Here is a 143,868-nt window from a genome sequence, read left to right as displayed (position 1 = left end):
GGTTCCATATTTCATAGTTCTGAGAGTACTCTAGGGAACTGAACACTTGCCAACATCCTGACAGTCCAAAAATTAAAGTCTCCTTCAAAGCAAAGAGAAACAGCAGCAAAAACTAGAGATTGATTTACCACAGTGATGGCATTGCCTTCACTAGGCTTGTTTAACATCAAATATGACCTAACGGGCAGCGCCCCGAGGAGCATGCACCTCAGGGAGGAGGCGGATCTGATGCTGAAGGAAGAGCACTGGATCTGGACCCAGAAGATGCAAGTTCTAGTCACCTGTGATGCGAAGCTGCTCAGATTACTTCTCTATGCCTTAGTTTCCCTATTTGTAAGTCTGGGATCACGTTGCTTGACTCATCGGAGTGTTGTAAGAATATCTGTACTAGTCTGCCAGGGCGGCCATGACCAAGGGCCACAGACTGGGAATTAATTTTCTCACGGTCCCGAAAACTGAACGTTGGTGATCAGGGTGTTGGCAAGTTTGGTTTCTTCAGAAGCCTCTCCTCGGCTTGCAGATGGCTGCCTTCTTGTCAGGGCCTCACGTGGCCTTCCCTCTGAGCAGGCATATTCCTAGGCTCTGCCTGTCCACAATGCCCCTTCTAATGAGGACACCAGTCACGTTGGACTGGGTCTCCACCTAAAGGCTTCATTTTTTTTTTTAGCTTTATTGAGATCTAATTGACGTATAATATTGTGCAAATTTAAGGTGGGCCATGTGGCAATTTGACAAACTTATATGTTGTGAAATAACCACAGTGGGGTAGCTAACACCTCTGTCACCTCACATAATTACCTTCTTGTGTGCGTGGTGAGAACATTTAAGAACATTTAATTTTCAAGTATCACACACAGTATCATTACCTAGAGTCAGGAAAGGCCTCATTTCAACTGGTCACCTCTCTAAAGGCCCTGTCTCCAAACACAGCCACATTCTGAGGTACTAAGTGTCAGGGCTTAGACATAAAAATTTGAGGGGGACATAATTCAATTCATAGCACTCTCCATGAATGCATTTTGTGAACTCGTTACGGATGAGAAGGGTGGTGTCTCCATCCCCCAGAGCAGAGTGAGGCGCTGACGAATGAGGCCAGCCGGCTGTGCCATGGCTGACACAAGACGACCAGAGTGGTCTGACCTCCAAAACAGGTGACACTTCGAGGTGGTCATTTGGCATCCAACAGCTGGGTTTACAGCTGTGTCCCTTCAGCACTTATTGCCTGGGTATCCGCCTTGTGTGCCAGCGCTGTGCTGGGTAAACTTAAGGTGGGAGCAGTGTTGTCTGGTGCGTCTGCTCCACCAGAACGAAGTGGGTCAAACATGGAACAAAGAGGGGCACCTGGATGGCTCAGTGTGTTAAGTATCCAGCTCTCGGTGTCGGCTCAGGTCATGATCTCGCTGTTGTGGGATCAAGCCCCACGTCAGACCCTGAACTCCGAGTGGAGTCTGCTTCAGATTCTCTCTCCCTCTCCCTCTCTGCCCCTCCCCCAACTTGCCCTCTCTCTCTGTTTCTAAAATAAATAAATAAAATCTTAAAAATAAAAAGAAGACATGAGACAAAGACCTCCTGCTGCTTTCTCCTGTCTGGAGAGCCTCCTGCATCCCATGACCAGGGCACAGGGTGCTCCCGGTTACATAGGGGTCTGGCCTTGGGCAGTTTATTGCTGGTTCCCAAGCTTCAATATCCAGCTCTGCAAAGGAATATTGAGAAGAGTAAGAGGCATATGTCACAGGTCTTCTGTGTCAAAATCTAACACTTTTCTCTTCGGAGGCATGGTATTATCAGAGAGAGGGAGTCCCAGGGATAGAACCAAGGGTACCCATGCTTGGTTTCTCTTGTGAGTTTGGAATTAGGGCATTTGGCCAACCCCACTGAGAGTGAGGGGGCAAAAGGTTGAACCAGCCTACCCAGAGAATCTGTTTCTTTCTTCCTTCCTTGGCCTCTGTCCTTTGCTGACCTCCTCTTCCTTACTCAATGGACTCTGGTTCTCTGGGAACTCACGCTGGGGTGGGGCCGGGAGGAGTGGCCTATCCACTGCTCTGCTTGGTCCTTGGCAGCTTTGCCTACATGGGCAGATCATAGGATGGACTGGTTAGAAGTCTGCACTGCTCTGATTTCTCTCCCCTTGGTTACTAACACAAGTGCAATGTCAAATATACCACGATAAAGCCGAGAACAAGAAAAGAACTGAGGGCCATGTTTTCTCTCCGAAACTGTTCATGGGTTAGTGGCAATTTGCGTGTTTTGTTTTTGTTTTTTTTTACATAGACTTTCACAATTAACACAGTATAAGGTCAACATAAGTCTGGGCAGTCTCAATAAATAGGGAAAATAAACGTGAACAAACAAAAAAATTAGAAACTAAAAGGGAGCACAGAATTGCTAAATTTTGTCTTATTCTCCAAGTCCCAGGGGATTCGGAATAAGAGATTCATGAAGAATAATGTGGATCTCTCCCTAAGGAAGGCATGGTACCTCTCTTTCCTACTGTTAACTATAACCCCTCACCTCAGATTGAAATTGTCTTTTTGATTTTTCTATATAAGAGAAAGATAGCACCCCAATTTTGGACTACTTGTAGGAATGCTGAAATCAATTTATTTCCTCATACTTAGATATCTTTGCATCCAAGAAATTTTCACAGCATTAGTTAAAATTGGAGATTTTCAGGAACACAACTAAGTGGAGAATTTATTTGATTTGCGATGTAATCTTGTCATGACAATGCAAACATACCTTAGACACAATAGGGAACAAAGAAAGCTGGGACAGATGTTAATATTCTGTCTAGACAAAATTTGATTGTGTTTAATGCAGGAACCAGGCACAACATGGAGGATATGGAAATTTACTAACAAGCTTTTAATACCCGATTCTGACTCATTGTCCAAACAAAGACAAGTCACTACTGAAACTTCAGAAGGCCTTAGTAAGTAATAAGAGTGTAATCCAAATCTATAGAAACTGTACCAAGAAGTAACTATATTTTCTCCTGGGCTAAATCATCTTATGGGACAATTTAGTAAAGAAATATATTTCTTTAATTCAAAATCACTTAAGTCAATACCCCTCTGTAAACAGTCTGATGGATATCCTACATATTTTGGGCAATTCATTGGATGGAATTCCTAACACAAAATGTGTCAAGTTGAAACAGATGTTGCCTTATGGAATTGTTTTCTTTCATTCTGTATTACAAGGAGGTTGGTTAATTGGTTGGTTGGTTGGTTATTTCTCAGCAAACCTTCAGAAGTCAATAAAAACCCTGTGAAGCATCATGCCTTCCTGCAACAGACATTTAATTATAATGATGAATTAATACAGTATCTTTCCTTAAGTAGGTTTCAGTTAATTGTGTAAGTGAAGCAGAAAAATGTATGCACACAAAGATGAAGGTGGTGAGTACTCAGCGGGAGAGAGAGAGAAGAAATAATACTGCTTGGATGCATGATGATAGCAAGAGATTAATATTAATATTTTGTTAATGATAATAATGTAGTGATTTCTAAAGATCTTTACCTTTTAAAGATATATTCTGAAATGTTTATAAATGAAATGATACCATATCTGAAATTTGCTTTAAAGTGTTTCAGGATGGATAGAGTGGGTGGGATAAAAGTGAAAAAAAAGATCAGCCGTGAGATGATAATTGCTGAAGGTTATGAGGAGCCTTTTGCATATGTTTGAAATATCAACAATAAATAGCATTTTTTTTTAAGTAGGTTCCATACCCAGAGTGGAGCCCAACTTGGGGCTTGAATTCACAACCCTGAGATCAAGACCTGAGCTGAGATCAAAAGTCAGGTGCTTAACTGACTGAGCCACCCAGGTGCCCCAACAGTAAAAAGTATTTTTTTTTAAATGTTAAGGAGGGGTGCCTGGGTGGCTCAGTCGGTTAAGCGTGTGCCTTCAGCTCAGGTCATGATCCCAGGGTCCTGGGATTGAGGTCCGGCATTAGGTTCCCTGCTCAGCAGGGAGTATGCTTCTCCCTCTCCCTCTGCGTCTGCCCCTCCCCATGCTCTCTCTCTCTCAAATAAATAAAATCTTTTAAAAATTTATTTAAAAAATGCTTAGGAAAATCCAAAAATAAAATTAAGAAAACAATTCCATTTATAATAACATTAAAAAGAATTACATCCTTGGTAATAAATTTTTTAAAAGAAGTGCAGAACTTATAGTACTATGAAAACTAAAACCAATTAAAGAAGATCCGAACAATTGGGAAACCATCCCCCATTCCGGATCGAAAGACTTATTGTTAAGATGACAATATTCCCCAAACTGATATGCAGATTATCATGTAATTCCCATAAGAATCCCAGCTGACTTCTTTGCAGAAATCAATAAGCGGATTCTAAAACTCACATGGCAGTGCAAGGGATGCAGAATAGTCAAAATAATCCTCAAAAACAAGAACGAAGGGGGAGGACTCACACTCCTCAACTTCAAAACTTACTACAAAGCAACAGTAATTGAAATAGTATGGTTCTGGTACAAGAATAGACACATAGATTGATGGAATAGAATTGAGAGTCCAGGAATCTGTGGTCCATTCATTTTTGACGAGGTACCAAGACCACCATCCAATGAGGGAAAGTACAGTATTTCAACAAAAGGTGCTGGCCCAACTGGATGAAGTGGAACTCTTCCCTCAAACAATATACCAACATTACGCCAAAATGGATCAAAGACCTAAACGTAAGTGCTAACACTGTAAAACTCTTGGAAAAAAACATGGGCATAAACATCCATTATCGTGGACTTAGCAAAAGATTCTTAGATAACACCAAGAACACAAGAACAAAAGAAAAAAAAAGAGATCAATTAGACTTCATCGAAATTTAAACTTTTGTGCCTCAAAGGACACCATTAAAAAAGCAAAAAGACAACTCATGGAATGGGAGAAAATATTTGAAAATCGCGTATCTGATAAGGAACTTGTATCCATAATATATATATTTAAAAACCCTTATAACTCATGAATAAAAAACCACAAATAACTCAATAAATGGGCAACGGATCTGAAATGACATTTTTTTCAAGGAAGGTGTAGAAATGGCCAATAAGTACATGAAAAAATGCTCACCATCATTAGTCATCAGAGAAACGCGCATCTAAATGACAATGAGATACCACTTCGCACCCACTCAGTTGGCTAGAATCAAAAAGTGAGAGACAAATGTTGGCAAGGATGTGAAAAGCAGTTGTCATACACTGCTGGTGGACATAAAATGGTACAGCCACTTTGGAAAAGTTTGGCATCTCCTCAAAGGATTAAACATCAAGTTTTACCATTTGACTCAGCAATTCTATTTGTAGGTATATATATTCCTAGGTCTGTTCCCTTAAGAAATGAAAAGCCTGTACACAAATGTTTGCAGCAGTGTTACTCACAGTAGCCAAAAGGTGGAAACCACCAAACAGCCATCAACTGACAAATGGATAAACAAAATGTGCTATGGCCATATAGTGGAATATTCTCCGACATACAACATGGATGAACCTTGAGAAACATTATGCTGGTCTCAAAAGACTGCATAGTATATTATTTCATTTATATAAAATGTCCAGAACAGGGAAATCTACAGAGACAGAAAGTAGATTAGTGGTTGCCTAGGGCTGGGGGGAGGGGAATAGGGGAATTAGTTACAGTTACAGTTACAAATAGGGGGATGGTAGTTAAAGGGTATGAGGTTTCTTTGGGGGGGGTAACGAAAATGTTCTAAAATTGACTGTGGTGATGGTTGCATGTGTCTGTGAATATACTAAAATCATTGAATCATATATGTTAAGTAGGTCAATTTTATGGTATGTAAATTGCAGCTCAATAAAGTTGTTTTTTAAAAGATCATCGGAACACACACACACACACATTTGGGACAGACCTGGGAACATGGCAGGGGCATAGCAGCATAGTTTTTAGATCTTCCCAAATTGAAAAATCAAAACAAGAAATCCATAGAAAACAACTGCAACAAAACTATGGGACAAGGTTTTTTTACGAGCCCCCAAAATACAAAGCGCTAAGGACAAACCATCGACAGCCAGAAAACATGCTTGGGAGTGTCAGCCTGTGTGCAGAAGAAAGCAGAGAGAAGCCCACTGAGCATGCTCTCCAAATTCCCCCAGGGGAGATGATGACTTCCTGACTCCAATTGTTTCAAAGTTTTTGATTAAAAGTCTAAAATTATTTGGCTGTGTCCTTACCCTTTAGAATACAGGGTATTTTTTAAACAAAGATCCTAGGAAAAATAAAACCAATATACACCCCACCTCTGCACAACTTTGTGTCACATTCAAATGGTGGCTCCACCTTTTTCCCCTTATTCTTTCAGCCAGATCATGTCCTGTCATTTTTAGAATTCCAATTCAAACCTCTTCTGAAGAAAGACTTTTAGGATTGATCCTTCCAGATTAACCGTTTCTCCAGGATGACTCAGGATGACCCCCTCCAGTTCTCAAATGCCTAGTTTCTACTGAATTAATTTCCTCTTGTTGAAGTTTTGTGCCTTTTCCAATTGAGCCTGTCCAATAAGATGAGACATTCCTGGAGAGGAGGCTGTTTTGTCTACATCTCCCACTGTGTCTAGGATATTAAGTAGCAAACAACTGGAAGGCAGTTCTAATGCCAGTTCCTGAATGATTGTGGGCAACCAGGGACTTTTCATGCAGCACTTTGAACAGCTCACCAACAAATGCATGATTTCTGCTTGCTCATCAAAGTGCTGTACGTTGTTTTAAAATGATGAGCTATCCTTAAAGAAAACCGCAGTGTTCTTCCTAAATAATCCTGAGGAGTGTTGAAAATATTGCACTAGGCACAGTAAAGCTCCCAACAGCTTTTCTGTTTTCTAAAACAGAGCTTTAACTGTTTTTAATTTAAAAAGCAAAATCATGTCTAGGTGAACCTCAGCTAAGTTCTGAAACACATTTTCGGTAGCCCAGTCTGAAGATAATTTGCATTTGGCTAAAGGAGAGAGGGGGATATTATGCAAAGGCACTTGACGGAGCATATTTTATAAGGCTGTCCTCCCACATGAAGGGTAATAGATAATACTGATTTGCAATTAACACGCTAATTAATGGACCATCTTTTCCAAACAGTTACAAAGCCTTTCTTTCCATCTCAAGCAGGTTTTGCCTCTCCTCCTGGGAAAGGAAGAACCAAAGATGGGCTATTAACACTTTTTTTTTTTTTTTGCAAACTTTTGCATTTTCACTCTTAAAATGGTCTGGTATCATTATGTAACTATGTGATTAGAGTGCTTAAAATTAACTGGACTTTTAATAATGGACAGATTTATAGTTGATGAAGGTGACCATTTAAAAGGCAAGGAGTCTGCTGTTAAACTTGGCAACAACCATTTTCAAAAGCAGACTTTGTGAAATCGTGGTGTTGTGTATCTGACGGCCGCTTTTTTCTCCACCGGTGGGAAGTTAATTACTCAACACACTCCAGAGAAATCACGTTCTTTAATGGCTAATGCAAATTTCACAAAATAACAAACTGAAAACGTAATTCGCCTGTCTAATGCACTTCCCTGGAGTCAGTTCGTCGATAAGTATTCACTGAGCATTCGCAGCTACAGTTGGTGCACCCATTAACCACCAGAATTTATTGCCCACTCATCAGAAACCTCACCCTAGCAGAGAGACAATGTTACCAGTCAGATATACAAATGACAGTTCACCCTTTCCTCATGGTAAAATGACAAAGAAGGGAAAGCCTTAAGGAATTCGTGAAGGAAGCTTCTTTTTTTCTACTCCATTCCTCACAAATAGTTCAGCACCCGGGTCTTTTCTTTTCTTTTCTTTTCTTTTTTTTTTTTAAGATTTTATTTATTTATTTGACAGAGAGAGGCATAGCGAGAGAGGGAACACAAGCAGGGGGAGTGGGAGAGGGAGAAGCAGGCTTCCCGCCGAGCAGGGAGCCTGATGTGGGGCTCGATCCCAGGACCCTGAGATCATGACCTGAGCCAAAGGCAGACGCTTAATGACTGAGCCACCCAGGCACCCCTGGGTCTTTGTATTTTCTTCCTGTAGATCTTCCAAGTTCTACAGAAGCTTGGAATTAAGCACTTCAAAAACTACCAGGCACACCAGAGTGATCTACTCCTGAACTTGGACTTAGCCCATTGCCAGTGAAATTCTGCTCTGATGCTCCGGGGCATGCCAGCGAGGGGGGACCAAGGATGAAAAGCTCTCATGTGAGATCTGCAACAGCCTTGAAGTTCCTTGGCTCCTTCATGTGCTTCACTCTGCCCACACCCTCCAATGACTCCTCTTGCCCCATAGAAGCAAACCTCAAACACTAGCCGGGAATAGAGGCAAGCCCCCCAGAACTGGCCCCTGTACCCCGTAACACACACACTTAAGGGGCTGGCCCTCTCTGCTCTGTTACCAGCTTCCCACTTATTCCCTGTGGTTGTGACCATCCCTGGATTCCTTGTGTGGCTTAAGGGTGTCCCAACTATGCCGGCTCTCAGCCCTGCTCAGTCCCTCGGATATTTTGTATGTCCTCGTTGCCTTGAGTGAGACAGACTGCTTCACAGACGACACTGACTCCCGGGAGCTCCGTCCCAGCGCCCAGCGTGCCCCTTCAGTGAGGGACTTATAGGCATCAGAGGGGAGGTGGAGTGTGGCTGTACCCCCTGAATATATTCCCCAAATTGTCACATCTTCAGCAATTCTCCAAAGATAACGTATTGATTATTCACTCCTCCGGATGCAAGATCACGGTGAGATAATGCTAGGGCAGGACCCATGAACACCAGGTCCGCATGTGGTCAGATGGGAGTGGCACAGAGGGTCAAGGAGTGTTCCCCCGGCCCCCAGCTTCACTCCTTGGACATTCAACCCCGGCCAGGCCTCTGCTCAGTGAGAAGAGGGCCTGGGGAAGAGAGGTAAAATCTCCTCTTCTTTGCTTTTTGGTTTGTTTTTGTTTTTGTTTTTTCCTCTAGTTCTTCCTGCAGACATCTGTTGGGAAGCTATCTGATGGAGGTGATCACACAGGCATTTAGCTTACTTGCTGATTGTTACAAACCTGACCACCTCCCTATCCTCTCTGCAAACTGTAACTCACAGGCATGGGACCATTGCCCTCAAGAGCGAGACCATTGTTCAGAGGGCAGCCGCAGGCAACGCTAACTTGGAAGGCAAGAAACAGGTGTCCATTCTTCTGTTTTTTAAGGACCAGGGTGTATGTGGGCCTGGTGAAGCAAGATTTCTATTCAAAACTGAGAAAACACTTACTGCCCCTGCTAAGAACCAGGTCCCATGTTCAATGTTTTCAATATTTACCCAGAATCTTTTGTTTTGTAGACAACTTGAGTATGGAAGCTTTGATCAGTGTGAATGTAGATTTGATCAAATGTTCTCTTGTAATCCTTAACTTATTAATTTAGCTGTAATGCATATTACAAAATATATTCAATAATACATGAATGTAGAAATATTACTTTTTCCATTCTCTTATTTCTTCAGTTTTATTCAAACTCTTTATGTGGTGCTGACATAAGTATCTCTCATTACCAGAGCCAATTTTGAGGCTCTAAAGCAATTTTCTAAAGCACACAACTCTTAGTTCTTGACCAAGTTGAGATATCAAAATATCTATATTTCTATATATGGATATAGATATAAATAATGATGATAATGATAATATAGATATATAGATAATATAGATATATTATATCTCTATAATATAGATATATATAGACATAAAATAAAATATATTTATTTTAGAGGGGTAGAGAGGGAGAGAGAGTCATAAGCAGACTCCCTGCTGAGCATGAGCCCGACGCGGGGCTCCCTCCCACCACCTTGAGATTAGGACCTGAGCCAAAACCAAGAGTCGGCTGCTTAACTGACTGTGCCCCCCAGGCGCCCCAGAGATACAGAACTTTTTGAACAGTGTGGAAAATCCCACTCACATCACAAATATCCATTCTCATAATTAACTAAGTGCATGGTACATGCTGAAGAATGCTTTGTGCAAGCACACCCTGAATGCCCCTGGTAATCACTATCTTGAGAATGTACAGATCCCATCCTCCCTCTCTATTTCCACCAAGCAGAATATGTAGAAGAATGTGTTATTCAGCATTCAAGATCAGGGGCTCAGGGTGTGACCAACCCAGAGTGTCTCCTCTGTAACAAAGAATGTCTGGGTGGCAGGCCTTGATCTCCTTGGAACACCCGCTGTGCAAGGAGGGAAAGGCTACATACAGATAGTTGCTAGGTTATTTGCTACACTATAAAAGCCTGCTGCATGTAGATTCCAGGCTTAGGGTCCACTGGGGTCCACCTACATGCTAAGATAGTTGACTTTTTCATGCTTGAATAATCACTCTATTTCTTTCTTAATCAATCTTTATAAAGCCTGTGTGCTATGACATTCAATAGTTGAAAGTTAAGGTCATACGCTCAGGCTTATTATTAAACCTGTGCCAATGTCTTCCTTTTCTTTTTTCAATAAATAATTCCTTAGGTGACCTCTACAGATATCCCAAACTAGCATTTTTTAAGTCCCCCCCTCCCTTTTTAAAAGATTTTATTTATTTTAGAGAGAGAGAGAGAGAGCACACAAGGGAGCACAAGCAAGGGGGGAAGAGGTAGAGGGATAGGGAGAAGCAAGCAGACTCCCCTCTGAGCAGGGACCCCGATGTGGGGCTCGATCCCAGGACTCTAGGATCATGACCTGAGCTGAAGGCAGACATTTAACCCACTGAGCCACCCAGGCACCTCCAAGTGCTTTTCAAGTTTAAATGTTGTTCAAAATAAAGTAATTGAGATTGAATCTTTGTAATGACGAGTATTAGGTGACTTTTTTTCTGAGGAGTAAACTTTAAAAGAAGGAAAAACCCTTTCCCTTATGTTAGGGAATATATGATATATTAACTTCTTTGATTATCACAGTGACACATTGAAAGGGTATAAAAGTGAAAGATAATTTTATAACAGAAGAGAATAAACCCTATTCACTGGTAGGAATTTGATGGCTATCAGACCAAAGATTTGGAATAATATCAAATATTATTGAGCATTTATAATATGCTAGGCTCTTTCCTAAGCGTTTTACATGAATTAACACATTTTTTAAAAAAGATTTTATTTATTTATTTTAGAGAGAGAGAGAGAGCGAGAAAGAGCATGAGAGGGGAGAGAGTCAGAGGGTGAAGCAGTTTCTCCGCTGAGCGGGGAGCCTGATGCGGGACTCGATCCTGGGACTCCGGGATCATGACCTGAGCTGAAGGCAGTCGCTTAACTAACTGAGCCACCCAAGCACCCTGAATTAACTCATTTAATCAACAAAACAACACTATGTGGCTATACTTTTATTGATCCCATTTAAAATAAAAGGGAACCAAGGTACTAGGTATTTTGTCTAAAGTCCTTGATCTCATATCTCTTACTCATGCTAGACAACTGCATGAGAACATATATTTTGTTCCTTCTAAAAAAGTCTAGAATGTCAATGGTTGATTGCACATTAGAACCACCAAGTGATGATTGGGCCCTAACACAGACCAGCTCAAGCCACATCTCTGGTGGGTGAGGGGTGCTATTTTTTGTAAATGCCCCAGGAGATTCTAATGTGCCACCAAGTTGAAAACCCTCTGGCTAGATGGATGGTTCTCAGGAATCTAAATGAGATCTTAATAAACTATTATAATATCACCATCACAATCAGTCTCTCAACTGAAACAAGTTGCAAAGTACAGATCAAGCAATGGAGAAGAAATGACAATAGAAATAAAGACACTAGAAGGCAATCCAGAGAGCTGGTGCCATTGTCCTTAGGAACAACAAAGGTTATGGTCTCTTGTCTGCCATGATAGAATTGAGGTGTGTCTCCATGTATACGGCCCCCTCCTGACAAGCATGTTGGCACTTCACTTTCAAATTGTGGGGTCATTTTAATCCATACAAATGATTGCTTCTTACCTGTATTTATTCTACCATCGCACAAACTTGCTTTGAATACCTACAATGCACAAAACACCACGGGGAAATAGGAAAATAGGCAAGATGTGTTCCCCACCCTCAAGAAGCTCAGTCTATTAGAAAAGATAGTAAAATGTTGAGAAAAGTCAATGTAGAAAGGGATGACTTCTAGCCAGGGATCAAGAAAACTTTCCTGATGGAAGTGCTATTTCAGGTGGACATTGTGGGAAATGAGGGTTCTTATTTTATTTTAATTTTAATTTTTTTTATTTTTTTAAAGATTTATTTATTTCACAGAGAGAGAGAGAGTGCCTGCGAGTGGGGGGAGGGGTAGAGGGAGAGGGAGACAAGCAGACTCCCCACTGAGCAGGGAGTCCCACCTGGGGCTCCATCCTGGAATCCTGATATCATGACCTGAACCAAAACCAAGAGTCGGGGGGTGCCTGGGTGGCTCAGTCGTTAAGCGTCTGCCTTCAGCTCAGGTCATGATCCCAGGGCCCTGGGATCGAGCCCCACATCGGGCTCCCTGCTCCGCAGGAAGCCTTCTTCTCCCTCTCCCACTCCCCCGGCTTGTGTTCCCTCTCTCTCTGTCAAATAAATAAATAAAATCTTTGAAAAAAAAAAACGAAAACAAAACCAAGAGTCAGACGCTTAACTGATTGAGACACCCAGGCACCCCATAGTGAGGGGTTTTAAAGAGCAAAGAAAAGAACATAGAAGTAAACTCAGAGAATCACGTGAGTCAGTGCGAGGCAGCCCCCTGGGAACAGTGGTTAGGTTCCACTAGCGTTAGGTTAATGAGAGGAGGAGAAGGGAGAGAAGCAGCTGAAGTGCCCAGAGATTTAAGACCTGGCCTCTTTGCTCTCAGATCTATTTCTTACCATTCCTCTGCTCTGTTCAGTATCTCATGGGGGCTTAGGCTGCATTTGCCAGCTCCCCAGCCAGCAGGCCTCCTGCTGTGTTTGCCAGGAGGAAGGGGCAGAAGGCTAGAGGCAGCAAGAAGAGAAGCGCCGTGGGTATGTATAGCCCTTTTCCTGCTCAGACCCAGCTCCAGCACTACCTGTTTCCTCCGTGGCTTTGGCTCCCACTGGACAGGCTCACAGGTGCTTACAGCACCTGCTGGTCACCCTGGCTTCAGTGCTCTGGCACTGACCTATCTCTGACCCTCTAGACAATCAGACGATGGGGGTGCCTTACTCAGTCTGGGCTGCTATACTAAAGTACCATAGACTGGGTGGCTTATCAACAACAGGAATTTCCGTCTCACAGTTCTGGAGGCTGGAAGTCCAAGGTCAGGGTGCCACCATGATCGAGCTCTGATAAGAGCCCTCTTCTGGGCTGCAGACTGCCATGTTCTTACTGCATTCTCTCAAGGGGGTTGGCGGGAGGGCTCTTCAGTCCCTCAGAAGGACGCTAGTCCCATCTGCAAGGGCTCCACCTTCGTGACTTCACTGCCTCCCAAAGGCCCCATCTCCTAATACCACCACACTGGGGGGTGGCTGAAACATACACATTTTGGGGGGAACAGTAATTTTTTGCCCTTGCCAAAACACTGGAGTGCTTCACCATCCCAGCGTCATCGCGATAAATTCCCTATATTATATTCTTTGGTGTTCTCTGGGTTTAAACTATCTTGAGTAATTGCTGTTTTTCTAGTTGGATCCTGACTGAATCAAGTGATCGTTTCGGAGGAAAAAAAAATCTCACAGGGTCTTTAAGAACAGGAGGATTGCATGAGAGTCTGGTTTCAAGAATAACTCTATCAGTACAGACTTCATGCTTTGAATCCCAAACATCTTCTGATGCTTCTTGTCTGACTTAGGTAGCATCCCACGTTGCAGACCACAGTTTCTGCCTTACTATTCACTTTTCTCTGGGTTTCTGCAATTCCATTCTCTGCTCTCTCTACTCCTTCTTGTTATTAGCCTTCCTTTTATCCTCCTGCAGTGTGTCTCCCTGAACAAATTACTGTGGGTCCATGGCTTTGACATCACTCAGTTAAGTTCTTCTGAGCCCCAGGTACCAATGTTGATTTTTCTACTGAACATCTTCAGCTGGGTATACATCTTAATGTGTCCAAAATAAAACCTCTTCTTTCCTCCCAGCCAAACTGCTTATCCTTCTTTTTCAACTAGTCTTGGTGTCTGCCTATAAGCAGCAAACTCAGTATTTGTATGTTAGAAATGTCTTCATTTCACCTTCCCTCTTGAATGATAGTTTAAATGTGTACAGACTTCATGGTTGACATTATTTTTCCCTTTGTACTTTGAACTTGTTTCATTGTCCTTTGGCTTCTATTTTTAGTAGTTGAAATGTTTACTCATAATGTAATTGCTATGCTTTTAAAGTTGATATGTCTTTTCCCTTTGGTAACTTCTAGAAGTTTCTCTTTGAATTTGATGTTTTGCAGTTTCTCTGGTGGGAGTGCCTTGGTATGGATTTGTTTGTTAATATCTGAGGACTCATTATTTCTTTCCATTCAGAAAAGTTATAAGGCATGATTTCTTCAAGCACTGCTTCTACCCCTTTCTCTTTATTCCCTCCTTTTGACTCTTAGGTAGTCATATGTTGGATCTCTTATTCTTGATTCCATGTGTTTCATCTCCCATCCGGTATTTTCCACACCTCCGTGTTATATTCTTCCTGGTGTCAACTCCAGCTCTCAACAGATCAAAATCCAATGAGGTTTTTAAAACATTGCAATGTCTAAAATTTTCTTATTTCTAAAGTATATATGTTGGGAAGTGGGCTGTCATGACATCGACACCACTTGTAATGTGGTCCGAGTCTTTTAAACTAATATACTCCTTTCCAGACCACCCAGCAACAATTTTCCCCAACATTTTCTCTTTCTCTTTTCTCATTCCACCCTGCAGTTACATGGGGACTGCTCAGGTTCTGTGTCCCATCCCTCTGGCTTCAGGGACTGGCCTGTGGTCCAGGCCCATCCAGTCATAGATCCTAATCCTGTTAGCTGTAGTCATGGGTTCCGGGATAGGATCACAAAGCGAGCTTGGCTAATTCTTCACTTTTCTCAGTGGAATGAGTGGTAAAAGTTCCCTTTCTTCTTGGGCAAGTGTTGGCAGACTATTTCTTCCAAGAACCAGCTAGCAAATATTTTAGGCTTTGCAGAACAAGAGGCAAAATAAGGATATGGTGTAGGTACTTCAATGGCAAGAGAGAAAACACATCTCTACAAGAATTTGGTTGACAAAATTCACTATTTTTCATAATATAAGTCTATTAATAAGAGTAATAGAACTCTTTCTTGTGAGATACCATTTTGCTAATTTGCTGAGACGGTATGTATTTCATTACTTAAAATGTCTTTCCGTGCAGGGAAGTGCTGTCAAATACTAATATAAATCCATGATTTTATTGAGAACATTCATTCCTTGGAAAGCGGTGCTACAATTCTATGATTCTTGTGATACTTGCATTTAGCATGCCATTGCATTTAAAATGAATCACTTCCAGTGGAGGGTTGGCCGAAGCTCCTCAATTGCATAGCTCAATAGATTCTGCAATATGGAAATTTGCTTTTCGCTTGCATCCAGATTTGACAAACACTGCTAGAACTGCAGGTTGAACTAAAAATATATATATGTATATATCTCCTCTGCAAATTTGTGTGGGAATGGAGATAACATTTCTTAACTTTTGACAGCGTGAGAAGTGTATGAAGCTGCTTGACACTATGTGTGATTTAAATGTTAGTTGTTACTGAAATGGTTTTGCCACAGTTTAAGGGATGGCATGTGTTGTTTTGCCTTCTAGTTTTTGGATGAATTCATTAAGAAACATTGTCAAGCCTGCAGCAGAAGTGAATTTCTGAAGCTATTCGATGTGTTTGATAATGGGGGTTCAGTGCCGTTCTTTTTGCTCAGAGATTCCACCTAAGCCCTGAGCTGAAACAGTACAACTTGGCCACTGCCAAGCCCTTGAATGCCGCGTGGCCAGGCCATTCAGGATAGTCAGCCTCCATCGGACAAAATATTCATGACACTGACACTGGTTAAGCCCATCAGAGTGAACAAGGTCCACTGTTGATTCTATTTGTTCAATAGCACATGAGATATTTATTTTCCACCCAAGCACCTACTGATGAATACTACAATGAGTAATTATAGGTTTTACATTTGTAGATTTGTCCAACGAAGCTCTTTTTCTGCTTCACACATTTAGATCACCAGCACAGCAACACATCTTAGCAGATTCCAGTTCAAGTTGTACTGAATAGTATTTTCTTAGCCTCTTTGGAAATATTCTTACCTACAGCTCTTCCAGACTACAGGAACTAATTTTTTGGTTACTTCCAGCCATTGATTTCTTAAATGAACAACAACAGCTGAGCAACATTGATCAAGAGCAAAGAAAAACCACCTGAAATCACTTATATTTTTATTTTATTTTTGAGAGAGAGAGCATGGTAGAGGGGCAGAGGGAGAAAGAGAGAGAGAATCTTAAGCAGGTTCCATGATCAGCCCAGAGCCTGACGTGGGGCTCGACCCCATGACCCTGAGATCACGACCTGAGTCAAAATCAAGAGTCGGACACTTAACCGACTGAGCCACCGAGGCACCCCAAAATTACTTATCTTTTAAAAAAAGTCTTCAACTCTGTGTGGAACTGTTTCTCACCAAATGGCAATACATTTAAATAGGTTTATTTTCTCTGAACACATTTCCTTGGCTAAGGCTGTCAAATACGGTTTAATTAACTCACCATTGGTAAATAGGTTGTCCTTGCTTAGCTAACAAATGAGCTATGAGGAAATTTACTTTGCAGCCTTATTTTCCTGTTTTATTTTTGTGCAGGAATTCTGCTTGATGAGTTTTTTTTTTTTAAAGATTTTATTTATTTATTTGACAGAGAGAGAGACAGCGAGACAGGGAACACAAGCAGGGGGAGTGGGAGAGGAAGAAGCAGGCTTCCCAAGGAGCAGGGAGCCCGATGGGGGACTCGATCCCAGGACCCTGGGATCATGACCTGAGCCGAAGGCAGATGCTTAAGGACTGAGCCACCCAGGTGCCCCGAGACTTTCTTTTTTAAATGTTCTAATTTTTCTAACTGCTGCCTTCTTGTGAATTGGGTGCTAAGTCTGGTAATGTCAACCTATGTCGTATTTACTCAGGATGCTGCAGTGTTATCACATGACAAAAGATGCTTTTTAGATGCTTTGCCATCTAAACCAGTAAAGTCATCTGCATTCTCCTGTGCCTTAAAAGCAGATATTCAAAGCCCACTTTTCTCTTCTTTTTTGTATTTTGGCTTAATGAGTATGCACTGGTAATAAAACTTAAGACGTCGGGATCTACGGCAATTGAATGTTGTCAAGTCACAACTGTGTAACTGCCATGTGTGGTGTGCTGGGCAATGTTTAATGTGACGAGTGTCATAGATGGTCTCTGTTGTGCCTACTCAACCCTGCCCTTGCCATGCTGGTGCAACCAAATGAATGAGTGTGTTTATGCTCCAATAGAACTTGATAGACACGGAAATGTATATTTCATATCATTTTCATGTCACAAAATAGTATTCTCCTTTTGATTGCTTTTAACCATTTGAAATGTAAAATCATTCTTGACATGTAGGCAATACAAAAGCAGGAGGTCAGAAGGCTATAGCTTGTTGACCCTATATAGTAATCCTAAAACTCCTCTGGGCCATGCTTCCTTTCTTTAGGGGCAATGCTATTCAGGATAAGAGAATTCAAGTGTGCGTGCCTATGTGTGGGTGTCCATGTGAGTGTGGTAGAGATATATATATATATATAGAGAGAGAGAGACAGTTATTGAGCTCCCAGTTCTAGGCCCAAAGGTCCCAGTATTTATTGTCCTTCCCTTGATTTTGTGAATAATTCCAGCTTCCTTCTTTTGAGGACAGACAAGTTTCAATTTTGTCATTTGCAACTGTAACTGTTTTAACAGTACTACTGAGTTTATCGATTGCCAGCAACCTTCACTTGGGTGAAAACATTTGCTTTTCAAATGTTAAGACAGATATAGCTGAAAGAGTAATAACACCACACCTGAAGTCTCCATTATTCTAATCTGATGAAAAACTGCTTCAGGGATGAGGAGGGTGAGTGTGACACTTCTCTTGGTAACTGACTTCCTTGTGGCACCCACTGTTAAGTCACGACCTGCATTTTTGCAACATCTGCTGTGTGTGATCATCTTTATAAGGTGATATAACACATGTAAAAATAGATATTTCCTTTTTCCTCATTTAGTGAAGGCAATTGTCAGCATGCCTTAGAGACCACATTTTCCGCATAACATTTCTGTTCCTGACAATGTGAAAAATAGGGAGGAAATGGTCAGAAAAGTTCAAAGCATTAGCAAGTCCAGATGTGAAGGATTTTATTGAAATCAACCAATAATCCTATTGCTCGTTATTGATGCTCTCGATCTAGCGTTAGTGTCAAAGTTTTGAGGAAGAACACTTTTTACCAATGAGTATTTGTTGTTGTAAGAGCCAGCTCTTCTGAGCAAATGCTCTAACAAAGACAGCACTGATAAAAGCCAAGAGTGACTGGTGTTAATGGAGTGTCATCTCCATGGCAGGCACCGTGTGTTCTTATACATACTGTCTCCAACCCTCTCAGCAACCCTGAAAGGTATGTACTAGTCAACACATTTTATAGATGGAGGCTAAGTACCATGTCCAGAGCCGCATCGGCTGTGGGGTCAGAATTGGAATCTGCATTCGTTTGACTTTAAATATGAAATACTGTGCCCTCGCGTCCTCACCCACGGTGTGGCTGTGAGCCATCCTTTGGTAGGGTAATGCAGAGCTCTCTGTTACAGAAAATGTTAGTCTAAATTGCTAAGGAAGGCTTACCATGCTTTCTCATGGTACCATGCATAAATACATCTCTCTTCTCAGCAGAAGGGGCCATAAGAGTATGGGCATCAGAAAAATCCTTGAGGGGCACCTGGGTGGCCCAGTCATTGAGCGTCTGCCTTCGGCTCAGGTCATGATCCCAGGTCCTGGGATCAAGCCCCGCATCAGGCTCCCTGCTCAGCGGGAAGCCTGCTTCTCCCTCTCCTACTCCCCCTGCTTGTGTTCCCTCTCTCGCTATGTCTCTCTCTGTCAAATAAATAAAATCTTAAAAAAAAAAAAAATCCTTGAGTGCTCCAAGCTGTCACCAATGCCTATGACAACATGCACAAGTTACAATAATACGTCCTCTTTTTTTTTCCAAAGAAAGGATGTTGCCGTGAGGATAAAGGAAGGGTCAGATGCTGAACTGCTCACAGTAGTGACCACAATGTAATCAGACACACATACCTTTATGTTCTATAAAGCTTCAGAAGGCTTCTCAAGCCAACTAAAAGGAACTTCTCAGTAAAAGCTCATACAAATTGTGTATGCAATGTTACAGGCTACTCTACAAGGCTCATGCTTCTTTGTAGTATGACATTGCTTTAATTTCAGCAAACCATAAAGTAAATAACCACCTCTGTTTGATAAAATAATTCAGAAGGATTTCCTTAGGGAGACTTTGGCAGACATCTTCAAAAGGGCTCTGGTGGATATCTTAGTGTTATTTTCTTTAATTGTAAGAATAGAAACTGAGGGTTCTAGAGGGGAGGGGGGTGAGGGGATGGGTTAGCCCGGTGATGGGTATTAAGGAGGGCATGTATTGCAATGAGCACTGGGTGTTATACGAAAACAATGAATCGTGGATCACCACATCAAAAACTAATGATGTATGGTGACTAACATAATAAAAAAAATTTAAAAAAATTAAAAATAAAAATGAACAAAACAGACAAAAAAATTGTAAGAATACATTTATCGTACCAGAAGAGAATACCCAACCAGAAAAGCCACATTTCTGTTACATAATTACAAGGTCACGACATTCAGATTCTTATCACTTTCAAGTGAGGATAGAAAGTAGGAGTGATCCTCTTTTTTTGTTGTTGTGGTAAAATACACATAACATGAAATTTACCCTTTTCACCATTTTTAAGCACATGGTTTGGGGGCATTAAGGGCTTTTGTACTGTTGTGCGACCATTGCCCCCATCCGTTCCCGGAACTTTTCATCTGTCCTAATGACCCATCAACTATGCCTCCCCATTCTCCTCTCCCTCGGTTTCTGGCAGCCACCATTCTACTTTCTGCCTCTATGAAGGTGTCGACTCCATGTGCCTCATAATAGGGAGTCGTGCAGTGTTTGTTCTTCTGTGACTGGCTTATTTCACCACTTAGCACAATGTCCTCAAGCTTCCTCCAAGCTGCAGCCTGTGTCAGAATTTCCTTCCTTGTCAAGGCTGAATAACATTCCATTGCATGCATACCACATTTTGTTTATCCATTCATGCACTATGAACATCTGGGTAATGTTACTTTATTTTAATTTTATTTAGCCATTCACCTAGGGATGTCTCTTTTGAAGTTCTTTTCCAGTGAACATCTCCCTTAAGCAAACCCAGCATTCAGGACCCTGGAATATGAAGGGAGGGAAGGCCTCTGGCAATTTCTTGAGCTGCTATGTTATCACTGCTTAATGCTTCACCTTGAACCTGTAGAGGAAACAAGGCTTACTTACCTTTAAAATGAAATAAACTGACATCTACTTGTACTGGATCTTCTGTCTGCTCCCCCTTCCCACTCTGGATTTTATTCTGCCCAAACACTTTCGTGTTGTCCCATTAACACTGAAAAATTCCCCATCTCAGCCTGGAGTTCTGACACTACCTTATGCTGGAGATCTTCTACCCCCCTGAGGTCTCTGCCTTCCCCTGATGTTGGTAATTGAAAAGCAATCAGGAAGCTGCACATGAAGTACAACATAAAATAAATGATTTTTTTTAAACATATGTCTAAATGTATGCTGTCCTTCAAAATTACCATGCTCTTCAAAATGTCTGTAGAACTATCTTCACACCTATGTTATGAGTTCTATTATTTTACAATCACAGGGTACTGTCATGGCTGCTTACCTTGTCCCCTACTTAATTCTGTCCCATCCCAACCTTCCGAGCTGCTGTCATCGACTAGGGGTCCAGTCAGTGAAGTACAAGTGGAAGATGTGAAGACACAGACTATTTCATGCCTGTTTTTTCATGCATCAGATGCTTGCCTGCTTGAAGTGCTTTACTCAGTGATAATTAGTTGTGTACCAGAAAACTCACTCAGAGCAGGTCTCATTGTTATAACTCCATGGCTTCATATGCTTACAGGGAAGCCATTTTCTTTTTTTAATATTTTATTTATTTATTTATTTATTTATTTATTTATTTATTTATGATAGAGAGAGAGACAGAGAGAGAGAGGAAGCAGGGGAGAGGAGCAGAGGGAGAAGGACAAGCTGACTCCGTGCTGAACACGGAGCCCGACATGAGCCCGATCTCACAATGCTGAGATCATGACCTAGGCCAAAATCAAGAGTCGGTCATTCAACCAACTGAGCCACTCAGGCACCCCAGGAAACCATTTTCTTACTGTCTTCTCCCCTACCTTCTTGCTGTGTCACTACATCTCACCCCACTCCTGGCCATGTATACCACATACAGTTGTGCAGGTGGTGCACTGATCAATCTCACAATATCACAGACAACATAGATTTATATATTTACTATGACAACTTCCTGCCAGATAGAAGTAAGGTGTATTGAGAAAGAAAGGCTTTTTTTCTGCTTCTTATGAGAATGCCATATTTTGCATTCTCTGCTTCTGAAGATCACATGCAGGTGCGTGCTTACACACATGCACATGCGCGTGTGTGTGCACATACACACCAGAGAATTTTCTCTCCTGACCACTCTTTGTGCCTAAAAATTCTCATTTTAAGCTTTCTTCCCTAATATATAAAGTATCATAGGTCTAAAAAGCATGGTTTAGTGGCTGATACCTAATCCACTGAGTAACTGATTAGTTTACTGTTGTCTTATAGGACAGTGCTCTGACCAAAGTCCTAGGTCAGTTTTCAGGAACTCATTATTACCATGCTGTCTTCCAGCTCCTTGGTTATTCGAGTCTGGAATAGAGGACTGCCTTTACACTGGACGAGGAAGGATGCTGCTTGTAGGATATGATATGGAGGCTTTGCTCCAAATAATCTCCTCCAAAGGTAGTTTTTAGTACTTATAATTCACTAAAAAATCCCTGAACTACAAGGAAACTTGCAGATAGAACCAGGACAACCAAAAGAGCCCTGGGTCTCCCAGGCCCTGCCCCACTCTTGCCCAGCCATGCAGGCAGCACGAACATCACAGCCTGTCCCCTGCTGCATCTGGATGCAGGAGCCCTTCCTAACTCCTGCTTCAGGCAACCCCTACGTTGCTACTGCAGTTGGCATGCATTTGAAACCTCGTCGCCAATTCTGAATTCTAGACCAGGAGTCTCATTAGAATGCAAACACCTGCCCGGAAAAATACTTTCAGTCTTCACTGAGTAACACCTCACGAAAACCTGTCACCCCGGCATACGACATGAGAGTCTTATGTGATTAATTTTTTTCCCCTTTGACCTCTACAATCAACTAGAACTTCCACTGTTCTACTTCTGAAATAACCCTCAAATTTATCTCCATGACCTTTCTACCATGACTCCTGGCATGTTCCTGCTCCTGTCCACCTGGGCTGTTGTGCTCCTCCCGTGGCCGTTCCTGGTCTGGCTTTTGCTGCCAGGAGACCTGGTGGACAATGGATGCTGCTGCCCTGGGGATGGGGGGTGGTCACACCCCATGTCTACAGACTAAAGACCAGCCCCTGAGCCTAATCGGGCTTGGGAAGATATTTTACGGGTGACACCAGAGTATTTCGTAGAAGGGGAACTATATTTGCTTAGAAAGATAGGAAGGGGAGGCCACCAGGGTATGGACTAAACAAGGGGAAACAAAGTGCACTGCATAGAGATAAATAGGAACTCCAGGGTTGGGGTGGGATTGGAGGGGGTGTCTGAGCATGGGGGGAAGGGCAGAGGAGAAAGGAGAAGACAGGTGTGTGTGTGTATGTGTGTGTAGGGGGGAAGGGACGGAAGACTGCAGATGGCCATCCCCAGGTGGTGCAGGGTCAAAGAACTCTTAGGTGACACTGCTGTACGTGAGTAATATAATCAGATGATGAAGCAAATGGACGGTGGATGGCAGGAGCCAGGTTCTCTCTGGGAGGAGAGGCGGGGTTGGGGGGAGCGGGGCAGGAGGCTAGAGGGATCCACGTGGCAACGGACTGGAGTTGGAGACATCAGGAGGAACGCATTCCGGGACTGGGGCAGGAAATATACAAGCTGAACCTGGAGCACTTGCAGTGCCAGAAAGTAAGGATGATGGACTGGATAATTAAATAATTGGGTATTTATGAATGGGTTTGATGAGGCAAGACTCCCTTAATGGAGAATCCCAGATAATTTATACAGATAGGACTCCCTCAAGGAGGGGGTGCATAACTTCCCGCTTCGCACGTGTAGGCTATGCAGAGCAGCTTTCCTGTAAGGAGGACAGGATAGGAAGGGGACAAAGAATAGCTGTGCAGCGGAGGAACCTGACAAATATACCTTAGCCAGGCCAGCAAGGCCATCAGACAGTCAACAGATCATGTTGACAGGATGAAGTTGACGTGAAGGGACATAAATTCTATGTGAATGCAAGACGTCAATAACAGGGGAAAATGGGGGCCTGGGAAAGCTCTGTACTACTTTCTCAATTTTTCTGCAAGTCTAAAGCTGTTATTATTATTATTTTTTTTGAAGTATAAAGCTGCTCAAAAAAATAAAGTGTATTTTTTTTAAAAAAGACTCATAAGAATGGGAATGTTAGATATGCAATTTCAAACTGTTCATTGGCTGGCATATTAAACCCTCCTGCATCCCTAAGCCTGACTGAAGGTCTAGTGCACTCACCCATGCCGGAGTGACGGTGGGGCGGGAAACAAAGACCTACCTCCCGTCTGTCCCTCTCCCAAGACCCGTGGCAGTCATGTCCTCTACAAAGGGACTCCAGGGCAGATACCAGGGTCAGTGCCCAGCAGGAAACCAGCAGTGACCTGGGGCAGAACTGGCGTGGCATGGAGGAGAGCATCACGACAGACAGCTCCAGGGTAAACCTGGACCCACTCTGCTTTCTCAAATACCTTAGCGGAAGATGTGTCGGCCAAGTTCTCCTCCGGAAAACTATTCTAAGTATTTCAAACAGAAGGAATGTATTACAGGAGATTGGTGACAATGCTGTTGGAAGGCTTAAGAAGACAAAGAAGAGGGATTTTGGAGGCATCAGGAAGAATGGAGTGATACCCAGAGATGAGAAGCAGTGACTGGCCGGGGCTGATCAGCTCTGGAATCACCTGGAAGAGAAGCCTTGATTCTCTGACAAGATGCTCTGGACTGCTGGGGTCTGGAATCACCCACCTTTGCTAGCAAATGGCTAATGCTAGCAACTTTCAGCAACCACTAGCAATGGCCACCCTTGGGAGCCAGAAGCAGAAGACGTGTCTTCCTGCCGGTCTTCCACCAGGACCTCCGAGGGGCAGATACTACCAGTGGCTGGACAATGCAGTGCACGCACTCCCCGCCCCACAGAACAGAACAGAGACCCCAAGTACAGATGGAGGCTGAGGCGACCGGTAAGTAGCCAGCAAAGAAAGTGACCCTTGACCAGGGCCTGATGGACTCCTTGTTTGTACTAACCCTCAAGGCCTTCCAGAATCTTTCCCCTCCAACATTTGTATCTTCTCTTTTCAATCCCTGCCCCTCCAGCCAACCAAACATCCCCACTGTGTCCTCTGGGATCCTTTCCCTCCCCAGCGCCCCTGTCCTTGCTATTTCCTGAGCGAGACGGCTGCTCAAGGTGCGTGAGTAAAAATCTTACCTGAGCTTTCAAATTCTGCTCATGCTGCTCCTATTCTGCCAAACTTCCTCTCCCTGCTCTTCCTGGACGCAGAGGTGTGCTGGTTAAAAGGAAAAAAAAAAAAAAAGGAAAAAGAAGCAGCAGCCCTGAATTATAGCCACTGCTCATTTCCATGGTATAAACACTCTCGCTGGAGCTGTTGCTACCCAACTTGGGTGAGCATGTACCCGCGGACCCGGTGCCCCATACTCCCAAGGGGCAGTGTGTCTGTCTGGTGAAATTCCTTCACCATCCACGGAGCCTGTCCCACAGCACTCACCACTTGCTACCAGGAATTACAGTTGTTTCTGCGCATGTCTTCACTCTCCCGCCAAAAAGCATCCTGGCCTAGGGGAAAGGCATGGGCTAAAACCCCATTCCCAGGCTCCCAGCTACTGCCTAAACTCTCGGGGCTTCCGTCCCTCCTCTACTAAACTCAGCCACAGCAACAGCACCCCTATACCACAGGGCTGTTATAGGACTTACAAGAGCCCACATGTCAAAGCACCTGGCGTAACAGTCTCTGGCCTGTGATAGAGGTGTAATGAATGTTGTTTCCTGCCCTTCTTAGGTTTTTAGCAATCCAGGACAGGAGCCGTATTATGATTTTGTTTTTAGTTACCCCTTGGAACTAGTAACTGCTCAAAAATATTCTTGTTAACATATCCATAGGAAGAATGAAGTCCTTGATAGCAAGGGCAAGGTGGGGGTGGGGACGTGAGCCTAGAGACCTGTTGGGGGAAATGGAGGTGGGCCGGTTGGAAAAAGACAAGGGGAAACAGAGAAGAGGGGCAGAGGGAATGACAGACCCAAGCCCACGGTTTCCCTGATGAGTTTGGAGGACCTCTTTGGCATGTCCTTTCCCTTGTGTCTTTGCACTTCCACTGGGCACAATGTGTACTATCACCTACTCCCCAATTCTGGCTTTGGTTGGGCTGGAAATCAGAGTCCCGGGCCACCAACAGCTTTCTTGGTGGTAATGATGGCAGCAGCAGGATTTTACCTGTAGCAGCTGATGACATTTCCAAATATTTACTCTGGTGGGGCAGGAGAATGTGACAATGGTATACAGTGGCAGAAAAAATGCTCAACTAGGAATGTGATTCAGTTTTGTAGAGAAATAGTGTGTATTTCACAATGCGGCCCTGTTTGAATTGGTGGATACCTATCAACTAAACCCTGCCTACTAACCAAATATGCTTGAAATCTACTCACAGCTCCAATCTGATTTTCCCAGTAGGGCGAGTGTCAACAAAATCTTTTCTCACATCTCTGCTCCTCACCTTTAATCTAAAAATCACAGTATCCTAAAATCAGAGGAGCCCAGAGCCCTGCCTGCTCTAGGCGCTTCAGTGCAAAGTCATAGATGGAACCCAAACCCAGAATGTTAATGATAGGTAAACTAAGATTCACAGGCAAAAAGCGATTTGTTCCAGGCTCACAGGTGGGCTCTAGAAACCCTGCCACTGTGGGAACCTAGGCTTCTGGCTCCCACAGTAGGGCTCTCTCTGCCTCCAAAGGAAGTAAAGGAAGTGTCACCCAGCAGCTTCCTTTGATACTTCAGACTGGGATCTGGGCTTCTTGAAAGTAGTCCACTCCATTTGTGGGCAGCATGACAGCAGGATGGCTCTTCCCATGGCAAAACTGCTCAGCATGTCTCCTCCCATTCAGTGATTCTCAGCAAGTTACTGGGGGAGCCCAGGGATGAGGGGAAGGTTGTATTTGAATCACACAATCACAGCATTTGCTCTGTGTAGTTTCAAGGCTGTAACATATGACTGCTTTGATTTATTGCTAGTTGTTTATTATTCTTGGAGATTTCTAATAAAGCTAACACAAAGTATTTGATTTTGGCAAAATGGCCTGGCATTCCAAGGACGCTGCTGGCTCCTCTGATTTCTCCCTGTGGCTGAGTATCAGCACTTCTAGCCAGTAGCTCCCCAACATTTTCTGGGTCTCATCTGACTTGGCATCACAGGTCTGTGCGTACCATCTTTTCTTCAGGGCCAGCTTTCTGCAGCTCCGATGACGAGCTTCTGGTATCTGTGTACCTTATGACACACTTCCTTGTTTGTAGCTGGCATTCAATAAATGCTTATGGAATAAATACATTCAGCCACCACACACGTAATCTGTACACCACCGCAGTTCACCTCCCTAACTACTTAACTATATATACACTCAACAAAAAGCTTGGAATGAAACACATGTGCTGACATGTTCAGTGTTTTTCTAGAGGCAGAGACAAAGCGCGGTTTCATACCTTCCTTTTCCTGGTTTATCCTTATACCACCAGCATTACGTTTTCATAATAATAACAAACTATTTTTAGAAGAAAGACATCCCAGTCCATCATAGCAGTGAAAAAAGCAATGCATCGGTTTGACTTTAGCACTGTTCAGAGAATTAATAATTTTCGCTGCCGCTATTGTTACTGAAGACAGCCCACAGAACTAGTCAACTTTCTGAAAGAGGCGTTCTAAGGACTTCAAAGACATGGCTAAATTTAGCATAAATATTTCTTTTCATCGCCACATATGACTGCCCACCGCTTGCCACCCGCTGGGCCGGCTTCGGAAACCCAGCGACCGCGATCCCGCCCTCGGGTAGGGAACGCACCTCTTAGGTACAGAATCCCAGCGGCACCTCCGGGGAAAACATGCCGGCTCGCGCATGCGCCGCGCCCGCTCCGCCTCGCCCGCTCCGCCGCGCCCCGCCCCCGGCTCGCAGCCACATTCTTCGAAAACTGAGTTAGCAGCCGCAATTGCGCCTGCGGGCAGAGGGGCGGAGGGGCGGGGCGTTGGGAGGGCGAGAGAGGAGGCGGGGCGGAGGCGGAGTCGCGCGTGCGCGGTGGTGTCACCAGCAGGAAACCCGGCGCGCGGGGGCGGGACCGCGCGGGCCGGGGGCCGGGGGCAGGGGGCGGGGCTCTCCGGGGCCGCCGCCGCTGCCGCCGCCGCTGCCGCCGCTGCCGCCGCCGTCCCAGCCGCCGCGCATTGTGCAGCAGGCGGCCCCCGCGCGGTAGGGCCCTGGACCCGCGCGGCTCCTGGGGATGGTGAGCAAGGCGCTCCTGCGCCTCGTGTCTGCCGTCAACCGTAGGAGGATGAAGCTGCTGCTGGGCATCGCGCTGCTCGCCTACGTAGCCTGTGAGTTCGCGCCGGGGCCGGCAGGGAGCCCCATTCATTCCCGGGCGCCGCGGTGGCGGGGCCGGGTGCCGGCGGGCTGCGTGCGGCCCCGGAGCGGCCCTGTTGTCCGGTCTCCCGTCCCGCACCGGGCGGGACCTGCGCTCCCTGCTTTCACCCCTTTTCGGGGGTTGCGGACCGGTCTCCCCCTTTCCGCTCTTGTGGCAAAGCAACTGGCCAACTTGGGCGCAGACCCTCCAGCGCTTAGGCCCCGGCGCGGAGACCGGGCGGCCGGGCGGAGGGGTCCTTGCCCCGGGGCTCTGGGACAGCCGGGCCCCTGCGCGGCGAGACGCCTCCGGCCTCGGCCGACCTCGCGCGCGCGGCCTCAGCCCGCTGCCTCCGCACCCCCCCCGACGCGTGGGACTGCTGTCCACGTCGCCCCGGCAGCCGGTGAGGGTCCAGCCGGCGATTCCCGAGCGTGCCGCGCGAGGACACCCTGGGAACAGCCGCGGCCGTGCCGCCGTGTTGGTTAAGTAGGATAAAAATACTGTTGCCGTTGGCAGAGCCCTCGCTTCGACTGTTTGCTCCGCAGGAAAATTACTCAGCATTTAACTACTGGGGAGCCAAGTGTTGCTGGCCCCCGCCGGCCGGTGGCCGCGCCCAGATGTCCGGGTGCGCGGGGTCCCCGGGGCGCGGCGGGTCGGCCCCGTGGGGAGGCGCAGCGCAGGGAGACCCAGGGCGGCGCTTTGCTGTGTACGGTGTGTACGGTTCTCGTCTCAGTCATGACTCCCAGCCTCTGCCTGAGACAGGGCAGGAGGGGCAGTTCGCAGGCAGGTGGTAGACCCTTGTCTTCTTAGAGGCGGAAACTGTCCTTTGCTTGCTTGCTTTTTTTTTTTTTTTTTAAAGATCTACTCGATGGGAGTATATTTTAATTGTTGCTATTAATAGTTTACCAACTACCACAGTTGGACTAGAAATAGCTCCCAGTGTGAGCTCCGTTTGAATCCTAGCCACCAGACAGATAACACTCTTAAATGAAACAACCTGCTAACCGGTTTAGTTACCAAGATCTGATTCTAGAGGTGACAGGGGACTTGAGAAAGTGACTTCAGTTGAGCTCTAGGAGGACATGTGTTATTCAGACCCAGGCTGTCCAGCATAGCCCTGCTCTTCCAGGAGGTGGAGCAGAGAAAGCTCCAGCAGGGCTCTTAGATCCTAGACAGTTTCAAGCCGGGGATGGGAGTTAGATGTGAGTAGTTTGAAAGGGAGAAAGCTACCCTTAAGTGTTTGTGGTCAATCTTGAGTAAGAAAGCTGACCAGGGGAAAGATCTCTTAAAATTGCATAATTATTGTTATGAAATAATAATACCTAAATTTGCTGAGTGTTTACATGTATGTGCAGGCATGAGTCTCATTGGCTTATTTAATTATCTCAACAATCTTAGGAAATACTATGGTTATTCCCATTTTAGAGGTGAGGAAATTAAGACCAAGAGAAATTAGTAACATTTATGGATGATTACACAGATGACAAACGATAGAGAGCCAAGTTTTGAACCCAAAAAGGCCAGGGATGTGGGGGTAGAACCCAGGTCTGCATCAGGCTCAGTGTTGATTATAGGACTTCTAAAGTTGGACAGAGGTGTTTAGAATTAATAAAAGGGGATCTAGGGAGCCATGGGAAGTTGTTCACCATCCATTCCACTGGGAAATCTTGCCAAGTCCTTACCGTTGTCTGTGACCGTGCTTGGTGCCAGGGGACACTGGGAAGTGCCATCTTGGTACTTAGAGCAGTAGTTCTCAAACTGGAGTGTGCATCAGAATCGCCTCTGGGTTTTCAAAACACAGATTTTTGCCTCCCACCTCAAGTTGTTGATTGAGTAGGTCTGGGATGTGCATTTCTCATAGCTTCCCCTGGGAAGCTGTTGCTGTGGCCTGGGGACCACTGGTCTAGAAGGTAAAGTGGCCAAGAATTAGATAATCATCCCAATGAGGGTTAATTTACAAACTGGTATGAAGGAGAGGATTGCATGAGAACTTATGACAGGGACTCCTGAATTAGAGGAATCAGGGACATTTGTTTCCATGAGGAGTTGAGGCTTGAGCTAAGAATTGAAGGATGTGTAGAATCAGGAGGCCTAGGAGGGAATGTGTTCCAGAAGGAACAGCATGTGCAGAGGTCCTGTGGCAGCCAAGAACAGGGAGTGCTACAGGAATGCAAAAAGGGTAGTGTTCTGGGCGCCTGGGTGGCTCAGTCGGTTAAGCGACTGCCTTCGGCTCAGGTCATGATCCCGGGGTCCTGGGATCGAGTCCCGCGTCGGGCTCCCCGCTCTGCAGGGAGCCTGCTTCTCCCTCTCCCACTTCCCCTGCTTGTATTCCCTCTCTCACTGTGTCTCTCTGTCAAATAAATAATAAAAATAAAATCTTTAAAGAAGGGTAGTGTTCTTGGAGCGTGAAAACAAGGTACAGTGATGAGGCTGGTCAGCAGACAGGGGCCAGAGTGGGCCAGCTTGGGAGAGGCCTTGGGCCAGCTTATAAAATCTGTAATTTTAGTTTTGAGGGGCTCAAGAATAGGGTGGATCAGTGTTGCTAATGAGCAGGGATGGTATGCCTGAGACAGTGCGGAGGGGTGGGGGTGGGGTGCAGGGGGAACGTTACCGGGCTCCTGATTGGTAGTGTCCAAGGACACTGAAAATATAAGTCAACAGGGAGCCCATTGACAATCTTGCCCTTCCTGTTAGGAGTGAAATCTCTTTGAAAAAACTGTCCACACTCCCACTTAACACACACCCTCAGTCCCCGTTCTGGAAGTGCACTGCCTGTTTCTCTCTCAAGTTCTGCTAGTCTTTCTCCTTCCACTTGGATCTTTCTCAACAGGTTTTTTTTTTTTTTCTTTTTTTGCCTACTTGGGCCAGTCTCCCTTCCTACTCTCAGTGAACATTCTGGACCATGCTTAGGGGAGTGAGACCGTGCCACCTTGCACTGCACATACCTGTGTTTTCTTCTCAATAAAATTCCCGATCCTTGAGGACAGGGATTGTCCCTTAAGTGTTTCAGCCCTGGTAGCACTTGGATCAGTGCTATTAGCTCTTTGGAAGAGCTCAGAGGTCTGATTGAAAATCTTGCCTACTTACTAGGCAGAGGCTCCCCAGGCAGAGGCTCAGCTGGAATTACCTTTCGTGTTTTTTAACATGCAAATAGTTTGAAAAGTCAATAGCCTCTGCAGGGTTTGTTAGGCAAAACAGAGTCCCTTCCTCTATTTTCCCCCACCCAGAGGCAAGCGCTTAACTTCTGTTCGCTGATTTTGATATTTGGCTTTGTGCCATAGAATGATATGCTTGCTGATTTGTCATTTGTAGGTATTACCTAGTGACTTTATTCTTTGGAAGATGATTGTTAATTCTCTTAACCTGCCCTACCCCCCCCCCCCCCCCCCCACGCCCCACCATGTTCACCATCGCCAGTGTAGATGTGGTGTAATTTTGAGATAAACATTTAGAATACATGTGTTTGACTAAATGCTGTTCTGATTGCTAGTGAGGAATGCTGTGCGTGACTTTTTGTTTTCCCTGGAGCTAATCATTGACTTTTCTTTTTCTTTTTTTTTAAATTTTCTATGTACTATTTCTGATTCAACTCCAAATGCTTTGTCAATTGTTTGCGTCTTTCCCCAAGATGTTCAGGAGCAGCAGGACCTCTTGACGGGGTGCCTTCCTGAAGAAGGGCCCCCAGAGCCTTCAAACCTGCCCTGCCCATCACAGACGCGCTGTCCCCTGACTTCCCCTTGCTTATTTCACACTTCTTTCACTTGGACGTGCATTGAAGGAGAATCTTGAGACCATCTAAGTGTCTTTCTTCACCTTTACTTGATAGATTGATAATGTTGAATTCTAGAAAAAGATTCCTTCAGAACTTTTCAGGAATTGTTCCTTTACTTTCTGGTTTCTAGTGTTGACAAGTTGTTTCAGGTCCGTCCCTTTCCGTGGGACTTGTGTTTTCCTTCTGGAAGATTGCAGGATCTTCTTTTGGCCCATGATAGTCATCGTTGACCACCTCTTTACAGCTTTCTGTCCCTTGGCCTTTTCCTTACTCCCAGACCCGGGCGGCCTCCTGCAGTCACCGTGCCCAGGAGTGGAGGCGGGGACCCTGCTTCACTTCGGGGCCCAGTGAGTAGTCATGAACGTTTCCTCCCCTCTGGCTTGATAACCGGCATCATTCAAGGTGATGGTGCTCAGTGCACAGCCCCCCAACTCCCTTAGAGTGACATAAACTTGAAGAATGCATCTTTGTTTTTAAGCGTCCTAGGGTCTGGGTCTGCTCGTTGCTGCAGCTCAGCAGAGCCTGCCCTGACCCACCTGTCCCCTGTGGTCTGAGGTGCATGAGGCCCGCCTTGCATGCCTCTGTGCCCTGTGTGCTGGGTACTGCAGAGCCCCCTGGTAATCCAGAAACTCTTCCATTTCAGTTCTGGGGATTTTCTTAAATTATTCTTCGGTTGTTTCCTTTCCTTTGTTCTGTGTTTTCTCTCTCTGGAATATTATTATGCTGATGTAGTATTGCCTACTCTAGTCCTTTTATTTCCTATTTTCCCCCCATTTTAAAAGTTTTGCTCTACTTTTTGGAAACTTCTGCTTTGTATTTTAACACTTCTAGTGATTTTTAAAAATTTTTAGTTTTGCTATCGTTTTTCCATTTATAAGAGTTCTTTTTTTCTCTGGATTAAAAAAAAACTAAAATGTGGTCTTCATTTCATGGTTGTATTCTCTTCTTGGAAATTTTGTTTGCTCTTTCTCACTAAAGAGTCTCTTCCCTCCAGGTCCCTTCCCACTTTTCTTGTGCGAGGCTTTCCTTGGCATTCTGGTGGCCCTAGGTTTTCTGCTCCTGTTTGGGAGGAGTACCATAGGTCTGTCCTCTGGTCTCTGAGCTCTGGTGACAAGGCTCTGCCAGGCTTCTGCCAGATGGGGAGCCTCAGCTGCCTGCGTCTGGGGGCCCAGTGGGTACAGGGCTTCCCGTCTGAGCAGTACTTTGATCATCATCCCAGGTGGACCTTGCTCCCCAGTCCGAGACCCCCTCCCCAGAGATGGGGCTGCCCGCCCATCTTTTGCCAGGCCGGGGAGTGGAGCTGCCACTCGTCCTGTTGTTTAGACAAATTTGAAAGTCAGACCCTCTGTCTCAGTGGCTTTGTCACCCCATTTCCAGATGCACCAGGCATGACCATTCCTGACCCCCCCCGGGGTGTGGCCCGGCCTTCCCCACTGCCTGCCTCTGCTAGCCTCGTTCTGTTACCCTTTACCCATCCACCTAGGCTCAGACTTTAAGCAAGAATGAAAAAGAAGTCTACCTGCTGATGTTGTGAGTTTAGGAGCCATTATTTTTACCTTCAGCTCTTGAAATCTAGAGTTGTGATGTCCAGTAATATTCACTTAATTTTTGGTGTATCGTGGATCTTGCGGTAATGACACTGCGTTTGTGGTACCTTTCTATCCTATTGCTCTTATTCCACTGAGGAGGAAAGCTACTGAATGAAATCCTGAAAACCATACAGAAACATGTTGCTTGCATTTATGGGAACAGACGTCAACCTTGTCTGAGTTGGGCTTCCCTTAGAATACTTTTGCCCTTAAACTGACCAGCCCCACGTGGCTAAGGGACTGTCCTCGTGAATTCCTCAGTAAACATCCACTGGCCTGCTGCCAGGGAGACACAGGGAGTTAGCATCGTGGTGCCAGCAGACTCCAGGGAGAAGAGGTAGGGGAAAAACAAGCAAACAGTCCAGGTGCTGGTTCCAGATTCACCTGAGCGTGACGATCAGCTCGCGCTTGTTAAATGCAGGTTCTCAGGATCCTCCTGATACCCACCAGGCAGGGGCCTGGGAATCTTCCTTCCATCCCTCCTTGGGGGTTGGGGAGGGGCACCTTGAAATTGTGTTGGGCGCTCATCATTTTAAGAATTTCCACACCTATTTTCTATTCTTTCTATTGAAAGAATAATCAACAAACACCCAAATCCTCCTGTGCCCATATTTACTTTTTTTTCCCCACATTTGTTCTTTCTCTCTGTTTTAATGTATACATTTTTTTGGTTGAAATATTTGAGAGTTGCAGACATAGTATTACTTTACCTTTAAATACTTTAACGTAGATCTCCTAAGACTAAAAGCATCTTCTATATAATCTCATACCCTAAAAATTAACATAAATAACATTGTCTAACATACAGTCCATGTTTGAATTCCCCCAGCTGTACCATCCACGTCTTTGATACCCTTTTCTGGGTTTTTGTTTTGTTTTGTTTTGTTTTAACTCTAGGATTAGTCAAGGTTTATATGCTGCATTTATTTGGCTGTTAGATCTCTAATTTTTTTTGATTTTTCATAACACTTACCTTTTAAAAAAGCGCAGGCCAGTTGTCCTGTTAAACGTCTTGAATTCTGGATTTATCTGATTGTTTCCTTACAATTAAATTTGGCTGGACATTTTTTATAATAGTGCTTGTTGATTTGCATTCCGTCAGGGTGGTTGCACCCTTCATCATATGTTGGATGCCTGGAAGGGCTGGCCGTCACTGCACTTCATTTTAAAGGTGCCTTTTCCCTGTACGCAGTCCCCGGGGTGATTCTTGGAAACCCTGAGTATCTTCTTGTCTGGCCCATGCATTTAGCGGCCATTGGTGGTCCTTGCCTGGATCAGTTTTTACTTTGGGAAATCCAAAATGGTGATTTTCTGATTCTGTAAGCCCTTCTGTGTTTATAAACTTGTGTTGTTCTGGAAAGAACTTGCCTCCCTCGTTCATTTCTCACTCTCTATGGTAGTTTCCTGTGCCTGCTCTAAGAAATTGCGACAAACTAGGTGGCTTTCATATAGGAGAAGTTTATTATCTCACAGTTTGGAGGCCAGCAGTCTGAAATCAACGTGCTTGCAAGGCCGCTCTCCCTCTGAAGGCTCCTTCAAGGCTCCAGATGTTTTGGCCTGTGGATTCATCCCGCCATCTGCCTCTGTGGGTGGTCACATTGCCTCCTGTCTGTCACATCTCTTCTGTGCCCCGTATGAGGACACTTGGCACTGGATTTAGGGCCCAACTGGATAATCTAGAGTGATCTTTGGTCTCAAGATCCTTACTTATATCATACCAAGTAAGATCACATTCAAGGTTCTAGGGATTAGGATATGGACATATTTTGGGGGAGGGGGTCACCAATTAGTTCACCCCTGCCCCCCTTTAAAAAAATCTTTGTGGACTCATAGATTCTTTGAGTCTTTGAGCACTTCCTTGATGTCCAGATGTTCCAGGCTTATCTTGTTCTTTCTCTGCCCCAGTCTTGGAATTAGCTATTTCTTGAAGGAGTCCTGCTTGTTTTCACTGGGGAACATTGTTAAGGAGTCAGGACCTGGGCCCTGGTTGTGTGCATTGCCATCGATGTGTCCTTGCTCCCGTCTCTTTCAGGGGACAGAGCCAGGAAACGTACACACTTTTTCCAATCATGAGTTTACGCCAATATGCCCAATTTAAATCTTAACAGGTTTCTTCCTTACCTTCCCGTATTCCATATTGCTGTGTCCTTTTTCCCCACTGTGAAAATCTCATTTCTGACATCAGTAAAAAGTCATTGACTCTACTACCATACAGACAGAACGGTTTCAGAATTACTACGTCAATACCGTACTGACAACAAACTTAACCAAATTCAGGATTTCTCTGTAGTTCTTTTTGTCCTCACAATATGTCCCACTGAGGATGTTCAGTTAGAGTATTATGTTCAAAAGCTACTTGTGATAATTTTGTTTAATAGCCGATACAAGTCAAAGTTCATTTCTTGGTTTGTATTCAGTTTTCTTCTTTCTGATAAAGTATTTAAACCATATACGTGGTTCAAAAGTCAAAGTACCTAAAAATTAGCTGCTTGGGGAAATCTCGAGCCTTCTGCACCCTTTCAGTGTGTTTTATCTATCTTTCTGCAAATATTAACATTAGTCTGTGTGGATGCTGCCCTTACTATGGGTGTTGACCCAGCAGGTAGCATCCTGTGCAGACTCTTTGCCTCCCTTTCGCGGAGAGCGAGCGCTCTGCCAGACGCATGCAGACGCGCCCTCGCTGTTGTACAGCTGTGTTACACTCCCGTGTGCACGCACCTGTCTCCTGCGGAAGGCGTTTCAGTGATTTCAGAGATGTTGCTGTCACAAAAGCTGCTGCAGCGAAGAAACCTGTGCACACGCTCCCACCGGGGCCGCTGGTTCTCTTGGCCTCCCCAGCAGGGGCTGTCGGCAAACGTTTGCATTTTCACCAGTCTGAAAAATGGCATCTCCTTGTTTTAATTTGTGTTTCTCTTATTGTGAGTGTCATGAAGCATCTTTTGAAATGTTTAAGGGCTATTAATATATCTTCCTCTGAGAACCGTTTATGGGTTTGCTCATTTTTCTATTGAGTTGTTGGTTCTTTTTTTTCCCATTCATTTTTTTTTTTTTTTAAGTAGGCTCCACACCCGACATGGGGCTTGAACTCACGACCCCGAGATCAAGAGTCACATCCTCCTCCCACTGAGCCAGCCAGGCTCCCCTCTTTTCCAGGGACTTTTAAGAACCCTTTATATATGTGTTAACTGTTCTCTGTGAAGTGAATGGCAATTATTTTCTCATGCCTGGTGTGGTGTGGAGAAAAATATATTTGGTCTTTGTCCCCTGTGGGCACAAAGCTGCTAAAACTCCTGGGATTTCCTGAGTGATAGGAGTGTCTTTTTTTGCTCATGAGAACCCCTCTTTGATCACACCTGAGTTGATGCCAATGAAGTGATTTAGCGTGGGCTCCTGGGTAGCCAGGATGGGGCCGGTCACGAGAAGGATCCCACCCACCAACCTCCAGGAAGGGAATGGGGTGCTGGAGATTGAGCTCTACAGAAACTTGGACAGTGGGATTTGTAGAGCTCCCCAGTTGTGGAATGCAACGGGGGACTGGGAGGGTGGTACGCCAGAGAGGGCATGGACGGTCCAGTCCCCTCCCCATACCTTGCCCTGTGCATCTCTTCCACTTGTCTGTTTCTGAGTTGTATCCTTTATAATGAACCAGTACGTGTAAGTAAACTGTTTGCCCGAGTTCTTGGAGCCATTCTAGCAAGTTACCAAACCCAAGGATGGGGGGGTGTCATGAAAACCCCCAATTTATAGCCACTTCATCAGAAGTATAGGGACTTGTGATTGGTGTCTGAAGTGGGGGCAGCCTTGTGGGACTGAGCCCTTAACATGGGCCTGTCCTAACTCTAGGTTGTTAGTGTGAGGTGTGAGAATTGAATTGAATTGTTGGACACCCACATAGTGAGTGTCCAGAGAGTTGGAGAATTGGTTGTTAGTGTGGGAAAAAGCCACACATTCGGTGTTAGAGGTGTTCTGAGGGTAGAAACAGATTTTAGGACCTGGGAGTCTTTATTTTCAACAGCTTTCCTGTCCCCCTCCCCCCGCCCCCGACACACACACACATAGTCCTTAAGACACTGGCCAAGGTGTTTGACGAGAGAAATGAGACTAGGGACTGGGAAGGAATGGGCATGCCCTCAAGGCCCAGGGGTTGGTACTTCAGAGGATGAATAGGATTTGGACAGTAGGGTTGAAGGTGTAAGTGCCAGCATGACCATGTACATGGAGGTGACAGTGCAAGGAGCAGGTCCCTCTGGTCCTTAACGGCAGCATTTGAAGTCTGCCTCCACATAAACTTCATTCAGTGAGCTGAATAGACAAACATTCGATCAAAATTCATGCAGCATGAGAAGTTAGAGATTGCAATGAACATATTTCAAAATATGCAAGCATTAGGGCAGGGCCAGATAGAATCAGCTTTGCATTTGGGGTCAGCCCATCTAGCCTGGATATTGCACTCTCCTGCCGGTATCCCGCTACCTCGTGTAGATGCTTGGGCAGGTTTTAGGCCTGGTGTGTGGTAGTGCTGTGTAGGCCGGGATATCAAGAGCCTGGTTGTTGTGATGTCGAAGAGCTTTCCTGAGTAGATGTTTAACAGGCAGGCCCGGTTGCCAGATTCTCCATATGCGTTGAATCCACGTTAATGCCTACTCCCCACCCCCCCTTTTTTTCTTGCTTTATGTTCTACAAATGTTTGGGTCTTAGGAGCTCCTGCAGGCTACGTGTGAGAAGAATGATTCCGGGTTGGCCCTTTTTGGAGAAGGGCAGTTTCACTTGCCCTCATTCGACTCATTCTGTGGCTTGGGGACAGTCATCTATCTAACCCTGCTGTTTCATTTTTATGCACTTGCAACAAGGAGATACTGTGTTCTCTTATACCTTGCAGGTACTAATACTTTTTAGAAAACACTATGAGGAATTGACAGAATTTCTTTAAAGAGATGATAGCTTCACTTGTGAGCCACCTGGGAGAAAAGATGTTTCCAGGGATAGGTGTGAGAAAGTGATGTGTGGGGGGGGCTGTCCTCACGTAGGAAGGGCAGTGACAGCGGGCAAGCAGGTGCTCCCCAGGGGTGGCCAGAGTGTTCTTTCTCTCCCTTTCATTCAGAAGGGCAAGGAGTGAATTTCAGATTAATCCATGAGTTTGAGTTTTTGGTTAAGCTTTCTATTTTTCTAACCAAAATAAATAAGTGCCCTAAAGCAGCAGCAACAAACACTTGAATTCTCCTTACCGTAGTCTTTCTCAGAAAGAGTCTGAGCATCTAGGAAAATGAAAACAATTTTGTTAGGGTGTTGAGGCCTTGGAATTTTATACTTAGTATCTGAACATTTTTATACTCTTTCTGAAAACAAGCTGTTTCTAAGTTAGAATTCAGTTGACATATGTAATGTAAGTGTTCTGAATTTCATTTATTTATCTGTTTTTAAAGATTTTATTTCATTTAGAGAGAGAGAGTCTGCCCCACAGGAGGGGCAGAGGGAGAGAGAGGATCCCAAGTAGACTCCCCACTGAGTGGGGAGCCTGACACGGGGCTCGATCCCTGAGATCATGACCTGAGCCAGAGCCAAGAGTTGGACACTTAACCGGCTGAGCCACCCAGGCATCCCTATTTATTTATTTATTTGTTTGTTTATTTATTTATTTATTTATAAGATTTTATTTATTTGACAGAGAGAGACACAGCGAGAGAGGGAATACAAGCAGGGGGAGTGGGAGAGGGAGAAACAGGCTTCCTGCCAAGCAGGGAGCCCGATGGGGGGCCCGATCCCAGGAGGCTGGGATCATGACCTGAGCTGAAGGCAGACGCTTAATGACTGAGCCACCCAGGCGCCCCCCTATTTATTTATTTTTAAAGATGTGAGCAGACTGGTCTGTTATACCGGCAACAGAAGATTAAAGGGGTAGGATGGCTCTGTTGGAATCAAGTGAAAGAATCACATTAATCTGACACTGTCAGGGGCCAGTGACAGTCTTTGTGGAAATGGTTACTAGTGAATGATAAGGGGCCATAAATGGTGATTCTCTTTGAAACTTGCATGTAGGCAAATCAGGATCTTAGTTCTGTTCTTCCTCTTAGTTTTTTTTTAAATTTATTTTTGTAGAATTTTATTCTGATTCCTTGCTCTCCTTAACTCCCAGTTCCTCTTAGTTATTTAAAGGACAAAATTTGTCCTAGGCCCTCAAAGCAATGAAAGCCCCCCCCTTCCCGCTTCTGCCACTGATGCAGGTGCAGAAATGCAGTGTGAGGAGTGACCTACTTAGATAATGCTACTGTCTTGCAGTGAGGCACGGGGGAGGATAATCTCCCCATTTTATGTATGGGGAAACTGAGGCAGGGGGCAGTTATATGACCTGCCCCAGCTCTTAGTCTGGTACTCCATGGTGGTATAGAAGGACCGGAAGGAACCCCAAGGCTGCACCTACCCCATCTCTTAGCTTCAGTATAGACTTTTAGTGACACTTGTCCTGAAAGAATTTGCACTTTGAAGCAGCCCTGTTGGGGTGCCTACAAGGTGGAAGGGCAGGAGGTATTCTAGAGGATCTCTGGGCATTGCCCTTGTCTTATTGGTGGGTAGTCAACTGGCTTCTGGTCCTCTTATTTGGCCCTGCAGTAGGGGTCCCCCCTCTTCCTTATGACTCTGACCTGGTTGATGAGCATGGTGGGCCCAGGTGGCTGCTGGGTAGCTTGTCTGCACTGAAGCCCCCACAGCCCCGATGCCCCAGCTTGGGTGGTTGGAAGGCCTGTCCCTCTGTTCTAGCAGCAGTGTTCTGTCCAGGCTGGGGTGCTGAGTTTACAAGGCCCACAGCCCTTCTGAGCCAGAGTAGTGGGTCTTGTACCTGCACCTGCCGGCTCACCTGCCTGGTCCCCCACCACTGAGCACCTGAGACCTTCTTGAGGCCTCTGAGGTACCTGCCCCCCCTCAAGCTCCAAACACTCCTTCCCCCACCCCACCTGCCTGCCACACCCACTCTTACCCTTCCCCCTTCCACATTCCTACCTCCCCCTTCTCACATACCCACCTCACCTAGTCCCTGGTACTCCCCCACTGTCCACTCACTTCCCTCTTCCTCTCTCGCTCTCCTCCTCAATCTCACCCCTTCCTCTAAGGAACACCTTACTCTCTACCTGTCCCCTTATCCCCTCTCCTGCTCTCCTCCCCACTCCCCCACCTAGTCCATACTACTTCCATCTCTTCCCTCCCTCCCCTCTCCCTACTCTCACCAACCCCCAGCACCCCCTCCACACTCGCCCCTCATCTGGCTTCTCCCGCATGCCCCTTTCCTCATGTTCTCCTGGACTGTGCCATCCCTGACAAGGGCTGTGCGCAGAAGACCATTTTCCAGGCCTGTTAGGGTGACCTACAGACACAGCCATTCCACGTGATTCTGACCCTGCAGATGGCCACCCCACCAGTGGGAAATCCGCACACTGGTTCCAGGGGCGTGGCCTACCTGGCTGCCCTCTGGGTGACACCAGTGGGCACCGTGGTTTGAGATGTCCCTCCTCAGTCCCTCCCGCACCTTCTTTCCCTCTCCACCTCTTCAAATACAAAATGAAAAGGCCGACTTAAAAGCATCGTCCAGATTTTTAAACTTCCCATTTAAAACTAAATAATTTGTAAATAGGGAAATAGGGTACTCAATGTGGAAAAACTTAGAGAATGAAGTACAAAGATAAAATCTCAATCCTCACAATTTTAGCATATTAAAAATGTCTTTCCATACAGAAATAGTGATGTCTCTTCATTTGAAATGAGGTCTTTCTTTTTGACCCTCAGTAAAGTTTTATAATTTCTTTCATGTAGATTTTGTATATTTTTTGTGAAGTTTATCAGGTTTCTCTTTAGCATTCTCAGTAGATCCAATAGCAAATATATTATTAACAAAGCAACTTTTAACATCAGGCTGTAAAATTACCCCCAAAGTTGTATTCCATTTTTAAAATATTTCTCCTTTGTGCTTTGCACTAATCCTTATGTATACACATACTCTTTCTGTCTTGTTCTTAATCATAGTGTTCTACTTTCTAAAAAAGGTTATTACACCTTTATGCATTACATCATATTTTCACATTCTGGGTTTGGTCACATGAGCTCCTTTCTCCGTTTAGAAGTTGTAGTGAGGAGTGTGAATTTTCCTTTTCTTCTTACCTACTTCAAAAAAATTCTTTTTTCTGATGTTCTTTGCCTTCAGTATTCTAAAAATAGATTCATCCCCATTTACTATCAGACTTAATCGGTGGTGTTCACTGGAAGCTAGTTGAAAAGGAAGTGCTTGTACAGAGCTGTTGCTTTGTCAGTTTTCAGCAGATTCATCACCCACTTGGCAGCAAAAGGCTATTGAGTGGCCTGCTCTGTGCTGGGATCTGGAAATTCACACCTTCTCCTGACTTCTGTTTCCACCGGGAAGTGGGAAGTGATTGGTCAGAAGGGAAGAGCACTGGGTCAGTTTCAGAGTGAATCCACAGGAAGTGAGGTCTGTGATTGTGATTTAGGCTTTGCGGGCTGTACCAGGGGATGGTACACGCAATGCTTTCATCTCTCCTGCCTGCAGCCCTGCGGCTGGACTGGGAAGGGAAGGATTCGCCCTTTGCTCTCCTTTTTCTTCAGTGAATCTGTTTCTTCTTTTTGTCAGAAAACTAAGGAGATGCCTTTATTTTGTAGCCTCAAGGGACGTCTATTTCATTTTCTATTGTCCGAGAGAAAATATTGCCATACTTCCTTAGGTTGAGCCTACATCTTTTTAAGTGGGAAAAAGCAAAAGATATGTGGCAACTTTGTATCATGCTAGGCATCTATTGCTATCTGTGAAGCCACAGGAGGGGAGAAGGGAGAGTCCACTTTTTGTCATTTATATCTGTGCCTAATGTGATTTGAAGAATCAAAGTGCTTGTTTGCTTTCTGGGGTGGTCTGGCATTTTTCTTTTTTTGTGCCTGTTTTTCTAAACTTGATATTACTGTCTAGGAGTTCAGATTAAGCAGTTTTTGAATGTTTAATTAAATAGTAGTACTATGGGGCACCTTGGTGGCTCAGTCAGTTAAGTATCTGCCTTCGGCTCAGGTCATGATTCCAGGGTCTTGAGATTGAGCCCCACATCAGGCTCCCTGCTCAGTGGGGAGTCTGCTTCTCCCTCATCCTCTGCAGCTCTCTCTGTCAAATAAATAAATAAATCTTGTGCTCTCTCTGTCAAATAAATAAATAAAGTCTTTAAAAAAAAATAGAACTGTGCACTAGAACCTTGAGAATATGTTTGAGTGGAATGTGTTTACAAATTTATTTGTGTCCTGATGTGAAGAGGCAGAAGTGATTTTCTCAGGTGAAGATTTGAGGACAGAATGCATCTTAATTCCAGCTGCAAGAAATAGACACATAGTGATAATAACATGGTAAATATCATGGTAGCTTTCTGTTGATAGATTGTTGCCTCTGAGTATTGACTTGAAGGACCTGGAGGAAACCAAGATATTTTATGATGGTTAAGAGTAAGTTACATCAGGAAATCCAAATCAAAACCTCAGTGAGGTACCACCTCACACCAGTCAGAATGGCTAAAATTAACAAGTCAGGAAATGACAGATGTTGGCAGGGATGCGGAGAAAGGGGAACCCTCCTCCACTGTTGGTGGGAATGCAAGCTGGTGCAGCCACTCTGGAAAACAATATGGAGGTTCCTCAAAAAGTTGAAAATAGAGCTACGCTATGACCCAGCAATTGCACTACTGGGTATTTACCCGAAAGATACAAATGTAGGGATCCAAAGGGGTAGGTGCACCCTGATGTTTATAGCAGCAATGTCCACAATAGCCAAACTATGGAAAGAGCCAAGATGTCCATCGACAGATGAATGGATAAAGAAGATGTGGAATATATATACAATGGCATATTATGCAGCCATCAAAAGGGATGAGATCTTGCCATTTGCAACGACGTGGTTGGAACTGGAGGGTATTATGCTGAGCGAAATAAGCCAATCAGAGAAAGACATGTATCATATGACCTCACTGATATGAGGAATTCTTAATCTCAGGAAACAAACTGAGGGTTGCTGGAGTGGTAGGGGTGGGAGGGATGGGGTGGCTGGGTGATAGACATTGGGAAGGGTATGTGCTATGGTGAGTGCTGTGAATTGTGTAAGACTATTGAATCACTGACCTGTACCTCTGAAACAAATAATACATTATATGTTAAAAAAAAAAAAAGATAGCAGGAAGGGAAAAATGAACGGGGGGAAATCAGAGGGGGAGACGAACCATGAGAGACTATGGACTCTGAGAAACAAACTGAGGGTTCTAGAGGGAAGGGGGTGGGGGATGGGTTAGCCTGGTGATGGGTATTAAAGAGGGCACGTACTGAATGGAGCACTGGGTGTTATATGCAAATCATGGAACACTACCTCAAAAACTAATGATGTAATGTTTGGTGATATAACATAAAAAAACTAATGATGTATGGTGATTAATTTAACATAATAAAAATATATATTTATATAAAAAATAAAATAATGAATATATTCTGCAATAAAAAAAGAGTAAGTTACAGTTTGGATACTAAGGTGCAAAGGGCATTGATATATGTCTTTTGGGGCTTAGTTTTAATTCACAGTTTTAACATTCTAACAATATGGAAGGATTTGGAAGATCCCTTTCCCTCTTCTTCCCCTTTCCAGCTAACCCTTTTTCCCTTCCTGTCAGTTACTGGTTGACATTTTAGTATGTCTGTATGAATCAACTAGATAGTTCCCTCTGCATTATGTATTCATAAAATATATTTAGGTATTTTTTTTAAAGATTTTATTTATTTATTTGACAGAGAGAGACACAGCGAGAGAGGGAACACAAGCAGGGGGAGTGGGAGAGGGAGAAGCAGGCTTCCCGCCGAGCAGAGAGCCCGACGCGGGGCTCGATCCCAGGACCCCGGGATCATGACCTGAGCCGAAGGCAGACGCTTAACGACTGAGCCACCCAGGCGCCCCTATATTTAGGTATTTTTAAAATGTAAATGGTTTATACCATGGGTTTTTCTGTGATTTGCTTTTGTAGTTAACATATGGAGAAAATCTTTCAATGCAGAGATCTCATTTGTCTAAATGGTTGCCTAGAACTCAGTGGTCGATGTATATCATGGGTTGTTCTCACTTAAAGGAAGGCTTGCATGGCTGAGGCTTTCAATGGGAGAGCTCTTCCCTTCAAACTTGTTCTTACAGCTTTGTTGAATAAAAGTGAAACCTGTTAAGGATAGCTCAATATTTAGAATTTTAAACCTTTACCTTAAAGACTGTCTTGGCTTTTCAAGGTCAGTGTGTGGAATTTCTGTTGTAATTTTCATTCTGCTACAGATGGGTCCTTTGGGCATCCTGCCCAGGAGAATGGTCAGGGGGAGCCTTGGGATTGGCCTGTGTTTGGGGAGGGCACTCCTCCTGGGCCTCGAGCATGGGGGAGCCAAGGGAGGGAGCACTGGACACCCTTTGGGGAGAAAGTCAGATGCTCTGGTTATGCCAGGGCTTTGCTGTGCAGAGTGACTGTGACACCCAGTCTCTGTCCCTAAGTGTGCCTGGTTGAGCTCGTGGGGACCCGGTCCTAAGCAAGCTTTATCTCAGCGGCACCTTGCTATCTATCAGAGATGAGACCATCTATGACAAGGTGCTGATTATTTCATAATTGGGAAGCACAAATATGATGTAAGAACCCCCAGACAGGGGCGCCTGGGTGGCTCAGTCGGTTAAGCGTCTGCCTTCGGCTCAGGTCATGATCCCAGAGTCCTGGGATCGAGCCCCGCATCGGTCTCCCTGCTCCGTGGGAAGCCTGCTTCTCCCTCTCCTACTCTCCCTGCTTGTGTTCCCTCTCTTGCTGTGTCTCTCTCTGTCAAATAAATAAACAAAATCTTAAAAAAAAAAAAAAAAAGAATCCCCCAGACATTCAGTGGGGTAGGAAGTCTGGGGAGGGTTGAGTGTGTTCAGAACTGCACTGGCCTGCTGGCAACAAGTGATGGAGGAGTGGGGGCCAGGGTGCTGGGGATGAGGGCATCCTGTGTGGCTGGCATTTGGGTGGGGGAGAGTGTTCTCCATGGAACCCTTCACATGGGGGGCAGTGAAAAGAAATTCTGAAACATATAAATATATATATATATATATATATATATATATACACACACTACCTTAGTCTTTACAGTGTGCATATACATATATACGGGGTGCTGGGGTGCGTGCTCAGGACTTTTGATAATTGGAGTGGGCAATCAGAATCGTTTGGAGAACTTGGAAATCTTGAGTAGGAAAATGACAAAGCTAGCAGCTTTCAGGACAGGACACCTGGTAAGGAAGGAGAAGTGCCGCACGGAGATGGAAGAAGTGGGAGGGCTGCAGTGGAGGGCTTCTGGTCCTGGTTGTGCAGTGGCCAGAGCCCAGGCAAGAGGCTGGCACAGGGTTGGAGTGGAGCATGTACTGAAGGGACATGTCACGTGTCCTTCCCAGTGGCCTGGGAAGGAAGGAAGGGCAGTACAGAGGAAGAAGGGGCATCTAGAAATGCACTGCAATGGAAGGAGGGTCCGCAGAGGGCTTATTTGAGCATTGTTTAACTCTGTTGTCCTCTTAACAAAACATGGGGTGTCTTGAGCACGGGAGAGCAACAGAGGTAGGCAGTTTACTGCAGAGCATCTTAGACTGTGGGTGAATCGGCATCACCTGGAGCTCTCATTAAACCCCAGGGGCTGTGCCCCATCCCAGAGCTTCTGATACAGGAGAGCTCGGCGGGCTGGGGAATCTGCATTTCTGACAGGTCCCATGTGACACTCCTGCCACCGCTCCGGGGACACGTTTTGTGTAGCTCTGTTCTAAGGAACTATTTGTCCTGTACACCTATAGAGGGTCCCTGGGGAAGAGAGATTCTCTTTTAAAACAGAATGGTAGAGTTCTTTGATACGATAGTTGAGTAAATGGTTTTGGATTCTGGATTTTTCTAACTTACCAGTTTGGGGGATTTTAATAAGTCACCCTGTGTTTTGTAAGCCATGATGCTGCCCTGCTTGGAATGGACAGAAGCAACTCAGTGTCCTCTCCGGACCTAAAGAATGTATTTCAGACTTTCTTCCTGCGGGCTGTAGAAATTAAAATACAAAGGTGTACAAAAAGGTCTTACCCCATGTCTCTCAGACTTCTGTGAAGACACCTGCCTGTAGTTTTAAACATGTATGTAGTTTTAAAAAGCAAAAAATGGATTCTACTGTTTCTGTTCGCACTTAATAGCGACATTTTTACATGTAATAAAGACTTCAGAGGACAATATGTCCTCTGCAAAGTCTATGGTCTCTTCCCCTTCTAACCACTTTGTAAAAAAAAAAAAGGAACATCTTGGGGCAGAATTTTTTCCCATAGGAATGTCAGTACAATTTTATTAGATAAGCCTCTGAGACTGCATGAGTCACTTAAAATGTCCTATAGCCGCAGGTGGGGACCTGGCAGCTGGGACTGCAGGTAGTGCAGGGCAGGGCCCAGAAGGTGCTGCTGTCTTGCCTGCTCCCACAGCCTGGGCCCGGGGCAGGGCTAGTGTCACAGGGAGGGCGCAGAAGTAGGTGCTCCCAGAGGCTGCTCGGCCACCCCAAGTGGCCTTTTTCTTGGAGGCCGTTTTCCTCCCGTCTAAGTGCTCAGGACAGTCAGAGGCCTGGCCGGGTGTGTGGGGTGCAGGGTTTTGGGCTCGGTTCCTTCAGGGCAGGCAGGAGGCAAAGATCCCCATTCAGTGGCTGAATAAATAAATCTTAAAAAAAAAAAAAAAAAGGTAATGTATATTCTTACCTTGTTAGAAAAAATTTCAGTTGTGCTGCTTCGAGGTTTACCTGAAGGGAGTCAAGTATTTGCCGTGTTCTGGTACGAGGATTGTTGAGGTTCATCAGTGGTGAGCAAGGGGCGCATCTTTCCTTGGCACATTTACAGTTCTGTTCAGGTCAGGCAGGCAGTGTGGGTGGTTGGGGAGGGAGGGTTTCTCCAGGGCGGCAGCCTCAATCTAGGCTTTTTACCAAGGTGATGAGTTTGTGCAAAGCTGTGCTTTGGGTGTGGGGAAGGGTGCATGTGCACTTGGTTGGGAATGCATCAGGTGGGGAGGAGTTAAGCACAGTAGCCTGGGTTGATTTAAGGTCTGCCTCATCTCTAGATTAAGGGGCTGGGGACGTTGCTGTCTGTTTTGATTCTGCTTATGTTTTTGCGGCTTGGCCAACTATTTCAAAACTTAGGGGTATAAAATAGCAATCATTTTATTGTGCTTACGGGTTCATTGGGTCAGGAATTTGAAATGGGGAGAGTCTTCTCTGTTACATGATGTCTGGGACTTCAGTTGGGATGGCTCAGACAGCTGGGGCTGGAGAATGTACTTTCTGGGGACTTGTTCACTGGCACATCTGGCGCCTGAGGACGGGCTCAGCGAGGACTGGCTGTTAGCACCTGCACCGCACCTGGCTGTGACCCCATCCAGATCAGGGGCCCCAGAGACAGTGTGCCAGCAGACTCGAGAGAAGAGCACGCTGTTTATGACCAGCTCCCGAAGCCACATAGCGTCACTTCCGGCTTCCCCTATAGTGGAAATGGTCCCAAGTCCACCAGATTCAAGGGGAGGACACACAGACCCCATCTCCTGACAGGATAATTTTTGGACAGATAGTGCCACCGGGAAGGCCCTGTGTGAAAAACACAATGACACCATACAGCTTTGCAGTGAGCACTTGGCACCAAGTGAGTCATAGCTTAGACGAGGCGTTCTGTTGTAGTTAACACGCTCAGAAAACCTGGAGAGGAACAGTAAACAGTCACGGCAGAACGCATGCTGCAGGATAAATGTGCTTTAGCATTGCTGCAACTTCCTGTGCCAGTAATATTCATTTTAAATGAGCTCAAGGCGCCCAGGATTTGTACAGGGTTGCTGATTTGCGTGCTTCTCTAAATTAAAGTGTTCTTGGCCTGAGCAGTTGGGGATTGGAATTGCTGTTCACTCTCTTGAGATAGGGACCCTCTTCAGCACGCACAGAGGCTTTGCTGTCCCCTGAAGGACTTCATGACCTCAGTGTTTCTCAGTTTTAGCTGGAGCACCTGCCGCACACAGGGCTCAGAGGGTAGGGGATTAGCTTAGAGGACAAGTTTAGGAAAAAACAAACCCAAGATTCCTTTTTTCACTGGAGTTGGGGGTGACTCTGGGGCCTTGAATGAGGCCTCCCCGTTGGAAGTGTTGGCAGAGTGTGGGCGGTGACTGGAGGCTCCTCTTGGTTCCTGTCTGTGGCTGTGAAGTGGAGGAGACAACATGACCTCGTGACTAGGAACAGTGATCGGGAAAGGCCGGTGTGGGCTCACCGGCGGCGGTGACATCAGTATCACTGTGCTTGCTGCTCGCACACCTTGGCCTTGTCGGGAGCCTCCCCGGGGCTGTGGCCATTGCCCAGCTGGATGCACAGTCAGGGCCACGTACTGTTGAACCTTTGACATGCTGGCCTCACGCAGGTACCCTACCCGCACCTCTAGCTGGCGCTGGCCTTCCTGGCTCTGGGCCTCTGTTTCTATTTGCCTGGTAGACATCTTTAGCCTGGATGCTTCCAGTGGGAAGTGGACCCACAGTGTGGGCTAATCCTAGACCGGTGTCCCCTCCCCCGCCATCCTCCACCTCTGGTGTTCCTGTCTCCTGATTACACCCATTCACCACCCCCTTCTGTTCTCGGCATTCTCGACCCATCTGTCCCTCATACCCCTGCTTCCTATTCGGCCAGAACATAGCTGCCCTGCCGCACACTTGGAGTGATTGCTGATGGCCCACTCACCAGAGCCCTGCTGTCTTGGAATGCTAGGAAGGGGAACCAGGGGTGCTCATATCCTCCGAGGACATCTTCTTCACAGGCCAGTAGATGTCCCCGCCGTGTGCAGCCTGCACCCCCATCTCCACAGGTCAGTGCCTCCTCTCTGCTCTCCAGGACTGGGTCAGCAGTAGCCTTTACTTCCCGGATGTGTATTACGTAAAGTGGCTTTCGGCAGTTCTCTGTTTAAGGACAAGCCCTCCTGCACAGGGTGGCGTGCAGTGATTCTGGGATCTCTTAGAGCAGGGATTGATAAGCAGCTATGGCCCATGAGCCAATTCCAGCCCACCCCTGAGCTAAGAAAGTTTTAACAATTTTTACATGGTTGAAACAAAGTCAAAAAAGGAATGCTATTTCATAACACACGAAATTCAGATTTCTGTATCCTTGAATGAAGTTGTGCGGGAGCATGGTCACGCTTTTACAAATTATCTAGGACTGTGTCACACTTCAGTGGCAATGGTGAGCTGTGGCCTCAGAGATCATATGGCCCACAAACCCTAAAATATTTACTCTCTGCGCCTTTACAGAAGAAGTTTGCTGACTCCTGCCTTAGAGCAGTGATTCCCGGTCGTTTGGGAGAGCTTTTCATTCATGCCTTCATTCTTTCAGCAAATACTGAGTGAGCACTGAATAGTATGTGGCAGTGTCTCGGCGTCAGAGAACAGCAGTGAAGGAAATAGTCTTCGCTGTCTTGAGGCTTCCATTTTCTTGGCTGGAAACATACAAGCACAGAGCTTTATAGATAGATATGTGGGTATATTATCTGGTGGTAAGTGCTGTGAAGAAAAAGCTGGTTATCTGGTGGTAAGTGCTGTGAAGAAAAAGCTGGTTAAGTATGGGTAGGGAGGAAAGAGGGGGTGTGGGGGCACTATTAGGGATAGACTGGTCAGGAAGACCTCACTGAGCTGATACCTGGATGAACTGGGGGGTGGGGGCAGATAAAGAGGCATTGGGAAGAAGAGGAAGTACAAAGACCCTGAGGCAAGTTGGAGAAGTTACCAGGGTCCAGAGTGGCTTGAGCCTGGACTGTCTGAGCGGATAGGTGGGCAACAGTTGAGTGGCTGGGGCAGGCCACCAGATCCCTTAAGGTGCAGGCTCTTCACCTTCTCTTCACCACCTCTCTCTAGGTGATTCTGCCCCCTGGGGCACTTGAAAAAATGCAACATCCAGGCTCCTCTGCAGAGATCCTGATTCATGAGGTCTGAAGTGTAGACGGTGTGGCCCAGTGTTTATCCCTTGAGGCTAGAAAAGGCAGACCCTCACTCCACTCTCCCCCAGCCTCCCTGCCAGTTCCTAGTCATTGTTAGGTCCTGGAGAAACTTTTCAGTCTTTAAAGGGCACCATGGATTAGGAACCTTTGCTGCAAGACCTCATAAAGTGCTTGGCTCCTAGCAGGGGCTCAATCTCTTAAATTGTGTTTTTAAGAGGAGACTTGCATTTATGCCGGTGACCATCTGAGAGGAGTTTGCAGGCATGCCAGTTCTCCCACTGCTCTGTCTTTGAAGGACTGTTTATGATCTGGGTCAGTTCCCCATCGTCTTGTGGGTGGCTGGTGAACCCCACCTTTTCCTGCATGAGCAGGGTCAAGCTGTTTCCCCTTGTGGTTCCAGGTGGACCCCTACTGCGTCTTGTCAGCTGAGCCTCGCCTCCTCCCCTGGCCCACCTCTCTTGTGTATGTGTATCATGTGTATGTTGCCTACCATACAGGTGAGGTTGTGCACAGGGTCTTAGCACTCTGCTCATCCGCAGGCACCATTTTTGTTGGATGGCTGGCTGGTGGATGAGCGAAGAAAGGATTTTTGCAAATACTGAAGACAGAAGGCAAATCCTGCATGCGTTCTCCATGCAGTCACACTGTCTAATGTCACCAAGCCGAGGTTGGTGAGCCCCTGGCATGCTGGTTTGTAGGATGTCTGGCTGTCTGTACTTGCCTGCAGGCACGCTGGGCATATTGTGTGTAATACAGATGTGTGCCCATTAGCCAAGCTGGGGAGTGGCTTCCCTAACTCACACTCCCTTCTCTGACTTAGGATAAAAGTACATGTGCTCTCTAGGTGAAAATGGTGATCAGAATGTCCAAAACATGCTAAAGCATATTGCAGCCATTTAAAATGTATAGGTGTGAAATGGAAATGGTTTTGTTTGATCCAGTATCATAACAGTACTTAAAATAGGGTAATAGGATTCTTGGTGAAGAATCCGCACCTTCTGTGTGGCCTGGCATTCAAGGACTCAGAGTCTAAAAACCAATGCATCTCTGGAATTTCAAGCTTTTATGGGGGGATTTTTGAAAGCTTTGTATGCGTGGTTTTGCATGGACTTTCAAGGATTTTCCCCCTAGACTTCCTGAAATTCATTCAGGAATCTGGTGGAGACCCACAGGTTTCAGATTGAGAAATTATGTTCTAAAAGGATTTGTCTCGAGTGCTATCTGATTAAAATTTAAGAAACCATGTTAGACTAATAGGGACTACGAAAGCGTTGAATGAGCATTTTAATTTTTCCTTTGTTGGAAAAGGACACTCATTTTTAATCATACTCTTTAAAAATCACTCAATTTTTTTGCCCTAAATGAAAATTTCTATGTGAAAGATTTTCTTGAACGGGGTTTCCTTGCATAGCATGAAGTCTGGATACAGACAGACAATTGGGAAACCAGTGTGCCTCAGTTTACGTGCAAAGTATTTTTAAAATAAAAATCAGAATAAATTATCTTGAAAGCTGTGTAAGAGAATTTGATTTTAAGCCCTTTGTCAATGATGGTGAATGATCATCTTTTTAAAAATACTTTTCTTAATACTGAGTCCTTGTATGGTATATAATTGACTTAATTTAGTTCCATTTAGTTCAGGTATCTGTAGAGTATAGCTCTTCGTAATTCCCAGCGATCCCTTTGCAACACTGTAAGGTAGGTCAGGCTCACTTAAGCAGGTTGCAGAATTCTAAAAGCAACATTAATTTTTAATACTGTTTTACTTTTAAACTCCGTACCCTGCAAGGTTCCAGGCCAGTCTACACAAAACATGGGGAGCAAGGCTCCATAATTGTTGGGAATTGCTTGTGTTTTCCTCCTTGGAATGAGTCTGTGGTAATACAGGAACTTTTCCTGCCTACTGGTTGTCTTTGGTGTGTGCTGGGCTGAGTCCTTTTTCTCTAAAACAAAGCAGGCAGAGCTTTTGAGAGTTTAGAAGGCCAGACAACAGACACATGAAAAAGTGCTCAACATCGCTCGGCATCAGGGAAATCCAAATCAAAACCTCAATGAGATACCACCTCACACCAGTCAGAATGGCTAAAATTAACAAGTCAGGAAATGACAGATGTTGGCGGGGATGCGGAGAAAGGGGAACCCTCCTACACTGTTGGTGGGAATGCAAGCTGGTGCAGCCACTCTGGAAAACAGTATGGAGGTTCCTCAAAAAGTTGAAAATAGAGCTACCATATGATCCAGCAATTGCACTACTGGGTATTTACCCCAAAGATACAAATGTAGGGATCCGAAGGGGTACGTGCACCCCGATGTTTATATAGCAGCAATGTCCACAATAGCCAAACTGTGGAAAGAGCCAAGATGTCCATCGACAGATGATGGATAAAGAAGATGTGGTATATATATACAATGGCATATTATGCAGCCATCAAAAGGGATGAGATCTTGCCATTTGCAACGACGTGGATGGAACTGGAGGGTGTTATGCTGAGCGAAATAAGTCAATCAGAGAAAGACATGTATCATATGACCTCACTGATAGGAGGAATTCTTAATCTCAGGAAACAAACTGAGGGTTGCTGGAGTGGGGGTTGGGGTGGGAGGGATGGGGTCGCTGGGTGATAGACACTGGGGAGGGTATGTGCTATGGTGAGCGCTGTGAATTGTGCAAGACTGTTGAATCACAGATCTATACCTCTGAAAGAAATAATACATTATATGTTAAGAATAAGAAAAAAAAAAAAAGATAGCAGGAGGGGGAGACGAACCATGAGAGACTATGGACTCTGAGAAACAAACTGAGGGTTCTAGAGGGAAGGGGGTGGGGGATGGGTTAGCCTGGTGATGGGTATTAAAGAGGGCACGTTCTGCATGGAGCACTGGGTGTTATGCACAAACAATGAATCATGGAACACTACATCAAAAACTAATGATGTAATGTATGGTGACTAACATAACAATAAAAAATTTAAAAAATAAAAAAAATAAAATATAGAAGGAGGCCAGAAACACTTGACATAAAAACATCTTCAAGATTAATTGGTGATAACACTTCTGAAAAGAAAAAGTACTAAGCAGGGGATAAATGTAGTAAAGTGAAAACATTCCTCGACCTCCTCTGTTCATCTAATTTTGGTGGCTGGCCTGAATGTGTTTGGTGTTGCAAATGTGAATCAGCCCTCATCTTGCAGGGAGACCCACCTGTAAACTGCCAATTAAAAAGAAGTGTGTCGTTGGTGCTGTGACAACTCAGAGGGCTCCTGATGTCCCCTGGAGCAGGCAGGGAGGTTGGGGAGGTTTTCTCAAGAATGTCATGCGCAGGTAAGATGTGTGCACTTCTGACCGTATGTAGATGGAGCTGCTTTAGGGAGGGTGGAGGCTGCAAATTGGGGGGGGGGGGGGGTAATGGCGGCCTACGTGGAGGTCTGATTGGTGAGGAGGGGAGATGAGGTTATGAAGCTCTCGGGGCGGGGGGCGGGGGAAGGGGTGAACTGCGAAGAGCAGGATGAGTTTCCAAGTGCAGGGAGCCAATCGAAGAAGACTGAGCCACAAGAATAGGTTTGGGCGTTAGCCATGTATGGCCATTATTACCTCTTTATAAAGGGTAGCAAAGATGTGGCCATGGGCATTATTCTCCGGGGTGGATCCCAGGGCCCTCACCTGCTTACAGGGGGAGGGATGCTTGCGTAGGACCAGAAGGAAAGGAGAGAGCACTCAGAGCCCTGGCGTCTGTACTTCAAGGAGGGCAAAGACATCCAGGAAGGGGGGCAGCCTCACATGCTCTCAGATGGTCTAAGGGATGATAGAAGATTGAGAAACATCTCTGAGACAGACCTTTTAAACTGATTCAAGAAAAGGCTAAAAAGAAAATGAATAAACTAGTAACCATGGAATGATTTGAAAAGGTTGTCAAAAGGCATTATCCACCCTAAGGCATCTTAAGGACTGGATAATTCTCCTGAGGTTCCACAGCCAGAGAGGGACAGCTTCCTGGCATATTTTGACAAGCAACAGAATCCTAAAGTCAAAATGAGACGATTGGTTTATTTGAGGTACACAGTGAAGAGCAGGGCCCATGGGATTTGGTAACTGCAGGTTCGTCCACAACGCCAGCACTGAGCTGACCACTGACCCCCGTGTTCCCAGGTCTTCTGAGGGGTGGGGGGCATGGCGTTCAGCAAGGGTTTGGAAATCTTTTCCCTCCTTTTTAAAACACAAGGTAAGAACATAGTTACAAGGAAAGATAAACGTCACCATTTAAACAGTATTTTGACATCTTCAGTCTTATTCTAGGTGGTTTTTATTAGCGGACGTCATACTGCATATATATTTTCTCATCTGGAATTGTCATAACTGCATTACCATGTTGCAGTGTATTTTCATAACCATATTTTTTAACCAAGATATAATTGACGTAACATTATATATAGTATTATATTAGTAACATATGTAATATTATGTATTAGTTTATGTTATATACGTTAATAGTTAACGTCTATCTATATATACTACTATATATATACAGTGTATATTACGTAAGTCTAGTTACCATTCATCACCACACATAGTTACACATTTGTGTGTATGTGTGTGTGTGTGCGTGTGATGAGAACTTTTAAGATTTACTCTCAGCAACTTTCAGATACGCAATACAATATTAATAACTAGTCACCATGCTGTACATTACATCCCCAGGACTTATTTTGACCACCTTCACCCATTTCACCTACACACCCACCTGCTCACTTCTGGTAACCACTAATCCGTTCTCTGTATCTCTGAACTTGGGTTTTTGTTTCATTCAGTTTTTGACATTCCACATATAAGTGAGATCATACAGTATTTGTCTTTCTCTGTCTGACTTACCTCACGTAGCATAGTGCCCTCGAGGTCCATCCATGTTACCTCAAGTGGCAGGATTTCCTTCTTTTTATGGCCGAATAATCCATTCATCCACGGATGGAAACTCGGATTGTTTCTGTGTCTTGGCTGTTGTCAATAATGCTGTGGTGAACATGGGGATGCAGATATCTTTTCAAGTTAGTGTTTCTGTTTCCTTCAGATAAATACCCAGAAATGGAACGCTGGGTCATACGGTATTTCTGTTTTTAATTTTTGAGGAACCTCTTACTGTTTTACGTAGCGGCTGCCCCACTGTACATTCGCCCCAACGGTGCATGACGGTTCCCTGTTCTCCACGTCCTTGCCAACACTTGTTATTTCTTGTCTGTTTGATAATAGTCATTGTGAGATTTAATGGCTTTCCAATTTTATTGAAAGGCTGTATCATAATTTACATAGCAATTCCTCAATCGTAGGACTTTGGGTTTATTCCCTCCACCCCCCCTTTTTTTTTAATAAGTAAGGCCATGATTTGTGAAGGTGGCTTTCCTGTATATATGTGTATATCCTTAGGATAATACTCAAAAGTAAGCTCACATGGTCCAAAGGTATAAGCATTCTTTATTTTTTTTTAATGAATAAGGAATATAGTATGGATTTATAGTAATTTTCCCATTTCTTGCTTATTTGCCACATTTATTTAGTTAGTTATTGCTATCTTTTGTATCAGTTGCTTACTACTCTGTTTGGAGAGGAATGTGCTTGTATGGAATCAGCAACAAGTGATTTTGGAAACTGAGTCCTATTCAGTAAACGTTTATTAAACCCCTACTATGTACCAGACAATGACAATAAGAAGATGCCTGGGAGTAGATCCTAACCTGAAGGCCTTCCTGAGCTCACAGAATCGCCATCTCCAGGATGGGGGGGGGGGGGGGGGGGGGGGATGTGTGCATTTGCTCTCTGTCTTTCTCTAGCACCTAAGAGCATCTGGCCCTTAGGAGGTATTCCATGTTTGGGGGATGATTACAGGAGGGCCAAAGAGGAATGAATACAAATATTAGAGACACTCATTCATGGGAAAGGTTTCTTTATTAAATAATTCTCTGTTCAGTAACTTCACTGGTGGCTATGGTGGCTCATAGTCTAGTATTGACCCTAGGTTGACCCTAGCTTTTGCCCTGCTAAAATGTGATTGTGTTTCTGGGTGGCTTGGACAAGCACACGGTGGGGGCGTGCCTTTCCAAAGCCTTCACTGGTGGCTGTGGCTATGGTGGCTCATAGTCTAGTATGATGTTTTTAAAGTCATCCATGGCAAAACTTCACTGCAGCGGCTGGGCTGGTTTATTCACATTTATTGAGCACTAGCTGTGTACACATGATAACCTGCCCTCCAGGTGTCTATAATCAAGGAAGCAGGCCAGCTGATGAGAAACTAGACTACAAGAGTGATGTGGCAAGTGTGAGAAGGGATGGGCTTCCAGGTGAAGTTAAGCCACAGTGTCAGGCCATTATCTAACCCCTCTGGGTTTTGGTTTCATAGACATTTAAAAGGAAAAGGCTGGACTGAGCCCTAGGATCTCTTTCAGACATGCAGTTTTTTGATGCTTGTGACTGGCTCTTCCTCAGACAAAGGTTGGGACATACTGTTTATCAAAACACAAGCACAGTTGAACTCCAGACCCCAAAAGAGGTAATCCAAAATTAAAGAGAAGTATTGGATCCTCTTTTCACTTATTTTTTAGTAGGACTTAATACTTCAGAAGTGTGCGTTTTGTTGTCTTCATGAGCTGTAATTTAGATTTCTTAGTGTACTTGAAAATATTGGTTAAACATTAAAATTGTATTAGTTGGAATCCTTGCATATCACAAAGTTAAATATTGACCTAATTTTCTTCTTTCCCTTCCAGCTGTTTGGGGCAACTTCGTTAATATGAGGTAACTGTTTTTAATAACTTGGATGTTGTGGTCGGGTTTTACAGACACATTTCAGTTATTACAAATAGACTGTAGATGGCATGGGTTAATTGAATATTTTAAAAATGAAACAGGTTTTTTTTTTTTTTTGCCATTCACACATCTGAGCTTTGTCTTTTTTCTTATGGATATTCTTGATGAATACATCTGATTTTACTATTTGCTCAGGTAAAGCCCAGTTTTATTGGCTGGCTCCTCTGCATTGCCTGCCTCAACGTCCCTTCCCTCCTTTTGTACACAGGAAAGGGTTGACCCTAGCTTTTGCCCTGCTAAAATGTGATTGTGTTTCTGGGTGGCTTGGACAAGCACACAGTGGGGGCGTGCCTTTCCAAAGCCTTTTGAGAAGGGGGCTGTCTTTAGGAAACCATGCAGGCCCCTGGCCCTGGGAGTAGACCAGTAGATTCTGAGGCTACCTGCTTATCTCAGGATTCAGCCCCGAGGAGCCTTCTGGCCTGAGTGTGCATTATTTGTGCTTTGTGATAAACATAGGAGGGACACTCAGGAGAGTAAAATCCTGTGTTGATATTCTAAAAAAAAAAAATTAACAAGCATTCATTGTAAAAACAAATTTGACGCTGTTAGTACAGTTTTACACTTAAAGAAAAATTCGTTCCACTTTGTCTGCCTTGATAGTGACAATAAAAGAGCAGCAATCACAATTGTGGTGCTGGCGGTGGGTTTGGCAGTCAAATGCCCCTGCACTGGGCTACTAGGGTAAAGGGTTGCTGTGCCCCCACCAGGCTTTTCAGATTGAGTAGGTTTTGCAAGGCCAGTGGGGCGGTGTTGATCTGATTCCTACCACCAGGGTGTGAGTGTCTCCTGACAAAGACTTGTGTGTGTGGCTAGGAGGGGTGCTCAGATCCCATTTAAAGGAACTCTGTTTTTTTACTTGGAAAAGCTCTATTTTGCATCAAATCCCCAGGAAAGCCCAGCAGAGAGACTTGGACTCCTATAGACACACTTCCTGCCTCTAATTTAAAATCCCATGTTGAGTATAATGTGAAAGATTATTTTAGTGGAATAGAAATAATGCTTACAAAGTAGAGGTGAGCTGGTGAGATGAATTTGAGATTTCCTCTCCTCCATTGTCTTCCGTTCCTTGGGTGCACCCCCTTCTGGAGGGAATTGGAACCTGGGACTGATGTTTGGGAAGGGGAGTGGCGAGATGGTCTGCAGCTTTTGGTTTGTGTTGTCATTTGTTCAGAAATAAATCTTGAGGTCATCAAGCCTCTCAATGGATCTCAGTTTCGCAGCTTTCTACTCAACAGGTCTATCCAGGAAAATGGTGAACTCAAAATCGAGAGCAAGATCGAAGAGGTTAGTTCCTTTCCTGTATTTTGCTCCTATTTTGTCGTTATGTTTGTCAATTTCGGTTCTTTGGCTTGTGCTGGTACCTTTCTTGTGAGAGCCTGATGCTAACCCGTGATTTTGAAAACATCTCTTCAAAAATTACTCCCTTATTTAGAGGAGTCTTTCCATCTGTTATGCTGTGGATACACCTCTGTGTCAGCGTTTGGCCATTTGATCAAGGCATGATGTACAAATTCTACCTCAGAGGCAAAATGGATTTACGAGTTTGTCTGACTTTTCAACTGACCTTCCCAGAATTTCTTAGAGAAAGGGAAGTGAGTACTTTCACCAGGGATGGAGGCAAGTGCCAGCATCCACTCACCCCAGCAGATGCTGTAAGGAAAACCGCCCAACTCAGATGCTAGGACGGGGAACTTGGGGAGCGCCCACATGTACGGATGGGGAAGCCACACACCTGCTCACTGAAAGCTAGCACCTCTGGTTGATTATATACCTTCTATTTAAAAATAATTGCTTATGTTTTTTGTCCAATAATTGTAGATATAGGTACGTGAGTGTAACGTGGGCTGCGGGAGGAGATGGGGAGTCAGTCATTTTGATCTGAAGCCAAATGTCACAGTTGTGGAGAAGCTCTCGGATTGCTCTCGTCCTTCTATCCCAGCTCCCAATGTTAACACACAGGAATTCGGGTCTGCTCACAGCCTGCCCTTCCTTCACGTGCTGAGCAGATGATGTGGAGATAATGTGCAGAAACAAGAGGTTAAGCTTTGTGGGCAGCATTGAGGGGATTTTTTCATTCCTGAAAAGAAGAGGGTGGTGGTGATCTGCCTGTTCTTGTGAACCTCAGCCACCTTGCTTGTTGTAAGGAAATTAAAAGGTTAATTTTCCCAGAGACTTAAGTGTCTGTGGAGTAAGAGTTCCAACGTGCAGTGTATTATCTCGATTCTTGACTTGTGATTCGAATAGTATAACTTAATATCAAGCTGGAAGTGGATAATAGAAGAAATTACAATCTGTTTTGCATGATGTCGTGCCCATGTGGAACATCAGAGAGGAGGGAAGCGGTGGAGAACTGTCTTTGCTTCAAAACTGATGTTGGTTATTTTTGTTTTAGATCGTTGAACCACTAAGAGAGAAAATCAGAGATTTGGAAAAAAGGTAGGTGTACTTTTTTTTTTTTTTAAAGAAAATACTTCTATCCTTTTGACTTTAGAAGGTCAGTATTCAATATAAATTCATCTAAACTGTATAGTTCTTTTTTTCATCTATGTAATTAATTCTATAATATGAAAGATATCAGGCACTTTCAATATAGGAACTTGTCTGTGAGAAGATAGTTGTTTACTGTAAAATTTGGATGCGGTGGTTTTAAACCCTTTTTTTTTCTTTTGTCATTATGAACTATTTCTTATAAAAGCTATGGAAAGTTTTTTTTGGAAGCTATGGAAGCTTTTTTTCTCTCTAGGAAAAAAATTATATATTTTAATAAAGTTATTTTTTTTTTAGGAATCTTCCTATGTTAGAAGTCCTTCCTCTGTTAACCTCTGTCAGTTTGATTTCTACAAACTATGATGATGTAAACAAAGGGCCATATAAATGTTTTGTTGGGTTTCTTTAACCCTGATTCAAGTAGTCCAAACATGAGAAGAAGAGAGGATCTAAGTGTGTTGTAATCTTCCTTTTCCAAATTCTGTGAATTTCTCAGTTCCTGAAAATTCATGGCATACAAATTGAAACTAAGCCTTACCTTCTTTTAAGTTATGCAGGGCATTCAGGTGGTGTCTCACAAATATTGATTAGTCTGAGAGAATTCCAAAACAAGAAAATAAAGCTGGAGGACCTAAAACCTAGTACTGTGTGTAAGTACTATAAGAAATTAGGGTCAGTTATTTGCTTGTCACCATACATCAGGAAAGTTCCAGAACTGAGTCCAGGTAAAGTGGATGGAAGGGAAGAGTAATATAATACAGTGAGAACTTACTTGAATCAGATTCCAAAGCAAGTTGCTCCTCACCTTTTGTCATGGTCTCCCCCTGACCCCTGCCTGCCAGTGTGTGGGTGTGTGTGGCTCTGCTGCACCCACATTCCCTCTCTCTCTAAAACAGTTGAGCTCCGGCGCTAGAACTTCTCCCTTGAGTTTATTGGGAAAACTGTGTGTCCAGAGTTGGGTCTTCAGAGGTTTATTTATTTATTTATTTATTTTTTAAAAAGATTTTATTTATTTATTTGACAGAGAGAGACACAGTGAGAGAGGGAACGCAAGCAGGGGGAGTGGGAGAGGGAGAAGCAGGCTCCCCGCCGAGCAGGGAGCCCGATGCGGGGCTCGATCCCAGGATGCCGGGATCATGACCTGAGCCGAAGGCAGACGCTTAACGACTGAGGCACCCAGGCGTCCTAATTTGAGAGATTTTAATTGCAACTTAAAAAAAAATTGTTTATGGTAAGAATAACCCACCAGGTTTTATGTTGCCGCCCCAAAAATATTGCTCACCACTGATAAAGTCTTTAGAGAGTAATATTTATGAAAAGTGAATTAATTGGATAACTTCCCTGAGGCGATGGTTTACACACACGATCTCTCGAAATAGGAGAATTTTATGATTCCTTTTGATACTTTTGTGATGTTCTTTGTCCTTTTTAAATCGGAAAGTGAAGCACAAATATAAATATAATCTTGAAGAATGTGCCAGTAACTCATTCTTGTCAAACTGTGAGAGTTACCTTTAAGATAGGTGCAGAGGTGGGGCGCCTGGGTGGCTCAGATGGTTAAGCGTCTGCCTTCAGCTCAGGTCATGATCCCAGGGCCCTGGGATCGAGCCCCACATCGGGCTCCTGGCTCAGCAGGGAGTCTGCTTCTCCCTCTCCCTCTGCCTCTCCCACTGCTCATGCTCTCTCTCTCTCTGTATCTTTAAAAAAAAAAAAAAGATAGGTGCAGAGGTTAAGTGTTTTCTACTTAGTTCTGCTTTACTAGTTACTCATCCTAAAATGGTTCTGGTCTCTAGGTTGGTGAGCAAGTCAGGTGACAGATGAGCCAGGGTTATTGTGTTAGCTAGAAAGTCAAGTACGGACATGACTTTGTGGTAGAAATCGATAGAGCTCTGTCTGGTTTTATTTTTCCTGACTGATTTGTATGATAAGAATGATCAAACACCCATCTTGACACGAGCAAGATAAGAACGTAACTGGATTATGTTGTCTTGATGTGCTTGTCATTTGGGGGCAAAGTGACCCCCAGGAAATAAGGATATTTTTGAAAGGTAGGGATTATATGTATATGGGGAAAGAAATGGGAACAATGCCATTCTAGAAGCCTAAGTAAGTGGGTTATGTGAGTTTTTTCTCTTCTTTACTACACCCCCCCCATTTCTTAACAGTTTGATTGCCTGCCATTTGTTTAATTTCATCTCAATATCTTTAAATGTTCTGTGAATAGATAGCAAGTAATGATGAGAATTTAAATTCTAAGTAAAAATGCTTCTTACTCGCTACCTTCATGTACAGGAAGTTTAGAGTCTAGAATGGCATAAAATAATTACTAAAGGATTAATTTTGGGGGGTAAGAAAAGATCCATTATTCAATTCCTGCTTCATTCACCTCCCTTGCTTGTCTCACACTCAGAAATGCAGAATGCAGGCTTCGTGTCGGCAGGTTTTTGCTTCTCTATGTTGTTTGCTTCTGTGTCCTCAGTGTGTGGCACTGAATAGGTGCCCAGTAAAAAGTTCTGGAATAAATGAATATATGGATGAGCCAGTATGCTGCTGCGTAGGGTTTTAACCTACTGCAGGCCTTTAAAGCAGCCTATGCCTTTTCCTTGCCCACTTTGCCCAATGCTGGTAAAGTGCAGGAGGGGAAGCCTGAGTGGCATGCTGAAGGAGTGGCCCAGCTAGCACCACATCAGAGTCACATCATACAGTCCCCTCACACAGTCCCCTCAGAGTCACCTCACACAGTCCCCTCACGCAGTCACCTCACACAGTCCCCTCACGCAGTCCCTTCACGCTGTCACCTCAGAGTTATCTCATGCAGTCCCCCCATGCAGTCACCTCACACAGTCACCTCAGAGTTACTACTCAGCCCCTCACGCAGTCACCCGAGTGACCTCAAACAGTTCCCTCACGCAGTCACCTGAGAATCACTTCACACAGTCCCCTCATGCAGTCACCTCACACAGTCCCCCACGCAGTTCCCTTATGCAGTCACCTCAGAGTCACTTCACACAGTCCCCTCACACTCCCCCCTAGCTCTCTCATCCGTGACTGCAGGAAGGCAGTGTGAAGTGCAGACTGAGGAGGACCCTGAAGGAGTTACCCCTGCTCTTATTTCTGACTTTGTGTGCCTGACTTCTCAAAGGAAGAAATGAGGGTTATAAGAGAGTCCTTCCAGCAGTTTAATAACTTGATCATACATCTGAAATCTGAAACTTGGTTGCTACATGTTGAAGAAAACAAAGCAAGAAGCCCAGCCAGTGTTTTCGTTTTTTAAAGGTTTTTAGCACAGTGTTTGAAGTAGGTTTATCAGTCTGTACTCCACATGTGACCATGTGTCAGGCAGTTATGTTTTTGCTTCAGTTTCATTGAACTGTATTTCCTATAAGAAAACTGTTTGCTATTTTCTCTCCGGTACAAGGGGCAACAACAGTGGGCAGGTGGGGAGAGGGTCAGCCTGGAAGGAGCGAGACACCGTAGGTGCGCCACATGGCTGGCTGTGGAATTTGGGATTGAGGCTGGAGTCGTGGATGTGGGCGCTCAGAGAAGAGAGTGGATGTCGGGGCTGTGTGAGGGGTGCACACAGCCAGTGCTGTGGTTTGCTTGGCCATGGCCAGCTGACTGACGGAGAAAGTATTTGGAATGATAAGAAGTGTCACTTCGCAAAGAAGGCATCTGTCAGGCTCCCTGAAGGCTTCCACTGTTCCAGCAGGCAGAATGTGCCCTGCCTCACAGCCGCTGTGAGAACATTCACTTGGGCATTACCTGTGGTAAAGACAGCTCCTGCCAGGGCAGCACTCTGGGGAAGGTGCTGTGATTACCCCTTGACAGCAGGAAGCCCTGAGGTGCACAGGGCTCTTGGGGGTCTTGCTCTGGGTCACAGAACTAATAAGAGGGAAGGCCAAGATTTTCACTCATTCCCTCAGATTCTCCCACCTGCCTGCTTCTGGTTTTGTAGTCTGCAAGGGGAACTTGACCTTTTGAGAATCTGGAAGCTCTTAATAGGGGAATTCATCTGCATTGTAAAAGAAAGCCCTGCTGCCCCAAGCTCTAGGCATGTTTCCACTCTTCCAGGAGATGAGAAACACTTGCTTCAAGGCCTTCTGTCTAATGACCTGTCATATTCTGTTCAGTTCGGGGACCATTAAGGAAATGCCTTCTGTATCCCAGCTGGGGATGTGAAGGGGATGAGACAGTGCCCCTGGCACCTCTCCAATTAAAATAATGACTGTAAAGTTGGTTTCTTTGAATTTACTAAAAGCACTTTGTTCCTAACTGAACCATTTAACCACTTTAAGAATGGATATTTCAAATCTGCATTTATCAACTCTCATTTGATCTTTTATCTGCAGCTTGCACTGCCCTGCTCCGGAAATATCACTAGGGGTTGGGGACCCATGTGACCTTTTCTGGGGGCAAGAGGCATTATGGAAAGATGAGGTGAGACTTAAGGTGTGTTGAGAGCAGACCACGGAGGCAGAAAGTGCTGGTGCCCAGCCATTTTGTTCCGGGGCACCGGTGCAGAAAGAGATGCTGCAATTGTGAAATTGCCCAGAATAAGGGAACAGGCTTAGTCAGTTTTTTCTTTTCTTCCCCTTGCAAGGCACAGTGTTCTGCTTTGGGTCTGTGACTTCACACAGCTGCTTTCTTCCTTCCAGACCTCGATACAGCATTATAAGGAGGCCACCCTGCCCCCCTTATTTTGTGCTTAGCTCTGGCTGCGCGGAGCCTGTACCTTGGTAAATTTTCCCTTCTCCAGGATGAAATCTCTATCCTCAGCCTGATGCTACACAAGGAGCCGGTTGCATATTTCTTGAATTCAAATGAACCAATAACCGCTTGGTTCCTACAGCCCTCGCTTGGAGTGGATAGAAGGAGCAGACAGTAATAATGCCACAGTCTAGCCTTTGTTTTGATGGTAGTAGAGAAAATCCTCACAGGAGATGGTTGACTCTTCTTTTCTCATCTCTTCATGTTCTACAGCTTCACCCAGAAATACCCGCCAGTAAAATTTTTATCAGAAAAGGACCGTAAAAGAATTTTGGTAAGTTTGCACATCTGATTAATATTCATAATATCAAGAAGCTGGCTTTTTAAATAGAGGTAGAATTCACATACTGTAAGTTACCCGTACGGAATATACGGTGTACTCGTTTATAGTATGGTCACAAAGTCCTTCGACAGCACTCCATTCTAATTCCAGAATGTTTTCATCACTCCAGAAAGAAACCCATCCCCGTTGTCAGACATCCTCCTCCCAGCTCCTGGCAATCACTGAAACTGCTCTCTGTCTCAATGGATTTGCCTGTTTGGGACATTTCGATGAATGAAATGATGTGCTATGTGGTCTTTAATGTCTGATTTCTTAAGCTTAGAGTAATGTTTCTAAAGTTTACCCAGGCTGTAGCACAAATCAGTACTTCATTCCTGCCTGTGGCTGGATAATATTCCGTATTATGGATGTACCACATTTTGTTTATCCATTTATCAATTGATGGACGTTTGGGGTGGTTTCTACTTGGAGGCCATTGTGCATAATGCTGCCATGAAACACAGGTATACACATTTTTGTGCAGACATAGTTTTTTGGTTCTCTTGGGTATATACCTAGTGCCCCTGGCTGATGAGACTAATCATGTCCCATTGAATTGTCTTGGCACCCTTGTCAAAAATCAGCTGACCATGATCCCAGGGTGCTGGGATCAAGGCCCGCATTGGGCTCCCTGCTCCGCGGGGAGCCTGCTTCTCCCTCTCCCACTCCCCCTGCTTGAGTTCCCTCTCTCGCTGTGTCTCTCTCTGTCAAATAAATAAATAAATAAATAAATAAATAAAATCTTTTAGAATTAAAAAAAAAAAAAAATCAGCTGACCGTACGTGAAAACATCTTTTCTAGACTCTAGTTCTGTTCCATTGATCCAGTCTGTCCTTATGCCAGTACCACTGTGTTGGTAAAAGTATTGGTACTGTTACTATAAAGTAAGTTTTGAAATTGGGAAGTGTGATTCCTCCCACTTTGTCTTCTTTTTCAAGATAGTTTTGACTATTCTGGGTCCCTTACAGTTCCTGGTGAATTTTAGGATTAGCTCATCAGTTTGTTTAAAGAAGCCACCTAAGATTTTGATACAGACCACATTGGATCTGTGGATGAATTGGGGCAGTATTGTCATCTTAATATTGTCTTCCGATCCTTGAACATGGGGTGTCTTTCTATTTATTTAGTTCTTCATTAATTTTTTTTTAACATTCTTTTTGTAGCTTTTAGAGTAAGTTTTACAGTTTTGTTAGATTTATTCTAAAGTGTTTATCCTTTTTGATAGCATAAATGGAATTATTTTTTAGTTTCATTCTTGTATTTTGTATTGCAAGTAAATAGAAACACAATAGATTTTTGTATTTTCTTATACCCTGCGACTTTGCTGAAATCATTGGGTTCTAATAGTTTCAAGTAGATTCCTGAGGATTTTTTATGTACTGTTCAAGATCATGCTGTCTGCAGTTATGGGTGGTTTAATTTCTGCCTTAACAGTATGGATGCTTTCTATTTCATTTCCTTGCCTAATTTTCCTGGCTAGGACCCTAGTACAGTGTTGAATAGAAGTCGGAAGAGCAGACATCCTTGTCTTGTTCCTCATCTTAGGGGAAAGCTTTTAGTCTTACACCGTGAAGTGTGATGTTAGCTGAGAGCTTGTCATAGATGCCTTCTATCAGGTTGACCAGATTCCCTTTTAGCCCTGGTTTGTTCAGTTTGCAACCAATCTTGCATATCTGGGATAAATCTCTTTTGGTTAATGTATAATCCTTTTTTATATACTGGTGGATTTGATTTGCTAGCATTTTGCTGAGGATTTTTATGTCTGTATTTATGAGAGATCTTGGTCTATAATTTTCCTTTCTTAGAATGTCTTTTACCGCTTTTGGTAGGTATCAGGTTAATAATACTGACCTCATAGGATAAGTGGGAAAGTGTTCCCTCCTCTTCTGTTTTTTAAGATGAATTTTTGACAATTTGGTATTAATTCTTACTGAAGTGTTTGGTGAAATTCACCACAGAAGTTATCTGGGCTTAAGCCTTTTTTGTTAACTTTTTTAACATTGCTAAATCAGTCTCTTGTTATAGATCTATTTAGATTTTCCATTTCTTCTTGAGTTATTTTGGTAGTTTGTATCTTCTTAGAAATTACATTGCTTTAGTTGCCTACCCTAAGCTTTGGTGTGCTGTTTCTTCATTGTCACCCATTTCAAAGTATTTTCTAATTTTCCTCATAACTTATTCTTTGATCCTGTAGTCATCTGCGAGTGTGCTGGTTAATTTCTGCATACTTGTGGATTTCTCACATTTTCTTTGTTATTGATCTAATTTCATTCCACTGTAGTCAGAGAACTTACTTTGTATGATTCAATTCCTTTTAAATTGTTGAGGCTTATTTTATGGCCTAGGATATGGTCTATCCTAGAGAATATTTCATATACTCTTTTTTTTTTCTTTTTTTGAAGATTTTATTTTTGAGTAATCTTTACACCCAGTGTGGGGCTTGAACTCACAACCCTGAGATTAAGAATCTCATGCTCCACCAACTGAGCCAGCCAGGCACCCCTCATGTACTCTTAAAGGGACTGTGTATTGTGCTGTTGTTGAGTGTTCTATAGATATCTGTTAGGTCTAGCTGGATTACAGTGTTTTTCAAGTCCTTCATTTCCTTGCTAATCTTCTGTATAGTTCTGTCCATTATTGGGAGTGAGGTGTTGATGCCTCCAGCTATTGTTGTTGAAATCTCTAGTTCTTCCTTCAATTCTTTCAACTTCTGCTTTGTATATCTGTTAGGTGTATAAATGTTTATAACTGTTACTTGATGGATTGACCCTTTTGTCATTATAAGATGCCCCTCTTTATCTATTAACATTTTTTTGTTTGTTTTAAAGTTTATTTTGTCTGATATCATAGCCACTCCAGCTTTCTCGTTGTTTCTATGCTATGTGTTATACTTTTTTACATTCAACACATTGTATCATCCAGTCTTCAGTGTGTTCTCTTAAGACTTCATATAGTTGGACCTTGTTTTGTTTTATTTGTTTCCAGTTTGGCAGTTGCTGCCTTTTGGGTGGTTGGCTTAATCCATTCACACTTAATGTTACTACCGACATAGTTGGCTTTATAACTGCCATTTTATTTTGTGTTTCCCGTATACCTCATATCTTTTTTGTTCCTCCGGGCTTCCATTGTTCTTTTCTTATGCATTAAATAAACCTTTTCTTATGTGACATTTGAATTCCTTTAATTATTTTTTACTGTATTTTAAAAATTCATTTTGTTGCTATTTATTCTAGTGCTTACCATCTACATTTTAACTTAGGATACTGTACTTTGGCTTTATACTGAGTTCCAGTGAGATATAGAAATGCCACTCCTACATAGTTCTGTTACCCAACCCTTCCTGTGATATTTCTATGCATTTTATATATTCCTTTAATCCAAGTTACAAACTCCACAATACATTGTTATAATTATTTTATAATTTTTAAATTTTATATATTTTTTTTAATTTATTTTTTTTGAAAAGATTTTATTTATTTGTTTGACAGCGAGATAGAGAGCACAAGTAGGCAGAGCGGCAGGCAGAGGGAGAGGGGGAAACAGGCTCTCCAATGAGCAGGGAGCCCAATGTGGGGCTCGATCCCAGGACTCTGGGATCATGACCTAAGCCGAAGGCAGCCCCCCAACTGACTGAGCCACCCAGGCGCCCCTAAATTTTATATCTTTTAAATAAGGTGAGGGAATAAAGGAGAGTAAAGATGTATTTACAGTATTTGTTACATCATCCTTTTCATTACCCTGTCTAGTTTCCTTCATTTGTTCCTGTGGGTTTGAGTAAACTTTTGATGTCATTGCCTTACAGCAGTACAACTCTCATCTACCCTCGTCATGCTGTTGTTGTCAAATATATTTCTATATTTTACAGGGAAAATAATACAGTACTATGCATATTATTTTATACAGTTATTTTGCTGCAGTGGTGATGGTGGTAAAATATACATAACACGATTTATCATTGTATCATTTAAGTATATAGTTGTGTGGCTTTAAGTATGTTCACATTGTTGTGCTATACAATTTGGTCTTTAAATCAATTAAGAGTAGAAAGGAGAGAGTGTCATTACATTGTCTTTTATAATTACCTAATTACTTTATTTGTTTCTCCCCATTTTGTTTCCTGTGTGGGAAATGCTGCCTGGCATCATTTACTTTCAGCCTGAAGAACATCTTTTAGTATTTCTTGTATGGCGGGGCTGCTGGCAATGAGTACTCTCATTTTTTGTTTATCAGTTTTGTTTTTCAGTTTTAGAAGTTTGGGTTGTATATAAAATTCTTGGCTGACCGTTTTATTTCTTTTCTCTTCTTTGAATGTGTTACCCCACTGCTTCCTCCACTAGCTGTGATAGAGAATAGGCTGTTAGTCATGTTGGGGGTCCCTTGTATGTGAGGAGTCCTTTTCTTTGTCTGCTGTCTACTTTCCACCAGCTGCTGTCACAGTTGCCAGCTCAGTAGCTTAAAACAACGGAAACGGAAACTCTCCCACTACTGGAAGCTAGAATTCTGATGTCAGGGTGTTGGCAGGGCCGTGCTGTCTGAAGTTTCTAGGAGGAAATCCGTTTCATGCCTTTCTCTTAGCTTCTGGTGTTGCCACTAGTCCTGGATTCCTTGTCTTGAAGACACATCCGTCCAGTCTTTGCGTCCATCATCACATACTGGATTCAGGGTTTACCCTACTCCAGTATGACCAGATTTCAACTGATTACATCTTCAGTCACCCTATTTCCAAATAAGGTCATGTTCTGAGCTTCTCAGAAGGATATACATTTTGTAGGGCAGTATTTAACCCAGTACAACTGCTTCCAGAATTTTATCTTTGTCTCTGATTTTCAGCATTTCTAGTATGATCTGACTACATGCATCTGTTTGTGTTTGCATTTATCCTGCGTGGATGGAGTTTGGTCAGCTCCTTGAATGTGTAGATTCATGGGTTTCGTGAATCTGGGGAACTTTTTAGCCATTATTTCTTTGAATATTTTTTCTATTCCTCCCTTTCTTCCTTTCTGGTGCTCCCATTATATGCATGTTCTTGTGTTCATCGGTGTCTCATACCAGTCTGAGGCGATTCACTTTATTTTTTCTCTCCACTCTTCAGGTTGCATGAACTCTCGATTTATCCTGTTTGCTTTTTTTCTGCCCGATCCAATCAGTTGTTGACTCTGTCGTGAGTTTTTCTATACTTGTCAACCTCCAAATTTCCATTTGTTTCTATGTTGTAACTGTTCTCTTTTTAGTCTCCGTTTACTTCTTTAAGCATGGTTTCCTCCCATTCTTGTGAACTTGTTTATGCTAGCTGACTTGAGGACTGTTGAATGTGACAACTGGGCCCTGACACAGGCAGTTTTTGTCTCCTGGTGGTTTTCCCTGGGTCCAGGTCCCGCATTCCTGTTCCTTTCTGTGTCTCAAAGTCTTTTGTAGAGAACTGGGTATTTTAGGTAGTATATTGTAGCAACTCTGGGTACTATTCTCCCCTTTCTCCAAGCCTTGTTTTATTTTTTCTAGCTTACTTAGTTGTTTAGTGACTTCGCTGGTCTCTTTCAGTGATGTCTGCTCCCCTGGAGTATGGGACTCTCTGATGGTTGCTGCAGAGGCCACAGCCTTGGGGATGGACGCAGTGGGACAGCAGTGACCATCTCTTAGCCTGATTGCTCTGTTAAGCTGTCTGCCTTGTGTGGTATCACACTGTTAGGCTCCAGTAATTGCTAGTTGAGCAAACTGCTTTAATCAATGCTTTGCATTATAAATTGCTCCTCAGCCTGATTCCGTTAAATTCTGGCCCCTTTGCGGAGGTAGATGTTTAGGCTAGTCTTTGAGGTTTGCCCTGACCCCAAGAGGAGTTTTAGGTGTGTCTTTCCCTGGCTCTCTCTACTAAACTAGCGGTCCTGTGACTAAGCTTGTTCTCATAGAGCTACCAGGCTCTTTTCTGTTGCTCACCACTTAAATCTCCATGGTTTTTGAGATAACCTTTATGCTTGAACTTTCCCCATTTCTCTTTCAAATTAAGTCTATCTCTCTGGGGAGAGCTTTGGAGCTCTTGTGTTTTTATTGACTGCCTCTGCCCCCAGGGGAGAGTCTCTGAGCCACTACTGTGGAGCTGGAGGAGGGAGGGACATTCCTGCTTACGGGCAGGGGGCTGGCAGGACCTGTACCCCTGGTCTTCTTGCCTTGCCTCTCTGGGCATGGAATCCACTCCGTGAGTGAGCCGGGGCAAGGGTGACCACAGTCCCATTAGTCATTCGCAGCCTGCCGTCCCTGGAGTAGAGCCTCTGCCCCTGGAGTAGAGCCTCTGCCGCGTGAGGAAGGTCTCTCTTAACCACTTGGCTCACGCCTCAGGAATTGAGCCTGTGCAGCTCACAGCTGGGGGGATTGAAAACTGTGGGTGGCCTGCCTTTCCTGGTTAGATACCCGGAGCGCCGTTGTTCTGGCCACACCAGCACCCACTCTGAACTGTGAGGGTGAAGGGTGGAAGGTGGGAGTGGGCCATGGCCCACGTGTCACTGAGTCTCTCTGTTCTTACTGAATTTTTGTAGATTTTCTTGAATAAATGTTTCTTCATTTGCTGTATACCCTTAGAACAATTTCCAGAGACTTTAAATGGCTAGGTTTTTGAATTCTCACCAGTTACGTTCTTTTGCTGGGGACAGGTCTGTGGAGCACCTCACTTTGCATTCTGTAAGAAATGTCTTTTCTGACTTTGATATGTAAATGGTTAGTACACAAGTGGTTTTTTGTTCTTTTACCTGTTATCTAGGCTGTAGGACTATGTATCCCAAACACCAGAGTAATAGTCTTGAATCAGTATTAAACTGTGTACACCCATAATCTCCCTTTTCTTCTGGAAGTTATAGAAAACCTCTTGCCTTTTTAGTTGGTTTACATAAATCTCACCCTGAGCAGACTCTAACATTGTTATACTTGTACGCCCATCTTTTGGGGTTATTTCTTTCTTTCTTTTTTTTTTTTAATGTTTCATTTATTTGTCAGAGAAAGAGCACAAGCAGAGAGAGCTGCAGGCAGAGGCAGAGGGAGAAGCAGGCTCCCCGCTGAGCAGGGAGCCCGATGTGGGGCTCGATCCCAGGACCCTGGGATCATGACCCGAGCCGAAGGCAGATGCTTAACCGACTGAGCCACCCAGGTGCCCCTTTTTGGGGTTATTTCTACCATATTAAAAATGCGTAGGCATTTAAGCGTGAATTGAGAAATATATCCGTGTCTTCAGCAGCAGAGAAAAGTTAATTTTCCAGTCTTTCTGCTGCCACGTGTAGGACTGATCAGACTGTTGGATGCCCTCCACTAACATATGAACCCTGCACAGTCTTGCAAGGGTTATTATTATATTCACGTGGGATGATCTTCCCATCGATGCTGAGTATTACCGAATTTATTTCAGTTTTCACATAACCACAATAAATGGGCTGAGTGTCCTTCACTCCTCTGCCGTCTCATAGGTTAAGCCACATTTCAGAGTCATCTGGTGCCACGTTGTTGCTAAAACCCAAAGCTTTTCAGTGATTGTGGAAGCCTTGGCACAAAGAAGAGGTTTGTCAGAAAGGCATTCTTCTTGCAGACTTACTGAGCAGCTTGAGTTTGAATGCTGCCCTTGAACTGGACCAGGTTCGCTGCCTGTGAGCTCCACAAGAGCCGGAAGTACAAGCAGTTGAGATGAGCTCATAACTGCAGAGCCATGCAAAGCTGTGTGGAGTCCATTCAGTTCCACTGGAAGAGGTTGCCTGTCCTTTCGTCCTACTCTCTTCTTGGGGGGTTAGCTCCTTGTTATTCACAGGGTATCCCTGGGTTTGGCGATTCATTTTTCCTGGGGGAGCTTGTAAGTGATGAGATTCTGCCAGTTTTGTTTCTGTTTGAAATGCTTGCCTAATGGGCTGAAATTGATTAGGGAGAGACACTGTATAACCACCCAGCTATGTTACATAAATCTTTAAGTATTTTTGATAGGACTTACTCAAGAAAAACAGTTCAAATGCGTTTCAAGCAAGGCTAAGGTGCTTCCAGCAAGTTTATGTCACCACTTAAAACTAGTGAAATGTTGGAGGCAATCGTGTATAATTTAGTACACTGTGTTTCTGCTAGCCCTGAGTAGTCGCTCAGTTATTTTAGGTGTGGAGATAAAGTTAGCATGCGACAGAACATCTTAGTTTAGGAAACATTTGCATATAGATACAGAGTTACATTTAAAAAAGGTTAAATTCCTTTGAAAAGAGATGTAATTTTTCTGACTTATGAACTGTGGAAGGCTTGGGAAAATGCAGTGATATGAAGGCTATTTCAAATACAATGAATTTTCATTCCTCGAGTTAAACACTAGTAAAGCTAGATTTGGAATTCATGTGTTTTTCCTGAAAATTCTGTTTTTAAGTCATCATTCAGGTATACAGGTGAGATGTAGGTGTGCTGAGGATAAAACATGAACCAGACAAATCTACAGGTAGTGGAGAGAATATGAAATTAGGAAGACTCAAAGCTTATTCTGTCATCACTAGTGATCCTGGGGATCGTGGTCAGAGACTCAGTTCCCCTGGGTGTCCATTTCCTCTATTTATTTATTTATTTATTAAATTTTATTTTATTATGTTGTGTTAGTCACCATACAATACATCATTAGTTTTGGATGTGGTGATCCACGATCCATTGTTTTCATATAATACCCAGTGCTCCATGCAGTACGTGCCCTCCTTAATACCCATCACCGGGCTAACCTATCCCCGACCCCCCTCCCCTCTAGAACCCTCAGTTTGTTTCTCAGAGTCCATAGTCTCTCATGGTTCATCTCTCCCTCCGATTTCCCCACCTTCATTTTTCCCTTCCTTCTCCTAATGTCCTCCATGCTATTCCTTATGTTCCACAAATAAGTGAAACCATATGATAATTGACTTTCTCTGCTTGACTTCACTTAATATAATCTCCTCCAATCCCATCCATGTTGATGTAAAAATTGGGTATTCATCCTTTCTGATGCTGAGTAATATTCCATAGTATATATGGACCACATCTTCTTTATTCATCTGTTGAAGGGCATCTCGGCTTCTTCCACAGTTTGGCTATTGCAGACATTGCTGCTATGAACATTGGGGTGCATATGGCCCTTCTTTTCACTACATCTGTGTCTTCAGGGTAAATACCCAGTAGTGCAATTGCTGGGTCATAGGGTAGCTGTCTTTTTAATTTTTTGAGGCACCTCCACACTATGTTCCAAAGTGCCTGTACCAACTTGCATTCCCACCAACAGTGTAAGAGGGTTCCCCTTTCTCCACAACCTCTCCAACATTTGTTGTTTCTTGCTTTGTCAATTTTTGCCATTCTAACTGATATAAGGTGGTATCTCGGTGTGGTTTTGATTTGAATTTCCCTGATGGCTAACGATGATGAACGGTTTTTCATGTGTCTGTTAGCCATTTGTATGTCTTCTTCGGAGAAGTGTCTGTTCATGTCTTCTGCGCATTTTTTGACTTGAGGATTATTTGTTTTTTGGGTGTGGAGTTTGAGAAGTTCTTTATAGATCTTGGATATTAGCCGTTTATCTGTAGTGTCATTTACAAATATCTTCTCCCATTCTGTGAGTTGCCTCTTTGTTTTGTTGACTGTTTCCTTTGCTGTGCAGAAGCTTTTTATCTTGATGAAGTCCCAAAAGTTCATTTTTGCTTTTGTTTCACTAGCTTTTGGAGATGAATCCTGAAAGAAGTTGCTGTGGCCGATGTCAAAGAGGCTACTGCCTATGTTCTTCTCTAGAATTTTGATGGATTCCTGTCTCACATTGAGGTCTTTCATCCATTTTGAGTTTATCTTTGTGTATGGTGTTAGAGAATGGTCGAGTTTCATTCTTCGTATATAGCTGTCCAATATTCCCACCATTTATTGAAGAGACTGTCTTTTCTCCATTGCATATTTTTTCCTACCTTGTCGAAGATGATTTGACCATAGAGTTGAGGGTCCATATCTGGGCTCTCTGTTCTGTTCCATTGGTCGGGTATGTCTGTTTTTGTGCCGGTACCATGCTGTCTTGGTGATTACTGCTTTGTAATATAGCTTGAAATCGGGCAACGTGATGCCCCCAGCTTTGTTTTTCTTTTTCAACATCTCCTTGGCGATTTGCGTTCTTTTCTGATTCCATACAAATTTTAGGATTGTTTGTTCCAGCACTTTGAAAAATGTCATTGGAATTTTGATCGGGATGGCATTGAAGGTTATAGATTGCTCTGGGTAGCATAGACATTTTAACAATGTTTATTCTTCCGATCCATGAGCATGGTATGTTTTTCCATCTTTTTGTGTCTTCTTCAATTTCTTTCATGAGTGTTCTGTAGTTCCTAGAGTATAGATCTTTCACCTCTTTGGTTAGATTTATTCCAAGGTATCTTACGGTTTTCGGTGCTATTGTAAATGGAATCGTTTCTCTAATTTCTCTTTCTACAGTTGCATTGTTAGTGTATAAGAAAGCAACTGATTTCTGTGCATTGATTTTGTATCCTGCCACATTACTGAATTGCTGTATGAGTTCTAGGAATTTGGGGGTGGAGTCTTTTGGATTTTCCACATAAAGTATGTCATCTACAAAGAGAGAGAGTTTGACTTCTTATTTGCCAATTTGAATACCTTTTATTTATTTTTGTCGTAAGATTGCTGTTGCTAGAACTGTGTTGAACAGTAGTGGCGAGTGTGGGCATCCTTGACGTGTTCCTGATCTTAAGGGAAAGGCTCTCAGCTTTTCCCCATTGAGGATGATACTCGCTGTGGGTTTTTCATAGATGGATTTTGTGAACTTGAGGAATGTTCTCTCTATCCCTATACTCTGAAGAGTTTTAATCAGGAAAGGATGTTGTATTTTGTCAAATGCTTTTTCTGCATCAATTGAAAGGACCATATGGTTCTTCTCTCTCCTCTTATTAATGTGTTCTATCACATTGATTGATTTGCGAATGTTGAACCACCCTTGCATCCCGGGGATAAATCCCACTTGGTCGTGGTGGATGATCCTTTTAATGTATTGTTGGAGCCTATTAGCTAGGATTTTGTTGAGAATTTTGGAATCCATATTCATCAGGGATATCGGTCTGAAAGTCTCCTTTTTGATGGGGTCTTTGCCTGGTTTGGGGATTAAAGTAATGCTGGCCTCATAGAATGAATCTGGAAGGTTTCCTTCTGTTTCTATTTTTTGAAACAGCTTCAGTAGAATAGGTATTATTTCTTCTTTGAATGTTTGGTAGAATTCCCCAGGGAATCCCTCAGGCCCTGGACTCTTGTTTTTTTGGGAGGTTTTTGATCACTGCTTCAATCTCGTTACTGGTTATTGGCCTATTCAGCTTGTCAATTTCTTCCTGTTTCAGTCTTGGGAGTTTATGGGTTTCCAGGAAGGCGGCATCCATTTCATCCAGGTTGCTCAATTTATTGGCATATAGTTGTTGATAATAATTTCTAATAATTGTTTCTATTTCCTTGGTGTTAGTCGTGATCTCTCCCTTTCCTTCATAATTTTATTAATTTGGGTCCTTTCTCTTTTCTTTTGGATAAGTCTGGCCAGTGGTTTATCGATCTTATTAATTCTTTCAAAGAACCAGCTTCTAGTTTCATTGATCTGATCTACTGTGTTTCTGGTTTCTAATTCATTGATCTCTGCTCTAATCTTAATTATTTCTCTTCTAATGTGTGGCTCAGGCATCGTTTTTGCTTTTTCTCTAGTTCTTTAAGGTGTAAAGTTAGTTGGTGAATTCGGGACTTTTCTGTTTTTTTGAGTGAGGCTTGGATGGCTATGTATTTCCCCCTTAGGATTGCCTTTGCAGTATCCCATAGGTTTTGGACCAATGTGTTTTCGTTCTCATTGGTTTCCATGAATTGTTTAAGTTCTTCTTTGAGTTCCTGGTTGACCCAAACATTCTTGAGCAGAGTGGTCTTTAGCTTCCAAGTGTTTGAATTTCTGCCAAATTTTTTCTTGTGATTGAGTTCCAGTTTTAAAGGGTCTGAGAATATGCAGGGAATAATCTCAATCTTTTGGTATCAGTTGAGACCTGATTTGTGACCCAGTATGTGGTCTATTCTGGAGAAAGTTCCATGTGCGCTCAAGAAGAATGCATATTCTGGAATGTTCTGTATATATCTATGAGGTCTATGGGTGTCTGTTCCCTATCTGCGAAGCAGAGACGATTTAGGAAATGGTGCTCTCCGTAAAGAATGAATGCAGCTGATCGAAAGCTGTGGAGTGTCAGGACTTTTCAGCCATCCACTTTCTCACCCATGATACAGCTGACCCTTGAACAACTCAGGGGTGAGAGGCATTGACCCCCCCCACCCTCCAACCCCCACGTGCTGCCGAGAATCCGTGTGTGACTGTTGCCTCCTTTTGCTTGCTGTTGACTGGCAGCCTTACCATAACACGAACAGTCGATTCACACATACTCTGTGTGTTTCGTGTATTACATATTTTGTTCTTATAAGAGAATAAACTGGGGGAAAGAAAATGTTATTAAGAACATCGTAAGGAAGAGAAAATACAGTCACAGTCCTGTCCCGTGTTTATTGGACAAAAATTTGCATGAGGTGGAGCTGTGCAGATCACAGCTGTGTTGTTCATGGCTGAGCTGTGTGTGTATTTTCATCAGAGCATATGTAAATGTCTGGGTGGTGTTGATGTGGTTCTTCTGTGGCTGGCATGACCCCTCCCCGCTCCCCAAATCTACGACCTTCACCCCGGGCTGCTTTGTTCTCACCCGTAGTAAACATCTGAATTATGTGTCAGATTTTATCACACTTCGTGGCAAACAAAATGTTTTAAAACCATATGCCTAAGGGTTTATGTGTTTTGTTTTGTTTTGGTAAAAGAATTGGTGTTTTTTTTTCCTAGTGTTAATTCTTTCAGTTCGGAACAGGAGGGTGAGGTGAGTGCAAGTTTTGACTGCAGAGAAGGCAGAGCGGAGAACAGAACAGGACAGAGAAGGTGTTTGCCCATTGCTAGTCCACTTTCTGAGTGTTCTTTTCACTCCTTCCTCCCCAACACTCAGTACGCTTTATCGGCCCCCTCCATAGTCATCATTTAATTTGAATAAAATCTTTCTGTTAGTTTAACAGTGACTTTCACTTGTGATTGCCTCTTCACGTTTGTTGTGGCTCAGGCTTTGGAAGCACAGTATTGCTGGCCCCCTGCCCCCCACAGTTGCATCCTGTCCCCCTTGGGGCCCATCAGCAGACCCCATGCAGTGGTCACGTTCCTGCTTAGACAGGGACCGGACAGTAGAACTTAATCACTTAGGGCTCTGGTCTGCAAACAGTATCTATTGCTTATTCATTTGTTTTCATAAGCAGTTGGAAAGATAATCCTTTTTTATGACATTTTTGTGTCCAGTTTTAAAAATCACATGTATTATTTGGTAGTTCAACGAATCTCTGCATGTTGCTAATCACTTTTTAAAAGAGAGTCATTCTGAAACTTTGCAGGAGTAGTGGTAGAATTATATAAGTGATGTTCAGTGTTCTTTCCATTATAAAATAAGAACTTTTTAATGTAAAATTGTCTGTTAGAGGAGACATTTGGAAACTTGAAACTATTTTTCTGTACTATTGACTGGGTGGTAGCTTCAAGTTTTAGTCTGCTTAGAAGTCGGCAGTAGTATGTGACAATTTGTTCTGGAGGAAGAGCTAAGTTGCTGTCTGTAAACTGTTTGTGTCTTCCTTCCTTGCTCTCCTTCCAAGTTTTAAGTTGTGGCTGCACCAAAGCCAAATCCCCTTGAAGTTGGTTGTCACCGTGTCCTCTTGTGCTTTCTCTGGGGATGTGGGGCGCATGCAGATAACCGGAGGAGCGGGGTTCGTGGGCTCCCACCTCACCGACAAGCTCATGATGGACGGCCATGAGGTGACTGTGGTGGACAACTTCTTCACGGGGAGGAAGAGGAATGTGGAGCACTGGATCGGCCATGAGAACTTCGAGCTGATTAACCACGATGTGGTGGAGCCGCTCTACATCGAAGGTGAGTGAGAGTGCACACTGACAGCACATCGAGCCTGGTGGGTGGGCTCCCCAGAGCAGCCAGCTCCCAGCCAGAGCCTTCTGCCCCGACCACAGTGAGTGGGAGCTGTGCCTTGTTTCTGAAATGGTCTCACTGGGTACAAGGCACTATCCTAGTTTCTGTGATAAAGAACAGTGACGGCACTGTGGGCATTTGGCTGCACTGCCCCGAGCCCTCCTGGCTTTGATTGTCATGGTCTGTTCCAGAAGGGCTTGTGTAGTGCACGACCCTCCCCACTGCGTAACACATCCTTTGCCTGCCCCACTTGTGCAAAAGTACTTCGAGCTTCCTGCAGGGTGCTGGCTGGTGTGGAATGCTACTTAATAGTGAAATTCCACATCTGAGAGTTTAAAGCCTCAGTAACTTTGCCACTCTCAAGGAGTCAGGGATTGGGGGCTGTAGTGGGTTGGACGGTGGTCCCCAAAAAGATACATCCATGTCTTAATCCCCAGAATCTGTGAATGTGATTTTACGTGGGGGAAAGGTCTTTGCTGATGTAATGAGGTTAAGGATCTCAAGATGAGATCAGCCTGGATTCCCCAGGTGAGCCGTATTTCCAATGGCGAGTGTCTATATAAGAGACAGAATGGAGAAGACACAGATGCATGGGGAGAAGAGCAGGTCTCACGAATACCAACGGAGCAGAGATTGAGGCCATGCAGCCCCAGCCCCAGCACCACCTACAAGGCAAGGAGCGATTCTCCCCTAGAGCCTTTGGGGGAAGCGTGGCCTTGCCAACACCTTGTTTTCTAGAATTGTGGGAAAAGAGATTTCTGGTGTTTTAGTTCACCTAGCGTGTGGCACCTCAACTACAACAGCCACAGGAGACTAGGAGGGAGGGTTTGTCTGAGGTGTGCCGATGAGAACCTCTACCAGGTGCTTGCTTAGCAGGCCTCTTAGGATCACCAGACTTCACGTTCATTCTCATTTAAATCTGACCAGAGCCCTGAGAGGTAAATGGTATCATCCCCCCTTGAATATTTATGGAAAACTGGAACTCGGTTGTGGTCTGCCCCAAGCCATCGGGCTGTTAAGCAGTCAGGCCAGAACTCAGCCTCAGGTTTCAGGCTCCAAAGCTCGATTATCACCTGCCCTCCTCCTGCATGGATAGGGTAGTGTTCTGCTTTTGCACGTTATCCAGTCATGGACATTTTCCCATGTCAATACAAAGCGTCTTGGAAAGCCGGTATAGTTGCTGAGCAGGATTTATCATATGGGTATACCGTGCTTTATTTACTCCTATCCTTAAATGTTCTCCAGTGTTTTATTATAACTATCTTCCTCTGAATTTTATTTCCATAATAAAGAGTTCAAATGCGAATTTTGCCAAATGCTGCTGTGTCCTCCTTGTTCGGTGTTGTCTGTTTCACGACCACAGAAGTAGCACTGAGCATTATCTTCAAAAACTACTAACAAAATAGTTTGCTAATTCGATAGAAAACACATGGTTCTTTGACTAAAAAAGCTAGATGTTTTCTAACATACTAAAATTCGCACAAAAAAATCTAAATAGTTCTTTTACCCTTTTTAAAAAATTTGCTTTTCGTAGGAGTTCTTCATAATAGGGATATTAATCATTTGGTATATATTTAACATTTGCCCGTCCCCCTGAATCTGGCTTTTGCCTTTTAATTCCATTGAAATTTTATAATTACAGTCTCATCTGTTTATTTTCCCCCTTTGTTGTTCTGTTTCTTTTATGTTCTAAGTGTCCAAGAATAGAGAAATATTCAGCCATGGTGTTTTTTGTTTGTGTGACTTTTTTGCTGTTGTTTTTTTAAAACATGTAATTATTTAATCTATCAGGGATTTATTTTGGGGTTAGGCTGTAGTTTGTGAAGTGAACTAGATGATCCAGGTAATAGATAAATAGGCTCACGTTCCCCCTGGACCTGATCGTGGGTTTGCTGTGAGGGTTAATTGAGGTAATGCGCGTGATAGGGCGGGCGCTCACAGGCAGAACTGCAAAGTGTGAGAGTCTGCATGCTGCAGTCATGAATCAGCTGGTATCAGTAAGACACCGAGATTCCCTGGGGTTATGTGGGTGGGCCCACATAATCACGCGAGTTTGAAAAGCAGCGGCAGCAGTAGGTGGAGGAGCTAGTTGGAGAGATCTAGTAGAAGGGATGCTTCCGAGAGACAGGCACTGGGGAGGTCAGGGGGACTTGACCCACGGCTGCTGGCTCAGAAGGCGGCCTTGAACCAGAGCCTGCGGCCAGCCTCTGGGAGCTCCCAGCCCACAGCCAGCAGGGAGATGGGGACCTCAGTGCTGCAGCCTCATGCGACTGAACTTTGCCAGCAGCTTGACTCACCCACTGATGGCAGGAACGCAGCCCTGCTGATACCTGATTTCAGCCTGTGAGGGCAGAGAGAGAACCAGCTGAGCCACACCGTGCCTGCCTTCTGACCTGCAGACCCGGTAGATTATAAGTGGGCATTTTTTTTTTTAGCCTCTAAGTTTGTTAGGGCATCAGTACAAAACTGCAGGGCTTGGCACAGGGGCTGGCGCCTCTCAAGTGCTCTCCAAATAGTAGCTGCTATTATTATTCCTCTTTCCCCTTTTTTTGCACATGGCAGTAAACATTTGTGAAATGAAACTATAGATCACATAATTTCAGTACTACCAAAACTTAGTAAAAACGGTATGTTGGTAAGTAAATTATCTGCTTTGCCTCTGAGCTTTGACACCAGAACTACTGGAGACCATTTCTCCCAGTTCTGACTGTAGACTCCATGTGGAGGACACTCATAAATGCACCGAATGGACTCCCACAAGAAAGGGTTCACACTTCTGCCATTTGCTGCAGTGGGAGTGGCACCCGTGAGGGAGAGCAGAAGACATTTCTCCACCCCCACAGTCTAAAGCCTGTTTTTTTTTTCACTTTCTCCAACCGTAGCGTAAGATTCTTATACATGCCCGTGATAGTCCCCCACCTGCTCCCCAACCTCCCCATCTCCTCAATCCTTCTGCCCCCACAGTGCCCACCTGATTCTGAGCCCCATCCAGGGAGAAGAGCATCCGTCATTGGATCCTGCTTGTGGGTACACTTGTGCGTCTCAGAGGTAGTAATCCTCCCCCTGCAAGCCAGACACAGCATGAGTTTAACCAGATGAACTCAGTTTGATTTGCCCCCTCCCCTCAGTGTTGCATTGTCACACAAAGGATGACATGATTTAGGGCACCCTTGAGTGACCTGTCCTCGCCTGTGCTTACAGTGCCTGCCATAATTTACTTCCACTTTAGTTTTTCCTCTGATCGAATGTTACAGCCTGTGCTCATACTAAGTGGGATTACCATTTGGTGTAATGTGTACAGCGGTCTTTTAGCAGCAATGAACAGTTAGTGTGTCCTGTTGATGTGATAGAATTATTCTCCTGTGTGCGGGAGAGTGTATTACGAAGTATGCACACCCAGCGTTCAATACATAACTCTCCTTTTGAGTACCTTCTTCTGAGTAAAAGAAACTCCACTTGATGTGGTATTGACACCATACCAGGAATGTTCTTCAGCTCTGAAAAGCATTTTGCGGAATTTGTTTTAGTTTTTCCGGGGCTGGCAAGTTGTTTGGGTTGTAACGGCGTAACAGTGGTGTCACTTGATTTGGCAGTGTCCTAGCAGAGCTTCATTAATTTTCCTTCAGCACAGATTTCCTCCTCTTGTTATTTTCAGAGTGTAACCATTGTTTCAGAAGCAGAGGCATTAGCGATTCACTGTTGTGGGAAATTAACTGTTGTCTGCACTCAGAATGTGGTGGCGGCATTGGGAAGGGGGAAAGTGATTGCCACCCCCCCGGGTCGGGGCTGAGAGTGCGGTACCGTGGAGTGCGGGGGGGGGGGGGTGTCACGTGGTCATGAATTGTAAAACTGATGAAGGCCAGCAGTGCTGGTGTCATAGGGGTTCTGTTAGAGGCCTCTGCGTTGTCTGGGCTACTCTGTAGAGAAGGAATATCGCTGCTTTGGAGGGAATTGTAATACTCCCTGAAGTAACTGAGTCTGGCTGTATATTGCTTCAAGAGAACTCTGGATTTTTACCAAAGGAGACATTGAAGTTTCAGACGGTGAATCTCAGGAAGGAGTCAAGTTAATTCTTCCAACCCATATATTAAGGGCGCAGAGAAGTTTCAGACGAGCCAGGGTTGGGGGGTTACGGGGTGTGTTCGGGTTTTGTGAGGGAGATGCCAGGCCACAGAGATGGTGGAGAGGAGGCTCAGCGTTGGGCAGCCCCTCGTTCCAGCCTGGAGCGCTGGTGGGCGGGTGTTGGCCCCAGGCAGGCTCCCTGAGAAGGGAACATGTCTAGAGAAAGAGCCGTGTGATCGCAGAAGCAAGGATTAGGGATGCATAGGATAGGAGCACTGACCCTGGAGGCTTTTTCAGAACAGAGCTGACTCTACTGGAGGAGGATGGAGGTCTAGCCAATCCCTGACTTACAATGGTCAGCTTAAAGGATTTTCTGACTTTACAGTGGTGTGATAATAGTACACATTCAGTGGAAACCAACTTTGAATTTTTTTTAAAGATTTTATTTATTTGAGAGGGGGAGGAGCGGAGGGAGAGGGAGAAGCAGACTCCCCGCTGAGCAGGGAGCCGGACACGGGACTCCGGGATCATGACCTGAGCCGAAGGCGGATGCTTAACCGAGTGGGCCACCCAGGTACCCCATACTTCGAATTTTTAATCTGGATCTTTTTCTGGGCTAGGGACGTGCAGTCCTGTCCTTTTGTGATGCTGGGCAGTGGCCGCGGCTCCCAGTCAGCCAGCGATCACAAGGGTCAGCAACCAATAAATGTACAAGCATTCCATACCCAGACTACCCTTCCGCTTTCACTTTCAGTACAGTACTAAGTAAGGTGCTTGAGACAGTCAGCACTTTATCACAAAATAGGCTTTGTGTTGGAGGATTTTGCACAACTATGGGCTAATGTAAGTGTTCTGAGTACATGTAACGTAGGCTAGGCTAAGATTTGTGTTCAGGAGGTTATTTTACTAGCACTTTCCCTATGAATATAATACAGTTTTATTATTGGTGCTGTGGGCCATCTGGGGAGTTTGTAAGTATGGGCAATGATGACCCCTCCTTGAGAAGCCGCCCGCCATTTCCTTAGACTCATGTCCAGGCTCCCGGTGTATACAGCCTGGGCCCCTCCCAAAAGCTGTCCCAGTTTACTTGTCCACCATCTGCAGAAGCAGGAATCTTGAAACCAACATTTCTGTAGAGGACAGAAAAAGATGAGACACTCATTGCATCATGGGGAGCCCGCTCCCGGAACATGCGGTACCCGTGAGTAAGAGGTCCAGGACAATGAAAGCAGAAAATGACAATCGTAAACACCTCATGAATACCCACTGTGTTCCAGGCACTGTTCTAATCACTGTGTATAATTAACAGATTTAATTCTTTCAGCGTATGGGTGAGGTAGGCAGTTATTATTCATGTGTGCAGGTGAGGGAACCAGCGCGTGGAGTCCTGTGACCCCCCTGTTTCCCAGGTGCAGGGATCCTGTGCAAGGTGAGGAGGGGCGGGCGCCAAGCCAGGGAATACAGGAGAGGCCGAACTGTCACACCCAGATGGCCTGGAGTTGACCATGAATGGGGGATGGAAACTGTTTGCCAAGAGCACTGGGTCCGTGTTGATGTAGGTATTTGAGGAGTGCTATTCTGATTCCAAGATTTTTGTTGGATTGTAATTTAGAATTTTTTTTATCCCATTCAGTTTTTGTTGCAAATGTAAACATAAAATGCAGAGGCAGCAGATCCAAGATCCCCCACTCTGTTGAACTTGGAGCCGTGGGGAACTCCTGCAGTGAGGCTCTGGCCTATAGGTGCTTTCTCGCCACAGTTTTATCATGGTGACCCCTGAGCACTTGGGGGGGGTTCCGAGGGGGATGAGGGCGGCTGCCAGCTGTGGCAGGAAATTGACAGGCGGCAGCGCTGACCAGAATTTTGATCCTGGGGCTGAGCCAGACCTCTGGCATGTACAGTCTTCCCTTTGCATTAAGTCAATATTATTTGATATGAAATCAAGGCAAAAAATCCCACTCTTTTTACTCTTTTAGTTCTTTGTGCCAAGAGAAGTTTGGCCTTTACACTGAAAAGTCCTATATCTCCTTAAATCCTGTTTTCCATCAATAATACCGGTGTTGGGGGGCAAGGGTTAAGACCACACATTCCATGTAGCAGAGAGGGACATCTTGTGCAGTATTTATGCCAGGGCTCTGGTCTGGACCGAGGGGAAAGAACATGGATAAACAGGAGTATCTTTATGCTGGGATTTCACTATATGCTAAATAATCACACAGATTCACAGCAAGAACCAACCTTTTGTTTTATTTTATAGTTTTTTCAAAGCTTCAGGGTGCAACTCCTTGATGGGTATCTTACTAGTTTAGTAAGGTGTGGCTCTGGCACAGGGAAGCAGTTGGACGTAGGAACTTATATTTAAAATAAAAAAAAAAAATCGGGGAGATGTAAACATTCAGTTGGCTTTTATGTGGATTTCCCCTTTGGTAGGAGATTACACTTGATTTTTTTTTTATTTTAATTTTAATTTTTTAAAGATGTTATTTATGGGGGTGGGCACAAGCAGGGGGAGGGGCGGAGGCAGAGGGAGAAGCAGGCTCCCTGCTGATCAAGGAGCCCGATGCAGGACTCAATCCCAGAACCTCGGGGTCATGACCTGAGCCAAAGGCAGACGCCTAATGGACTGAGCCTTCCAGGTGCCCCTACACTTGATTTTTTTGATGGAGTCTGAACAATAATTTTGGGTGATCTTGAGTTGTTCAATTTTGACACCGTTTTCCTTTTATATTTATGTATCATCTGTGTGTTTTGCAGGCACAGTGAAGACCTATGGGAAGTTGGTTTGTGGCTAGTGTAGCTGCAGGGTTGTTGTTTTAAGAATTGAATTCGTGGTGGGGCTGAGCACACCTCAGTTCTACCCCACCCCTTGCCCATCCTTTTCCCAGCATAAAAATAACTCCCTGTGTTCTAGCAGGAAGGCTGTTTTGGACCTATTTAAGGAAATTCTGCGAAAAAGGAAAACACTAGTTTGCTTTACTGTTTCCCTTCCTTGATCATTAATTTGAGCTCTTTTAGGGCTCCTTGCTTAGGCTATTTTTCTGGCCATGATTACAGCGCATGGCCCTTGTAAATGTTTCGGGATCACAGGAGGGTCACCTGGTGGTCACATTGAGAGGTGCAGCTCCCGCGAATGAATGGCCCTGCCTTTCTTTTCTCCTGTTTTCTTCCTCTCCGTCCCTTCAGCTTAGATTTTGAATGTAATGCTCATTTTTGGTGTACGTGTTTTATGATGCAATTTACATCATTTGAGGGCTTCCTTCCCCCCTGGGCTGTAAGGGTTAACTTTGCTGCTCTGTTAGTATTATTCAGTATTTTTGTAGCACTTCTCATTCTGATTATTTACGCTCGTTCTAAAATTACCCCCCTGCTCTCCTCTTCACAATTCCTTACCCAAATAATTACTCAATAGCCTTTTTAGTATGGAAACCGGAGTCACTGTCACTAACACTCCCAGCAGAACACATTCTCATGGGAAAGAAGAGCTGTTGGAAATACTGATTTCGTAAGACTTCAGGTTCTTCTTAAACACCATGCATCAGTGGACATAGTTTTTAGGGCACACCTTAGCCTTTCCAGGTGGGATGACCAGGAAGCTGCAGTCAAGCTGAACCCAGACATGAAAACACCAACAAATCAGATGGAATAGCTTTTTAGATGAAGACGCCCCAGTCTATGGCTCATCTCTTCACTCAGCTCGCTTTTAGTGAGCACAGTTCCCAAACTGGCCCCAGTCATGGTGGGGAATTGGTTTTCCATCACAGATCCCCAGGCCCATCTAGCCCTTCTGATGCATTAGATCTGCCTGGGAATCTGCATTTGTGTGTGCGCATAGGTAACAAGGTGGGGGCACCCTCCTGCCGAGAGCAAAGCTGTGTGGAGAGCCTGAGGAAGAAGAAGGATCGCTTGTTCTCAGGGACTTTTCATCTGGTGAAGAGGACGTGCGGGAAGCTCTGGACAGGGCAGAATGCAGTAATTAACCAGTGGCATGGGCAGCGGGCGGGGAGGGTGATTGTCCCTGACCAGGGCGTGCAAGAGGGCTCCCCACACAAACTGACATATGACTTGAGCCTTGAGGGAGAAAGCGTGGGCTCCTGCATACGTGAAGGAGACAGGGAGCGGGTTGGCAATGTTCTCGTCTTTTGCTTGATGTCAGACTTACGAGGGACGAGCTCTCAGGGCCGCCTTTTCTCTAGTCTCTGATGCACTGAAAGACTTTCTTCGCTGTAGATGTTGTCACCTCAAGAGTAAAAACAGTGCTAAATGATTTATTCTGTGAGACCACGACCCATACCCTTGATTTAAATGGTCTTTGGGAAGCACGTGGTGGCGGCACCTTCGTGAGCGGGTATCTGAAGGGCGCCAGCTCCAGGGGCCAGGCACACTGGCGTGTGCTCTCCTGGGTGGCGCTCAGCCCCGAAGGCCTGGCCAGATTTATTCCTTGGTGGGTCTGGCCCCCTCCTGCTCTAGAGTGGCACTGGGGTGCGATGAGGTGTGTTCCAGGGAGGAGGTGCAGCACGTACGTGTGGAGTTGGTGGTCTGCTGCACACACCTGCAGTCCTTGAGCTCTGAAACAGGTGAGCAGGGACGGACCCGTGCTCTTACCGGTCCTGTCTGTAGGCTGCAAAGGGTAAAACAGCCTAAGAAGGATGGCATTCTGTGAGACCTGGCTTGTTAACTTATACTTCACATAATAAACTTTTTGTTTGCTTTTTATTTGTAGCTGTTTATCAACTCAGAATAACTTGGGGGGGGGTGGTCAGAAAGCATTCACAGGATGTTCCTCTTAATGAATTTGCGTGTTAAGACTAAATAATTTCAAAAGGTTTTGGGTTTTCTTAGTTCTCTTGAAGAAAGATTAGTCTTTCAAAAGCGTGGGTGCTTTTTAAATCAGTAGTTTTCAGTTGTGGCTTTAAAAGTGTGTTTGTGTGGTGTATATGTACATCTGTGTATGTATATGAGTGTGTGTGTATATATATGTACATGAATATATCCACCTGGAGTGTCTGCATCTGGATGCCAGGGGTCCAGGTATCCCTCATTCAAAAGCTTCACTGGGTAACTGCTGTATAGCAAGGATTGATTGGGAATCTTGAGTGAGTGGCAGTGGCTCAGGAGCCTGATTTTAGCTCTTATATTCCCAGGGTAGAGAAAGGGAGGAGAACAAATATATAAACCCAAAGCATTCATTTTGACTTCAGCCTTAGTAAAAGTTACACCCTTTTTCCACTAATACTCTTTTCATCTGCTTTTACTGCTCGTGAGTATCTTACTTTGTTTTTTTTGCCATCCTGACCATTTTCAAGGGTACTAGGCAGTAGTGGTAAACATACTGTGTTAGAACAGATCCCCAGAACTTTTTCACCTGCAAAACTGGAACTCTGTACCCATTGAACAATAACGCTCCTCCCCCAGGCCCCGGAACCATTGATCTACCTTCTATCTCTGAGTTTGATGACCCTAGGTACCTCATATAAGTGGAGTCCTACAGGATTTGTCTTTCTGTGACTGGATTATTTCACTTAGGGTAATGTCCTCAAAGTACCTCCCTGTTGTAGTATGTGACAGAATTTTTTTTTTCATTTTAAGGTTGGATAACATTTCTCCGTGTGTGTGTGTGTGTGTGTGTGCACGCACTGTATTTTGTTTATCTGTTCATCTGTCCCTGGACGCTTGGGTTGCTTCCACTAGGTGGCTGTTGTGGACAGTGCTCCTATGAACATGGGTGTGCCAGTATCTCTTTGAGACCCCGCTTTCAGTTCTTGGGAGTATATACCCAAAAGTGGGATTCCTGCTCTTACGTTAATTCTGTTTGTATACTTTGAGGAATCATCACGCTGTTTTCCATAGTGACTGCACCATTTTGTATCACCACCAAAGTGCGCCAAAGTTCCACTTTCTCCACATCCTCTATAGCACCTGCTATTTTCGGTTTCCGTTTTTTTTTTTCCTTAATAGTAGCCATCCTAATGGGTGTGATGTGATACCTCATTGTAGTTTTGATTTGCCTTTCTCTGATGATTAGTGATGTTGAACTTCTTTCCATGTGCTTGTTGGCTATTTGTATGTCATCTTTGGAGAATTATTCATTCAAGTGCCTTGCCATTTTTTGAGTTACTGGATTCTGTTGTTGATTTATAGGAGCTCCTTATATATTCTAGATATTAACACCTTTTCATATATATGACTTGTAAATATTTTCTCCCGTTGTGTAGTTTGCCTTCTTACTGTTGATTGGGTCCTTTGATACTGTCAGAAAAGTAATTAAATTTGACGTGGTTCCATTTTTCTATTTTTGCTTTTGTTGCCTTTGCTTTTGATGTCACATCCAAGAAATCTTTGCCAAATTTAATGTCCTGCAGCTTTTTCCCTATTTTCTTCTTAGAGTTTTATTGTTTTAGGTGTTACGTTTTGTTTTTTTTGTTTGTTCTAAGTTAATTTTTGTATGTAGTGTAAGATAAGGATGCAACTTCATTCTTTTGCGTGTAGATAGTCAGTTTTCCCAGCACCGTTTGTTAAAGAGACTGTTGTTTCTTCACTGAGTGGCTTGGTATCCTTGTTGAAGATCACTGAACCATGTACACAGGATTTATTTCTAGACTCCATATCCTTTTCCACTGGTCTGTGTGTCTGTCTTTATGCCAGTAACACACTGCTTTGATTACTGTAGCTTTGTATTGTTTTGAAATAGAAAATGTAAGTCTTCCCACTTTGTTCTTTTTCAAAATTGTTTTGGCTAGTCAGGGTCCCTTGAAATTATGTACGGATTTCAGGATGATTTTTTTTTTCTTCTGTTTCTAAAAAAATCACTGTTGAAGTTTTGATAGAGATGGTGTTGCAGAAGTATTTTTAAAATAAGAAGACTTTTTAAAACAATCACTTCAGGAGTTGGCCTGAATAGTCTTAGCCAATAAAGTCTCATAAATAAATATCCAGAAGATGAGAGCTACAGTCTTTTACAGGTTGTTCTTGCCTCCCTTGAGGTATGGTCACTGTATAGGAAAAACCATTACCAGGTGTTCCATGAGCCTGTGCAGTTCCTAGAACCCCTTCCCAAAGATACTATCTGCATAGAACCATCTGGCTTCCCCCTTCTCCTAGTCTTAGTGGCTCATGTGAACTGAGCCTCCCAGTTGTGTTGGGTTTGAAAGACTGAGATAATTAGGGTGAATTAAGGTAGAGACCAAGCTCACAGCCTAGAATATCATGCACTTGTGTGGAGTCACCACTTCTGTCCCTCTTCTGAAGATAAGAACCTGTCACCCGGCTCTCACCCCTGGGTGGAAGAGTGTGTTCAGAAGTCACCCCGGCCCCCAGAAGGCACTGCGGTGATTCCCATGCCATCCTGGGCATGACAGGAGATTTTCAGTGGGAAATGAGTAGTGAGTGGATGTGGGTGGGGAGGTTGGGCATTTTTGGGTGGGAAGGGATGTTTTCTGAGAAAGTTATATTGGAGAATTCACCATGAGGACAGTTTTTCCCCATTGGCCTGTTTTGCCTGTCGTTTCTGAAACCCAGCCCTTAATGTGCCGATACCTAAAAGAGAGCAATGGTCGCTGGTTGGGGAGAGGGTGGGAGGCCCGGGAGGTCCCCGCAGGCCTTCTTGCTTGGGGGCTGAAGCTGTGTACAGGGAGGGTTCACTTTGGCAGCAGCGTCTTGGATCCCCCATGATGGTGATGATATTTTCTCTCACCCGGAGGTGAAGTGGGATGGCACTGGACAGACTTGGTTGTCTGCAGGGATGGCCTTGGGATACGTGCTTCTTCATCACTGCTATTTCACAGGGAGACGTTGCTTCCCTGGGGCCTCTCTGCTGTGTGGCTGGTGCTCCCTGACCCTGGAGAGCAAGGGTTGGGGATGGTGATGTCACAGCGGACGCCTGTGCACGAGGGGAGTTGTGCAGAACCCAGTCGTTTTGCCATTCACGGCTTTAAAAACCACTCTCCTGGGGCGCCTGGGTGGCTCAGTCAGTTAAGCATCTGCCTTCGGCTCAGGTCTTGATCCCAGGGTCCTGGGATCGAGCCCCACATCGGGCTACCTGCTCAGCAGGATACCTGCTTCTCCCTCTCCCACTCCCCCTGCTTGTGTTCCCTCTCTCGCCGTGTCTCTCTCTGTCAAATAAATAAATAAAATCTTAAAAAAAAAAAAAAAGATTTAAAAACCACTCTCCTGACTCTAGCTGAACTGACAACAGTACCATATAATGCTCAAAAAGCTCTGGGTTTGGATTTATATTGAACTGGGTTCAAATCCTGGCATTGTCATTATTCAGCTGCTTCACCAGCAAGCTTCTTAATCTCTTGTGTAGAACAGAAATAATGGTACTTTACCCTCAAAATTATGGTAATAATTATAATGCATTATCAGCTGCTTAGTGTTCGGTGTCAAAATCTGTGTCCTCAAAATGTCTCCTGCTCAGAACTCCACGGTCTTCATTATCGGCGCAAGTTCAGACTCTACCCTGGTATTTAAAGTCTCATACGCTGTCGCCATATCGAACTTGTCACTTAGATCTTTCAGAGCCTCAGCAGAAATTCTTGTCCTTTCCTATCCCCGGTGCACAGCACCCTCATTCCCAAGTAGCCCGAGCGTGAATGAACTCCTAGCCCGTCTCTCTGCACAGCCAGGTCCACCTAGAGGCCAGATCCCTCGCTCAGTCTCCTTCATCAGACCAGCATACTCCAGAGCTGGCAGTTGGTCTTTGTATCTCCGCCTGTGTCCTCCCTGAGATAGGCATTTGATGACTGAAATCTTGTTACTAACCTTGGTTTCCAGTGTGTCGTTTTGCTCATGAGCCACTGAGCAGATCCTCAATAAATAATCAGTCAACGAAAACAAACAAAAGCGACCCTCCAACTGTCATCTCAGGGTCTGGTTTTTGTACACAAAATATGTGAAAACAAAGCAAGTAAAGCATATTTTAATGCTTTTATGTCAGATTGGTTTTACAAATTAAAAACCTTGCTTGCTTTAGATAGTCATGCTTCATTCAGTGTCTGAAAAATCGGTCTTCCTTCTGATTTGCATGCTGTATCTGGGACAGATCTCAGAAACAGTCAACTCGGTAATCAGATTGCCTCTGATTAGAGGAGAACAGGCCCAGATAGTTAGACTTGCTGTTTTTGTTTAAAGTTCTTCTAAATGCAAAAGCAAATTTGTTTTTATGAAGAATAAAGGAGTAACAACTGGAACTTCAGTGAAAGATATAGAACTGCCTTTATCATACAGCCTGATTCTTAGGAGTTCAGAATGTTTTTAGTGTTTTCCTTGGAAATTACATACTTCCATTTTTGTCTCCTTTAGTTGACCAGATATACCACCTGGCCTCTCCAGCCTCCCCTCCAAACTATATGTATAACCCCATCAAGACCCTGAAGACCAACACAATTGGGACACTAAACATGCTGGGTAAGTTGTCCTTTCCTTATTTCGCAGCTGTTGCTAGGAATGTTCTAGACAATTCCAGGCATAGGTCATTAACATTCTGTTAGAGTTTGATCTTGGTCTTTAGACCCCTCCTCCTTCATCCCCTGTCCATGCTCTTTCAGAGTGCGTTTATGAGCCATCAGTTTTCACAGGGGACACAGTCGTAGTAACGGGTCTGCATTGCCTCAGTTAAATCCCCTGGGAGTGACCACCCGTCACTGTGACCATGCATCCTTCTTCCCTTTCCCCTGTGACATGGTGTGTGTGTGCCTCTGGGCTGGAAGAGGCACTGGCGACTCTGATCCAGGGTTGGGTTTGTGTGGACTGCACACACCGGCCTGTCAGGAGCGCTCCTGGGAGGAGCAGAAGACCAGCCGACCTGATGGGGTTGTCCAAGCTGAGTACCTGAGTCTAGACTGAACTGTGGTATTCACTTTGAAGGTGAAAGGTGACAGCATGAACACCGGTAAAGGTGGCCACCCGTGCACGTTCACAAACAACATGCCTCAGATTTATAGCTGTGGGTAACATGTACATATTAATGCTTAAATTAGAGACATCTGAAGTTTGACACGGGTTTCAAAAACTAGGGGTTTGATTAGTTGCAAAGTAGAAAAAAGGAACCACTTTTTAAAATGTCAAGTGAAAAATGGATTTAATTATGGGAACATTTAAAACAGCTTCTATGAATGGATTTTGGTAAATATAGCACTAAATTTTAATTTGGGGAAGCTTGGAGACAAGGGATTGAAAGGGCAGCCGGAAGTTTTCGGATCTCTCAGACTAAACATTCTGGGGGGTCAAGCTCCGTATGAAGTGAAATGATTCATTCTCCTAGTCTAGAAAGGGCATTTGTTCTCCTCTTTGTTGCAACCCATGCCCTGGCCACCAGATGAAACAGAGTCCCCACTTTGCTCCGAGGTGAGATGTTGGTAGAGCTGCTTGCTGCCTGTTCTTGCCGCCATCAGCTCCTGCCCCTGCCCACGCTGTCTCTGCTTCCCCGGCTGCCTCCTTCGTATCGAGCTAGATACAACTGGGGAAAAGCCACGAAGCCCAGGCTGTTTCAGAAGATAGCATTCATGGTGCAGTCACTGTGCCCAAGGCACTGTCCTGCCCTCAGATTAGGCTCATCCTCAGGCTCTTCTGGCAGGGAGCTTGGCCTTGGCGTTCCCTGGAGGAGGTGATATATGGACCAGGCACCAGTGACATCGAGGAGGAAGGGATCGTTCCAGTGAAAGCTGTTAGAGTTCCAGGTGGAAGGGACCCTTGAGCCATGGCTGAGATTGGACCTGAAGTCTGGAAGGAAGGGTAAACTCCTTTCAGGAATGACAAGGACAAAACCCAAAGTGGAGGGAGAGTTGCTAGGCAACAGAGACCCTAAGCGGGACTTCGTATTCTGAACGGAGAGAGGTGCTGTCATTAATCATTCTGCACTTGAGACAAGATGCAGCAAACCCCACACGGCCCCTTCCTGGTGGGGCCCTTCCCTGTCTGTGGCTCCCCCCTTCTCTGGGCCTGTGCTCGGCTTCTTCAGGATGAGACTTCTTTGTCCAGTCTCTGCATAAACACCTGGGCACTCGAGCGGCGCACATGGGCTCCCCTGGCTCCCCCACCGAGGGGTCTTTGTGATGATGCAGATGCTCTGTGTCCTGAGTGTATCCGTGTCACTGTCCTGCTTGTGATGTCGTACTCTAGTTTGCAGGGTTTTACTGTCGGGAGGAACTTGGTAAACGGTACACAGGGTTCTTCTGTATTACTTTGTACGACTGCATGTAAATCTACAGTTGTCTTAAAAGTTTATTACAAAAAAACAAACCAGCTCGGGATCCTTCCTTTTGAAACTACTATCACTGTGGTATAAGTTATAAAGCCCTGAAGTTCCATATTCTGCTCTGTCCCTCTAACATTTTTTGTTCCACTGCACTGTGGCATTTGCACAGATGATCTCCACATCCTTGCTGTTCGGAGCCTGATTCTCTTGTTCTTGTTGTTCATCTTCCCTCTTCACAGCTCCCTGCTTCCCTCCTCCGGTGCTCCCACACCCCCCTCCCCCAGGCCCCGCACACTGGGGCCTTTCTAGGTCGCTGGCCGCCCCTAGAAGCGTCTGCAGGTGGTGTGTACATGCACTTCACGGGCACCTCGGTGCACGGCTCAGCTGGCCCCTCGGTCTGGTGATGTCTGTGCACAAAGGCTCCGTGAGGGAGTACATTCGGGAGACCCTGGGTTAAGCGAAGGGCAGTGGGTTTCTCTGGCTCAGGGCTGCTGTGAGCCTCTGAGGAACTGCTTAACGGTGGGAGTTTGTGTCTGGAGGACTTTGCCTACTTATATGACCACCATAGAACACGATGTTCTAGCCTGTTCTACCTGCAGGGGGTTATGCAGGACACGGTTCAGAGCTGGACACAGGAATGTGGTGACTTTCTTTGGAGAAGGGGCTGTTGAAACTGAGCCTCAAGGAGGCAGGAGGACAGGGTGGAGGGGCCCTGCCGGGGAGACTGGCTCAGGCACACTCGGAACGCCAGGTGGCGTGTTGAGGAAGTGGCAGGTGGACCGGCTTGTGGGGGGGATAGTGGAAGTGAGGGTGCAAACGGCCTTGCCTCTGCCTACCAGCGGTAACCCTGAATCCACCTTCCCAAACTAACAGACTCTCCATTTGCCCCTGCCTCCACTTATCAGTATCGGACTGAATACTGTGCTTCCGAGGGTTCATTTGTGTTTTTCTTTCTGGTTTTGTTTTTATTTTTGTTCCAGTGTAGATGGCAGTGTGAGTGGATGGTTCACCGTGCACAAATGATCAGAGACGATTCATACTAAAAATTTACATAAATTGGCTACAAAAATGGGCATACACATGTCATCTCCTCGTTCCCCTGAAGCTGACAGCTTCTCTGATCCTATCTTTGCTTTCTGTAGGACTTGCCAAACGAGTCGGTGCTCGTCTGCTGCTGGCCTCCACCTCGGAGGTGTATGGAGGTGAGTGGCGGGGCGCCCACAGGACACTGGCTCTGGGCCCATGGGACTGTCTTAGGTGAAGAAGGAAGCAAAAATGAGTCCAGGATTCCACTGTAAGAGGGCCCCACCTTGCTCTCCCTGTTTGTGTGCGAGGCAGCAGAGAGCCTTCCCGGCTCAGCCATCCATGTCTGCTCTCAGTGGGCCGAACCCCTTTCCTCCTGCTGAAGAACGCTCTTGGAGGACCGTGTCCTGTCACCTGGCCAGTAAGCCCCACCTCGGACAAACCCATGGAAGTATTTTTTCCATTCTGCTATGAAAGGACCCCGGAGATCATTGGTCAGGGATTTCTTTTGCCACTTTTTTTAGCTGGTCCATGTTATTCTTCGGTGTGAGCAGTGGGTGCAGTGAGCCTGACCCACCGAGATCGCAGAGCTTGGCCTTTGCTCGCTTGGCAAAGAGATAGGTGCTGATTGCCTCTCCTGTTGTATAATGATTTCTGGAAGAATCTTAAGTAGGTAGTGCCAGAAAACTCCTGAGCCTGTTTTGCCAACCTGCAGCATTTCACCCCCGTCGAGGCTTGTTAAGGCAGTCAGCATTCGGAGTGGGGTGAGGGCTGTGGTTCAGTTCACATTGATTTCTGTTCGGCCCCAAACCAACCAGTGCAGGCTTGTGCAGGTTTGTGGAGAACTGCTCAGTTGAAGCAGCAGAATCTGGACTCTGACATGGTGTAATTTGTCTACTGCACATTACTGTTTTGGACGAAGAAATGAGAAAGTCATGGGGCAAAATAGGAAGAGGTGTGTGTGTTTTTTTTTTTTAAATAAGGGAACCAAGTGGAAAAAAAAATAGAAACAAATTCTAAATGCAGTTCTGTTCTCTGTAATCCCTGTGAAAAGGTGGAGCACAATCCACTTTGAAATCTTGGCAGTTAAAAGCGTCCACCGCCAACCTGTTTGGCCAGTTGCTTTTGGAACGGGCATTGAGTGGACTTGCATTTCTCCTTCCTGTCCTTTCCGTAGCAAGACTTACCAAGGGATCAGTACGTTTCCCTTTATAGGGCATTGGATGATTCCCCTTTGCTTTCTGTGTGACAAGAGGAGTGGTGTTGATACAGTTCAAAGGGCTAAAGCTTTTTAAATGTCTCAAATATAAAGGTACTCCTCTTATTGGTCCAAGAGGGCACAATGACATGTTTTCCCTGTCCAGCCTTCTTCCTCCGTTGCCTCATTTATTATCTGCATATTTGATGACACCTCATGTTCCTTAGGGTTCTTAAATGACATCAGGGTGTAACTGGCTGGCTCCGGTGTTTGATCACTGCAGTAAACGGATGCTTCGTGGAGGGGTGATTGGTGGGTTAACCTCACAACATACCGAGAAGGGAAGACTAATTGGAAATCAATTTTGACTCTAGATCTTTTTTAACGACAAGGTGTGGGGACTTTATAAAGCCGTGTCTTGAACCTTGGGCATCTGGACACCTCAGCCCAGGGGTGCCCATCAAGGAGCAGAGTCAGGGGTATGCCCGATCTTCTCTTTCTTGCCATTTGCTCAATTTATGACGGTCTCTCTGGAATCTAGGTGGCCCAGCTCTTGTCAAAAATCCCCAAAAAAGGTCTCTCGATTGTCACATCTGTGTGAAATTAAGTCACTGGTTTTCTTCTCTCAGGGAATATTCGCCATAGACCTTTTCTCTCATCCTGCAGTAAAACTATGCCCCCCTTTTAAGAGAATTTTAAACCACAGCAGTGGCTAGAGAGGTCTGAGTCTGTGCCTTGATTCCATCACACTGCAGGGGAGTGCCAGCCTCCTGAAGGGGGCCGGCTGGCTTCGGCACCTGTGTATTCATGTCTCTGAGCTGCGTGGGTCCCATTGTCCCCATGAGCTGAAGTCAGATTTTGGCTTTAAGATAAGCAAGAAATGAATTTATAACACAGAGCTCCTGTACATTGTTCAGATTTCTTGGCAAAGATTTATACATTTTATACTATGGCTGTTATGTACCATATACATAAGGTTTTAATTCACATTTCAAAAATATACTTGTGTTACAAAAGCATTTGTTACTAGGTTTCTTTAAATAGTCTGTCCCCTTGGCACATCTTAAAATGTGATTGATTTACCCACGAGAAAAGCAGGAATTGGGAATATAAAATGTGTGCTAAAGGGTCAAGCAGTCATTTGCCTTAGGACACTCTGTCCTTCTGCCTACACAGACCAGGGTACTGATCGTCTCACTGAGGTTCTCAGTGAGCTCCTCAAGTTTGTTCTCATGTTGTTGGCACATGGGAAAGTCCACGTGTTCCACAGAGATGCTCTTAAAATTATTTCAGTAAGTACATGCTTTACTATGATTATTTTATAAAGTGGAACCATATATTCCTTCACATAGATTACATTTAATTATAGTTTGTATAATTAAATGTTAAGAACAATTTACGGGGGAGAGGGGAGACTTGGCAATTGAGTGACCTTGGTCTTATAAGTTATTTTTTTCCCTGTAAAACACTGTCTTTACTTAATACGGGAGGTAAGAAGAGTGCATCCCTCTGGAACTGGGGAGAATGGACTGTGCCACATTGATAGGTATCTCCCCATTTGTAAATGTTTACCTTGGTCTTTCTAGAGCAGTCTTGTGCATCATAAATATTCATCATTCAGAATGCATATGAACTTGATGAACACACAGTCTCACTTTCCCACACTCCTAGATCCTGAAGTCCACCCTCAGAGTGAGGAATACTGGGGCCATGTGAATCCAATAGGACCCCGAGCCTGCTACGATGAAGGGAAGCGCGTTGCCGAGACCATGTGCTATGCCTACATGAAGCAGGTATGGAGCCGCGTTCTGGGGGCTTGGGGTGTAGATGCGCAGAACACCCGTTCCATCAAATGCAGAGTGCCATACAGGAGTGCAATGCCGTGATTAAGTTTGCCCGACAGTGGCTACTGAAGAAGCTTAGTTTCCCACTACTATAAATTAATAGTATTATCAACAGCTTTTCCTGTGTATGTCCTTTTTTAAAAACGATTTCCTGGAGATAAATGCTCCAGTGTGGAATGCTGTTGCATGGCTATTAACAGTACATTTCTCTATTGCCTGATTGCTCACCAGCAGTTAGTAAGTGCTTCTGTTTTCCTGAAGCCTCCAAATCAGTGAACTTTATTATTATTATTATTATTTTTACTTTGAGTTACTTAATAGGTATAAAAATGAATTTGATTGTTTTAATTTGAAACTTTTTAGGAATTGTTATTTATAGTTATTTACTATTTCCTGATTTCTTAATTATTCATTGCCACACTGGGGGCTTCTCCCATGGATGACGTCATGTTGCGGATCTGCTCACCTGCATACTGTAGCAGAAGGAGCCCGTGAGACTGAGAGGTGGAGGGTCTGGGTTCCCACCCTGGCTCTGCCTCTGTGTGCCTTGAACCTGTGACCCATCTGTCACAGCACTGTGACTCTAGGCGAGGGCCCAGCTAGGCTGCGGTCACTGTCTCTGAGCTTGGACCAGCTTTCTGACATCCTCACGGATGTGCCCTCTGGTAGAGGAGGGAGGGCATGGGGGCAAATCATTGCAGACTGGAGTCATCTGATGTGGCCTATGCTCCGAGGACTTAAGAGACTTGGATGTCTGTCCCTGAGAGCAGCATTCTGAGGCCGAGGATCCTGCCTGCCGGTGAGCTCAGATGGTCATGTTTTGCATGACGGAAGAGGCGTGTCAACATGCCTGCCACTGAGTGTCCCTGAGCATCTTTTTTTCACAGAAGAGAGTTGTCAGGAGCTTTTTTCCTCATGTCTTTAATAAAATACCAACATTAAAGACCCATAGAATACTGTGCTGATGGAGGTATTTATTTATTCTGTCTTCTTTCTCAGAGGAAACACTGATTGCTTTCTAAGCTACTTTGAGCAATTGACTCATATTATCCATTCATTTTAAGAAATGTAAATGAGTTCTGGAAAGGACCTATCTTTATAGGACTTCAAGTCAAGTCCAGAATACTTGACTCCACAATTTAGGGCGGTCTACCAGATACAGAGAACAACCTCTGGATATGTTGGTACTTGAGAAGACTAACCTGAGTGCTTGAGGGGCACGTGTTGCATTTTATTGCATAATAAGTTTGAAGACTGTCGTGTTTCTCAACTGTTGGCTTGTGCTTTCAGTCTTGTGGTATTTCTTAGTGAGTTTTTATATAGGTTAAAGCTGGTGGGCAAATAGGACATTTTAATTGAACTCTTGGTTTTTATTAAATGAGTCTAGTGAGTCTCTAGGTAATACCTACTTCCTCAAGGTATGACCTCATGATAATTGTAGTATTTAGTAATACTATAGCCAGCATTCGTTGAGCACTGACTGTATGCCCCGAACGGTGATACACACCCAGGCACTAGCCAGGGTGCTCTTTTCAAACACAAACTAGCACTGCATCTGTACACGTCATCCGGCTCGTGAGCTCAGGAATATAGCATCTAGAAAAATCTGGATCTGTCAGCATTTACATTTCTGTCCACAGAGGTCTTGGGAGGTTAATGGCATGGGTAGCATTGCTCTGAAAACTGCGAAGTCATGTTCCCATTAGCAGCCCCTTGTGTGTACAGTTGATCTGTGCCTAAGTGTCCCTGATAAGAGCCCTGACAGGAGGGTGTCCCTGCATAGCAGGGGCCTTCCTTGTGAGGGACAGTCACTCACGGGAAAGCTGCCTCTGCTGTGGGATGTCTGGCTTGTGCTGCACACACAGGAGGCCCCAACAGACGATCGTTGCGGCGATGGAGGAGTCACACTGGTGGTCAAGTTCATAGTGTGCTTCTCCCTGGGACGCTGAGGGCTCTACATGTGGGAACAGTGTATGGATCGCTTCCTGTCACGGCACTAGGTTTGGGAAGGCCTTGTGGAAGAAGGGCTCTGTGCTTTTTGAGAAGCCTGGGGTCTAGGCTAATTGCACCCAGTAGTCTGTAGATTCGTCTAGGCTCATCACATTGCTTAGCACACCTGCTCAAGGACTCCTGTCTGCCTGGGGGAGTGTTACAGTCACTTGTCTGGGAATACCACCTGCCCCTGTGGTGAGCTGGGGCTTAGGAGCAGATGTGATGCAAGCCCCTTGCTCCATAGCACTGCTCCTGCTCCTTCTGGATGGCCTGAGGTCAGGGAGGGACCGCGCCCCTGGAGGGCAGGGTCATGTCCGGTTCTGGTGGCCGCCCGGCAGACGAGTGGAGCTTATGCCTCTTGATGTGGGGGGAGCGTGGCCAAGGACGGTGCCCGAGTTCTGAGAGGCCTGTGAGGAGGGCCCAGCATGGGCTTCACACCACCGTCCCTCCCCTGGTATTCATCTCACAAATACTCTGCTCCCTTGCAGGGAGAGCCATGGGTCCAAGACCGGGCCCCCTTGGGGTTCTGTCTCCCTCCTTAGTTTGGATCCTTGCTGAGGAGGAAGAAACATGGGTGCATTTCCTGTGGTGGAGAGGTGTTTGTGTTCCTGCTCTGGCAGGATGCATGGCCAGGAACAGAAAGTAAGAAAACACAGACGAGCAGGAAGGAAGAAAAGTTGTTATCCGTAATCCCATCTAGACACAAAAATAAGGACAAAACCAAGGAAAATAAACCACCATGTGAAGATTGTGAAAAGGTAAACATTTAAGACATTAAAACAAATCTTTTTACTCAGGATTTTATTATTAGCTACCAGAAAGGGTGGGGTTGGCCCTCTCTGGGTGTGGCCTGGTATTGTGGCGGGGGTCGGGGGGGGGGGGGGGCGGGGGTGGCCCCTCGGGGTGGGGCGGGGTCTTGGGGGGTCAGGGTTGGTCCTCTGGGTGTGGCCTGGTCTTGGGGTCAGGGTTGGTCCTCTGAGTGTGACTTGGTCTTGAGGGGTCAGGGCTGGCCCCTCTGGGTATGGCCTGGTCTTGGGGGATCAGGGCTGACCCTCTGGGTATGGCCTGGTCTTGGGGGGTCAGGGTTGACCCCTCTAGGAATGGCCTGGTCTGGGGCAAATCAGACCTTCTTTGGGGTTCCCACTCGAAAGTGACTGATTTTCAGAACTCTAACTTCTGCTGCCTTTCCTTCTTCCTTAGTGGACATAACCCTTCTGGACTCTGAGCGCTCAGCATGGCGCCCTGCAGTCCAGAGGCTGTGCCCTGCAGGGCTGCAGTGGGTGTTGCAGAGGAGCCAGACCCTGTGGGCTAGGAGTGCCTGTGGTGTGCTGGCATCCTCTGTTAGGGCTCAGCCTGTAGCGCAGATCTGTTTAATCTCACCTCATTCTCATGACCCCTTTGAGGTAGGGCTGGGTCACCCATTTTACAGATGGGAAAGTGGCTACAAAACTTGGGTTGAGCTCCTCAGCCGGTAAGTGGAGTTTGAACCCACACCTGGCTGTCCAGCTGCCGATGGCCCTGGTGGGGCATGCAGGTGAGGAAGCTTGGCTCAGCAAGAGAAGATGCAGCTGCAAGTCCAAGGGCATCAGCGCTCCTCTGAGGCACGCACGGTTGGTGAGGACACCCAGAGCCAGCAGTCCATGCAGCTCTGCTCTGGAATTACCAACCTCTCCTTAGAGCGGTGTGGTTAGCCATCAAGGAGTGGTGTTGTGACGTGCTGTGTTCATAGTTAGACATATTCAGCCTTTCAGGACAGCAAGATAGATTCAAGACTTTAGGTGTGCGATTTGTGCTATCTGTCTGGAAACAAATGAAAAAAGAATGACCAGAGAGAATGGGAAACCATCATCCTTCGGCATATTTTTAATTAATTGTTTTAATAACCTTAACTCTTATTTTTTTTTTTTACATGATACATCCTTTCTTAAGTATAAGTTGTCCCTTCATTGTGAAGACCACATACGGTAGAACTTTTCTAAAGATCTAAAGGAAGGTTTTCCCTTTTCCAAAGGATTCTCAGGATTCTGAGTTCATTTTCATGTATGGAAATACCCTAATGTATTCTAAATAGAACTGGATTTCCCAGAAAACTCTGTCCCACATACCCATTTTCAAACATGTCCTTCATGGAAAGAGAAGCTCCCGTGAGTCTTTTTCCAGGGGATGGAATGAGTTGGAACCAAAGAGGATTTTCACCTTTACAAAAACATCCAAAAAGCGAACCTAGTGTTCAAAGTTTGTTTTGCAGTGAGTCATGACAGAGGTGGTGACACCCCGAGCCCCTTCCCCGGGAGCCCCACTCAGTGTTGCACCAGGTGCCAGAGCCCTGACCTGTGTCTGTGAGCATCTGAGCTTAATCTCGAATTATTCCGCTCATGTTAGCAAGATATGTCTGCAGGTATCAGAAAAGCCTAAGAAAGGTTATTTTTGGGGTCTGGGAAAGCTCAAAAATGGTTCCATGTAAGTTCATGGTAATTGCTTCTTTATTTTATGTCATTCCTGCTTCTGAAGGGTTTCATAGGAACACCCTACTTTTGGGTACCAGGAGAAACCTGTCCTTTGAACTTGTCAGGGAGGAATTAAAGTGCACTTCCTTTGTGCACTTGTATGCAGTGCTTTTATAAATGTGGGGATTTGTCTGCATGCTGTGGTCAGTGGTTGGTGTGTATTTGAGCTCCAGGCCATGCATGAGTATGACTCTCTGGAGTCTGTGGCCCACCCACAGGGCTGGGTCTGCAAAACAAGCCACCCTTCATAAAAACGTAGATTGGCAGAGCAGAAAGAAAACTCCAAAATCATCTAGTCCAGTGGTCTCGAGGTTTTGTTTTATTTTCCAGCATCAGAATACTTTTAAAAAATGAAATAGTTGGTATGTATATTTTAGTTCAAAAAACAGATATTCAGCAAGCAGCTAACAAGTCAAATGTTTGAAGATAGTATTCACCCTTTAGGGGTGAAGACCCAGTGTCGCCTTGTTTCCTGGCGCTGCCGCATGCTCGCCGAGTACCTGCCCTCCACACCTAGAAACTGGCAGAGTAGTACTTGACCCCTCCTGGCCTCGCTGTGAGCGTTGGCCTAGCCTGCTGCATAATGAACACTCCCGACTGATTGTTAAGACCAAAGCAGGGCTGTTGAGGGAGATTGCCAGACAGATGCATAACTGCTGTCCCCTGACCTTGTATGGCCTTGTCCCTTTGGCATCACCAAGAGTGAATTGCAGCTTTTTAGCACCTTGGAGAACCATGCTCAGCAAGATTGCTCTGTGTTCTGTAATGGCCTTCATCTTCTCCCCAGGTAGGGAGCAGACCCCATTAGGATGCATTTAGGAGAGGCCATAGGGGAATTACACGGTTCAGTGTTCAGGGTCTCACAGTCCTGTTGCTTTCGTGATGTGTGTGCACTTCTCCTAGGGGCATGAGGAAGATTATGGAAGCACCACAAAGTCAGGCCCATTGTACCTGGGAGCACTTTTTGTTATTTCTCTGACCCCATCCCTGCCTTAGGTACCCCCTTCAGGGCAGGCTGCCTGCACCACGGAGTGGGCGGCAGATGGCCAGCTCTTGGTCAGCACCTGCTCCCTCCCTATGCAGGGCTTCTGTGTTCCATCTTCCGGCACCTGCCATAGTGAAGACAGGGACTGTGATCATACTGTGTGGTTCAGTGGCTTGAGACAGTACTCACCAGGGAATGACTGCATTGAAAAGAGCTTTTGAGGGAGAGCCCATTTAATCCCTGCTGGCAACATTTCTCTCCTCTGGAGAGGTTTGGGGAGGGAAGAGTCTTTGTTCCAAACTTCACTGTATCTCTTGGGTTACTGCTGGTTGATCAGTCAGGCCTGCCTTCCAACTGCTCACCCTTCCTGGGCACTAGAAATAAGCAAGGAGACATTCTGATGGCAGCTCACCCTTCTGGGATTGTATATTATTGTAGCCTGGCCACTGTTTCTGAAGCCCATTTATCAGAGCAAGCCACGTGCTCTTTACCTGTGTGTGCTTACATACGCTCACTCAAGGGGCGCCCTGAGCATTGTCTTCTCTCAAGTTGCTACTGGTTTTATGTTGCTGTGACTCAAACTTAGAAGAGTCGTCCAGATGCTTGATAAAAACTTCTTGATGCTTGGAGTCATGAGCGAATGACTCCTGATCCTTACCCAGGACAAAACCATGGACACAGTGAAACCCAACCATTCTTAATGACCCGGCAGTTCCTTTTCTGAATTGCTGTTGTGCGTACATGTGTGAGTGTGCAGAGACCCTGCATTGTGCCATGGTGGAAATTCAGATGCACCAGCCTGGTAGTCAGCAGGACACTGCCCCTGGCAGATGGAATATTGAGTGTGAGTTAAGAGATTGTGCATGTGTTTGCTCATTGGTCCTGCAGAAGAGGGTCTCCCTGAAGAGGCATCGCGGCCTATTTGGCACCTTCTGGGTTTTCATTCAGGGAAGCAGGCTTTGGGTCAGATACTGATCCTTTGTTCAGGCCTGAGATGGGGAGTCATTATACTTGCCTCCAAAATGTGGATGTGAACACCCACTGGGCTGCCACCATAAGCATCCGTGTCAGTACCTGCTGACGGGTCCGCCCTCCCACTTGGAGCCCCTGCAAGATCCCAGGGGATGAGGGCTGATGAACTGTGCATGCCGAACGGGGGTGGCCTTTGTGTCCTGATGAAGCAGGACACAAACTCTGGGAGATGCCAGTGCGCGAGAGGAGAGCAGGTCTTAAGTTGAGTGAGCCTTGGGTTTATGTTTATTTCGTTTGCGTTTGAGAGCTGGAGTTTTCAAAAAAGCATGGTGGCTATCCCAGCAACTGTACCAGTCCAGAGGCGTTGTCCTGTAGCACCTAAGTTCACAATTCAAACAGGAAAACCAAAACAAACAAACCCGTGTACGTGCTGGCCAGTTCATGTCCGCAAACACAGCTTCTGTAAGGCTGTGTTCTGGAGTGTTGTCCCCGAGGACAGAGAAGTCCGGAAGATGAAAGCATTTGATTTGTTGCAAACCTTGCATAGCCTCTGCAACATGCCCAGTAGGCATGTTGGTTTGACTCGTAAATTTGATGAGGTTTTTCCAGTCTATTTCTAGGATAACACCATATTCATCTACTTCTGATTCTTCATCTTCACAATTAAATGCAAATGGATACTTTCTGAGTTCTTTTCTGTTGAGATCAACATCTCTGCTTCTTTCTCCTCCTCCCCCCATTTTGGAAATACTCTCTGGTTAGTTCAGCAGAGAAAGGAGTTGATTTATTCCTGGACCTAGGATTATAGCTCATACCTTAATCCTAAGACTCTGAGTAGCTCATGTGAGCATTATAATGCATTGCTAGGAGGAATTAGCAAAAATATAGCCGTCTGGTTTCTAGAAGTGAGCTGTGTGCTGGATCCATGCTTCCCAACCGTTTCAGATCTCGGTGCACATAAAAACTGCTCGTGTTTGTCTAGTAACTGGGACAGAGCTGAGGCTGCTGTGGGCAGAGGTGGCCAGCCGGGTGGTTCCAACCACAGGGAGGCAACATGGGTCCTTGGGACACGGTACCTCATCACCTCTCACTCATTACACTGGTGGAAAAATCTGTGCTGAATCAGCCCTGTTAGTTGAGGGTTCTTTGGACCCCAGCCTGTACTGGACCTGAAGTGGTAGAATTAGAATAGAACACTTTCGGGGCGCCTGGGTGGCTCAGATGGTTAAGTGTCTGCCTTCAGCTCAGGTCATGATCCCAGGGTCCTGGGATCGAGTCCCGCATCGGGCTCCCTGCTCCGCGGGAGGCCTGCTTCTCCCTCTCCCACTCCCTCTGCTTGTGTTCCCTCTTTCGCTGTGTCTCTCTCTGTCAAATAAATAAATAAAATCTTTAAAAAAAAAAAAAAAAGAATAGAAAACTTTCTGGATGAGTAGAGACAACAGTAGCAACCACTGCTTTTCACTACCAGGCCCGGGCCAAGGGTTATGCAGTGATTGGCTTCCTTTTTGTGAGCCCCGTGTGAGGTGAGTACGCTCCTCTCCCAAGTACAGTAGGGCTGAGCAAGGGTAAGTGGAGCTGGAGGGCTCGTGAGCCCCGGGGCCTCGCCCTGCCATCCTGCCTGCCCTCAGACTCCTGGAAAATGCACGTCTGTAGTCTAATGGGTGAAACAGATTAGACACACAGATGCTGTGGAAGTCCACTAATTCAGGGTGTGATAAAAACATTAATTTTTGATTCATGAAGAAGCAGCCTGTGAAATTAATAATTGCATGAGATAGTTTCAAGAAGGCTTTGGGGTTTAAAAAACATACTTTCCTGATTACATATTTGAAATATACTTTTCCTGATACGAAAGTAATGCATATTTATTGTAACAAAAATAGAAAGATCTAAAAAAACACGTAGGGGCGCCTGGGTGGCTCAGTTGGTTAAGCGACTGCCTTCAGCTCAGGTCATGATCTCAGGGTCCTGGGATCAAGTCCCGCGTCAGGCTCCCTGCTCGGCGGGGAGTCTGCTTCTCCCTCTGACCCTCCCCCCTCTCATGCTCTCTCTCTCTCATTCTCTCTCTCAAATAAATAAATAAAATCTTTAAACAAAAAATTAAAAAAAAAAAAAAAACACGTAGAAGAAAATGAGCACCTATAATCCGACCACGTAGAGATAGCTATTATCAGCGATGTTGGCACAGATCTTTCCAGGTTTTGTAGCTAGTAGCCCATAGGGGGCGCTGCATTGTCTTTAGTTTTTCACTAAAACAAGTCCGTTTTCTGTTGGGACAGATTGGGGGGTGTAGGGCAGTGTGCCGCTTTGAGAATGTGTGTTCCCCCTTGTCCAGGATAAAGCACTTGTTTGTTTTTCTTTGCATCAGCTACCAAACATTCATTGACCTTTAAAATCACTATTGACTGGTAAACCTGCACGAAATACCATGTGAAGATGATTATAAAAGAGTATGTACGGCATGGCCCTATTTGGGAAATATTTATTTACTAGGAAAAAAATGTTCTACAAACCTTTTTCCCCTTTTACTGCTTGCTGCCTTGCAGGTTCTCTGCCTTGCAGGTTCTCTGCCGGGAGGTCGATGGCCTGATGGGGGTGGAATCGGGGATGCATTCGAGTTTGGTATAACTCTGTGCAGTGTTCAGATTTGTTAGTGAATGTATTATGTAGACACTACCAGAAAGCCATTTTCATCTGGGAGCAAAAAGCAGGGGGTTTTCAGACTTGCTTTATGGGCCAGGCATCGGAAACATGAGGTGAAATGAAATGCATCCCACATCCTCTTCTCCTGTTCCAGGAAGGCGTTGAAGTGCGAGTGGCCAGGATCTTCAACACCTTTGGGCCACGCATGCACATGAATGATGGCCGGGTCGTCAGCAACTTCATCCTGCAGGCGCTGCAGGGCGAGCCGCTTACGGTATGTGCCGGCCTTGGGGGGGCGGGGGGGGGGCAGAGTTAGCTGTCTGCCAGCAAGTGACAAAGGAGCAGTGCCTCTTGGTTCAGGCAGTTACTTTCCTGAGGTTGCCCCTTTGCCTTGGGTACATCCCACTGCCCTTAGTGACAAGGAGGGAAGGTGCAGGGCTGGAATCTAGAAGAGTGACGGAGCCTTGGTGGCCTTGCCTAGTTCGTGGGCTGCAGCCTGGTCCACGTGGCCCAGGCCTCGGGGTGCGTCTGCCTGCACCAGCGTGCAGGCAAAGACCTTTCTGGATGTTCTCCTGGCCCACGGGCTATAGCCAGGGCCATGTGTATCCTCGGTGCCCCTCAGGTTGCTGAGAAGTGAGGTATCTGGGGCAGGTCTTGGCAGTTTTCTTGGTGATGCCCAGAAGCATGCCCTCTGCTTGTCAGGCTCAACCTGGGAGCCTTCTGGAGCCCACCTTCTGGACCTCAGTGGTCTGGGGTCAGTGGTTTGAGCGTATGGTGCAGGTGAGCACCCTTAGATACCCACCCTGCATTAGGGTGGGTGGCTCGTTCCACACACGTCCCCACCACCCCTGTCCCATCCTCAGGGAGGAGTGGTCCTCTCCTGCTCTACAAAGGGTTTGCTGATTCAGTTCTGTTGGTTTTCTTTGGTTTAGCTGAATTCTTGGTGTTCTCTTCCTCTCCTCTTCTGCTCCTCTGTCCTCTTGCTTTTCTCATTCCTCCTCCTCCTGTCTGCCTCAGCATCCTCTTCCAGCCTCAGCATCCTCCTCCTGTCTGCCTCAGCATCCTCTTCCAGCCTCAGCATCCTCCTCCTATCTGCCTTAGCATCCTCTTCCAGACCTCTGCATCCTCTCAGGCTTAGTGTTTGGTGGGCATCCAAACACTTGTTTTTGTCTTGTTACTCTGAAAACTGCAGGAGGGTTTGCTTATCAGCTGAGTGGGTTCCAAAGGGAAAGTTACAGCTCTGTGTCTGTACATATCCATCTGTCTGTCTCTCAGTAGAGTAAGGTTACTGTTTTCTGTTCAGTGATGTTCACACCCATTAATTCACTTCACTCAGTGCTCACAACAGATGTGTGGGGCCCAGGTTCTGTTATTAGCCCATGGTCCAGATGGCGAGACCGAAGCACGGAGGTTAGAGGAATCGCCCAAGCTTACGTGGCCGGACGGTGGCTGCCGGTGTCTGAGCCAGAGCCTCTGCTCTTGATCACTATTCTCCATGGTGCTCGTTTCTTCTTGGATGGGTTAGCTACACGGCTGCCAATTCAGAACAAAAAGCTTAGCCTGCTACAAAATGTATGCTCCCCCCGCCCCCAGCCCAGGGCAAGACACGTTTTACAGGTGACTTTTGCTGAACATGTTGCAGGCGAGAGGTGAATCCAAACCCCATCTCAGGGTGCCAGTGCCCCGCCCCTGCTCTTCCCTCCCCCTACCAGCTGCTAGCTCTGTGCCTCAGGGCCTGCAGACAGCATGCCGTGGTCACCCTGGGTGCTGTCCTTCTCACACTGCATACTGCTACAGTGATATGGCCTGGTGCTCTTGCCCTAAGATCCAGAATCCGGCCCCGTCCACCTCTTCTCCCGCTTCCCCCAGCCTCACTGCCGTGCGCCCCCAGTTTATTGCCCCGGCCTCCTAGCCACTCATTCTCCCTGTCGGGGTCTCTCCACCCAGCAGCTAGGGGAGCCTCTGAAGAAAAGTAGCAGCTCCGGGGAGCTTTCATCTGCTGAGAGCATGATTCACGGGCCCCCCTGTGCACCTCAGCTTCAGCCCTGCTGCTCTGCAAGCTCAGCCCCTTGCTCCCACCTGTCCCAGGAGCACGCTCCTTCCAGGCCTCTCCCTGTTCAGTCATCCTCTCAGCAGGGGAGCACTGAACCATTCTACATGTAATGACACCCAGCCGCCGCGCTGCGCCTCCTAACCGTGCTTTCTGTGGTTTTCATTGCACTTCTCAGCAACTGAAGTATTCTTTTTCCAGCCCCCAGCCCCCTTTCGAGTGTAAGCGCTTTGAAATCAGGACCTGGTTTCATTCATGGCTGTGTCCCCAGCTGCCAGAAGGGTGCCTGGTGACCAGGCAGCATGTGATAAATGCTGGTCAAGCTGAGGATCGGGTTTATAGTGGCCGCTTGCCTTTGTGATGAGCACAAGTGCTCTGTGGCTTGTTCTGGAAGTCGTGATCGTAGTGTTCCTGCAAGGTGAAGTTGCCTCTCATCCATGCTCCCCTCTGCCTGCTGTTTGGGTCCCAAGGGTTCCTTCATGGGGACCCCTCACCCTCAGGGACACTCAGGGACACTCAGGGACACTCCTGGAGCTGTTTTAGCCACTGCCCTCATGAAGTCTCCTCCCGCCCCCGATCAGAGCTGCTTCGTTTGCGGAGCGAACTGTTAAAAGCCTTCTGAGAAAGGGCTTCTTGACGGATTGCCTCCTGGGCAACAGCCAGGGCCCCAGCATCAGGTGGGCCCACCCAAGAAAGCACCCACTGTGGGCAGCTGGAGAGAACGCATGTGTTGTCGCCTCAGTGCCAGGGACCGAGGAGCAGGGCGGCAGCTAGTCCCAGACACGCTGCGTTTTGTCTTTTCTAGACACCCCTGGTGACAGGAGTCCTCAGGGAGGCCTTTCAGAAGTGTGTGGTCCCTCTTGTCACACAGAATTCTGTCCCCTCAGTGTTTTGATGAAGCCGCTCTTCATCCTTTGCTGTCTCTTTGAAATTTTGCTTTTGTCAGACAGCTTTGTGGAGAAGGTCTGGATGAGGGGGTCCTGCGTCATGACTCTCAGTCCAGCCCAGCTTTGGGAGCATTTGGTTTATCAGGGAAGGAGGGTAAGGAGGCCCATCCATCCTTTCCCGCTCTGTTTCCAACATGTTCTTTCCAAGACTAAAGGCCTCTTTCGTGGCCCCTCAGTATCTCGCCTTCCCTTTTCCAAGCTGGGTTACTGTTCTCACTTGCCTTTCCTGAAGCCCTCTGTCATCTTACCTCGGGGCAGATTTCATCCTTTGGGCCTGTCGCCACATCTTGAGTCACAGAGGTCTGTCAGGGTAACTCGGGGAGGATTATGCTGAGTTCTGCGAGTCACGCACAGAAGCTGTATTCTAGCTTGAGCTCACAAAGCTCAGAAAATACTGTGCTCCAGTTTGGAAAGTTTACAAAGTAGATGGCACAGTTCAGGTAGAGCTTGCTCATTAAGTCTGTCTTGAAGAGACTTGAGCTCATATTTCAGGCAAAGCTCTTGAGCGTGCTCACATGTTGTGAGCGTGCACACATTCGCATTAGGGTTTAATTCTGTTTTCTCACCTCACTGTGATTCATTCCAGTTTGCAGGTGAGAGAACAACTTGATTGAGGTGAATTTTTCCAGATGTGGCAGATTTGGGGTTTGAGTCACGGTCTCTATCTTTTAAAAAAGGCTTGCTGTTTTTTTCTAGAGGGAAATTTTGGAGAAACCATACTTCTTAGACCAGAATCTACATTTTATTTACCCTTTATATCTATAGTGTGGTATCGGAAGTGATCCCTAACTTTGGGCCTTCGTTCATGGAGGCACATGGGACACAGCAGTGGGGTTGGGGTTGGGGTTGGCATAGTGCTCCTCATGCCTCACCTCCCCCCCCACGTTCCTTATGCTCCCGGGCGAGTTCCCTGTGGTGCTCCCTGTGCTCCCCTCTAGTGCTCCCCTGCAGTGTTCTCCGTGCTCCCCCATAGTGCTCCCCATGCCCCCCATGTTCTTTGTGCCCCCCTGCAGTGCTCTTTATGCTGCTTCCTATGCTCCCCTATAGTGCTCCCCATGCCCCTCAAAGTGCCCCTCGTGCCCCCCAAAGTGCTCCTCGTGCCCCCCGTTTGTTCTCTCCCAAGGTGCTCCTCTGCAGTGCTCCCCTGTGGTGTTCTGTCTCCCCCCTCCCCCCGCTGCAGTGCTCCCTGGTAGTACTCCTTGTGCTCTTGGCTGCCTGCCTGCCCACCGGTTTACCTCTCCCTTTTGGTGGTTCCTGAATCACCATGCCGCTTTGACCTGCACACAGCCCTGGTTATCCAGACTGAACAGGGACCTGAATCTCCTTGCACCTCTGTCGTTCTGGGAAGTGAAGGCAGAGCTGCTAAAAGCCTGGCTTGTCTTCTCATGGAGGAAGACAAGGCGGCCATGGGAGCCGGGCAGGGTGTTCACTGTCAGCACCAGGCCCTTTGTTTCTCATGTGGTAGCATCTGTTGCTTATCTACTTTTGGGCAGGTCTGTGAGTGAGATCCGGTCTGTGCCCTGGTGTGCTTTATCGTCAGGCAGGGGGCTGTGCAGGGCTTCCAGCTGTTCCTGAAGTCAGGGTGGGCACATGCACACTCTTTTTTCCTTAACTTATTCACGTAGCACGCTTGCATAGTGAAAATAATACACACAGGAATTAAAAATTATTGTGTTGTAAATACTGCAGATGTATGTAGGGAGGCTGATTTAAACCAAAATAGAGATGAACAATAGGACACACTACAGAAACTTAAATCCAACAGGACTTTATAAGGATGCCAGGGAGGAAGGGTCCAGGGGCACCACTGACATTGCATTTTAACTACCTACACACGCTGGGGCATGTCTTCAAGGTCAGTTATTGAAAGGACCCAGGAGAGTTGTGCATGGGGGTCCCCAAGATCCACGCATTCCTGCCACAGCCCGGGGAGAGGGGCCCCTCCATTGGCTCCTTCTGTAACGTGGGCTTTTTCCCAGAGGCCCATTTGCCGCCCATGTGGACATCAGGTGGGACCTCAGTGGCAGGGTATCTGCTGAGGGGCTTTCGTCACTGGACCTGAAGGGATCAGGCTGAGCTCCCCTCTGCAGCTCAGCTCTAGGCCCCTGGAGCCTTATGGTGATGGAGTCAGGTTAGGGAGGGGTGCCTGAAGACACCCTGGCCTTCTGGGCATCACTGCCCCCTCTAGGAGGGCACTCTGAACAAGGCAGCGGTGTGAAACTCTGTAGACGCAGCTTATTTCAATCTTTAGGTTTTTGGGGCTTCCCAGTACGAGGTTCTAAACCTTTCGGTTTATGCCATTTTGTGACATTCAAGCCACTGAGTGTCGCCATCATGATTCTCTTGTTCCTTTTGCTGAGGAAGGCGTTTGGGGTGGTTCTTCAGAATCCTAACCTTGGCGGCCCATTCACCTCCCCGTGGTTGTGGGCTCAGCCAGCACACAGCGCCGAGTCACGTTCCTTCTCTCACATCCAGTGGGACGGAAAACTGCGCCTGCGTGTTTTTCTGTGGGTCAGCTCTGGTACATCACAGCTCAGAGGGCTGATGGGAGTGAAGACCAAGCCTTCACGGGCGTGTTGAAGGCCGTCGCTCTTCACGCATCGTGGGCTCTCTGTGGATGTTGCCGGCATGCAGCAGTAAATCCCCTGATCAGGGGCGGTGGGAAGGGGCAAAGAAAGGAGACAGAGGAGGGTCTGGACTTTGACTAAGCACACCCAGGAACCAGGAACTAGCTCTGTGCCCACGGCCCTGTGTGTCAAGGATGCTGCAGCTCAGACTGATGGGGGTTGCCCAAATCGGATACTTTCTAAAGAGATGGGAGGGTGGCTCGCTGCCAGCTTGCTGTGGGCCATAGTTGACAGCTGGAGCCACGGGAGGTGCTGAAATTACTGATGTGGTGGGGTAAGAAGAAGATTCCTGGACTTGGAGTCAGGGTAGATCGAACCCTCCTGGATGCCAGTCACTGCAGTGCTCAGGGCTCTCGTGACCTCCACTGTGATGTGGTGGCACAGAAATAAGACCGGGGTCCCACCTGCAGGGCTCCTCGGGTGCAGGTGGATTTCCAGGATGACAGGCCGGCAATGCGTAGTGGATGGACACGCCCCCGATCTTACGTCCTACTTACTGGGCCCATGGCTTCCTTCCTGACTTGCCCAGATGTATCAGAAGGGTCAGCATGACCAGGGAATTGGACTCAGGCAGAATTGCCAAGGAAGGGTGAGTCTGCTTCTCAGAGGCCCATTCATCTTTCCTCTACGTTTCTTTACTGAGTTTGGTGGTTGCACTTGGGTCTTGTAGACAGAAAGCTCTGTAAATCACTTCCCCAGCCTCTTCTCACTGGGAGGGCCTCTGCCTAAGTAGGTAAATCCGATGCCCCTTTGACATTGGTATATCCGAATGCTTATTAAGATAACAAAAGCAGCCTTCTAACCCTGCTTTTAAAAAAAGAAAAAGGCAGCGAGTGCCTGTGAAGCATGCTTTTCTTCCCTTTCCTGTTCCTTCCGATTTGCCTCTCAAACCTGGTGGCCTGCGCCCTGGGGAGCCCTGTTGGAAAGCAAGGCCAGTGGGGCTGGTCTGGGCTGTGGAGCTGTTGGCCTCTGGCTCCTCTTTGGCATCAGGTGGCCAGTGACGGAGGCACGAGTGTTGTTCTCTTCCGGGCTTGGGAGGCAGGCTATTCTAGAAGGCAGTCCCTCCTCCCAGCTGCCGCCTTTCCACCACTGCAAGCAAGAAAGCAAGCAAAAACCCCCTGGCTCCTTCTCTGTGACTGTAGGGTGAAGGAGTGCCTCAAAGAGGCTCTGCCTCAGTCTCTTTGTTGTAACCACGTGGTAGACACTGCAGACCCCACAAGGTTATTGTTCAGTACGCGTTCATGGAGCACTGGTGGTTTGCGGGGTGCAGTGGGGTGCAGGTGAGTCAGACACTGTACCTGTCCCCAGGAGTTCACTGCGGGAAGCTGGTATGAGTGGCAGAGTCTAGAGGAATAGGGGAGAATGGCTGAGCTTGAAGGGCAGAGCTGTTCGTTCTGGCTGGCGGAATGAGCCAGAGAAGTGTCACAAGGAGGGAACATTCAGACAAGAGGGTCTGTGGAGAAAAGGAACTGAGCACAGGCCTGGACATGTGGCAACAGACACAAATGGAGCGTGAGGGCCCCTTCTTTCCTCCCTCCCTCCCTCCCTTCCTTCCGCCGCCACCTCCGTCTCCTATCCGTGGTTTCCTGGGTCGTTCTCAAACTTGGCTGCATGTTAGACTCACCCAGGGCTGTAAAAGTACCAAGCTGCCCGCCGCTTCCTCCCCAGAGATTCTGGGCTGGTCTGACTGGGCGCCCAGCTGTCAGGGTGCAGGACCTGGGTTCTAGGTACTGCTTCCTGCTGTGTGTGCGGCCGCCACCCTGCTGGGCTTGGAGACCCCAGAACCTAATGTAATCCCCGACGCGTCACAAGACCGTAACAGAAGCCGACTCCTTCCACTACTGACTTGGAAGGACAGACTTGATACATGGACGCATGCGCTTTCCCACTGTCGGGGCCTAACTTGGAGGTGCCGAGTGGGTTGTAGCATCACTGCCCCTTCAGCGTCAGTTCGGAGGTCAGTCTGTGGCCTTGGAGTTTTAAGGAAACCCGTTTTCCTGTTACAGTGTGCTTTTCTCGGAGGCCTAACTGTCGCTTTCCTCCTAGGTGTACGGGTCCGGGTCGCAGACGAGGGCGTTCCAGTACGTCAGGTAAGGCAGCTGGGCCCGCTGCGTGCAAGTCCGCCTTAGCGCCGCTTCCAGCAGAGGTGGTGCAGACCAAGCAGCCCGCGTCTGTTCGATATGTTCATTATTTTCACATCTCTAACATGGTTCGGTTAAAAGTCCATTTTAATTTTCAGATGGGAAAGCCCTTGGGGTTCTCTGTTTAAAAGGTAAAATTTTCGGGGCTCCTGGCTGGCTCAGTTGGTGGAGCATGCGACTCTTAATCTCAGGGTTGTAAGTTCGAGGCCCTTGTTGGGTATAGAGATTACTTAAAATCTTAAAAAAAAAAAAAAATTAAAATTTTACACGCTAAGTCTGAGGCATTTATGACTCATGTGCTAATCTTTTACTGCCACCTAGTGTTTCGTAGGGAAACTTGCCCAGTTCCTGAGGGCGACTTGATTTCAGATCACACCAGTTGGAGAGCTGGCCTTAATCATCCAGCAAACCTGCAGGAGCTGAAACACACCCGTCTTAAATGTGGGTTTCTGGGGCGGGTGAGATTGTCCTCATTAAGGAAAAGATGAGGTAGACCATCCTCCTGTCAGATTTTATGCGGGACCTAAATGCGGGTAAAAATACATGTGAGAACCTTGTCGAATAGTCTCAGTGGTAATTATCATCGTTTTCTTGTTAATCCTCCTAAGTCTCGTATTCTTGTTGGCCAGTTCAGTTGGTGACATTTTAAAATGCAGTTTGGGTTCTGGGAGAAGAGTTTACTCTATAATCAGTTGCATAGAACAAAATATTTGCCCACATGACACGGTTACTATGAATTCTGTACAAGTTTATGATATCCCAAATCGTTGTAAAATCCAGTTCTATATTTTGGTACCATATATTTTTACTGTGCAATGTAAATACCCGGGAATGCCTGTCAGGCAGGGTGACGGCCGCACGCACAGCAGGAAAATGCTGCTCCTGGAGTGTCCCGAGGGCATCCCGGGGTGCTGTAACCGTGAAGTGGTGGCAGCGGGGGTGCAGGTCTGGGCCACCTCGGCCAGAGCAACCACGTAGACTTTTGTCTGATTATGTGAGAATCCTAGGGAGAAGCCTCTTTGAGAAAAATAACTGCTAGGGAAAAAATTAATAAAAATAAAAACAGCCACTGTAGATTTTTTTCTCAAACATATCTGTCAGTTTTCACAGTCTAAAAGAAAGCTATGAATAAACGTACATCACAGTCAGTGTTTTTTTTTCTCCCCAGCCATGAGTGTCTTGCCAAGCAGGACACAAAGCCTGGGAGTAAAATATAGCTGGCACATTTTGGTGCCCGAATATCCTAAGAAGAGATTTAACCAGGAAATAGCAGGATCCCTCTAGGACTGTTTTCATTTCAAAGCACTTACCCCAGGAACCTTGTGCTCAGAGAAAATGCATCAAGCCAGATTCTGTATCTGGGCCATCTTAATTGGACTTTGTGTATTGAGTACTATCTTTTCATAATAACACACCTTCCATCCCACCCACCTTCGCCCACCTCACCCCCCTCCTCTGTGCACATCGTGAGGGAGTCGTGCGGTCATCTGTGACGTGGCATTACCTGGAACCACCTCACCGGTGGCCTCCAAACTTCTCCAGCTGTGACAGCTCGCAAAGTGCCAGGGAGACTGCAGTAAAAGGCAAAGCAGTTAGAACTCACTCTTCTTAACTGTGCTCATTTACTTCAAAGGCAACACATACAGAATTCATTTAAAAGGGCCTCAGACTTTTTCTGCCAGTAATTAAAAGATGTTAAGAATTCAGCAATGCACATGCCGCACACCATCCCAGCTCAGGAGTGAACGTGCCCGCAGTGCGTGGCCTGCCCTGATGTGTTTCCATGACATACCAAACTCAGACAGCTTTCCTGACTTCCCAGTTTTATTATTTAAGACTCAGCTGAGATAGATAAGTTAGTTTTGCTAGTTTTAATAAGCTGGTTTTTTTTTTTAGAAACAATTTTGTAGTTAAGAATGCACAACGTCTGAATCTATGGTTACCTTACTAAGTTAACTGTTTCCAGAATCCACGATCGCCTTGAAGTGGCATTTCCCGGTTTCTGAGGTCCGGGTGACCATACCATACACATTCACATCTTGGCATGACTGTGTCTGATGTTTTCCTGGTCAGGTTATGGCCTCATCCCCACAACAAAGGCATGCTGTCTTTTTTTTAAAAAAGTCACTTTGTCAAAATGACACTTTTAAAGAGCTTCAGGTTAAATGGGTGTGATCTATGCAATTTTGACCTTAAAAGTTGCCAGCTGATTACATAAAAGATGCATGCCCCCACCACGAGGATGATTGCATGAGTCCGTTGTCTTCCAGCTTCACGTGGACGCCCTGGCATTTCAGTATTAAAATGGATTGTGGATGCTGGTGAATGGCAGCTTTTAACGTCTTCTGACGACTATGCAGAGACCTATGCCGTGAGAGATGTGTTGTGATGTAATAGAATAGTAATTACTGCCATCGTGATGAAGTGACTTTTTGCCAGTTTCTAGAAAAGTCATCCAAAATCAGCAGTTCCTTGCATTTGTGCTTGACCTATGAGAATGGAACGGACTATTTAGGCATGTTCACTTAAAATACCCAATCATCAGAAACAAAAATTCAGAAAATAGTTTAACTGTTTGCCAAATACCCCGCCCCCCCCCCCCTTTTTTTTTTGGACGAAAAGGAAAGCAAAAACAGGTTTTGTTTTGAAGTTGACCATAGTAACCTGCTCCTTGCTGGTAATGATGGAGGAGGAGGAAGGGAAGGCTTCAACGCAGACTGCATTTGGATCACCAGAACAGAACTTTAAAAGTCTTCTGAGAAGTACAGCTGATGAAAGTAGACGTAGAGAACGTGCTCGTGTGTAGCAGTGAGGTGTCATTTTTACGAAGTAACTTTTTTTTAACAGAGCCACACTTTAAAGCCTCTGAAAATAAGAACCAAACCTTGGTAAGCGAAAGTTTGCTTACTTCTCTTCACCTTCATGGCCCAGTCGGTCACGATCCATCTGAAACATCCAGGTCCCCGACCGTTCATGCGAGGAGTCTCGGGGGGCGGCGAGGGGTGGGGGGGGATTTGAAGGTGAGGGGGTAGGGAGCAGTGGTCTGGTTTATTTCAACACTGTGTTGTTTGGCTTTATCTGTGATTTGCCAGTATGAGAATTACATACTGGAGTGCATTCATTTCAGTGGGTCTTACTGGTTTTTTTTTTCAAATCATTGCTTTTTCATATGAACCAGCTATGTGGGCTCACATTTAAACATGGACTTTTCATCAGAAACTGTATTAACACCATCTCTTGGGGGCGTATGTCTGTTTTATTTTTATTTTCCAATCGTTAAAGGGTTTCAGAAGTAGATGAAAGTAGAGAACTTAAGCCCATCCGTCGCTTCCATTCCTGTTTAGCCATCTCTACCCCACGCACTGAGAGCGAATTCCAGACGTCATATCATCATCCATGAATACTTCAGCATTCTCAACGCCGCTTATTTGCAGGATTTTGTTTTGACATCGGCTTTCCATTTGGGGTTTGGTTTTCTTCTGGGAGGTGGCGTGGGTCTGCCCGGCACCTGCATGCTGCGGTGCCTGACCCGGCCTTCTGTTCTTTTCCAGCGATCTGGTGAACGGCCTCGTGGCTCTCATGAACAGCAACGTCAGCAGCCCGGTCAACCTGGTGAGTGCTTCCGCTCCTTCCACACCCCCTGGAACGGGTCAGAGTTGTGTGCTTTTGTGAGACCATAAAGAGCCCAGCAACCTTGGCTTTATTTGCCGGCAGCACACGTAGGGCATGCGTGTGTTTGCTTGCTGAATAGTAGAGGGGAAAAACACAAAATAAGAGTGTGCAAAGGAGTAAAACGTCTGCAAGGCATGGGTGAGTGGTGTGACAAACACTCACCCACCTCTGTCATCCTGAAGGGCCTGGGTCTGGAAATTTGTGAAAGCCTTTGGTGACAGTAGATGGACAGTTTTTTTGTGTGCATTCCTTTCTCTGTTGTTTGGCATAATCTAATCTCTGGAAGACTTGATTAAGTGAGCTTTAGATCACGGAGGTTAAGAATGTGTCCCAGGTTCTGATCATGTATAGTTCAGCTGGCTGCTCTGGAGGCACCTTTGTTGCTTCTTCCTTCATTGCTTCCTGTGGTCCCAGAATCTCCCTCTTGGAGGGATCGTAAGGTTCTTGCGCTCTGTGTTTTTAAGCAGTTTTACTGCTTAGTGAACATGCATCTCTTCAAAGCACTTCATTCTGTCTCTGGCCAGTTCTAATCGGCAGGAAGCATTTCCTTAGATTTAGAACTACAATCATGTTCTCTGTGAGCTACCCACTGGCCTTACTTCTCAGCGTGGAGGCCATTCAAGCTAATCCAATGCCTCCCGCAGTCGGGGTAACTTTCCAAGGATTTGGAGGGCAGGGTCATACCCTCTGAGTCTCCTCCTCCCCAGCTCTCAGCCAGAGTTCATGTTCATGTCTGGAGTCTTCCTACCCTCTCACTCACCGTCCTCTGAAGAGCTTCATTCCATCTTGTTTAAAATGTGAAGTGTCCAGTGCAGACTGCCCATCATTCAAATGCTCTGCTTCTGCCAACGGCCCCTGACATTAGCTTATCGGGAGCCATGATCTCACCTTGACAAGCCTTGGATCGGCTTCAGGTGCTTCTCCCAAACCACCTCTCCTGCTTCCTACAAGGTTTTAAGGTTCATAGGTGTGGCCATGCCTGCTGATTCTTCAAAACCACTTCACTCAAAAACCTTTCTTTGTACTTTTCTTTGTAACCAGCAATCTGAAGCATGTTCTGTCGCATTCATTTTTCACTGAGTTGGGAGGGAGTTCTTACCAAATAGGAAAGGTGGAGACCTCATTCCCTTGTCAGACTGTTGACTGATTCATGGGTCAGCGTGCACCAGCCAGGGCTGCCTTCATGCACTTTTCAAAGAACATGAAATTAGAATGAGACGTGTCGTGTGAGCCTGTTTCTCCCGAGCCTTTACCTACCTGATACTGTCAAGGCTGGGCCACCTTTATCCTGGGCGTTGCTCCAGGCCCTTTAAAATGGTGATGTTGTCAGTGATGTCCCCCACTCCCCAAGTAACCACAGTCTTTTCTTTAGGTACTAGGTACCTTCTTTCTTTCTGAGGGGGCCTTGACACAGGGCCCTTTGGGAACTCCCATCCCTGGGAGAAACCCGTCTTCCCCAAAGTCTGAAGAGTGTCTGCAAGTAGCCCTGACAAAGACGGAGCCCTTCCCTACCGAGTTCCTATCACTCCACTTTGTGAGTCAGTCCTTTCTTAGTGCTCATATGTAGGACTTGGTCCCTTCCAGCTTCAGGCCAGATCAGGAAGTTGGGGGTACAGCGTATATAGGACACCTAATTGTCACACTTGATGGTGGTCTCTTACGATGGGGAGGGGGTGGCAAATAAGAGTAGCAGGATTGGGAAGGGAAGAGGGGCAGTTGCCGCCGTCCTGTGTGATGGAAGGAAGAAAAGGAGAAAATGGTTTTCTTTGATGCCCCCTAAGGGCAAGCTCACTCTGTAAACCATATTGAGGCTTTCCCTCTGGCTACCCAGAGCCCTCATCTGCGAGTGCATTTTGGTTCCTTTACAGCTCCCATGTGCAAGTAAGCAAGTCTGTTATTGCTTAAGTTGTTGACACAGTGCACCCTGAGGGAAATATATTGTCTTAGGAGAGCTCGTTTTGCAGACCCAAACTTTTATGCCAAGTGACAATGCAGTTATGGTAACGTTAGATACAGAAATCGTCCTGTCTCTTGGCCAGGTACCGTGTGTCCATATTAGATGCTCTTGACCTAGCCGAGGGGCGTTCTTGTCAACAGACAGTTAGTCTAGAGGACAAAAGCAGGACCAGACACAGTTTAGCACTTCATTAGGCGGATCAGTCATCATCCAGATCAGGGAAGCACCCGAGGAAACATGAAGAGCCAGGAGCCTCATGACTTTCCAAGATGCCAGAGTCAGCCCATGGATACTTGGAAGACATGCATGTGGTTTGGGTGGTGGTCTCTGCTGTTGTGATTATACTTATAACCAGCAACCATTTCTTCCTTAGGGGAACCCGGAAGAACACACAATCCTAGAATTTGCTCAGTTAATTAAAAACCTTGTTGGTAAGTAAGATAAACACGTCACTGAGTGAAATTGGCGGCACTCACCCTGTCAGTTAATAACACCCTGATTAGAAAATGTGTAATTAATACAAGCTAATTGAATTGGATAAAAAGCAGAACTTTTCAGGAACACTTAATTGTCTTCTGAGTCTTTAATTAAGTAATGGAAAGATAAAGATGAAGGAGCGTGGGAAGGGAGGTTGGTTGTGTTCACAGTTGTATCAGCAGGTTGGGGTGGAGTGGGAGGAGTAGATTTGTTCCCAGTGCTTGAGATGGGGTAGTGGTAGATCACTCTGCACAAGTAACAAGTGCTGGATTTCCAAACACGGACGGTGATGAGAATGAGATTTCCAAGAGCCAAGAGGGAACAGTACCAGCTTGTGTGTTTCTGATGGAATCTGCTGGCGAGTTTCAAGTTCTTGGCAGTTCCGGCCAACCTAGCCATGACATGTTGGCGGCGGTGTAGACACTGGGAGTAACCCCAATCAGGGGCGTGCTCTGAAACTTATAAGAAGCTTGTGTGTTTTCAGACAGCACTTGTGTTGCAGATGCACAGTGGGTGAGCCCTTTGTCACATCAGCAGGCTTACTAGAGCTCTGGGAAGTCCTGACCTTTGGGGGGGGGGGGGTGATCTGTTTTCCATGGTTGATCAAGAAATTTGAGTTAGAACACAACCAGATTGGAGTGTGGCTGGCTAGACTGGGGTAAGCCTGATGTAGGACGTGCTCAAGTGCTTGTCTAGACCCCATACTTAGCTGGGTTGACTCTTGGGGGCTGTCCTTCCTGAGTTGGAGCTGTCATCTACCAGCATGTTCTTATCAGCTCTGGACACTCGGACAGGAGGGGGGCTGGCCATCCTTGGTCATAAATTGCAGGATCTCATGGCCACAGCAGCCTCCCCGAGATGTACTTCCCCAGCTTTCCCACTCTGGGTCTGCCTGTCTCTACCCAGGTAAGGAAGGGATGTGCTCAGATAGCAGTTTGTCCAGGATCTAGGCTATCCCAAACCTCTATCTCGAGAGGGGCCCAGGGGCCAGCATCTTCAGCGTCACCCAGATGCTTGTTAGAAATGCAGAATAACACACCCCAGCCATGTCTTCTGGATCAGAATTTGCATTTTGACAAGATCCTTGGGCATTATAATCACTATGGTTCTGTGAAAGGCTGAGTGGCACACCACCCCAAACTGCAGAGGCTTACAACAGCAACCGTTGTATTGGTTTGTGATTCTGTGCCCGGGGCTGGCCTCCGCTGGGCGTTTCTTCTGCAGGTCTTTGCCGATGGTCCCTCGCGTGGCTTCATTCTGCTGGCCAGCACGGTAGCTGGACATCTTATGTGTTGGCTCAGGGCTCACACCTGCAGGTGCATAAATAGTTAGGTCTTCCATAAGGCGTCAGCCCGGAACTGGCCCACAGTCATTCCTCCTGCACTCTACTTGGTTAAACACGTTGGAAGACAGCCCACTTCCAGGCCAGGGGCTCCTGCAGTGTGTGAATGCCTCACATGTGGCTCAGTGAGGCCATCGGATCACAGATGACACCACGTTTGCCACTTTTACTTACTTTGGAGTCTGGCTCTGTGGGCATGCCTGCTGTGTTAGCTGATGGTGGGTGGTCTGCCTGGGAGTGGGCAGCTAGGGAGCCCTGCCCTTTTTCTCGGGAGTGACTGCCTCCCACCCAGTTCTCATGGGGCCAGAGGTACAGTCCCCCGTGTGACTCAGTGACTTCGTGGGAAATGCATTCCGTCATCTGCACCCTTATTCACTGCATGGAGGGGATTTCACTTTGAGGCATACAGTAAAAGTCCCACCTGGAGTGGTTTGTGATTCTCTTACCTTTCTTTTTTCTTAATTCAGGTAGTGGAAGTGAGATTCAGTTTCTCTCCGAAGCCCAGGATGACCCACAGAAAAGAAAACCAGACATCAGAAAAGCGAAGATGATGCTGGCGTGGGAGCCTGTGGTGAGTGCATGGCCGACACTGCCCTGTCGACAAAGGCCCATGGCGGGTCCTTGTGGGCGCTGGCATGCTTGGGCGGACAGGACGTAGGGTTTTCTCCAGGCTGGTATTTGGCTTCTCCTTTCCTGTGTCTCACTCAGTGACAGGGGAAATGGGAGCCCACTGTGGAGTCTGCTTTTGTAAACTTGCACAGGCACATGGCTTACTCCATGAAAGAAGGATCCAGGGCGATGGCCGCATGCGCTCTGGGCCTGGGTCGCCCTGGCTGACCTGCCTGTCTCCACTCGGCCCAGGATGTCCTTGGACATGCAGGGTTGGGCGAGGTTGCTGTGTCAACCGGGGCAAGCAGGTCACCCCAGTTCCCAGGAAGGTGGAAAACCAGGTTGGGAGTATGAGAGACCAAAGTCCAGGGAGCGGTAACCCTCCATGCCTTTCTGTTGCTCCTAGACTAAGTTAGACTCCATGTGGCCTGTGGGAAACTGTGCAGGTAGATTAGTGTGTGTCCTGCAGGTAGATGTGGGAGATACCCAGGGAAGAATAAGTAACTCAAGAGGCGGCTTTAGAATTTAGGTTTAAATACCCTCTTAATAGGGAAAGAAGAGGGGCACATAGGCCTCTTAGAGGACAGTAAATGATTTTTAAGAACGGTGAATGGGGGCGCCTGGGTGGCTCAGTGGGTTAAGCGACTGCCTCAGCTCAGGTCATGATCCTGGAGTCCCAGGATCGAGTCCCACATCGGCCTTCCTGCTCAGTGGGGAGTCTGCTTCTCCCTCTGACCCTCCCCTCTCTCATGCTCGCTCTCTCTCATTCTCTCTCTCTCTCAAATAAATAAAATCTTAAAAAAAAAGAACTGTGAATGGGCCCTTAGAAGAACAGATGGGAGATAAGAGAACCAGTGACAGTTTACCTGGTGTCCAGGTCTAGTGCCCTCTCCTGTGGTGAGAGTCAGTGCTCCCTGGTTGATGACACCTCTGGGAGGGGACTCAGGACAGCTGGATTTCTGTTGGAGGGCCTGTCTGGTCGGAGGAGTTCAGAGAGAGCCTCGCCCTGCACTTGTTCAAGAGCCTGCAGCCCAGCACAGTCCATATACCTATCAAAGTGGCAGATTTGGGGGTGATGTGGTCCTGAGCTCCCACAGTCATGTTTTGGGGCATTCTCTTCTGCTGCCCTCCAGAGAGCTGAGTAGAATCCTACAGTGTTGGATCTTAAAGGGACTTGAGAGTTCCAGTCCGATCTTATTTTATCCTGGAATCTACAGGTCTGAGTGATGTGAAGCCCACAGGGATTTGTTGAGTGCACTAAAAATATGCTCATGCCCAGACAAAATTTAATACATAAGAATTCCCGCCACACTGGGGCACCTGGGTGGCTCAGTCGTTAAGCGTCTGCCTTCAGCTCAGGTCATGATCCCAGGGTCCTGGGATCGAGCCCCACATCAGGCTCCCTGCTCCTCGGGAAGCCTGCTTCTCCCTCTCCTACTCCCCCTGCTTGTGTTCCCTCTCTCACTGTGTCTCTGTCAAATAAATAAATAAAATCTTTAAAAAAAAAAAAAAAGAATTCCCGCAACACAAAGCAGCAAGTGCAGATCTTTGTTTTTAGAAGGCATTTGCCATCGGTCCTTTTGTAAGTAGAGCCCCTTTATTTTAAACAAAATAATTTTTAAAAAGCTAAATGTACACTTGCTGTGTAGTAACTATTGCTTTTATATTATGTGAGGTATGTAGGTATTTTTATTTTTCTGGAGTTTAGATGTATAACATTCTAACACATTTAGAAGATGAGACATCTACCACTGGTTTCTCTTACTACTAGTTTCAGCTCATTAGTAGTTTCTGAGGGATCTTGTCCAAAGAAGCGTTTAGTCATATACCCATCTTGATTTTTCCATATGTGTCTTGTTGACAGTGCTGTTGAGGTACAGTTCGCATATAGCAAACTGCCTATGTTTAAAATGTCCAACTTGATAAATTTTGATGTATTTCTATACCCGTGAAACCATCACCACAGTCAAGGTAACAGGCATACCCTTCTCCCCCAACAGTTTCCAGGTGCCCCTTGGCAGCACTCCCCTCCTGACTTCTCCCCTTGTTCTCATGGGCAGCTGGTTGGATTTCCTGTTGGCTGCAGGGAGGGGCTCTAAATTAAGATTGCTTCCGCGGTGTCGTCATGGGTTCTTCTCAGACTCAGCCTCTTAGGTCACTGGGAGCGAATGTCCCATGGGAGAGTGAGGTGGGTGGGTCACGCACAGGTGTTTCCCAGGGCACCCTCCCTCCATCATACACTTCCGAAAGAAAGGCACATGCACACGGGCATTATTTTCAGGTGTTCTTTGTGGTTGATTCAAACTGAGATAGACCCCAAACCAGCAAGAGGTGGTTCAGGTCTTTGGGGATTAGAGCTCATCTTATGTCCATCTGGGGTGTAATTTGTTAAATTGCCCAGTGCGTTCTGAAAGCGGCTTTGGAAGGACCTTGTCCTGGCGAGCCCATGATGCCGTGTGACCCACCTGCGGTGCTGTGAGTGCCCCTGCGGAGGGCAGGCCGCTCATCAGCATTTCCTGCCCTCGAAGCCCCGGGGAGGTCTGCAGTTTCTTTCAACAGTGACCTTGTCTCCCCTTCTCACCTTCTCTTTAAACAGGTCCCGCTGGAAGAAGGTTTGAACAAAGCCATCCACTATTTCCGTAAAGAACTCGAGTACCAGGCAAATAATCAATACATCCCCAAACCAAAGCCCGCAAGAATAAAAAAAGGACGGACACGCCATAACTGAAAACCTCACTTCTCGGGACGGGAGACTCCCTGTTTCACACTTGATGGGATGTATTTTTTTTTTCTTTTTTCTTTTTTTTTTTTAAAGAAAGACTTAAAACAGGTGTCATGAAGAACAAACTGGAATTTCATTCTGAAGCTTGCTTTGAAGAAATGGATGTGCCTAAAAACTCCCCTCAGAAAACTGCAAATTTTGCCTTGCACTTTTTAAAATCTGTCTTTTTATGTAAAATAGCATAGATGCATCTTTGCGTATTTTCACGTTTTTTATCTTGCTATGAGAGCATATGTCGTGACTGTCATTGACAGTTTTATTTACTGGTTTCTTTGTGAAGCTGAAAAGGAACATTAAATGGGGTGAAAAATGCCAATTTTATTTATAAAAGTGGGTACTTATAAATGAGACATTATACTATGCATAAAGGACAAAAAAAAAAAAGCAAATTTAGCAGTATTGTCAGGTGGGTGACACACCGGCTTTTATTCTTCAGGCAGATAAAAGAATTCTGTTGGAGAGCTTTATGTTTCTTTTAATTCAGAATTTTTCCAAGGTCTAGTTTTTAGTTGCAAACTTGACTTTGAAATACTTCTGTTGGTTATCACGATCAAGGATATTTGAAATCACTACTGTGTTGTGCTGCGTATTTGGGGTGGGGGTGGGAGGGGACAAAGTTAACGTATTCTTGGTTAACAGTGGTTAAATATGCTATTTTAATAAAATATTGAAACACACTTGCAATTTTAAAGGTTGGCTCTCTGCTTTGCATGGTGCGTTGTTGGATTGCTAAGAAAAATGCTATAGAATTTAAAGGAAAAACCCGAAAACATCCAGGTTGGTATATGTAACCTGATGAGTGGGTATTAAAAACATTGCTCTGCTCCTGGGGCTGAATCTGCATATAATATTAACTGCTGTGTGGAGAGACTTTTCCGATCTCACCCAGGGTTTGAATCACTGTGTATCCTTCTCTGGCAGCAACGACCAGGTGGAGAAAAAGAAGTGCCATTTGTTGTAAAATCTGTAAACTAGGTGTGTTGAGTGAAAACTTTGAGAGCTTTTGCTTTCATTAAGAATTCTTTCAAGCTCTGGTGTTAGGATTTTTGTATTCCTTTTGTACTAAATGGGAGAACAATACAGGGAGTTAAAGCAACTACATTTTCCAAGCCAGCTGGCTCTGCATGATAGCAACCGAGGCTGACCTGGCACCAGGAGAGCTCAAGCAGTGGAGCAGAGTACCTGTTTCCATAACTAACCAGGGTAAGCCAGACTCGCCTGCCCTTCACAATCACTTGGGGATTTTTTTTTTTTTTTAAATTGGACATGTTTTTCCTATCGAATCACTGAGGCCAGGCCAAGGAAGCTGTGGTTTTGTTTTATTTGTCATGCTAAATTCCCCAGAAGATTCTGGAGCTCGGGATTGTTGCTAGATCAGACATTGTGTGAAAGAGAAAGAGAGGATTCATGGAAGGTTCTTATTTTAATTGTCATTATTTTGGCCTGAACTGTGCAATACACCATTTACTGGGCAGAGGTGAATAGAGCTGAGAAGTTTGGACCCCAGACATCGCAGAACGAGTAGAGACCTGGAGGGAACTTTTGTAGAGCTAAGTTGGACAGAGCAGTTTGGGGGTACCCAAAAGCCCTGGGGTTCAGGATTCTCTTACCTTATTATTTGCTCATGTCTAGAATTCTGGAATATTTTTTACTTTCGTCCCTATGATTTCCATAAAAGTTTTCAGGGAACAAGGAAGAAGGGGAAGAGGGATCATGTCTAATTCCCCCTAAGGAAAAGGGTAATAATGCATCCAGGGAAATAATGTAAGCTTTCAATTGAGCATGTCACTGTCCCAGGGAGAGAGGAAAGTAGTATTGAGGGAGCCTGGGGAGGGGTAGGTGGGTGGTTAGATGACAGTGCCCCTGCATTTCAGGATTGGCTCCTGATGTGGGATTCACTGCTGGGGTATAATTCCTCTTCCTTCAATAACCGTGAATGAGCTCAAGCAAGGTGCACGTTACAGAATCAGAACATGCTGGATTTCACTTATGTGCTCTTCAGTACTGAGCCTGGCCCACTGGCCCCAAGTAGACTCTGGCAGCAGCCTGGTTACTCCATGAGTCCTGGTGGAGTCTTTGATCATGGCACTGGCCCTGGATGGGCTGTTCCTCTAATAGTTCTCAGTTCGACCGGGAGCTTGACTTCATTCTCAATTCTCAATTTCGAAGTTGTATTGAGTGAAATGCTGGTCTGGCCATGACAGTGAGTTACAATTTGGCCTCATAAGAGACTATGGGAAATCTGGGAAGTCCTCAGTGATTTCCTGGGGCAGAGGAGCTGTGAGTTTTAATGTTTCAGTTTCTATATGAAGGTGATTTGTGTGTATTACCTAGACTTTCTCTGTGGTTAATTGTACATTTGCTAGGGAATTGAAAAATTGCATTGCCCTGAGAACCGCTTACTACAGTATCCAGAGGTGGGCATGCACACTGCTTCAAAGACTCCAGTAGGGCTTTGTTCTCATTACCAAGATGAACCCACCTGTTTTCTCTGTAAAAATTCTTGACTATGTCCTGTTTGTACCCTAGGCACATTGGGGAACAAGGGTCATTTTTATCTACAGCTGTGCTGTGGGAAGGAAAAGTAGGGCTTTTGTTATCAAAAATCTTAATTTTTTTTTTCTCCTTTTAGGTGGGAAACATCTAGCAGGGCTGGCATGATTCCCTTTCCCCAGGTCAGCTGGGCTCTGATATAACCCCAGCAGGTTAGACTGGTTAGTGCCTCCCGAGAGGGCAGGTCTTGTTAGGGAGAACAGAGTCCTCTGCTGTAATTCAAAACAGTTCCTTTTTCTCTCCTGAGCATGGAATTTTTCTCTGCTCTTTACCTATGAACACCAGGTTGAGTTCCTAGAGAGAAAACTCACAAATTTTGGGGGTCCCCCTGGATTTTTTAAGACTTGTCCACACGGGCCTCCAGCAGTTTGTCAGTTACAATTCAGATGTTCCTCCTTCGGCCCTGCTCTTGCAGTAAGTGGTAGTCCTATGTATTCACCTGTTAGTCTTCAATTTGGGGGACAGCAGTTTGCTCGGCAACCTCACTACTGTGTTGCCTCTAAGAAGAGATGTTGGTTTTTTCAGTTCTGCTTTTTAGCAGGACAGAGGGATGACTTGCAAGCCCCTTCCATGTTGGTGAAAGGGTTTGTTCAAGGACTTTAATGCTTGTTAAAAGTCTTGCTATTTGTGTATATTTTGAAATTTTGTGTGTCTGTATCTTTTATACATTTTATTTGAAGTGAAACTAATGTGACGTGGTATAAAGACCCAGGATGCAGGAGTCAGAATAGCTGGCTCTGCCACTTACCAACCGTGGTAGACCAGTCCTTAAAGAAACAAAAATAAAGAAAAATGCAAGGAGGAGACTTCTGTTTCCAAGAAGATGGAGTAGGCAGACTTTGCCTTTTCTTCCCACTAAGTACAATTTAAAATTCTGGACACGATATGTAAAACACACGTAGGAGGACTTTGGAAGTGGATAGAAAAAAGTGGATGACTAGGTATCTCAGGACCCGAGGAGGGATACATAGTGTCATAATGGGTGGACTTGTGTCCCACCTGAAATTCACATGTTGAATTCCTAATCCCCTGGACCTCAAAGTGTACGGTATATTTGGAGATAAGGTCTTTAAAGAGGTTATTAAGTTAACAAGGTCTTTAGGGTGGACCCCAATCTAGTCTGACTGGTGTCCTTATATGGAGGAAATCCAGACAACGTATGTGTGCATGCGCACGGGGAAGACCATGTGAGGACACGGCAAGCAGGTGGCCATCTGAAAGCCAAGGAGAGAGACCTCATGAGAAACCAAATCTGCTGACACCTTGATCTTGGACTTTCAGCATCTGGGACTGTGAAAAAATAAGTTTCTGTTGTTTAAGCCCCCCAGTCTCCAGTATTTTGTTATGGCAGCCCGAGGAAGCTAATACAAGTGGTGATTTCCTTGGATTTTCTTTTTGCCTCATGTATCCCAGATTTGAGAAGCCAGCGACCTAGAGATGCCAATGGGCACAGTCAGAGCACCTGAAACCTGTTCACTGTAGCAAATGTACCAGGAAAGGGGCAGCCTAGTAAGGCAGAACTAACTTTTAAACGATGGGTCTACTCCAGTCAAATACCATGTGAGAAAATCGCAGCCTATCCCCCATTCCTGCCAGCAAAGGCCAAGTGGGGCCAGAAGTGTTCCCCTTGCCTGGATGTAACAAGATGCCTCAACCTCCTCCCCACCCCCTCTCTGGTAGTATCAGGGAAAGCCTCGCAGGAGCTAGGAACTAGACGGCCAGATCTGGGACTTGCGTCTCCGGCGGGTGGCAATGACCCCGTCTCCATGATGTCAGACCATGTGGGGGTCCTGGACTTCCACCCCCTACTAACAGTATTGACGTGCCCCTTTTGCTACCTGCTGGGGTGGTGTCTGAGGAGCTCTAGTAGAGAGTCAGGACTTTGAGCACTTTGATCAGTAGTTACAAAGCAACTCCAGTGGGGACCACTTGTGCAACAGTAATGGGGTGCCCTTCTTCCAGCCTGATTGTCATCAGTGAGGAGCTTGGACTTCTACCCCCACCAGGCAATCAAGAGCACTGCTCCCTCTCGCTCACAGGAGTGGTGTCAGAGAAGGCCTGCCAAGGCCCAGCGTTTTATCTTAGAATGTTCAACCAGGTTTCACGTCACACCAAGGTGTGAAAAATCACCTCACACCAAGAACCAAGAAGATCTCAAATGGAATTAAGAGATGACAACAGATGTTAGGATTATCTGACAAATTATTTATTTTCAATTTTTTGTATTGGATTGTAGTTGAAACACAGTGTTCCATAGTTTGAGGTGTATAACATAGTGATTTGGCAATTCTGTACATTACACTATGCTCACAAGTGTAGCTACCATTGGTCACCATTCAATAGAAGCTACTTCAATACCATTGACTATATTACTGATGCTGTACCTTTCTCATCCCCACCTGACAAATATTTTAAAGCAGGTATCATAAAAAATACTTAAGTGAGCAATTATAAACATGCTTGAAACATGAAAAATAGAAGATCCCAGCAAAGAGGAGTTATAAAGAATTCAATGGAATTTTTAGAAGTGAAAAAGAAAATAACCAAAATAAAAAGCTCTGTGGGTGAATTCAACAGCAGAATGGAGAGGACAAAGTGAGGACTCCATGAACTTGAAGATGGAACAATAGAAATTACCTGTTCTGAACAAGTAGACTGAAAAAAAGATGTGTGGAACTATAATGAAAAAATCGGTCATGTCATTGGAGTCCTAGGAGAGGAGAGGGAGGTGGAACTGAAGAAAATATTCCAAGAAAAAGAATGGACAATTTCCTAAAGTTGCCAAAGCAACATAAACCAACAGATTCAAAATGCAAAGTGAACCCCAAATAAGATAAAGCCAAAGAAATCCATGCCAAGATCCATAATGGTAAAACTGAAAACTAAAGCCAAAGGAAAGCCATCGCAAAGGCAGTCAAAGGGAAATGACACATTGCCTCTAGGGGCAAAACAATTATAATGGCCATGAGTTTCTCATCAGAAACCGCAGAGTCCATGAATAAGTGGCACATTTTCCAAGTGCTGGAAGAAAACTGTCAGTCCAGAATTCTATATCCAGTGAGAATATCCTTCAGAAATGGAGGGGAAAGCCTTCCTTCCTCTCATGAAGGAAAACTATGAGAAGTTTTCACAGCAGACCCATCCTACAATCATGACTAAAATTATTTAAACAAAAAGGAAATGGTAAAAGATGGAACCTTGGGATATCAGGAAGAAAGAACATGGAAAGAGCAAAAATATAGGTAAATGTAATAGGTTTTCTTTCTCTTAAGTTTTCCAAATTGTTTGATGGTTGAAGCAAAAATTATAACACTCTTGTGGTTTTCAATTAATTTAAAGGAAATAAGGCAACTGTCTATAAATGCTGGAGGGTAAAAAGTTTCCATATTACTCTCAAACTGGTAAAAGTTGACTTCAGTAGATTTTGAGAAGTCACATGTATATATAATGTAATACCTAGAGTGACCACTGAAAGACCTATACAGAGAGACATACCCCAGTGAGCCAATAGAATTTAAAAAAAAAAAAAAAAAGTGTGACCCATAGGAAGGTGGGGAAACAAAAACACAACAAGCCAGAAAACAAAAAGTAAAAAGGCAGATTCAAGCCTTAACATGATAATTACATTAAATGTAAGTGGCCAATGACACCAATTTGGAGACATCAAGAGAATATAAGGGAATAGTAGGTACAACTTTGTATATAAATTTGACAACTTAGATGAAATAGACCAATCCTGGAAAAACACAAACGGACACAACTTACCCAATATGAAATGCATAATTTGAGTAGTCATGTAAGATAGAATCCATAATGGCCTCCTGAAAAACCTCCAGGCCCAGAAGGATTCACTGGAGAATTCTACCAAATATTTAAAAAAGAATTCACATCAATTCTACACAATCTCTTCCAAAAACTAGAAGAGGAAAGGAACACTTCCCAATTTATTTTATGAAGCAGTATTACTTTGACATCAGAACCAGGCAAAGACAGTACAAAAAAAGAACCACAGACCAAGATCCCTCATGAATATAGGTGCAAATTTTTTATATTTTTAGGTGCAAAAACTTTAAATAAAATGTTAGTAAATTGAATTCAACAACAATATATAAAAATACCTATGCATTGGGGCGCCTGGGTGGCTCAGTTGTTAAGCGTCTGCCTTCGGCTCAGGTCAGGATCTCAGGGTCCTGGGATCGAGCCCCACATCGGGCTTCCTGCTCCCTGGGAAGCCTGCTTCTCCTTCTCCCACTCCCCCTACTTGTGTTCCCTCTCTCACTGTGTCTCTCTCTGTCAAATAAATAAAATCTTAAAAAAAAAAAACCTATGCATCATGACCAAGTGGAACTTAACTCAGGGATACAAGGCTGGTACAGTATTTGAAAACCCTGATCAATAAATTCACCATAAAGGGCAAAAAAACAAAACAAAACAAAACAAAAAACCATGATCACATGATGCCAAAAATCCAATCATGTTAAGTATTCCAGCTATATCATGGTCTATGCTTGATGCCATGTGCTATCTTTCTGACAAAACTTGAATTTGAAAGATTACTTTTAAATCAAGAAAAATTTAGTAGGCATTGAAAAGGATTAAATAAAATCAGGAGCTAAAAATGGCATTTCATTAATCAAGTATTAATGAAATAAAACTTGTTGAAGATACACAAAAAAGGTATAGGTGAAGGTGGTAACACCTGATTTTCCTACCTTAAAGGTGATAGTGAGGTTGCAGTGATATAATATACATATGTGAGGAGGAAATGATGATAGTTGTGTTTATACTTCCCACAACAGAACCGTGTCTGAGTCAGCTGGCCAGCTGGAAAGGTCGTGGATGGACAATTAATCAAAATCATCATTCCTACTTTCACAGATCAAGTGGCAGGAGGTGAAATTCATCTGTTGTCAGCGCAATAAGGACCCTCTGTCAGCGTTCCCATCAGCATTTGGGCTTCTTTGATATTGGATGCTTATTTACTGTGTTCTATTTCACATTTCCTGGTTTGTTTTCACAAAATTTGTTTCTCAGCAAAAAGGGAAAAGGAAGTGGAAATCAGAAAAGAATAGGATGACAGAGCTCAATTAAAAACAACAACAAACAAAAAACTAGCCATGAATTACATCCAATGCGCACACACATCCTTTGTAACAGACTCTACTCCACACATTTTGTTCAGAACTAGTACATCTGCCTTTTCCATTGCTTCTCAGCCTCTGTTTAATGCTGATGGTCACAGCAGTGGCACCTCTTGGTGTTTTTCTCTGCCCTCTCCCCAGGTTGTTTTATGTTAGGTAGACTAGGTATTTATTTACAAGAAAAGAAATGAACTTCCAGGGAAAAGACACAACTCTTATAAATCCAGATTTCCTGGATATATTTACCTTTTTTCCCAATTGCTACAATATGATGTAGAAGCAGGGTAGATCACAAACTACTGGAAAATTAGTAACAAGACTCCTTGAACATTTATTTAGTGGTCTGTAGCCTGAATGGCATGTATTTCTCTTGGTTCTAATAATTTCTACCATTATCTAGTCTTGCCTATGCTCCTTATGTATATACACTATTAGTCTTATGAGAGAAAAAAGTTTAGTCAGTTTCAGAAGAATCAGATGCTAGATCTCTTCACAAGGGCTCAGCAGGGATGGAGAAGTGAGTCGCTGTTGTACAAGAATCACCACCGGGTATCCCATGATCTCAAGCTTTAAGAAACTTTAATCTTCAAAAGCAGAATTTTCAATAAACAGCCTTCACAAAATGTTCACGCACCCTGCTGGAAACACTTAACTTTGTGAAGCAACCCATTTTATGTTTGGAAGTTTGAGCTAAAATTGGGTTCTGGTTGTGCCCTTGGGGCTTTCCAAGAACAAGACAAAGACTTTTAACAGCATTTCAGATGTTTGAAAATGAGCAGTCTGGTCACTCCAGGTATCCCATCCCCAGCATAGATTCCTAGCCATCCTCCCCGCAGATGCTGTCTACTGAGTCTTGAAAAAGATGGGCAGAGGAAGAGGGGGAGAACAATGTCTAGGCACGTGCTGTCCTTCCATTTCCATTCTTTTCATCTTTTTACAGTGGCATTTTTTTGCCCTTTGTTGAAGCTTTTGGTTTATAAAGTCCTGGAGTGTAATTCTGATCCAGAAAAATGACAATATTTCTTGATTTAAAAAGGAACACTGGGAGAATTAGGTGGGATGATGTGGAAAGCACTTGGCCAGGGGCCTCTGACCAAGCTTGGGCAAGCTTTCCACCGAGCCTGGCTTTAAGTTCTCAGCCTTGGTCACGCGAGCTTCTGCTCAGAGGCTGTCAGTGCAGCGGTTAGATGAGGAAAAAGTTCACTATTGCCGGTCTGAGTACAGGTTCAGGAAAGTATAGGCCCGTGAGGCACACTTTGGAGGGAGGAGGTGGACACTGCCATGGGGGAAATAAGGGTGGGGACATGAATAAGCTAAGGTAAGTGGTACTTGTCCTGGGGAGGAAGGAGAGAGATCATCTGGTATGGGAAGGACCACCAACTCTGGGTTACAGTCTCTGTTCTGTTCCTAACTCACTTTGTAACTTAGGAGGTGTCTCTCATGCAATCCTTCCGGCCATTTTCCTCAAAAATGAGAGTGGATCAAATTTCCCTTCCCGAATGCACTCAGGCTCCATCCAACCCATACTGAAGAGCACTTCTTCTGATGGGCTCTGTGCGAGGTTCCGGGGATTCAGTGGTGAACAAGAGATAGTCATGCTCTCTGTCCTGGAGTTTACAGTCCAGGAGGGAAAAAGAGGTTTGTCAGATAATGGTCCGGGTGCTGATTTTCTCTAGGGAAGTGCTGCATCACAGCACTACAGCAGAGCCTGTGTGAGGAACCTGGCCTGAGAGGACTGGGGAGGGGGAAAGACAACACTGAACACTGAAGGAAGTCTGGGAGTTAACCAGGCAAAAGAGGGAGACGGGACCTTCCAGAAAGAGTAGATGACACGCTAAAGGGATTGAATGGCTGGAGTGACTGAATCACAGAGCAAGAGGGAGCGAGGACAGGAGGAGGCTAAAGGAGGAGGCAGGGCCACACCTCCTAGGACTCGTCAGGTATTTTCCCCTTTAACCTAAACACAGTGGGGAACTTTCACTCTGGATATACTACAGGAATTGGACTGGAAACCCCTTTAATAAAGATTTTCATGAACTTGAATGGGGAAAAATCTTATGCTATTTGTTTTTACTACCCCCTAACTCAAATTTAGCCTTTTCTTGAATTATAAATATAGACAACAAACTGCAATAGTCTTAGCTCTTACCTGGTGTTTTGCCATGCATACAAATCGGATATGCCATCACATTATACTTGTTATGAAGATCTCAAAATACTTCCACTACTTGGAAATGACCGTGATTGTCTACCTGTCACTAGATCTTGCTACTTATAGCATGAGGAAGAACATTTACCACTATATCACAAATGTGTCTTTTAAAATGTTGGTAATTTTTTTCAGTATAATTGGTTTCATTTGTAATCCTATATATTTATGTATTAAAAAGCATTATGCTTCAGAGAGATTCCTAGACACACAAAAAAAAGTGAAGAATGTCTGATTTTAAGTAAATGACCAAATAGGAATTCTGTTTCTAGTAGTATGTCAGGATAGATAACCTGAGTAAATCTCCAATGAAGGCAAATAAAATGCTGAATATAATTTTTTTTAAAGATTTTATTTATTTATTTATTTATTTATTTATTTATTTATTTATTTATTTATTTGAAAGAGACTTAGCGAGAGAAGGAACATGAGCAGGGGGAGTGGGAGAGGGAGAAGCAGGCTTCCCGCTGAGCAGGGAGCCCGATGTGGGGCCTGATCCCAGGACCCTGGGATCATGACCTGAGCCGAAGGCAAATGCCTAACGACTGAGCCACCCAGGCGCCCCTGAATATAATTTTTTAAAAATCCTCTAGATAATCTCTTAAATGATACAAAAGTAAGGAATCCACCTAGATGGATAAATAAATAAACCCATCACACTGAAGGGAGCAGTGAGGATACTTTCTTTCAAACAGCTGAGTAGGGGTTTGGGGTGGGTGTGGAGAGAGCACCCATGAGAATCTTAACTGCAAGGTGTCCCTATGTGGTCTATAAATCCACAAGTGGAGAATTTAATCTACAGTGGTCCCGGTTTGGTAAGACTCCTCCTCCTCCTGCCCCTGCACCCAAGGCACTGATAAAGGGAGATTCAAGTGACATCTGGAAGAATTCAGCTGAAGTCAGGCATCAAATATTTCTCAACCAAATTAAGCTCTAAAGAAAACGAACAGGAATTAGACATTACATGGAATCAAGGAGACGGTGTTATGAGTGAAAAACAATGAATGGAAGGCAGGTGGTAACAGATCTACAAAGACTTCTTCAGATACTGGAGGAAAAAAAAATTAAAAAGTTTAATACATTTAAAGAAATAAAAGAGAAAATTGAAAATCTGAGCAGATAACAGGAGACATAACATATATTTGAGAAAGGGAAAATATAATTCAAGTTTATATACTTGAATAACATTTTGGGAAGAGCTAATAGAATGGGGAGGAAGCAACATTCAAAGAAGTAATGAGGAAAATTTTCCAAATTTGTTGAAAGACACTGACCCTCAGATTAAGAAGCCCAACAAACCCCAAGCAACATAAACACAGAAAGACCTAGCTGTAGGAGATAGCAGACATGTAGGTTATAAAAGACAGTTGGAGGGACAGTGTCATGCACAGAGAAGTGATAAATGAATAGCAAAACTCTTAACATTAACAGTGAAAACCATAAGACAGAATCATATCCTCAAAGTGCTGAATAAATAACCAAAAATTCTGTACCAAGTGAAACAATGGAAAGTGTCAAACCTGAGAGTTTACCACCAAATGACCCTCACTGAATGGATTCTGGGGGCACCTGGGTAGTTCAGATGGTTAAGCATCTGCCTTCGGCTCAGGTCATGATCCCAGGAGCCTGGGATTGATCCCCCGCCTAGGGCTCCCTGCTTGGCGGGGAGCCTGCTTCTCCCTCTACTGTTCCCCCTGCTTGTGCTCTCTCGCTCTCTGTCAAATAAATAAATAAAATCTTAAAAAAAAAAATGGATTCTGAAGGATGTAATTCCAATTGAAGGAAAATGACTGCAGATGTGTGGTCTGAGCCGCAAAGAGAAATAGTGAATCAAGATAACTATGTGACAATCTAAACAATCTAATGACTGTATATAAAACAAAGATAATCTGTGGGGAAAATAAAGCAGGCTAGATTTAAAATGCCAAGTTACAACCGCTTAGAAGTTGGAAGAGGAGACTAGAGGGTAAGTTTTGCAAGGTCCTTGTATTGTCCAGAAGACCATGGTTATAGAGTGCCTGTCATGTCATCAAATAGACATTAAAAAGAGCAAACACTAATGGAATAGACCAAATGTATACCTTCAAAAGAAGTAAAGGGAAAAGAATAAACCAAGGAAAACAAAGCTGTCCAAAGGAAGGCAAGAAAAGAGGAACAGGAGGACAGGAACAGGTGAAATGGAATGAGTCAAAAGTTCAAAATACGGGGCACCTGGGTGGCTCAGTCAGTTAAGCCTTTGTCTCTTGATTTTGGCTTGGGTCAGGATCTCAGGGTCATGAGATGGAGCCCTGAGTCAGGCTCTGCCCTCAGCACGGAGTCTGCTTGAGATTCTCTCTCTCCCTCTCACTCTGCCTCTCCCCCTGCTTGTGCAAATAAATAAATAAATAAATAAATAAATAAAATCTTTTTTAAAAAGTTCCAAATGTGATGTTAGAAATAAAATGAAATGGCTAATCACAATAAGTGTAAGTGGACGAAATTCTCTCATTCTCTCATTAAGTCATTTAAAACCATGTTTTAAAAACAAAATAAATTTCAGCTGTGTACTCTTTACAAAAGACTCATATAAAGCACACAGAACAAAGGCCAAACTATGGAAAATATATAGCAGGCAGTTAGTAACCAAAGGGGGGCAAATATAGTTCTATTAATATCAAAGGAGAATTCAGGCAAAACACATTATTAGAAATAAGAAATTTGCTGCATAATGATCAATGATTCCCTTCACCAGGAGGATGCATTGATTCTAAATTTGTGTATACCATGTAAATTTGTGTATAGCCTCATATGAAGCCAGACTGACAGAATTAAAGGAAAAGCTTGTCAAATCCATCATCATCATAGATTTTAATACATTTGGCAGTAATTAGTAGATCAAACAGACCAAAAAAACCCAGTAAGAAAATAGAAAAATCAAGATTAAACTAACTAATGGATTTGACTGCATCTGATGTCTGGAAAAGACACAGTCCTTTCAGGCACACATGGAACATTTGCTGGGCCTGACGCACTGGCACATAGAACTGACCTCAGTATAGTTCAAAGGACCAGGGTCTGACTATAGTAGGTTTTTTTTTTAATTATTTATTTTAAAAAATGTTTTTTTACCACAATGTAATTAAGTTAGAAAACAAAGCCAATGCAATAATTAGAAAAATCCATTCACTTGGAAACTTAATAACACTTGTAATCAACTTAAGGGTCAGAGGAGAAAATATAATTGAAATGAGATGATTTCATCATCTTAACTTTTCACATCAAACTCATGGGATACAGTTCTTGGAAGGAAACAATATTAAATGCCTTCAAAAAAAATTAAGGCTCAAAATAGAGCTAAGATCTAATATAAAGCAAAGACCCACAGATGTAAAAGGAAGGAAATTAAGAGAAAAGAAATTCATGAAATAGAAAAACATACAAAAGAACAGATCAACAAAGCAAAATTTTCATGTTTGAAAAGATGATTCATTTTTTAAAAAAAGGCACAAGTGGAATGGAATGAAAAAATAAATAAAACCACAGATGTTACAGAGAAAAGCAGTAAGAGGATATTAAGAACAATTCTCAATACTTTAAAACTTTGATATAATGGATGACTACCTAGAAAGATCCAAGGAGAAACACAAAGTCAGAATAATCCTGTACCTGTAAAAGAAATGCTATCAATAGGAAACAATTTTACCACAGAGAAAACACCACATTCAGATGGCCTTATCTGACTGCTACCAAACATTCAGGAAACAGATCATTCCATTCCTACACAGAATAGAAAAGAAAACAGCTCATTTTAAGAGGCCAGAATAACTCTGATATCTAAACCGACAAAAACAACCAGAAAAAACATTAAAACCAACCTTCTCATGAACATGTATACGAGAATTGAGAACACATATCCAACCAGATCCAACAATAAATAAAAAGAAATCATGATCAAGTTAAGTTTCACTCCAGGGATTCAATTCATTGATATTAGAATTTTATTAATAGAACTCACATTAATTAACAGATTAACAAGGAAGAATTGTATCATCTCAACAGATTAGGAAAATAGAATTTGACATCCGGACATAACATTTAAAAATTATCTTAGCATATTTTTTAAGCCAGCACGATGAATAGAAAAATCCATTTCCTTAATTTGATAAATTTCCTTAATTTGATAAAAGACATCTACAAAAATCATCCAGCAAACGTACTATATGGAGAAACATGGCAAGATTGGGAATGAAGCTATGATGTCCTCTCTGTCACCCCTCCCTCCCTCATTTTTAATTGTGTTGGGATTTGAGCCAGCCTCATAGTAGACAAGAAAAAGAAACACATTTAAAGGGTGAGAATGTAAAATTGGACAGCCACTGTGAAAAACATGTATGGCAGTTCATCAAAAAATTAAACAATTACCATATGATCCAATAATTCCACTTCTGGGCATATACCCAAAAGAATTGGAAGCAGGGGCATGAAGAGCTATGTGCACAGCGATGTCCATAGCATTATGCACAATAGACCAACGGGGGGAGTGACCCAAGTGTCCATTGACAGATGAATGGATAAATAAAATGGGGTATAAACGTACATTGGAATATTATTCATCCTTAAATAGGAGGGAGATTCCGAAACAGGCTACAACATGGATGAATCTTGAGGACATCATGCTAAGTGAAATAAGCCAGACACAGAAAAACACTGTATTATTTCACTTAAATGAGGTACCAGGGAGTAGTCCTATTCATAGAGACTGAAAGGAGAAGGGGGGCTACCAGGAGCTGGGGGAGGGGGAGGAGGGTGTCATGTTTCATGGGGACAGAGTTTCAGTTAGGGAAGATGACAAAGCTCTGGAGATGGGTGGTGGTGATGGTTGCACAATAATGTGAACGTACTCAATGCCACTGAACTATACACCTGAAAATGGTAAAAATGGTAAATTTTATGCTATGAATATTTTACGAAAATTTTTTAAAATTGTAAGGATGTCAAAGGAAGAAACAAAATTACCTTCCTATGCAGATGTGATGAGTGTCCATAAACACCAGTCTCCCGGAGTCAGTACTTGCGACTAAGCTGGCTTTTTTTTTTTTTTTAATTACTCATGATTTGTGAATGGAGATGTGTTTCAGGGACTATATACAAAACTATCATTTTTTTGGAGAAAGAACAAAAAGCTTCCATTAGACTGTCAGAGGGGTCTGTGACCCACAAAAGTGTAAGAGCCATTTTGAGTGCTCCCTGCCCTCCCCCGCAGCTCTGTGGGCATCACACAGGCTGTGACCAGACTCCCTCCAGCAAAAAACGCCTCAGGAGCCCACCGCCCCTCCCCTCCCTCCCATCCCTCCCTCCCTCCCTCTCCCAACCCCCACACCACTTTTCTCTTTCATCCCCTCAGGTTGTTTAAATACTACATGAAGTATATTCTTTTTTTTTTAAATATTTTATTTATTTGACAGAGACACAGCGAGAGAGGGAACACAAGCAGGGGGAGTGGGAGAGGGAGAAGCAGGCTTCCTGCTGAGCAGGGAGCCCCATGCGGGGCTCAATCCCAGGGTCCTGGGATCATGACCTGAGCCCAAGGCAGACACTTAACAACTGAGCCACCCAGGTGCCCCCGTGAAGTATATTCTTAAATATTTCTTGAATTCATTGGCGAAGCTTTACTTTTTTAAAGACAAGTGAGGCCTTGAATTCACACAAACTTTAGCTCTTTTCCTATTACCCTTCATTCCCTGCATGATCATATTAAAATGGCCCAGTTCTCACTCAGGGCCTGGGGCCCAGAAGGTCTCAAACACCTGTGCAGTGATTAGAATCCTCCAAACCGTGTCTGTAACCTTAAATAATTTTTGACCAGATTCTCTTGCTGGTTTCCTCTCCTGCATTTCGAGTGGGCAGAATTTTAACAAACTGCAGACCCCTGCTCAGTCCCATGGTCTGCCCGGGGGGCGGCTAGGATTCCAGGCAGGGTACCAGTGACAGAGAGCTGCCTCTCAGAGGAGGCTTCAACTTTGAGAAAATCCAGGGAATGAAAACTGTGGCCAGCTTACTTTCCATCCAAATGAAATCCTGAGACTTTTGTTTTTTAACAAAATGCTTTTATTTCTATTTTTTAATGGAATGCATTGTTAGGTTCTTGCATGAAATATCAAAAGGCATTGATCTTTGCTTTGGTCACAGAAAGGGGGTAGAAAAGATCTGCGGAAGTCAAGCCCAGCAGAAGCCACATGGTGCGAGGCAGTGAAGGGGTCACTTCCGGTGCTGGTGCACGGAGCGCGGAGTGATGATCAGTAGTCATCGTAGTTGACGCTGGCTCCGTGCCTGAAGCTGTGGGGACTCTGGGGACCAATCGCTGTGTCCTCGTCATAGTGACGCTGATAGTAATCATAGTAGTCGTGCCCATTCCGACCTCGGTTTAGCCAGTAAGTGATGTCATCTTCAAATTTCTGGAGAAAAAGAGAAAAATAGAGAATGGATTTAAGGACACACACTCCCCCTCGACCACATCTTATCCCTGGCTTTTCTCTGTGATGGCTTTTCTTCAGTGATTAACAACTCTTCCCAAGAATCGCCTGTCATGATGGTATTCTGTGCTCAGAGGTCAACACAGCCAGCTAAAGAGTACTGATAAAAGCCATTGTCCCCAAAGGAGTACACATGAAGCCCTTGAAAACTTCTGCCCTATGAGTTCTCAATATACCCGACACTCAAACATTTTTCTCTTTTTTGGGAAATAAAATGGGCATCTCCCAAAGATAGCGATAGCTTGGCCTGACCCCCAGGCACTGCACACATCTTACAGACTGCCTTCTCTCCTTGTCCTGTCCTGTGCCTGGCCCTAGTGCACAGAGTAGATGCTTGATAAATGAAATCAACCACCACCCTGGTAGAGCCACAGGGACTTGCAATGGTGACCCTTTTATACCCGTGGTTTGACTAGAACTTGCACGGCTGCACTTACTCATTCCACAAATGCTGATTCCATGGGCCCAGCCTGTCAGCCCTGTGCCGGGCACTGAAGGGGCCACCCCAAGCAAGTAGGACAGATTCCCTGCCTTCACGAAGCCTACAGTTGCTGAGAGACACATGAAAAGAGACAGTTGCCGTTAGCAGGAATAAAAGGGAGGGGAAGAACTGAAGGAGTGAGAAGAATAGAAGGACTTTCAAGTCTACAGCTGGGGTAACTGGTCTTTGCTATCGATGCGTCTCTTAAAGGAAAGACTAATTCTTTGTCAGTAGTGAAAGTGCAAGATGAATGTAGATGGGCGCTCACATGTGTTGATGCTGACAACTTGGGGAGAGGTTTGGTGTGAGGCCAAGAAGGCGGGGACAAGAGAGGGATGACCCAGGGGGGTTGCAGGGTATCTAAAAGTTTGGGTCCAATTTTTCTCAAAGTGTGGCCAGTGCACCCCCGCATCCAAATCTCTAAGGATGCTAAAAGTGCAAGTTCTCGGGCACCCCTCCATGCTGCCTGGATGGAATTTTCCGGTGGTTGGGTCGCAGGAATCTATTTAATAAGACTGCCAGTGAATGTGGGTATTTGAGCACTCCCTGAGGCTGGAAGGCCCAGCCTCGCCCATGATGGTGTTCTCTGTGGCCACCCACTTCGGGTGAGCAGTGGGTCAGCCTGTACCATGCTGGTGAGCACCACTCGGCCCCTCCTCTGTTTGCTGAGCCCCAGGGGCTCTGGCATCTGCTCAGCCTGCCCTCCGCCTCTGCCATGAAAGCGAGAATGTTTGCTTTCCCCACAACACCGCAGCTTTTCCCATCGTGAAATCATTTTTCTCCTTGGTTTTTTGCATTTTATAATCGTGTTTGAAGTTTTGGCAAACCTCAGACCTTGAAACATCAAGGTTTTCAAGAAATTAAAGAAATGTTTTGTGAGTACAGAAATAACACAGACTCATACTTTACAAATCGATACGTGGGAGTGGGACAGAGGAAAAGGGGGATCATAACTCCACTGCCAGAGACAACCACAACTGACATTTTGATGTATTTCCTTCTAGTCTCTTCTGGGAATATTTATTTATTTTTTTAATTTTTATTTATTTATTTGACAGAGAAGCAGGCTCCTCACTGAGCAGGGAGCCCAATACGGGACTAGATCCCAGGACTCTGGGATCATGACCTGAGCTGAAGGCAGACCCTTAACTGA

General features: G+C 45.1%; 2 protein-coding genes across 8 annotated transcripts in view; one reads left to right on the top strand and one right to left on the bottom strand.

Annotated features, from left to right (window-relative positions):
* Positions 1-27,733: 27,733 nt before the first annotated feature.
* UXS1 (UDP-glucuronate decarboxylase 1) lies at positions 27,734-126,414 on the top strand. 7 transcript variants are annotated; one of them, XM_021680318.2, is made up of 15 exons: positions 27,734-27,933; positions 57,099-57,126; positions 58,434-58,482; positions 59,591-59,634; positions 64,666-64,726; positions 78,561-78,741; positions 92,158-92,262; positions 95,194-95,253; positions 97,944-98,065; positions 107,370-107,489; positions 114,886-114,929; positions 118,532-118,592; positions 120,983-121,040; positions 122,896-122,999; positions 125,634-126,414. In XM_021680318.2, exons 1-15 carry the CDS (start codon positions 27,840-27,842, stop codon positions 125,763-125,765), a joined length of 1,263 nt encoding a protein of 420 aa, XP_021535993.1. In that variant the 5' UTR covers positions 27,734-27,839; the 3' UTR covers positions 125,766-126,414. The 7 variants fall into 7 exon arrangements, with proteins under 7 accessions (XP_021535993.1, XP_044774629.1, XP_021535994.1 ...); XM_044918694.1 differs by having other exon boundaries at positions 58,419-58,482; XM_021680319.2 differs by lacking the exon at positions 95,194-95,253.
* A 15,583-nt stretch (positions 126,415-141,997) lies between these two features.
* ECRG4 (ECRG4 augurin precursor) overlaps positions 141,998-143,868 on the bottom strand; it is a 9,702-nt gene continuing 7,831 nt past the window's right edge. Inside the window, exon 4 of the mRNA XM_021680278.1 lies at positions 141,998-142,156. Coding sequence (XP_021535953.1) covers positions 141,998-142,156 — 159 coding nt within the window. The remainder of the gene's footprint in view (positions 142,157-143,868) is intronic.

The sequence above is a fragment of the Neomonachus schauinslandi genome, chromosome 10 (assembly GCF_002201575.2).
Source record: "Neomonachus schauinslandi chromosome 10, ASM220157v2, whole genome shotgun sequence".
Lineage (NCBI taxonomy): Eukaryota > Metazoa > Chordata > Mammalia > Carnivora > Phocidae > Neomonachus > Neomonachus schauinslandi.
Note: the sequence above shows the minus strand (reverse complement) of the source record. Positions and strands in the feature narration are given on the sequence as shown.

Excerpts from the sequence above, each read along its gene's own strand:
- UXS1 (XM_044918694.1), top strand. The coding sequence starts at position 27,840 with ATGGTGAGCAAGGCGCTCCTGCGCCTCGTGTCTGCCGTCAACCGTAGG. Across the intron at positions 59,635-64,665 it reads ATCAGAGATTTGGAAAAAAG|CTTCACCCAGAAATACCCGC; the intron begins GTAGGTGTACTT and ends CATGTTCTACAG. Across the intron at positions 114,930-118,531 it reads AGGGCGTTCCAGTACGTCAG|CGATCTGGTGAACGGCCTCG; the intron begins GTAAGGCAGCTG and ends GTTCTTTTCCAG.